Source organism: Pecten maximus, chromosome 2 (assembly GCF_902652985.1).
Source record: "Pecten maximus chromosome 2, xPecMax1.1, whole genome shotgun sequence".
Lineage (NCBI taxonomy): Eukaryota > Metazoa > Mollusca > Bivalvia > Pectinida > Pectinidae > Pecten > Pecten maximus.
This window is the reverse complement of record NC_047016.1, coordinates 26,247,621-26,348,928: the sequence shown is the minus strand read 5'-3', so window position 1 is coordinate 26,348,928 and position 101,308 is coordinate 26,247,621. Positions and strand designations below refer to the sequence as shown.

Here is a 101,308-nt window from a genome sequence, read left to right as displayed (position 1 = left end):
GCTCTCTCCTGATTAATGCATCTAAACTGTTCAATCTGCCGGCAACCTGAACCCACTCTTGCCTATTTGCCGATGCTGACATTCCGTCCTTAAATCGTCCACGTATGACATGTTTTCTTTCACTTGTAAACATGTACTAGTCTCACCATCGCCAGACATTCGTCCTTTGTCCAGTTTGGTCATCTCGACTTTTTTCCTGTTGCCATTTCCGGATTCTGATCGTCTTGGAATGCCAGGAACGCCGGTGCCAAATTTCACGTTTTACGAAAAACATCACGCAGCTACTTAACAACAACATAGCAACTACATGAAATACTTAAATATCTATACTTAGCTAAGTATGCACTAAGTAAATACTTAAGTCGTTTATGAATAGTACTTAAGTTTTAACTTAAGTTTTATTTAACTAAGTAAAATATTTATAGTTAAGTATAACTTAAGTCAAACTTAAGTATTTAACTTAAGATTTTTTATGAATATGGGCCCAGGACTTTCCGGGTGAAAGGGTCGATCGCTGTTTTTATAACCTGCCTTTCAAAAGAAGGTAAAATTACAAGATTATTAGTCTACTCTTTCTTGTCAATTTCAGTGCAATTACATCGAAAATAATACCTCAAAACAACGTCAAATGTTCTCTATAAATCCCTGACCTGATTATACGGATTGATATTAGCAGATTCCGCACTAGGTATAGTTTATTGTATAGCACTTATTTATAATACCTGTATTTGGAAATGTGTTTCCATGGTTACAGAGGTCAGTGTTTGTAATTTGGTCTGGAATTACACAAGGTAATTGGTAAACGATACATAGACTTGGGTACGACTAATCTGCCCTACATTTGTTTAACAAATAGACTTTACAATCCCTTCTATAGTATTAACATCTGCAGATCTATATATTATCAATTTGACGCAGGTGCGTTTGGTTAACTGCAGAGATTCAAATGAATGTATTTATCTTCATATCTAATTTTATTGACAATATATACTATGATTTCATTCAGTTGAAATGTTTCTTTCATTTATCTGATCTTTCGTACGTAAACACCACCCTGTACATAATGGCACACCTTATGGGTTTAATTATCACCCTTAAACTGTTTGATAGCTTAAATTTCTGAACAAATAACTATGCAATTGATTTGTGCGTACCTGCATAATTGGAGGTATTAGGACGCCATAAAAAAAACAAATTCACGGTCATTCGTACATTTATAAGAGAAAATATAGTTCGAGGTTTTACCGAATAGAGTCATCATTACGTGTAACCTTTGTGTATTTCATTTGAATAAAAGACGTCAACGTCATCACGCCAGTTAAGGGGAAAAAACTTGCATATGAATTTAATATATCGCATTAAATTTACACCGAGAGCCTACATATAAGTGCGGCGTTCAACTGTAAGTATTTACTCTGGGTATGTGTCTCAAACCCTAATTAATGGCAGTTATTCATGTGAAATCATTTGCGGATGATTACTTATTTCTAACGTAAATCGATTTGAAAAATGTCAAAATTATGATAATGCTTTATTTTGTCATATACTGCTCAATGTGTAAAGTTATTTATGAAATGCATGAAATTTAACAGCACACACAAGCTCTCTATCTCCATATGACTGGTCATGTGTGAACCGAAAGTAATAAAACAAATATACAATGAAAAAAAAATTTAAAAAATAAATTAGATTGCTTTTCCATAGAAATTTGAATGGCAACACCATTGTAATGATCAGTGTTTATATATTGAAATATTTCTCTGAAAAACAAACATGACTAAGAATAAGAGGATGAATAAGTGAGAATTATTGAGCTCATGAAATTCGTATTCGATCGGCAATCAATAATATCGATCTATATTAATGTTACCAAATCCACTTTGGACTTTATCTAAAACCTATAATTGTTAGTACAACTTAGTTGTGTGTGTCAAATTAAATCTCGAATAATATTCTGCAATAGAACATAAAAGAACGCTGGGAGAACAACATAATTATGTTGGTAAGTTTGGCTTTTACTGAATCGTACAACAATTGTTTCTGCAAAAGTGACTGATATAAGCATTGTTGTCAGAATTATGCTGACTTCTGTACTCAGGGGAAATTGCCTTGTGGTATTATAGGAAAACAGTCGGCATATGACGTATGGGCGAACAATACAAACGAATTCATTGTGGATCCCCACAAAATAGTTCATATAAGTACTTATGGTATACACGATTATATACATTTACAAATGCTTCACAATTTTAATTCAAATTATAAAGGAACAGAAACCATAGACGTCCTTTTTATACCGATTGATAATGTTAACAGTCATTTCATTAAACAGGAAGATAAATGATACTACACAATTTGCTGGTAATGAATGAACAGTTCTTTCAATAACATATAAATATTTCTTAAGTTATTTCACGATTTCAACAATAAGTATTGATGCTAATAACTATTTTCGACAAACTGTCAAATTATATTATATTTCAAATCACACAACCGAACAGATTGAAAATTAATTTAGAGATTGTTAATAGACGTACTTCAGGGACAACAGTGCACAGTGAGGTCCAGTTAGTTTTTGTATATTGTTATGATGAAAAGCCGATATAATAACTACCTCGCCTACTGTGTTTAGAACTGGATTTACACAATATTGATAAACTTGCATTGTGTGTATAAAAATACACCATTATTACTAAAATAAAATTCATCATCATTTATAATTGGAAAAATATTTTCCCAGACATGTCAAAATGGAATAGTTTTCCAAATCTGACTATGTAAAAGTCCATATGACCTGAAATTGAAATACAGTTTGTTTCGCATACAAATCTTCTTAAAGAGATACATATGTAGGTAAACAGATTATGCAGTGATGTCAGAGAATGACAATATATCTTTTTCAACTGATTTTTCCGAACGACAGCTGTCAAAAATCATACAAATTATACAATATACATATAATACATGAACTGTACAACTAGATTATCATGATCTTGTTCTTCATTATAATAAATAAAGGCGTCAACAAAACATATTTCTCTTGACAAACCAGTTGTGCATGCTTTAACCACCTGGAGATATCCACAAGGAAACATGAAGGTACAATTTTTTAGATTTCTGGACCGTATTTCATCAATATTCCTTAGCTTAATTTTCTTTACCAGGAAATCATTATAGATTTCAAGGAACTTTCTTTAAATTGGATATTTTCTAAAATCCAAATAATGAAATAGAAATTAAAATATTAAGTAAAGGAGTTCCCTAAAGTTATATTACGGAATGTTGGTGAAAAAAAAACCAATAGAAAATACTGACATTAATTACGAAATCATAATTCCAAATAAAACTCGATAAAACGAGGGTAAAAATGAACAAAAATATAGATATGCATGGAGATCTTTAAAAAGGTACAATGACAATCAGACCAGGAGTACCGGAATGATAGGCGTATCCGAGACCTGGGCAAACAACAATTTAGTCCGTGCTTCTTTTTTCTCCGGGGACTCTGGTTTCCTTCCCACACAATTTTGCAATCCGACCGAAGAAAGTATTGATGAAAAGAAGAAGTCGTATAATCCGTTCATTATTTGTGAGAGTCATAATTATCTATATCACAGAGTAATAAGGTAGAACTGAATCTAGAATGTTGCAAAATGTTGAAAATATTCTCACTGCTACAAATAAGATCTATCATATAATTACAGTATGTAGTAGCTTGATCTGTATTTTGACATTTATTTTAACATTTCTTTTAGTATATCAGAGTTGAGTTTGAGATGTAATTTAATCCTTTGTGTAGATTATTATCATAGACGTTACTCTCTGTAAGACGATAAATGATTGCAAAAAAACCAATCCTGATCGTGGCATTTAAATACATTTGAAAGGACGAAAGGCCATAATCGTGGGCGAATGCATTACTAAAACTTTTCTCGTGTGTTCCATTCTCGAAAAATGCACTCAAGAATGTGAGCGTTTGGTTAAGTGTTTTGCATAGAAATATAGAGTATTGTCAAAATGCATATATCAGGAGAGGGGTGGAGCTTTGTCAAATCAATATTAGAGGAACAAAAACAGAAACACGGGGAGTCCAGCAATTATCAAAATACCATTGACAAAATTGGGCGTAGTCCACTCTAGCGTTATTATTTCTAAATAACAAGAACAGTTAACATATAAGTCAATTTATTATTGGATAGAAGTGGTTTTTATTACACTTAAAGCTTCATGTTTAACAATAAGGGAGCAAAACATCCCACGATGGGTCATGTCTTGGTCTCAAGTGTTTAATATATGTTATGTCAAATGTATTTAGCCCTTATATAGAACCACACACAGTTGTCGACACGCCAGACCATTAATGGGTTTAATTAAAAAGCTCAGGTTAGCACAGGACTGCCTTGAGAAACACGCTACATGTTAATAGCTGTTAACATGTCACAAGTAAGAAAGTTAAAACGTTAATTACTTTAATGTTAAAAAATTACGAGAAATATGTAATTGCAAAAACACAGTCTTAACGAAGGTTTCATTATTCTCCGAGTGTGGTTTTAATCATGTCTGTATATAAATGATAAGATGTAGGTATAAGATCACTTTTAGCGCATGAATCTTTCTAATTTTATACAGAATTACAGCTTAAAAGAAAATGTGACATTTTTCATTTCGTATATAACGATAAAGTGAGTAACATGCACAAGTGTAGGCATGGGTGTGATTATAATTTTTCGATAGAAACAACATTGTTTAAAACTTGTTATTCTCTGCAATTGGTAACGATTTCGTTAACAGACCGTAACAGATACTAAAGTTATACAATAGAAAACAACAGTTTTACGATATCAAACACAATACTCATATAATTATATAATATTGTAAATTTATAATTTCACAAAGGCAGTTAGACATACATTACCCTACCAAGTATCAGACACTAACACCATGGTGTCATACGTGAATGAGAGGAAGGTGAGAATCATTATTCTATTCTCTCGATACGAATAGAATGATTCTCATGTTGAGTAAGGGTAAATTTGGTCCTCCAGTTTTCTACAATTGCATAATATGTGTTCTTGTCAAAAACGTATAACAGTACATGTTCACGTCAGCAATGATGAAAATTTACTTTGGAAATGTGTTCTTTGTATCAGTGTGGGCTGGAATGTATACATTCTAAAATTAAATCGAATGAACAAGTGATCTTTGTCATACATAAAATTCGGGAGAGGTCCCTTAACATGTCGACAGAACAAGAAATGATTGTTTATTCACTGTCAAGAGCAGGTGTTAAAATCTCATCTATTTCTTATCAATCCATTTCAAGTTTTATCAACTTACATTTTGGAAAAAATTGTCAACCCGGAGCCATTTTTGCGCTATGTTTGTCAATTTTCCACTTTTACGAGTTATAGTGTGTTAGCCTTGATAAATCTTTATTTGGAAGCCACATATCTTTTTTCTCTTATTATGTTCATGTTTCGATCAACTAACAATGCTTTTTCTTAAATTATCATAAAATTTGTCAATACAGATATAGACTATAAAATATGTTATTTGGTGGTAATGAACAGCTGGAATTAAATTTCAAAGTGGCACTTGACTGAACCAAATAATTTCCATTCTGTAATGAGTAAATAGTCGGTTCGCGAGCCATATTAGCTTTTACAGTTTGTACAGGTCGGGCTAGAGTACATGAGTAAATGTCTGTGTGTTTAACCTCATGATGCACAAAGAGAGGATTTCCATTCATAATACAGATTAACTTTTTATTACGAATGCAGTCAAAGTATTAATCTGTGTCAAGGCTGGTATGTTCAGTTGCATAATACATTTTTCATTACAACGACTGCAGTGTTCGAAAAAAAATAGAGATGTACTTTTGGAATGTTTGCAACTGCTTATACATTGTAATGAAATACAGATCATTTTCAATATTTAGCGCTCCGGGTATTTTATCATTTCATAAAAGTGATTTTATTCGAAACTATCATTTTTACAATTACATTTGTATAAAAAATGAATTTAACACACTCTTTGTATCGGGTCTATATCAGAGTCTTATCTTAAGGTCAGTATTTGAATCCAGTATCTATGAAATATCCTAGACGGCGTACCTTATCTAACTGTTTTCCAAACAGCAAATCCTTCTGTAATTATGTTCCCCAACGGAAAAATTCTCTCCCCAACTACAGCTTAATACTTCCACTAACCGGGCCAAGGAAAGACAACTCCTCACACAACGTACAAAGATATATCATAAATAGGGAAATTGTGACATTTACGTTAAAGAACAGAGCAATTACTTTCGTTCAAGAATAGGGTACTTCAAATGATAGAATAATTATTGTATATCTTTGTCTAATTGAAAGGAATTAAAAGAAAGCTAGAACGACGTTGTTGAGTTAAACCATACGGTGATGTAATTGTGGGCAAATTAGGGCGTATTTAGGTAATAACCTTCGTAAGCTCGGGTGTACTTGTGACGTGAGGCTGAGTTACGTCATTAAGATTAAATCTGCTGAGAACGAGTAGAGTTAACCTATTAGCACTGATGAACCAACCAATTATCGTTCTTTAAATACACATGTAGCTTGACTTTTCCTCTTTATAACTGTATCTAAAGTTAAACTTTAAATAACGACAGCGATACAGTCAAAATCTAGAAACAAAATTAGGTGGGTTTGAACCAACTCGTGCTTTATGATGGTATAATTGTAAACAGGGCTGCTCTGTTGGCTCCAGTACGACCCCACTCATCGACTTATGGGCAAGTACATTCAAAACACGTGCGGCGAATCAAAACAGAAATAATAAGGATGATTCCCATGTAAATGGCCCGGTCCAGTGTAACTTTAGTTAAACTTAACCTTGCATAATGTCAATAAAAATTGTGAATGAATATGTTTAATTGACAATAATTGGGTGCGTTCGAGTGGACCTTTGATGTGAAGGCTATGTGTTGATCTGTGATTTTTCACAGCAGCGCACATTGCCGCTCCTGCCGAACGCGCCGGTAGGTTGGATTACTGTGTACAAGATGCAGGTGAGGTATAAATTTAACAATTAGAAATTTACGACTACTGTAATCCAAAGTCAGCCTTGCGAAAAATACGGTAACTTTGTACTGTTCTAAGTTTGACTGTAGTAACACAAGACTTTTTGACGCCAGCGGAAACTAGGAGAATATCAGTGTGAAGGTCAAGCATCAGAAGCGAACAAATTATAGTGCAAGACATAATACATGGAAGAATGCCAGTTTTTGAAGGTTTATCTATATATAAATTGCTCATAATGTAGGCACGTACATATGCAGCGCAACAGTCATTGTTAATTGTGTTATATAGATTATATATATAAACCCATTTAATGCACCCCAATAACGTCAGCGCTTTGCTCCAGTTGGCATGGCTATCGGTCTACAATCATACTACCTCCCATCCCAATAACAATGTTCTTGTCTTACTGAATGTATACGGATCTCTACTATCTCACAGTCGGTAAAATAACTACATATCTACACCATAGCTCTTTTTATCAAAGTTAAAAGTGTATGATAAAGGATATGAGTTATCGGAAGTCTGTTGTTGATCGGGATCCATTTACGTAACCAGGTTTACTCGACACGCAGGTGTATCCTACATATAATACAAAACAGACCATAGTTTGGTTACACTCGTGATTTTTTATTGGAAATAAATCAGAAACATAAATGACTCCAAAATAATACAGACAATAAAATGTACATCACTTGATGAAAAACTGAGATCAATCATAATTTTGTTTTATCGTATTTAAAAAAAGACAGCGATCGAGAGGGTGATTAGTGTATAATCTCATGTAAAATGTATATATTGGCGATATTGTATTAAGATGCATTGTCTAGATCTGTAGACACGTGACCCTAATTTGTGTTCACTAGATGTCTACAGACATCTGCCCTTCTAGTGTAGTATACATCCGTTTTATGTAATAGTATGCAAAACAAAGAAACTCATCCTTATATAAATACAAGAATTAATATCACACATCAATGATTTCTACAATTTACACAAAATGTATTAAGAAAATCGAATGGCGTTAATGTAACAAAGGTTGTTAAGGGCCATTGTAAGTCCAAATAACAACAGGTGTCATCACAAACACATCAGAATAAGACGTTTCTTTTTTTTAAATCAGAAATCAAAATCCCATAATGTGATCAGTGACAAATCAGCTTCTTCTGGATGTAGGCTCCAAGACGGCTCATCAGATGTCCTACCATCTTAACGAAGTCAAATGGCTTCTTCTCTGTGTTGATGTCGACAACTTCCGGTGCTGTTGAAATAGGGCAGCACTTTAATTGCTCCTCCGGGCTCTGGTATTCCGATGCACTTGCAACTTCCTCTTTGATTTTGCCGTGTTTGGACTTCCTCTTTTCATTCTTCCGTTTGTTTGCCGTGATGGTTCCGCTGCCGTTCGGAAGCTCGCTCAGTTCTGGATTTCTGATAGCCATCAAGTGTCGAATACCAGTAGTAGTTGTACGAGTATTGGCGGGCTTGATAACGTCCATTGGCGTCTGGAATTGTAAATGAGTTGTTGTAGACGTATATATGATTTCGACATGCTGTATATAGGTGTTATTTTGTAAAATGATATCATATCAGCCAATTATTTGAGAAGATATTCCGAAAGACATAAAAAACATTAGGATGCAATTCTTTTTTTCTGGTAATTTTTCTTATGTTCAAGGTAATCCTCGAATTTCTTTTTTCTTTATTTTTTATCAAAATCTTAATAGTCCTTACTTCGGTGAGCTGACTAAATTTCTCGACAGCAGTGCATATTTGAGGGGAATGGCCTTCATCTTCGCTGTCAAGGTCAAGCATCATTACATCACCATACATGGTAATGTTGCTGTCAATGACGAAAGCACCACCCGCATTTGTTTTTCCAAGACTGTTCATCATTTGTAGCTTTAGCTGAAAATGTCAAAACGTTAGCATTATCGGTGCTAAAAAAAATCCCGCAAGAGAACTGTAAATCTGAATGTGACATTTCGTTGTTTTTTTTTGGGTTTTTTTTGTTGTTTTTTTGTTGTTTTTTGGGTTTTTTTTGTTTTTGTTTTTTTGTTTTTGTTTTTGTTTTTAAACACAATAGAAATGGTATTGTGATTATGATTGTAGCGGTGGGCTTCCTTATTTCACCTGTGAGACTGTTCGCATGTTGTCCCTCCTTTTCTGTTGTAGTGATGTTATAATGATACTACATGTCACCCACTTATACTCATGTTTGTGACTTTGATGTATATATTTAGGAGAGGGTGTTGATGATGTTGTTATAACTTGTGCCCAATCCTTTCGTCACTTTTTGGCAGATAAATATGTTTAAACTTAATCCCAGCATTCCCTTTGTCCCGAAGACACGTTAGACATTACCTCAGGGTTCGGGAAAAGGTCACGGAATCGAGTGTCTTTGGGGCTTGATATCGGCCTCTTAGGGGTTGGTACTGTTTCCGTCATGCCTACAGGAGAAAGCTGTTTGTCCAGATTTGACAATGTCGGAGATGTAGGAAGCTTTTCAGTGTTCTTTGGTGGTAGATAAATTGGAGATACCGTAGACATCTGGAAACACAGAACACATCTAAGATCATTATAATTACACAACTACAACTACTTGAAAGGCGAATGCAATACCTCAACACCACCTGACCACTCTATCTGGCTTGCTTCAGTCGTGGTAATACTACAATAACTTAGTTTTGGAGTATCCCCTTATTGCTCACCTTGGGTGTTAGATGATCTGACGCGTCGCCTGTATGCTGGATATCAACATCGTCCAGATCCCACATAACAACATCGCCATGCGCGATGAGGTTGTCATCGTTGTAGTATGAGCCATTAGTTTCCTGTCCTTTCTCTTCTGCCTGTCAATAAATAATATTAAAAAAAAATGTAGTTAGAAAGACGCTTGTTACTGAAACTTGAGAAATCTTTCAGAGCAAAATAACAATGATAATGAAATACAAATATACTGGTTTAATGTTTTAATAATCATGCCATTACTAAGTTTGTACTAAAAATCACGAGGTTTAGATATTAATTCCATGTTTATCAAACTGAAATATTACTAGTTATTTTATATTTGCCGCATTGCGTCCTCTTTGGTCTTTTAACAAAATCAATACAAAAACAAATATCGATTATACAAATTACACGAAAATATCTTTCATAAGAAATATTAGAAGTGCGGTTCCCGAAACAAATCTTTCGATCGTAAACTTTTTCCAAATTACAAAATATGAAAAGAATTTTTTGATAAACGAACGATTAATCATAGGTTATAAGTGAATTGGTTAGATACCACAGAATTGATTTTACCTCGTCCCATATAGAGTGGTTTTCTTCTCTAGAATCCATTCTCTATCAAGTTTATACACTTCTGCCTCTTGCTGATATTCAATTTTCCCGCTGCAATAACTTGCCAGAACGCGTGTAGCTGTGGGTCGTCACAAGAACAATAGGGATCACGTGACGTCTTGGCACATGGCAACGTCGCGATCACGTGCGTATTTGCGGGACGTCAAGGAAAACATCGATCGCAATCCGATAAGATGACAGACGGATGTCATGGGAATATTTGTCTATTTCGAAGAAAATTTAATTTTTAATCAGGTTCAAAGTTACAATAAACTATCAAACGAAACAATGTAGAAGGGGAGGTAATATTATCCAGAAAAATGGAGATAACAATATTTGAACTTACAACCACACGTGATATAAGTAAGATATATTTCCCCATATTGTTTCGCCCATATATCATTTACCATCTGTCACAGTGACATTCTACTCCAGTAACATGCTGGTAGTCGAGTGTCAGTCACTCAGTCACGGCTGACGTGTAGCGGGTCACTAACCTGCTTCGACGATCATAGAGTTACTTCTTATTGGGGGGAAAAATAAGACACATAATGTTTGATTATATTGTAGTATTTTATGTGGAGAACCAGAGTAAAGGGGGCGGGTCAAAGTGACTTGTACATAATGTTACGGCCTATACCAATTAGCTAACGGGACATTCCTCTTTGATCTAGTTGGTAGAGTCACAAATTATCACGCGGAAGACTGGGTTTGGTTCCGGAGTGTTCGATAGAAATATGTGATCTCTAGATCTGCTCTATCAGTACTAAATCAGTGATATACTCCGATACCGAAAGGCATATCCAACTCTCTCCGGCAATCAACATGGAAGCGAATCATTTGTATGCTAACGCAGTGTAACGATTATTCAGCTTAATGTTACCAAGGCCCCAAAAATACTGTGTAGACTAAAGGGTACACCCAAGTGCACTCCGAGTGCACTCCGTTCGGACTCCAGGTAAACTTGTACGTGTTTCTGCGGTTATCACTCATTAAAACGTCACCAGCATTCAACAAAGTGCAATTGACAGCACTCTCCACCTCTTCAATTGAATTAAAACTGTTTTTATAGTCGGTGCATATTATAACAAGTCAACATTAGCTCTAATGAGCAATTATGTAAAACCGAGTCATACTTACTCATAATTAAAAACCACAGAATCAAACCAATATAAGGATTGGATTTAATGATTTATAACGTATTCACAACAACTCTGATCCATGGTGAACGGGTCTTAGACAATAAATGCTAACAATTGCAAGTTTTAATTACTGTACATTTTATTTACATTCAAAGCAACATACATGTGTTTCTATGTTTATCACGTCCGACATATGACGAAAATTAATCGGGGGACATTCGGGAATTTCCGTCACAAATTCAGCATTGTCATAACAGCTTAGTTAACCCATCCAAAAAATGTTTATACTCTTTCTAAGTACAATTGATGCAGAATCGTCGTAATTTAGTTGAATAGCAGAACTATTATATTTCAGTGTTTTGATTCACTCCAAGAAACGAGAAATATTCGGCATTTTTGCAAAGTCATGCGTATAGTTTTACTCAAAACTACCAAGTCGCGATATTTCTTTTAAATATCCAAAATATAAAACAGCACTTTGACTGAGAGAAATTGACGTTTATCATCATAAACATCAAACCCGTTTTTGTTGTTACAATAATTTATGTTTAACTAGGTATCAAGTATAACATTCCTTTGTAACCGCTGTGGGTTTATTTGAAAATGAAATCGGATGAACATGATATTAACCTTCGGTCCGGATCAGATAATGATTTTGTCCTATCACTCCGTGACAATAGCTGTTCTCCAGAAATATAAATCAGTTTCTTGGTGGCTTATATTTCCCGAGCTCGTGGCGAGAATAAGTACAAGCCATCCGCTTTTTCTTTCACATTTCGCTAGCTCGATGTCAAACAACTGCATGCAGATTTCATGCTCTACATAGAGTTTAGAACATATGTTGTACATGATTATATAAACAGAATACTTTATTGTGTAAATCTTGCGCACTATCAGAAGAAAAACGTTTACTTAAGCATTGAACTGCTTTCACTTGGCATTTATGGGCTGATAATGCCAACTGGACAAAGGAAAATTTAATGAAGCGCTCTTCATTATTTACCTTTGTCCAGTTGGCATTATCAGCCCATAAATGCCAAGTGAAAGCAGTTCAATGCCTATATTTACCACTTGCGGGTTAACAAAACAAAAATCACTGTAATTAACGGAATTCAAGTTTCCCCACCATTCTCGGTTGTGAGCCTGTTAACAGCTCTTCTAAATTGTTCCACATAAAAAATAGAGCGTAAAATAATAGAAAACCAGACAAGAACAATCAATCTAATAGAAATATTTAATGTAAATAAGTGAATATTTTTTTCCGCAATTGCGGTATGCTTCACTTGGCACATTTCCAATGCGCCGGTTTGCAGTTCATGAAATGATAATGCTCAACTACTGTTGGTAACGTTATATTTACAAATGAACGCAATTAGTTCACTGTTATTTTTAAGTTTCTCATCTTGTCACATATATAAGACCATTGTAAGAAATAATTAATATTTTTAAACCGACATGACCACACCGACCACAGGGACTGAAATGGCACACATTCCCATGTATTACAGCATCATACATGGACCGTGGGTTGGTCCCTGTGACTCCGACGTCAAATTAGAACACTTTTGCGATGAAATTGGGATATATTACTGGAAAAGGCTACACATTGAAATATGTAAGCTGATACGGTAACGTTACAACCCATATAGGGAGAACAGCGGTCTAACTTCAAACCGAAAGACGATATCACGGTAATAATGAAACACATCCCCTAGTTAGAAACACTATGTATAGAGGTCCATGTGGTTTACAAGTCGTTCGGTCAAAAGTCACATAAAATAAGTTTAGATTCATTATTAAAACGTTAAAGTGCATACCTGAAGGTCATACCTTAGTTTCAGTTTGAATTCCCCGTTCTGAGTACAAGAAGTGTAATAGGTCGTCTATAAAGACGTTGTTAGTTTAGGTCAAAAACATTGTATACTCCGGAAAGTTTGAATTTATTTTCACATAAACTTAAGTCTTCTTGGCATTGATGCAAGTCGACGTCAAACGTATTGCTTGTACAAGAGAGCTGCGGGGTAGTCACACAAACACAATATTAGACAATGATTTGTCGCTACATACACGGCACCAAGAGTAATATATGCGAGATACAGCAGACACACAATGTGTAGGAATAAGTAGGAATATTCACGCAACATTATAATGTACAACTCTGTTTGTGTTCTTATGTCAATTGCCATTCCTAAATTTTGGGTTAGGCAATTATTTTTTATTTCAAATATAAGAAATAAATTTGTTAAAAATGGTTTTTATTTGTATAAATGTATTTCTTACAATGTTTATGTAGCTTAAACTATTCAGCACAACACGGTCTGTAAATATTTGTGTTGTATACTGTTTTTGGGAAAGGGCTTTATATAATTTGGTAAACTTGTGCCCGATCCCTTTATATATTTATGATAAGGTGACAGAGTTTAGTCACCGATGACGTCACGCATAAAATCCATTGTACCAACCAGAAGAAACTTTCCGTACCAACACGACCTACAAGTAATTAGTAGAGAGCGAACTCCAATCGTGTATGTTTTGACCATTAGATACCGCCATATCTTCTGGTGACATGAAATGTACATTAATTAACGTGGCCTTAATTATCCCGGGCTAGCGTTCTAAAAAATACATCTATAAAACACCTAAGTAACTTGTACCTGTCTATTTTGAGTTATGAGGTGACCAAAGGTGGTCAGTCCAGAGCGGACATTAACCTAAAGGGGTGTCGCTGTTTCACACGAGTCTATAATAGAGAAGCGCCACTACAACGGAGGTATGTAAAGAGCAGTGGTCTAGATCAATAGACAGATCTTACAGAAAATTGAAATCATTCAGTAAACATACAGCCTAGATATATTTAATTTTATTCTGAATTACAATATAATTTTACATTATGAGACTACATTATGTATTTCAAAATTTCTGGAAAAACGTGAAATTTTTTTTTATTCACAAGTCGCAATTGCACTAGCTACGGAACATGCAAGTACGGAATAAAGAACTGATGACAATGATCAATGAATCAAGGTACTTATTCTAAATTTCGCATGGTTTCACGTGTTTCCAATTTATGTGAAATTGATGAAAAAAATAATGAAATGTTGAGTTTTTTAAATGAAATTGGAACGAATATTACATAGCCAAGAGCCTTTGAAACATTTGTGAAAACGGCATTTTGTCTGAGAATGATTAGAAATCTAAAGTGGTGATATTTTGCCTCTTTAATTTGTGACGTTACAAATGCCCTTGCTGTCATGAAGGCGTGACGTAGCAGTTACCAGAAGCACAGTTCCACTAGCTGTTCTAATATTTAATGCTTTATATGTCCTCTTCTTACGTTTGTGATGACGTAAACACATAAATTACGAAACTGATAACAGACCAGTCAAGTAACTGCCGCGATCAATCAAGTCGTAATTCGTACGATCTCTTATGGGAAAATCAACGAGGGTCTCCTTTATTTTCTCGTAAGCATGATAAACAGAATATCACACTTTCGTCAATGGAATGATGGACTTATTGAACTTATTAAATAATGATAAATGTTATTTATTTAAAATCAGTAACGAGACAATTGACCAACTCGTATATAGAGGATATTTAATGGTTTCCCGTTTGATATAACATATACTAAGTATTTCACGAGTATGACAGAATATCGATATTTTCACGAGTGCGAAGCACGAGTGAAAAATATCGAAATATTCTGTCATACGAGTGAAATATATGTTATATTTAACGGGAAACCATTCAATTTTCTGTTTATTGCAATTCATAAACTTAAAAACAAAATTAAACCATCGAAAATTTGATAGTCAAAAAGGGCGGGAATCAGTAATGACGTCATCTCTTTGTGACGTTACTCCACGTCAACATGACGGCGCCATTTTGAAAGGAGTGATCAGCGCAATGTAAGCGTTTTCTGCTGTTATCGGAGAATCAGTGCATGCATAGCTAACGTCAAGTGAGTATTTAGTCAAAAACTGGTCAGAATATTTCAAAGATACAGCAAAATAACCAATTTATCTGTCTCCGCTTCGATTGGAAAAAATCGGCAAGTTTCAACGAGGTGAATACAAAGGTCCGCTCTGACTGGTCAAAAACGGAAAACTTATATTTTCACTGCAAAACTTATATTTTCACTGCGAAATCTTATATTTTCACTGGCAAAAATGCAATAAAATGAATTCCTTGCTACATCGACTCTATTAGAGGTATTCCCATGTCTGGCGGTTTCGATCACTCGTCCAAACTTATTATATCCGTGACATCGCCCATACTGTGGAGGTGGTAATAAGTAAAGTGACATATGATATATTTAGCATTTGATATTTTCTTGTACATTTTGTCCACCGATCAGGGCGCTAATTTATATTGTGTCAGATATATAGGGGACATGTCGCCCTCCTGGTAGAACCGTGTGATTGGTGCTTGATGGATGTAAACATTGACTTCTAAGCTGCTCTCCCACTGTCACACGTACTATTGCGAACATCACGTGACATCGCCTGGACCGTAATTGATTCACAGAAATGTGCTTCATAAAATCACTGCATCAAACGCCTTTTACCCTATCATTGTGCCTTGTTTTAATCTACTTAAGTCACATTTACAGTAATTTCAATTTAAATGTAGACCTTTGAGTAGTTTTAAGAAATTTCGGCATCGGCTTGCTCATTCCAGTCTCCTAGGTTATTAAAGGTGTGTCATCTTTTAGAAAAAAATTCCATGCAAAGGTTAAGTTGGTAAATGTCTATTCGAACAGGCTGTCCTTGTGTGCCACACTTCCTAATAAAACATTGCCTGTTTTAACCAGTAGAACGTTTGGGACCTTTCTTTTTACCTTGGATATAACGCGAGATTGAGTTTGTGTATGTTGAAAATCTATAGGTACCAATAATAATAAGTGAACTGGATTTGACCGTGAAAACAAAACAATGTAAGATATTTCTAAGTTCAATTATTCAACTTAAGACTCGTTTCCCAATTGAATATCGTACATGTCCTACATTACTTTAATTCGGCGCTTCTATGTCGTTACCATTTACATTCTATACTCTGTGTTCTAATCCCTCCGCCAGTCTTTGCGGTTTCATATGTAGCAAGCTTAGGGAACCTCTAGTAGAGATTGATAGTGCCCAATCTTGGTCCCTATTTGATCCGTATTCGGTACAAGACAGATTCATTTGAACACTTGAGGTTAAGTGGTTACCTATGGTATGGTAATTAGGTTGATAAGGTGACAAAATGACTATTTTTTAAATTCTCTGTTTTGATTTATACACAAGTTTTCAAACTTATATGAAGCCCTTTCCCAATTATCATGATTTTTTTACAATTTTAATACAAGATGACATGACATTTGAAACATTAACAATTATATTTGGTGAGTTGTCGTAGTATCGCGTTAACGCTGCCCGCCAGCGCGAAAACGCGAGATGGCAGTAATTAGCCATAATACATTACTACCGAACCAAAGGGAAGATAAAAAGAAAATGCAATAAAGATTTCTGGATTTTATACCGACACGCTTTCTTATTATTTATTCAGATGACGACTGGCTGGCTCAGATCCACTCATTCAAATTTACTTTTTTTCATGCACGCTGTTTAAATCATTTTGTTTCATATATTTCAGCGTTAAATCTTCAAAAGATAATCTCCATTCTTGCCTTATCATTGTGACAAATTACATTTTTCTTGACTGTTTTTTTTTGTTTTTGTTTTGTTTGAAAGGTTCGACTTCCGGTAACGGACGCACATGTAATTTTGAACTTCCGGTTGTTGTTGCCAAAACCACGTGTAAAAATTTAACCAAGCACATTATTAAATTAATAACGCAAGTTACCGAACACATCTGGTGTTAACGGGTAAAGTGATGTAAACTTCAACGTACTTTAACACAGAAGTTGGTCAATTTTTTAACTGTTTTTTAATTGAACGTTTAAGGTCAATTGTTTCATGCATTCAAGGGATTTTCATACTTAAGTTTAGTAGAATCGCCTTCTGTTATTGTAAATGATTTCACTATTGTATCCCCTACACTACCAAGCCAACAAAATTGTATGAATAAAGTATTATTACAAAGATATACTAAAATCTATATAGAATAATCTGATTCCCCCGCTGTAGGCCTCAAGTTGCAGTTTTATTTAATAATAACAGGATTTGCTTTAGACATGGAACACTCCCTTGTGTATGTGCAAGCATACTGTGTGTAATTCCTCCATACACAAGGGTACAGCAGATCACGGTCTCGCTGTTTCCCGTCGTAGTTATACTCCCGCCAATCTGTTTTTAATTCTGTCGCAAAACTCATCGTGTACTCAGTTTCCGGTATTCCCTTTATACATCAGACGTTAACAGTGTTACTCCCCCTAAAAGGGATTCAGATGTTATTCTCGAAAGTACTTTATCGTTTTTATAACTAACGCTAATGAATGCCTGAGAATATGAGATCTTGTCATATTTCTCTAACTAAGGGAATCGTTGACTGTAGCGCTGTGGTACTGAACAGCAACAAAATGGTATTATGGGCCCTGTGAGGGGAACCATAAGGGGAGGTAAATGTATGGATGAGTTTGACATACTGACATATCATATGAGATTAATCAGAAGTAAAGATGTTTACCCCGATTTCCCTCCTGGTCTTTCGGGTCATAGCTCCCTTTTCTTGTTATTCATAAATCTCTGATAAAAAAGATGGTGAGAACTTATATAAGATTGACTTAAAAAAATAACTAATGTTTTATAGCATTATGGGTTAAAAATGTCCCGAATAAATTTCTTTTCTCAGCGGCATTCATTACAGCTAACACACTGTGGAACCTAGCGCATTTGTCTCACTCCTTTGATTACGTGCCATGGTAAACCTCATCTTCTGGTAAAGTTTAACTCCTATGGTCAGGAACTGAAGTCGTAATGAAATTATCCAATTTTAATTTGTAACATCATTTCTTGTCTCTTTTAGTTTTATTTTTTAGTTCCTGACCCAAAGTACCCGAGTGAACAAGTCCCATTAAGAAAGGCTATGCTAGACACTGGGCCTCCGAAATGTAAATGGTCTGAGGTAGAATGTTCCGTCATGTTCCTACCGTATACATGTACTTTGAAACTCGGATTAGAACCAGTTGTGTCGTCCATATTCCTGTTATTTTATAAAGTCGCCATCTTTTTGTACTTAGAATCCAGCGCTTCCAAAGTTCGTTAAGTTCTCTATGTGTATTACCCACTAATATGTTTTATGATATATGTAAAATAACTCCAACCAAATATAACAGCCGAATCCTATACATATGCTTTTGAATTTGTTCATATTAACTTCAAGTGTAATTCACGAGTGTAACGGTTATTATGGTGATCCCGACAAGATCTAAAGTCTGAAGAAAATGATTATCCTGGATAGTCCTGAAATAAATCAAATAAAATCAGGTTCTGAATGAGTCAATAATAATGAAATCTATTTAAAACGAATTTCATTTATAATACAATACTATTTATCGTAGATAATCGTAACATACGATAGCTGGTGTTTGGATTAAGTTAAATCTTACTTATTTTCTTTGAAGACAGAAGTTTGTTGAAATGTCTCTTAAATGGTAATACACTTACACTAAATCACCCCTGGATTTTAAATGTGAGGCGTTAAATGGGGATAACTCTGACAATTGAATTATTCCTTCATACAACAGAGAGTTTGAAATTCGGATTTTAAGTTTAAAATCAATAAAAAGGTCGTTACGTTCCTTATCTTTTTTTAAAGACACGGAACTTTCTGTAACAATATAAGTTCGAATCCTTTCATGTAAATCCTATGAGTAAGTCAGCGGCTTTGGTGATCATCACCAAAATTTTGTATCGACTAAACCCAACAGATTAAAACGTTTTCTTCAAGCTGAAAATACGTTATTTGATAATTCACACTTAAGACGATTTCGAGGGGGATTCCACTCATTAGAACTGTATTAAGCAAGTGTCTTATGGGTATCGCACGTGCTCGGCCAATTGTCGTATGTACTTTCTTCAATCAAACGCCTGAATGACAATAGACTAGTAGTGAATTAATGTAAAAATATAGCGCAAAATTATCGACAGTTATTGCTAGTCAATGTCATTGCTCATAATCTACATTCTCCACATATTTATCAAGGAGGTGTACTCATTAAATAGGCAGACTGGTCGAGGCACCAAATCTGTAATAGGAAAACACCTTACCCGTGCTGGGGTTCGAACTAGCGACTTCTTGCTCTCCAATTGCAAGTAGACATCATACCGATATGCAAAAGGCACATTCGAGTTAGCCTGAGCTGGTGCAATTATCGCTGAATGACCCAATAGTCACATTCCACACGTCAAGTCAACTGTAGGATATGAGACTTCAGAAATTACAGTGTAGAGAACTGAGTGGGGAAATATGTATCTGCTTTATGTGCTATTGGTATTTTGTCATCAAAATGAAATAAAGTACAGTTTCATTTCACAGATTCTACAAATTAAAAAAGTTGTGGAAAGGTATTTATGAATGTTAAATTAATGAGTTTATCCATATGATAAATTTATTCATTTATTAGTTTATTAATACAAGAGTTGTTTTCGTTATTGCTTTTTTTTCTCTTTTTTTGTGTGTGAACAAAAATATGTCTCCACTTTTCACTTACATTGCTTTTTTTCGCTCTACTAACCCTTTTGTCAGTAAGGTGATAAATGAATACAAAAACTTTCATGAGAATATCTTTATACGGTTCAACTGTTATTGTCGGATATGAATTTACTTGAAAAATATGCTCTTTGACCTTTGTCTTTGAGATTAAGGTCACAGTTTCCTACAGCAGTACACTGCACATCAACTTTAAAGGATACAACAATGCTCCAGGTTTCATCATCATGTTTTTTCAAAAATGTGGTGAGTTTAGCCTGGAAAAGGAATTGCTAAAAACATGTTTTTATTTGACCTTGAGTCAAGGTCACAGTGACGTAACTCCAGTGCACTGACTTCAGATCTAGGTGATGCAAATATACTCTAAGCTTTATCAAAATATCTTCAACCTTATGGCCTTGACAATAAATTATTGGAAAAGGTCACTGTGACCTAACGGCAATGCACTGCTCATTTGGTTGTGCAACTATGACCCGGACAAGAAATAATTGTAAAATTCGCACTTATTTTACTTTTGACCGTGAATTTGTTGATATATATAAATAACTACATGTAGTTATCAACATTAAGAAATGTTAGTATTTATTACCTCACCTCACCTATCCTCTTCGTGTCCGCTACTGGTATCTATTAATATTTAAATGAATGAATTAACAGTTTTAACTGAATTATTTTTGAAATATATACAATGTAGGCCTATAAATATATTTTTAATATTAGAATCTAATGAATCAACAATATTTCTCTATAAAGACTGCCAAATGGGAGGCAGAAAAACGGTCACTATAGAAATGTGACCTTCATAGAGAGGTCGAGATTTCCGCACCACCCTGTTTACTTGAAACTGCCATGAATAACTTGTCGTTAAATAGGGCATTCAGTAGCCCAGCGAGTTTTAACATTTTCAGAAGGCAAATCAATGCATTACTGTTACACTTTTTCTGTTTTAGTAATTTACATGTGAGTGACGTAGCTACAATATGTATGGTTGAATGCTAAACCGTCAACAATTTTTTTCTGAAAAAAAAAGAGAGATTAAGCGAGGTAAGAGACATGTGGGGGGTCTATAAAAGCATCCATATGAAATTTCGACTACCTAGCCGAACTGCACACGAGCCATGTCCTACGGGAGGTAACTGGAATTACGCGAGTTCTTTCCCTTCGCGTCGCTCTTCAATCTTCAAAAAAATTCAGCATGGCCGACAAAGACAAACCCAAGAAGGAGGAGAAAGAAAAGAAGCCGGACCTCGGGCTACTGGAAGAAGATGATGAATTTGAAGAATTTCCAGCAGAAGGTTTATTATATTCTTTCATCTTAAGTTACCCAGAAGCCACCGTTAAAGATAATATAATGCTTTTTTTGTGATTTTATCGCAAGATATTCAGTCTGATATTTTCTGCATTGTCATTATCAGATTCTCGATTTGCCTTTCTCCAAGCAATGTCAGAGGCTAACTCAGTAGGGGATTTATATCTGACCCTTTTCCTTGCATAAAAACAAATAATTAGCCATAGAGTTTAGCTGCCTAGCAAGTGTTGCATTAATATTATATTGTATATTATACAGACCCGGCTTCTTATTTTCAATTATGATTGCATTCACCATCTGAACAAATTAAATTACTAAAAAAAGTCTTGTCAATACACATCAAGTAGATAATGATAATTTCATTTTCATAGATCTTTTCACCATAGAATCACAGGTACTTGGGGTAAGAAATTACATTTGTATATATATACTATATAGCCTCGTATTACATAGTAATACGAGGCTATATAGTATATATATACAAATGTAATTTCTTACCCCAAGTACCTGTGCATAGAATGTGTAAAACTGGCCAGAGTATCAATCATTGTAAAAGACCATTACAATTGTGTAGGAGAGTGTACATGTACATGACATTGTGTATACTGCCTTTTGAAAGCGACACTTCCCCAGTTTAAGCCCTAGCCCTTGCATGGATAATATAGCTAGATCTAATGCCGTGTTTATTTTTATGGCACTTCATGTTATATAAAGTCTAGCATATCTTTTCTGTGATAATAGTTTATGGTTTTACAAATTTATTGTACTTTGTCTTACAGCTTCATCTTTATCAGCGCTTAGTAATTTAAAACAAAACCTTTTTTTCTAGACTGGAATAGTGCAGATGAAGATGAAAAGGATATTAATGTGTGGGAGGATAACTGGGATGATGACAATGTAGATGATGATTTATCAGTACAGTTAAGGTAAGTTGTCACTCATGATGGGAAAGGTTGCACATAATGATATACTAGTCAATGATTACCCATAATTGGTTTTACAGTTTACTAGAATAAATACAGTAGAGGTTCTTAATTTGATAATAAGTTAGTAGTAATTAGCTTATTTTAAACTGCGTGTCTTTTTCTTTAGATGGAGTTTATTTTGAAATGAATTGAAGACTATTTTGAAATGAATTGAAGACATTCTTGTCTGTTAGGTTTAAATTACCTCAAATTTAAAAATTAGGTACATTTTTGTAGCTCATGATCAGATAGTAATTGCAATTAATTTTCATGATATATGTAATGATTTATTTCTGTTAACTTCATGATCATAAAGCTTTAACTAATGCTGATAATCATTTTATCTCAAACGACATAATAAATTCCTCTCTTGTTCATGCCCCAAAGATGCCACAGAAGTATGGTTTTGTGCGACAAATATGTAATATCATATTTACATTGTAGAAACTTTTATGTTTGTTTTCTACAGGAATGAACTTGAAAAGTTTTGTAAAAATTCAGACGGCCATGAACCAATGAAGAAGTAGCGGGGACCATTCAATGTCATCAGTTCTTAGTCATCAACTTCATCTCATAAACATGTGCTGATTGAGAATGGAACACAATTTTGGGTTCAGCTGGACAGTAATTTATATTTTGTGAATTTCTTCAAAATTTTGAGTGTAGAAGTATATGCAAATACATGCAAAAAGTTGATAATTTGTGAATTAATGGGTCACACAGGAGGTATGAACGAAGTTCAGGATATTTTTGCAGACATAGTTTATCATGTCAAAGCCATCCGATTACACTGTACAACTGATTAATATAAAAGAATATGTCCATCTGAATTTTAGAGCAGGCAAGTTCGATAATATTGTTCTGAAATGGTTCATTTTCTAAATGATTATTTAAAAAAAGTTGTTTTGATATTAAATATTGTTTATTCCATTATGATTTAGGTTTGTTATGTTGATCGAATAAGACAAAACTAGCCAGCACTCATTTACCATAGGTAATTGAAAGGGTGACATTTTGAATTCATGGTCAGCATGTGAAAGCATTACTGTACACAAGGATTGAACTGGAACTGTAATCCCTTATTCATGAAAGAGTCATGTGTCGGGTTACAAGGATGTGACAAGTGATAGCAAAAACAAGAGGCCCATGGGGCCTGTATCGCTCACCTGGTTGGATTTGACCAAATGTCAAAATAATGTTCAATTCCTTTTGTTTGTTAACCTCAAACAATTCTATATATGGTTATAGCGTGGGGATCCCAACTGCTTTAAAGAAATAATGAAGTCCAGACTCTCTGAGTTTACAACATGCATTTATAACTTTATGACTAGTAGTGCTTTAAAGGAATTACCTCTATTTCCCATATGGGGCCCTGCCCTTTTGCCCCTCGGGGGTCAGAGTCACCATTTATGCAAAATCTGTTCCCCTTCCCCCCAAGAATGTTTCTTACCAAATTGGGTTCAAATTCATTCATAACTTTATGACTAGTAGCGATTTAAAGGAATTACCTCTATTTCCCATATGGGGCCCCGCCTCTTTGGCCCCTCGGGGGTCAAGTCACCATTTATGCAAAGTCTGTTCCCCTTCCCCAAAGAATGTTTCTTACTAAATTGGGTTCAAATCCATTCATAAATTTACGGCTAGTAGCGATTTAAAGGAATTACCTCCATTTCCCATATGGGGCCATGCCCCCCTTTGGCCCCTTAGGGATCAGAGTCACCATTTATGCAAAATCTGTTCCCCTTCCCCCAATGATGTTTTTGACCAAATTGGGTTCAAATCCTTTCATAACTTTATGACTAGTAGTGATTTAAAGATATTACCTCTGTTTCCCCATTAGGCCCCGCCCCTTTGGTCCTTTGGGAGTCAGAGTCATCATTTATGCAAAATCTGTTCACCTTTACATAAGAATGTTTCTTACTAAATTGTGTTAAAAACAATTCATAACTGTATAACTAGTAGCAATTTAAAGGAATTACCTCTATTTCCCATATGGGGCCATGCCCCCCTTTGGCCCCTTAGGGATCAGAGTCACCATTTATGCAAAATCTGTTCCCTTCCCCCAATGATGTTTTTGACCAAATTGGGTTCAAATATTAATCCTTTCATAACTTTATGACTAGTAGTGATTTAAAGATATTACCTCTGTTTCCCCATTAGGCCCCGCCCCTTTGGTCCTTTGGGAGTCAGAGTCATCATTTATGCAAAATCTGTTCACCTTTACATAAGAATGTTTCAGACCAAATTGGGTTCAAATCCATTCATAACTTTATGACTAGTAGCGATTTGAAGGAATTACCTCTATTTCCCCATTAGGCCCCGCCCCTTTGGCCCCTTGGGGTCAGAGTAACCATTTATGCAAAATCTGTTCCCCTTCCCCAAAGGCTGTTTCTTACTAAATTGGGTTCAAATCCATTCATAACTTTATGACAAGTAGCGATTTAAAGGAATTGCCTCAATTTCCCCTATTGGGCCCCACCCCTTTGGCCCCTTGGGGGTCAGAGTAACCATTTATGCAAAATCTGTTCCCGTTCCCTGAAGGATGTTTCTGACCAAATTGGGTTCAAATCCATTCATTTTATGACAAGTAGCGATTTTTAGGAATTAACTCAATTTCCCCTATTGGGCCCCGCCCCTCAGGCCCCTTAGGGATCAGAGTCACCATTAATGCAAAATCTGTTCCCCTTCCCCCAAGAATGTTTCTTACCAAATTGGGTTTAAATCCATTCATAACTTTATGACTAGTAGCGAATTAAAGGAATTGCCTCAATTTCCCCTATTGGGCCCCGCCCCTTTGGCCCCTTGGGGGTCAGAGTCACCATTTATGCAAAATCTGTTCCCCTTCCCCAAGGGATGTTTCTGACCAAATTGGGTTCAAATCCATTCATAACTTCATGACTAGTAGCGATTTGAAGGAATTACCTCTATTTCCCCATTAGGCCCCGCCCCTTTGGCCCCTTGGGGGTCAGAGTCACCATTTATGCAAAATCTGTTCCCCTTCCCCAAAGGATGTTTCTGACCAAACTGGGTTCAAATCCATTCATAACTTTATGACTAGTAGCGATTTGAAGAAATTACCTCTATTTCCCCATTAGGCCCCGCCCCTTTGGCCCCTTGGGGGTCAGAGTCACCATTTATGCAAAATCTGTTCCCCTTCCCCAAAGGATGTTTCTGACCAAACAGGGTTCAAATCAATTCATAACATAATAAATCTGATCCCCTTCTGCCAAGGATGTTTCTGACCAAATTTGGTCAAAATCCAATAAGACGACGGACGCCGCGCCATGGCATAAGCTCACCGGACCTTCGGTCCAGGTGAGCTAAAAAAGTAGGAATATCCTATATATGCAAAGGGTTATAACTCCAGATTAAACAAGAACACCGTCTTCAGTACAAAGCTCATCTCACATTGAATATCACTGTACCTTGCACTAGAATTAAGGGTTGTGTACATGTTCACCAACTGGAATCTATCACAAAATATGAACACGAAACCAATATTTAAAGGTAAAATAGATTTAGCTTAAATAAGGTCTTGCATCGTAGAAAGTTTTGAAATTATCATCATGAAATATATTCAACTCCAGAAAATAGTACTGATTCCTTTCAACACTTGTACCAAATACAACATTAAGAAATCAATGCCAACACTGGAGTGACAACATAAGCCCCCCCTCTCTTAAAAGAGGCGAACTAAAAATTATTGATTCAGGATATTAACTCTAATCCATTATGATTAAATCTCATACAAAATCAGAAACTGATACGGCAAGCAGCTGGAAATATGGAAAACCATTACGAGAATGTCCTATGCGCAAAGGACCCCAACTCCAACAAAATCAAGAATACTAATACAGGGTTCAAACTTGATCTGTAATCAATTATACATAAGCCACAAGTCACTTCAACGAGGCAAGCGATAGTGAAAATAAAGGCTAAAAAACTGTTGATAATAACCTATGTGCAAAGGACCATAACTCCAGCAAAAAACAAGGGAATTTTTGACAAACATTTTTGTTCAAACTGTAATCGTAAAGACACATACTAAGTAATAAATTGATGTAGCAAGTTTAGTGAAAAAATAGTCTAAAAATCGGGTAATTAAGAGAAATTCCTATCTTTAAAAGGCCATAACTCCAGAAAAAAAGGAAAATTAACAGGGGTTGGAACGTTTAACTAATTGTTTTGAAAAAGCCACATACTATTACAGCTAGAAATTGATGAGGAAAACGGTAAGGAAAAACTATGTGTCTGATGACTACAGTCAAAGTAATCTGTCTGCAACAAAATTATTGACTTTGATTGAAACCAAGACTTTCCAGCTTCAGGATATATATATATTCATTTAAAAAATCTTTGTTGTCAGTGCAGTTAGTTAACATTTTTTTACATGTCACAAAAATATTTAATTGATGACTTTCACACTCTCTTTTTGCCAAATGTTGAACCTTTGTAATTATTTTGGAAAAGGCTTTAATAATGTTGTTATAAGTTGTGCCCAATTGCATGATCGTAAGAGGCGACTAAACTTGGGATCTTATCTTTTCTCTTCTTTCCTAACAACTTTCTTCTTCCTAATGTCTCCCTTGACAATGCCTCACTTTTGGCCTTTAGTTGAGCGTTTTGGGTTCTGTCCCCTAGCCGAGACATACCAGAGTCTTTAAAAATGGTAGTTGCTACTCCTGCTTAGCGCTCAGCTCATTTCGAGTGGGACGACTGGTTCGCCCGTTGTCAGTATAATGTGACCGGGTGGGGTGTGCTGCTGGGTGTCTTCGGCAGTATGCTTTAGTGAGGTAGCACTATAAATCGGCAAAAGTTCCGGCCTATCACAAGGAGACATAACACGAACATACCGCAGCCTCCCAACACACACATACGCACTCACCACACGCATGCATGTCACACACACGGGAGGCCGTCCTTAAATGACCTTAGATGTTAATAGGACGTTAAACAAAATAAACCAAACCAAACCAAAGTGCCCAATCCTTTTTGCTTTGATTTATGGCAATAAAAACATGTTGAAATCAAATCAAAATTTTTTCAATGACCAGGACAAACAGGTTAATGATATTCAGTCGGTACATTTACCATGCTTGGACGAAGGACTTTCAAGATTATTCAAATTAACGACCTTGCTCTCCTTTGAAAACCACAGGGATTCGATGTATTGACATCTTGTAAGCAATAAATTAATATAAGCTTGTTATCCGATACCAAATTATAAAAATGTATGTATATTTGAATGAATTTTGAAGTAAAAATAATAATATAGTGAAACTTGTTTCTTCTAGATAACAAAGAGGCCTGTGGATTTTCTTTTTGTAAACAAAATTACAATATCAACCTACATTGAAAAGGTCAAGTGTGTTTAAATCTGCAAATGACTTCTTTCAAATATAAACCAAGAGGGCAAAGGTCATGATATTTTGGCAAAAACATGTCTAGTTGAAGACCTATCAAGTGGTTTTTTTTCAAATAAATGTCCTTTATAAGGTCACAGGGGCCAAATGTACTCAAGTTTATGAAAATATTTGTTCCCGAACATCAAGATTCCAGTTACTGAAAAGAAAGAGTATTGATTTGGGGTTGAAGTTGTCACTTTACAAACTGCAGAACAGGTGAGCGATACAGACCAACTGCTATTGATCCTTGTCATTACCTAATACCACCTACACACCCCAGGATCATGCTAAAATATGGACTAAATCTGGATATCACATTTTTGTCAATTTTCCCAACTTTGACCAAAGTCTTTAATGATAACTGAAATTTCAATCTTAAGACTACTGTCATGATCCACATACTTGACAAAAATTAAGGAAATAATCTATAAACCACCAATCTTCGTTCAAGAAATAAAAGAATTAAACAGTCAATGTGTCATTATCCTGGACTACTGATGTCTAGAAGAAAGAAGCAAACAAGAATTAAGACATTATAAAATTTTATTTCATATATTTTTTATATAAATATTTCTAAAATTGGATTTCATTATGTTATAATTCTTCTTTATTATTAACAGATGGTGCATTGAGAATGTATTTGAGGAATTCATCTTCAGATCTTCCACCATTGTACTCGATGAGGTAGTCTCCCTTCACATATAACTTAAAAGTAGGGAAGCCTTCTATTTTTGTTTTCTCACAAGTGTCTGAAAATAGAGAAAAAAAGGTCATGCCTTTTAAAAGAGTAATTTCCTTTGAAATCAGTTGATAAATTTAATTCAAAATATTCAAATCATTTATGAAGAAAATTCACTGTTAATAAACTATTAAAGGGCAAGGATATAAATTCAGAGTACCATTAAAACATTTACAAACTAATAGTCACATAACAAAACAAACTGAAATAGTAAGAGCCCAGTAAAATACAGACAGATGGCAGTGGTATCTTGGGGTTCATAAAGAATTCACACCAATTTTGTCAATATGTCTGGAATCTAGATATACTTGGACCTACCTAGTGCCATGATTCACAGGGACTTGGAACTAACTTCCTACCAAAGTTCTATATACATGTTCATAATACATAAGACATTAAGTAAGAAATTTGTTCCTCTGCTAAATGTATATGAACCTTGGGTTGGAAACTTGTGCCAAGTCCCCGTGCAGTGTCGTGGTGTTTTCACTTGAATGATCAACACATCACCACAATAAACAGGTCCTTTTGATCATCTTATCAATTTAGTGTGTTTTAAGAAAATGTTTTATCATCCATTTTTAACAGTTACCCTGACTTAAAGCTCTAAAGGAAAATAAAGGTCTTCTTTTAATGATACTAGAGACATATACAATTTGAAAACAAAAAGAACTTTATTTACAATCTTACTTAGTACAGGGCACCATCACCTCTATATATTGTGTCAGGTATGCAAGGCACTCATTGTATTGGTTAATTTGGACTGTGTTTAAGTCTGATCAGTTATCACTATCAAGAGTTATATGTTATCCTTTTCGATTGTTCTATACATCACCAGACGACATTGCAAGGTTAGATTTCATTCACTTAAATCTGTTCTTACCATGGGCTACAGTACAATCAACTGCAACCAATGCACGAGACTTCTCCATTGCTGCTAACTTATCAGCTGCAGCCTGGAATGCTGGCTTGGCCTTTTTGCAGTGTCCACACCAAGGGGCATAAAACATGACTAGGGCTGAATCCATTTTAGCCATCACTGATGAGAAATTGTCATCTGTGAGATGTTTAACGCCACTTGGGACATCACTCCAGGATTCTTCTTTGGATGGAGGTGGTGACTGCTTAGCACTTGGACTGAAACACAATAATGTAATATCATTTACACTGACAAACTTGGACTGAAACACAATAATGTAATATCATTTACACTGACAAACTTGGACTGAAATACGATAATGTAATATCATTTACACTGACAAACTTGGACTGAAACACATTATTTACACTGACAAACTTAGACTGAAATACAATAATGTACAGTCGAACCCGGTTATATTGAAATGCTCGGGGAATGGAAAAATACTTCAAATTAACCGGTTTTCAATATAACCGGGATCCAGCCTTTTGCCGACATATTTCAGTACCGCGCTACGTCAAACAACACACCATTGTTCAATATACACTGTAGTTGATTTTACTTAGTCAGTATTTACAATCGGTTCCAAAATGATAATAGTTTCACAGTTTATTAAAAATAATGTGAAGTTCGACAGGAGAAGTCTTCGACTGTTGCTTGTTTTTGTTTATGTTGAGTTCGGGGACACACGTGAAAACAGTTTCCGGTACATCCAGGCTACTTTCCAAGAAACTACCATCTGAAACCGGACATGTGCGTCGATGATAGATGGATTTTCACGAATCGTTTGAGGGTCGTTGTCAATATCACTGTTCTGGTTACGTTGTTATCATTTTCTGTCGAATCCCTAAGAATGGCCTCGTCATTTGTAATTGTCTCGCGTATAGTTAAATGAGAGTCAATTCCGATGTGTATATGTAGCAGAAGCCAAAATAAGCTGTGTCCCTCGACGTTAATTCGTAAACAAATACAGATTCATGCTCATAACAAACGCATTTAATGATTAAAAGTCACAATTTATTTGTATTGTGTAAATAAGAATTTCATTTCTACCTATCTATTGATCGGACGCACGTACCGTAACGGCCGGTAATTATATAATCTAAGCCAATCGTGGCGACTTTCAATTTAAGCGATACCTAAACAATGGTTTAGCATTGCCGGGGGCAATAATTTCCTTTCAAATAAAACAATATTTCAAATAAACCGATTTCAAAATAACCGATGAAACAATACAAAGACAAAGAAGACATTTTGACGGGGATTGTATTTCACTTCAAATTAAACGATATTTCAATATATCCGATTTCAAATTAAGTGGGTTCGACTGTAATATCATTTACACTGACAAACTTGAAGTTATGGAAAACATTACTCACTTTTTGACAATTTAACTTAATAAACAACGATATAATTTATTATTTCATTTATAATTTTTAATATTTCAGATTGAACTATGGTTCGATCTTACAGTAACCCATTCTTTCCCAAGATTTAATACATATTTAACAGCACCAAAACTTACTTTTTCATAAAGCTGACAAGGTCATCAGTTGTTCTTCCCTTGTTATATTCAAATGATTCTTTTCCATCTCTGTAAAAAGACAATGAAACTTTCTGTGTGAATTAGCATACGAACATTACCCCCATTTTTATTACTTATGGTTTACTTCAATATGATAAGTTGTTGAATTGTTATTTCACTGTAATCAATTTAAACTTAACTTGCTTTTAATGATATTAAATTAAATACATCGATCATTTTGGTAACTGTATTTCTTTAAGACTACATTTTGTATACGCAAAAAGGAAATACAATTACCATAAGTATTTTTTTCAGTAGACACTGGCATAACAGTATGTATTAACAAGAGATCCCAGAGGGATCTTGGCGCCCACCATTGAATGATCTTTATAGGTTCTATGTCAGATTGATCTTCTCTCTATTTTTCCCTTCCTTTTACTAATCTGTGCAAATTGAGATATCCCTCCAGTACTTTTCAAACAAGGGAATCCTAGCTATATAAGAAATTTGAGATTTAACGATAATGGCTGTTTGTTTGCCAGGTTGTTTTCAGGACAGACTGGTCCAAAAATGCAATACAAGGGACCAAGGGGAACCTACATATGAAATTTGAGAAAGATCCCTTCAGTACTTTGAGAAATAGAGATAACAAACTTAAATTGTCAAAATCCAAGATGGCGGTCTGTCTGCCATATTGTTTTCCAATTGATCTCAAAATGCAATAAGCATAATGAGGCACCAAGGGGAACCTCCATATGAAATTTGAGAAAGATCCCTTCAGTACTTTCTCAGAAATAGCGATAACAAACTTCAGTTGTCAAAATCCAAGATGGCTGCCTGTCGGCCATGTTGTTTTCAGATTGGTCTCAAAACGCAATATGCATAACTAGGCACCAAGGGAAACTTACATATGAAATTTGAGAAAGATCCCTTCAATACTTTCTCAGAAATAGCGATAACAAACTTCAATTGTCAAATCCAAGATGGCTGCCTGTCGGCCATGTTGTTTTCCGATTGGTCTCAAAACGCAATATGCATAAAGAGGCACCAAGGGGAACCTACATATGAAATTTGAGAAAGATCCCTTCAGTACTTTCTGAGAAATAGCGATAACAAACTTCAATTGTCAAAATCCAAGATGGCTGCCTGTCGGCCATGTTATTTTCAGATTGGTCTCAAAATGCAATATGCATAACCAGGCACCGAGGGGAACCTACATATGAAATTTGAGAAAGATCCCTTCAGTACTTTCTGAGAAATAGCGATAACAAACTTCAATTGTCAAAATCCAAGATGGCTGCCTGTCGGCCATTTTTTTTCCCTGATTGGTCTCAAAACGCAATATGCATAACTAGGCACCAAGGGGAACCTTCATATGAAATTTGAGAAAGATCCCTTCAGTACTTTCTCAGAAATAGCGATAACAAACTTCAATTGTCAAAATCCAAGATGGCTGCCTGTCGGCCATGTTGTTATCCAATTGGTCTCAAAATGCAATATGCATAACTAGGCACCAAGGGGAACCTTCATATGAAATTTGAGAAAGATCCCTTCAGTACTTTCTCAGAAATAGCGATAACAAACTTCAATTGTCAAAATCCAAGATGGCTGCCTGTCGGCGATGTTGTTTTCCGATTGGTCTCAAAACGCAATATGCATAACTAGGCACCAAGGGGAACCTACATATGAAATTTGAGAAAGATCCCTTCAGTACTTTCTGAGAAATAGCGATAACAAACTTCAATTGTCAAAATCCAAGATGGCTGCCTGTCGGCCATGTTGTTTTCCGATTGGTCTCAAAACGCAATATGCATAACTAGGCACCAAGGGGAACCTTCATATGAAATTTGAGAAAGATCCCTTCAGTACTTTCTGAGAAATAGCGATAACAAGAATTGTTTACGGACGGAGGGACGGACGGAGGGACGGACGGAGGGACGGACGGACGGACGACGGACCACGGACGCAGGGCGATTTGAATAGCCCACCATCTGATGATGGTGGGCTAATAAATGGAAGCATTAAAATCAAACTAGAAACCAGTAATATCTCTGAACAGATCAAGTATGCAAATAGAACTGTAAGCTGCAAATAAGTACTCGACCCACTCACACACCTTCTAAGGATAAACGTTTGGTAACAGTTCAAACATAATGAAACGCTCTTCATAATTAATCAGTATCTTGCATACCAATGAAATGTATTTAAAGTTTCTATCCAGTGCTAAAAAGTCGTCTGGACAATATACACCAGTAATAAAAACATCCCATACTTTTAAACCTTGCCTTAATTTGATAGAGAAAGGTATAATCATTTCTATATTCACAACACATGCTTTACACCATAAAAGATACAAGTGATGTTAAACATGCAACTAAATATAAGGGAGACAACCTCATATTTACACATTGCTAAGGTCTCACTCAACTAATTCACTCAATCAGCTAGTGTTTCACCTGAGCCAAGTCCCTGAAGAAAATGTGTTTCTTAGGTTTGTAGCTATTTTCTGATTAAATAACATATGTAATGGGTACTTTCTATATACGAGAATAAAGAGTAGAGTCTTGAGATTTAAAAAATAAAAAATATACACTTCTGTTCAAGTTGAAAGATGTAGGATTCCAGAATCCAGGTGTAAAAAGGCGGAAATTTCCAAGTTGGGGTTCCCCTGTCCACTGTGAATATCAGGGTTACTGCCTTCCAATTACTGGTGTGCTTATATGCTATTAAACCTATCCAATAACATCATTGTTCTGGTAGGGAAATCTTCAAACTCTAATTTGATATAAATTTCACAACATTTGAACTTCAAATGAGCGATTGAGGGGATGTAGTCATTGGTAATAACATATAGTGAAATAAATAGTTGTGTGAGACCTGTTAATAAAAGGGAGACAATCTCGCTATCTAATTTGTGATAAATATCTACATCATTATTTTTTAAAAGCTATTCCAGTAAATTATGTACCCAACAGTAGGACTCGAGGTTTGACACAATAGAAGTGACTTAATTCAAAATGTATAGGCTACAGTTTCTCCGGCACCACTATGCATAGAATTCTTTATTTTTATTGTTCCTGTTGGATAAATATTTTACTGGAATTGCCCAGAGTAGATGTATAGTGTAGCAAGAGAAAATAAAGGCAGATAAAGAATGACTACAAGCAAAAAGAAAACAAGTACACCACTTACTTGAAATATTTCACTGAAGCAAACAAAACAACATTCATACAGATCGATCATCAAAAAAAAAATGTTCTTGTTTCTAAGATTTTAAACTAGTGCTGTTATTAAACAGATACTGAAGCAAATTTTACAATTGTTTACCTCAGCACAAATTTCGAAATATCAATACATAGTTTTTTTCCTAAAATTTCACATGTTAAAATCTTATTATAATACACCTTACTTAACAGAATTACAACTATGTAAATTGGAGATATAATCATCCTCTTTTAACCAACTGACTCTTTGGAATTTGTAATTTTGTATTAGTTTCTATGTCAGAGACACTTGTAGGATTGTGTTAAACACTAGCTCAGTGATCTAAACTTACATGTAGGGTATCCCTTAACTCCAAACCTGGCCGCCAAATCGGACTCTATGGTAGCATCAACTGCTGCTAAAACTCCATTTATCTGTTAGTAAATCAAATACAGCCCTTCTTATTGCTACATGTCAGAGTGAAACAGCATATATATGTCCCCAGAATCACATTTATACTGATTGTGAAACAAGAAATGAAAAGTAAATTGATTCGAGAGAATTTCTACATATCGGGTATATTTCTGTAAATTTTCTATTCTTAATACAAAATTAATTATTTCTTTTAATAGTTATTCATTGTATTGCGATAAAATTCAAATGTGAAATGAAAATATTCCCCAAATTTACAGTGACAAATCAAATACATGCATACAATTTATAATTGAAAGTAAGAAAATGCTAACATCTGAACAAGAGATAAAACAAATTGTAAAATTGATATCTTCTATATTTTGTTACCTCCTGATCATTGAGAATAGTAGCTGCCTCTCCATAGGCTGGTTTCATTGACTTGCAGTGTCCGCACCCTGAAAACAGGCAGAATCTCTAAACACACTTTTCTTACTATTAAATATCTTTTGAGCATTTTAAAATGTGTTACTGTTTCACAATTCAGACAATCAATCAACATACCTTATCTGACTTATGTAACACTATTTCAAAATCTTATGTCTATACGTCCCTGTAAGCACAATGTATACATGTATCTCTAGGGAAGCACTTGGTTTTTACCTTAGACAGAAATAAATGAGAAAGAGAGTTCCTGGACGAGCTATTCCTGTGAATTCAGGTGAATTCAGGTGAGTTCCAGGTTTGTCAAAACCAGAGATAGAGAGAGAATGATAACTGAAACAGTACAATTTAATAGATAATCTTTGCATTTTCTCAATCATCCACCATACAGGGAACTTTTGTTTATTTGAGGATTTAAACTCTCTGTTGAAAAGATATTTTACTGGCAAAGGCAATAAAGTTTCTGTCAATGGTCAGACGGACTGACAATTCGATACAAGGTAGTAGATTTGTCATGACTGACAATTCGATACAAGGTAGTAGATTTGTCACGACTGACAATTCGATACAAGGTAGTAGATTGTCACACTTAGGTCATCTCTTCTTACTCGTAAATTAGAGGAAGCTATAATTCCTATAAATGAAAATTAGAGGAAGTTATAATTCCTATAAATTATAATGCTGGATCTGTTCTGCACCGGACACAAAGATAAGATTCTAGCTGAATCAAAGATTTCTCACAGAACTGTACAATCCTCTACAATACTTACATGGAGCGTAAAACATGACAAGGACGGAATTGTGTTCCTGGATGAAACTGTCAAAGCCGTCTGTGGTTAGGAATCGTAAATTCTCCATACCAACCACTTCTGCCCACTGTTGGGCTGGGGTTTCTACAGCAGGAGCTGGTGGAGGGGCCCCTGGGTTCTGTGGGTCACTCATGAAGTTTATAAAGTCAGCCTCCTACAAAGACAAAACAAATAGTCCCCATCAAGTTTATAAAGTCATGCTTCCTACAAACAATGGTCAACTTCCTACAAACAAGAGTCAAAATTACAAAATTAACCTCCTACAATTCATGGACATTTCTTCCCATTTATACCCACCTCCCCCCTCCCCATGTACATATTGGTGAAAAAGGCTTTTTTTTCTTAATTCTCTACCTTACATGTAAATATCAGAAAAAAATGTTCTACTAACCTCACTCTTCTAAGTTCCACCATGTACCTTATCGGGGAAATGCTTTAACTCTCTACCTCCCATGTAAATATTCATCTTCGTTAACCAAGGGTTCTGATTACGTTACACTCCACTTACCCTTGGCAGATATAGTTGTCAGTTCTGGCCCTCTAGCAGAGATTTGAAATTACCACCCTTTGCGCATGAAATGTTCGACCAATCAAAACGACCATTGCCTATGCACTATTTACAAACACACATGTAGGCTTGTGTCATTTTGATGAGATATGTGATCAATAACTTCTATCAATTGATCAAACACTGTGAATGTTTCCCCAAAGATTGTACGTCTCTGTATTTAGGTAAAATGCTGTGACATAGTCGACAGGTAGCTCTGTACTGGGATTGGATGCCCTGGGATTCCAGAGCGCAACGGTTTAAACACGACTATATCGACCAAGGGTTCGTGGAGTGTAACGTAATCAGAAGCCTTGGCTAGCGAAGATGGTAAATATTAGGGAAAATGTTTTCTACTTACCTCTCTACCTCCCATGTAATTTTGTGGAGACTTTCCATACTTGAAGTATTTAAATGTTGGGTAACCTGTAACTTCATGAGCAGTACAGGATGTGGAATGTACAGTACAGTCAATAGCAGCAAACAGGACCTGCATTCAAATAAATCACTGTAAATTTTCATATCAAATACAGGTATACAGAACAATTTTAACTTGAAAATATAGGTAGGTAATTGCTTGCAGTAAGTTGGACTAAAAATGTAAAAGCGAATTCATCTGAAATTCAACATATGTGAGAAAACAAAATACATGTACACTTATTTGTCATCTTTAAGGATAGCTATAGGAAGTACAATTGCAAACCAATTACCAACATTACTATACCAAATGATATATTAACAAGAAAACAATTTTGTAAAAAAGTGTATTCCCTGAACTGAATAATTTATTGAAAATTACAATTCTATCAAGCTTAATCCTATACATTGTAACAATATTACATAATTAAAGGTGACTGTACCTTGGAATCATCTGTAAGTTTAGCAGCTGCCTGCATGAATTCTGGCTTAGCCTTTTTACAATGTCCACACCCTGGAAATATTCATGAATTAAAATGTTCATTGACAAAAGAGTCATAATGTATTTCTAGACAGGACACATTCTACATTTTCAAATATCAAATAATTATATCCAAAATAACAGATCCTTTATTCAATCAGATGGAATACCCAATTGATAAAGAAATGATAGGAACAGGTGATCTTCTAGGATTTTCCAACCAACTAAACAACTTTCATAAATTACGTTCCAACCATCAAAGCAATGTCAGGCCAGTTAACTTTTATACAAGATTTTCACCAATAGTTGTTACTGTTAACATGTATTCCAGGTTTATTCCACGACTTATAAAAATTGTATTGATAAAATCCAAATGAACATCCAAAACACTTTTAACTAGAAATTGTCATGGACAATTTGACGGGCTTTTCACCCCTTTGACAAACTTAAGGGAGCATTTGCCTTTATGATCTCGAATGCAGGTCAAGGTCATTCATTTAAACAAACTTGTTAGACCATCATTCAAGCATGCTACAGACCAAATATCATATCACTCGGTCTCTTGGTTATTGAGAAGATGTCATTTAAAGATTAAGCAATGATTGTGCAATCATGAAAATTTTCAAAATGGTGTACAACATGAACCGGAAGAGCTTAAGAATTGAAGGTAACAAAATCATCAGAATGACATACTGCATAGATCACTATTGAAAAATTAAAAAAATCAAAAAGTTGAAAATTTAGTGACCTTGGACCCAATTGCTAACTTGTTTATTTGATCTCTCACCTTAAAACTTTTGGTGAGTAAAAGTTAGTGCCAGGCATTGTCTACAAATAACATAATTACATGACCTCTGTAAAATGAATCCTTTTTGAGTTATGGTCATTTAAAAATGTTCAATACATGACGTCATGGCGGCCATATTGGATACCAGACTGTCCCCATAATAACAAGATTTAGTCAGTATCATCTCATTGTCCTTTTTCTTAAAGTTTGTGCTGAATCGCACTTGTAGAATTTGAGAAGAAACTTAAAATGTGAGTTGTGGGCATACCCCAAAGAGCAATAAATATTCAAAATGGTGTACCGCGTTAACAGCAAATGTTCCTGAAAAACTAAAGACATCAAAATCCTCCAAATGACATATACTACATCGATCAAAATAAGAATTTTTCAAAAATTCTGAAAAATACAGATTTTCTAAAAATAGACAAACTTGACCCTGAGCAAGCTTTTTTATTTGACCTCTGACCTTAAATTTGCAATTATATAAAAGTTAGCCTTAGACATAATGTATCATAATAGTATAACATTACATTTGTATCTTAAATACTTTTTGAGTTATGATTATTTAGAAGTTTTTAGGAATGATGTCATGGTGGCCATATTGGATTCTTGACCTACTTTTAAAAGTTTTTGACACATCTTCATACCTTGGCCAACAACATACTTGAAAGACAATTGGCCTCATCTTTACCAATCAAAAGATTAATATACCACAAAAACGGCAGAAGAATAATAAGAACAAGGGGAACCTACATATGAAATTTGAGAAAGATCCCTTCAGCACTTTCTGAGAATTAGCGATAACAAGAATTGTTTACGGACGGACGGACGGACCACGGACGCAGGGCGATTTGAATAGCCCACCATCTGATGATGGTGGGCTAATAAGAATAAGAAACATAATGAAAACAACTGGTGAAAAGCCCTAATTAAGTCTGAACTTTCTCAATATTCCAAGCATATACTATACAGCAACCCGACAATAACTAGTTAAATAAAGACCCAACATACATGGTGCATAAAACATAACAAGGCCGTGCTTCTTCTTCTTGAGCATAGGTTTAAAGTTTTCATCAGTAAGGTGAGCTACTTCACTTTCCATCTCTTCCCATTTAGGCTCTGGGGGTGGAGGTGGAGGAGGTTCCTTAGGACTGAAACAAAGGTATACATAAGTACATTATAGGCCCCTGGGTGGAGATGGAGGGGGTTCCTTAGGAGTGAAACACAGGTATACAGAAGTACATACAATTATAGGCCCTGGGTTGGAGATGAAAGGGGTTCCTTACAACTGAAACACATGTATATTTGTTTTATTTTGTTTAACCACTAGGTCACCACACATGTATAAGTACAAACAATTTTAAACTCTTTGGGTGGAGGTGAAGGGTGATATAACTAACGTGTATACACAAATATAAAGTTATCAGCTCTAAAGAGGTTCAAGGGAATAAAAGCACAGAAATATAACAGAGCAGAAACAGGTCTAGGTATATTAAGATCACATAAACAAGTACATCTGATGATAATATAAGCTTATAAACAATGGTGTCAAAGTATATCTAATGTTATTAAAGGGGTTCATTGTGGTTTCTCCAGTTACTAAAACATTATTCTTATTGTATTTTATTGTATTTCCAGTACTTCTTATATATATTATGTGATTGTATTTGTGATTTTTTGTGTTTTGATAAAGGGGCGGATTGCCTCGAAAATTTAACAAACCTTATTGTTTACACTGTTTGAATTACTTCTTTGCCCCATATAATGTTATTAAAGGTATATATTAGGTTTAATTGATACTCTGAAGTTATACAACCAGAATGTACCAAAACTCTGATTATCTATGAAAAAGAAATCTTTTTTGGTTATGCCAATGTTTGCATAAGTGACTTTCTAATAGTATGAAAAGGCTGTCTTTGCTGTATTTGGAATTTTTTTTTAGTTGTACAGTCCTACCCTGTTAAGACAAATTTCTAGGGACCACTCAAATGCTTTCTTTCTATATGGGCTTCGTATTATGTCGGGACGTATTTCCAATGTGTCACACCATGCATGAACAGCAACATGTACACTTTGTAAACACAAGTTTCACGGTACATTTTTTATATTAAAAAATAAACTAAACCACATATTGATTTTATCATTATCAAAAATCAAAAATTTGAAATTGTACATTGAATGTATGTGGTATTTTTTATTTAGGTCTACAAATACCTTGAGTCAAATCACGCAGCTGAGAAAAATCACTGACTAGTGTCTGTTTAACTCGATCAGAACTGACCTTGCTAACAAATATATCCAAGTCTGTCAAACTTTTGAAAACACGATCATCAACATCAGCTTGGATTGGTACAAATGATTTTATATAACTTGTCAAGGCATTCACAGGCCGTGGATCAGTAACACTTGTTTCTAGGTCACCAGGTTTTCATTGTAACCGATTTGTATTACGTGGATAAACAATATAAGAATAATAAACACAATTTGCAGGGGATTTAATTTTCATTCAATTTAAGCAAGTTTTTATATAGTTTTTATTGATCAGAGTTTGTATGATGTGGGTTGGACCTTATGTTTATATCAAGATTACACACCATTTGTGCAAATATATAAATAGATGTTGATGAATACTTACTCTTTCATAAATTCTACTATTTTTTCTTCTGTTCTTTCATTAACATCAAATGCAAATTCACCATCCCTGAAAAAGATATACAACACTTATGTAATTTCATCAATAACATTCACAATCAAGGAAAAGTTAGTCGGCTATTCCAGTAAAACATATATCCAATGGGATGGAGGATCCCGGAGATAATGCAGCCTTTTATGTATTACTTTTTGAATTAATAACTTCTATAGAAGTCTTTGTTTGAAAAACCTGGAGTCCTCTGGTTGGATAGACATTTTTCTGAAATAGCCCATTATAAGTTATCAAATGAAATGTGCATAAATTATTGATGTATTTGTCATTATCAAAAGCATGGATATTCTCTTAAAAAATTAATAAACCTGAGATTAATTGGCAGTAGAAAAAAACTCTTCATATGATTAATTCTTTTTAGTTAAATGTAATAATAAATTGTACTTACTTGAAATATTTAACTTCATATCAGAAAAGAGCAAGGCCATATGAAAGAAAAAAAAGACATTGTTTCATAATACCATTAATATGAGTCTGATATTGGTCACCTCTGGAATAGGTTTACACAGTGATCACCTTGTTAAATAATTAATTTAAAATTATGTTGTCAAATGCCTATATATTATGTGTCATACAAAACCATGTTAAGCATGTTTATACAATCCAACATACTACATTGTACTGTTTATTATGTAATAGCTTTTATTACACAGCTAATAGTACTACATAATCATACAAGTCAGTGGCATATCTTTGAACAACCAACATATATCTTGTGAAATGAGTCAAATAAATCATATGTTAATAACAACTATCAATTCTGAAGTTTAAATAGTTGAGAAAGTCACATTATTATTAAACAGTATGATCAGCAGAGCAGTTGACACAGAAGAATTTTACACCTGTTTGAACTACAATACTATACCTGTTGGAAATCCTTTGATGTTAAACTGGTCCCCAACAGTTTTCTCTTTCGTGGCATCCACTGCCGCTATCACACCTTCAATCTGGTGAAAATGAGTTGCATCACATAGTACTAAAGCCTTACAATATTACAAAATGGTTTTTAAATACACATGATATTCTCTTGCTTTAATTGAAATGCAACACTAAACAAAACAAAGAAATAAAGCTATTCTTATAAGAGTCAGTGAAAGAAGAAAATATAGGTTACACTGACCTTGATTTGTACTATAAATGAACCACAGTTTATGATAAAATTTATTACCTAAGTAACAGAGATAAAAGTTTAACCAAAATATGTTGCCTAACTTAAGATGATGTAGTAAACCTAGCACCATCTGATGAGGAATCCATTTCTTTGAAAACAATCTTAATGGAATAAAAAATGTACTGAATTACTTTTTTTTTTTACATATTTCAATCCTAGATTATTTATTATAGATGTATATCAGACAATCCTCCTACATACAATCTAAGATAGTGGCAAGTAGAGAATAACCCCATCCCTCACTTCTGTCCATATTTAGTGCACAATTCCTCCTGTGCTTATACCCGATAAAATACGGTATTGTACACATTCATATTTTAGCAGCACTTTTACTTAAGAGTATTTTGCTCTGTATAGGGATTCCTTCTCAGCCCACAAAGAGTAACACAGTAGACCTCCATAACAATCACTTACATTTTCCTCCTTTAACTTTTCAGCAGCTTTTGCATAATCTGGCTTCATTTGTTTACAATGGCCACACCCTGAAATAATTGAACATTCATTAATTACATCCTATCAGAAATCAATTCTGGAGATATGGTCATTTAAACTCACTGACAGGTTTATGAAACAAGAACTGCTAATTGAAGAGATTTATTCAACAGTACAATACATAGACATCAATGAGAGCATTTCCTTCAGAGTTCACAATGCAGAGAATTTCTTTATTTCTTTTATTTTCTTATAGCCCTGTATGATAGATATTTTACTGGAACAGAACCAGCTGGATAACATGATAATGGATAATTTGACATTTTAGCATTTTTACAATAGTTGGTAAAATAAATAAACTTACATGGCGCGTAAAACATGACCAATACAGAGGGGTGTGTCTTCAGGAACTCATTAAAATTACCCTCAGTTAAATGGACGACATCTGATGGCTCATCAGCCCATTCTGCCTCTTTGGGCTTCTCTGATGGAGGCCCAGGACTGAAATATTGAGGACAAAATTTACATAACACTTCAAATTTGGTATTTTTTAACAAGACTGATATTATACTTCAAATCGCAGTAACATTTTTTTTTAACAAGACTGATATTACATATCAAATTGAAGAAACAAAACTTCTAACACATTAACATATATGATTGTGTGTCGTCAGAATGCTTCTGAAGTATATCTTATGAATCAGATGTAATATAATTTAATAGCAGAAATCTGCATATCAGAACACCAAATACTGTATTAAAACTTTCAGTCTACCTTACATCTGTTTTGTCACCTAAAATAGTAGGCATACCTGCTGCTTGGAAATCTCACACACAATGTTAACATATGATTTGGATATGGGACACTCTACTCTCTATAAAATTAATGTTAACTGTACTTAATTTAAATCAAATTTGAAACAAGTTAAATCAACTTATACTGATCACTCTTATATGACCACAAGGGAAACATATGAGGGTTCTTAATTATTGTTGGAGGAAACCGCAGTACTTGGAGAAAACTTAGATGGTCTAGCAGGTATCTCCATATTTTTTCATGCCCGATCAGAAAATCAAACCCTGATCTCCTAGGTGAAGGCAAGTGAAATAACATTGCATCACCCGGCCACCCATCTATTCTGATAATCAGAAATTATAATTGGTTGTGTACCGGTTATAGTACTAGGTATGAAATGTTGATTGAGATGTGTCATATGTACATGACTGGCAATAGGTTACTGCACCTGTGTATTCATCCAGAGCTCCTTGTGGGGGCACATCCTGTATGTTTATGTGAGTAATGTATTGATCAGTCTAGCTATTCCTACTGTATAGGTGTGTCCAGTGGTCAAGGCTATCAGGCTCTGTGTAATAATTTGTACAAATGTAGCTGTGAAATGTAGGTTGGTGTTGGTGTGTGAATGGATCCAGTGGAGTATAGCTACTTGCACTGGTAGGACGTACTATCTATGAATGGCCATTTAGCCAGTATATCAGAGTCATATGAAATTAGCATAGGTGTAGCACAGGTTAACACTCTACTTGTGACATACTTTTGTGTTTTGAAATTCTTCTATAATGTAAGTGATAAGAATTGTGAAATATAAACTTAACATGTGTAATCATCAACAAGAAGCTCTGAAAGGTCAATTTCTGGATTTGGGACAAATCTGAAATGGCAGACAGTCACCTATATGCATCCTCAAATTTCCAGGGGTTGTGTATTCATGTATGATGAGATACCTATATGTAACTATTCAGAATATAATCCTTAGATTTCAAGGATGATCTTTATGCTATAACAAAATACACTGTCACCATTTCAAGGACTCATCAAATGTATGAGTCAATGATTTATAAAGGACTTTTACATTTGTACTTTAACCTACATTTGTCAAGGGAATACTCAAAATGGCACCAACTGATTGTGCAATGGACAATCTTCTGATGTTTCAGGAGACTCAACAGATAATGACTGAATTTAATCCAAATTTCATCCAAGAAAATTTTAAAAAAAGACAAATCAATGACACAAACAACATAAACTGGCAGATATTATAAATGCGAAATACTTACTTTTTCAACCAAGAAACAATCCCTTCTTTATTGTTTTCTCCTCCATAAAGATAAAGTTTTTTGCCTTTTCTGCAAATACAACATATGATTTATCAATCTGTCGGTCAAGTTGCATCAAATTACTTTTACAAGGTCATAATGTTGACATTTTCTTGTATAAAAAATACAATTGGTGAATTGAGTTGTGATATATTTTTAGCTGTTGTAAGTTGTGACCCCATGATAGTGCAACTACCCAGTATGCTTTTGCCAACTAAACAATGTTGCAGACATTGTATCGTAAAATGCATTCATGTGCAGATGAGAGAAAACAAATCCCTACATGTAAATAAATCTTCTACTACAATGTTCAGTTATCAGTTGGTAAGAAGCTAAAACATTAAGCCTTAATTCATATAATTTATATTGTAAAATGGCATTTTTGTTTCACTTCATTTATCCCTTTTTGTTAGGGTTTTAACCCTTTCACCCCTACTGACCATATTGGACTTCTGGTGATGAATGAATGGCAGAGTCCACTAAAGTTTCTTAGGGTTGAAAGGGTTTTAAGTTTCTTACCATTAATTATATAAACTGATAATCCAAGGATAATTATTTGATCTTGGGAATTTTTTTCCGCCAAAAATTGATAAACTAATTTTTTCTGTCTAAATCACATCAAAATAATTACACCTGCTCACCAGAAAAGAGAGGAGGATGAAGGATAATGAAATAAACAGTTCAGATAAAGAAGGATTATCGCCTTTCTATCCATGAAAGCCAGTTTATTCCAGCATACATATGTGTGTCTGTTAAAGATGACACCATGACTGTTGGCATAAATATACAGTATATATTAACCAATCTGACTATTTTGAATCCTTCCTTTAAGGTCCTAAGATTTGAGTTAATGTTTTGTACCAGCACACTGTGATAAATTTATAGTCTAAATTTGTTTGTCCATTCTCTATATTGATACTTCACTGCTATATTGCAGTGATCGCCAATTTATTGTATTGTATACATGTTATATGTACTGATGAGCTGTAAAGCTTAAAGTCAATAAAATGAATTGATTGAAATTCAAGCAAGACTTACATAAACATACTATTAGGTAAAACATCTATTTTGTATTACATTGTTTCCTTATTCATCTGTGTATTAATAAAGTGCAGCTGAATCCTGTTGACAATTTGATTGCTTCCCCATACAAATTAAACATCTATTTTAATATTTACACACACTTTACAGGTCACACATCTGGATGATTAACAGTGAGAGTACAGACTGTACAAATGTTGCACATCAACATTTCACAAGTTCAGCTATATAAACCTGTAGTTACAAGAAATGACATACTCGAAGTAATAGATTGTTGGAAATCCTGTGATATTGTAGTCCATTCTGAGCTGCATCTGTTGTGGCTTGTCTACATCTATACCCACCAACACCTGTAAGGTAGACAGAATGATGGCCCATACACAGACAGTAAACATTGTAAATCATGTTACTGAGGGAACATAAATAATTAATTAAAACATGAAAAATTTCCATTCCACTTCCAAAATAAAAGCCATTAGTTCAAAACTATTGCCCATAATTTCAAATACATTATTATGAATTTTCAAACTTTAATTACTGGTATGCAAGACATTACAGGTTTCAGTATTACACATTAACATTTTGTAATTAGTATTCATAATTAGTTTTCCACACATTTCGTAAGTTTCATATAAAGATCATGATTATTTCACATATATCTCCTATGCTATCAGCACTCTAATCGAATATCTAATAAACACAATCAGATAAGTGTTTACAATATCTGAATAAGAAAATCATTAAGACATCAAATGATTAGCAGATTAACAAGATGAGAAAGTAATTTGTATATAAATTGATAGTGCAAGTGTGCTCACAGCCTTTCCCTTCATCTCTGTTGCTGCAGCAGAAAAGTCAGGCTTGAGCCTCTTACAGAATCCACACCCTGCAAAAGAAAGATTGTAATGAAAATTAGTTCTCTATAACACTTTTGAAAACTGCTTAACCTTCAAAATCATGGTTTAATGCTTGTTTTATGTGTTTGAATCAGAGCTTTTTGAAAGTACAGATTTTTACACGAAGTAAAAATATTTGTTCACCTTTAATTTATTGCTATCTAATATTTTTTGTCCGGTTTGCTGTAACTTTTATTCTAAAATGATAACCCTTAATACACAATCTGACCAAAATAAGGTGGTACATTAAAACACAGTAAAGGACTATTGGGTTAACACTTACATGGAGCATAGAACATCACCAACATTGGACCTTTTTCTTTTTTCAGTAATTTGTTAAAACTCTGGAAAAAAATACAACCATATAAGGCATGTCAAGCTAATGAATCCAGAATTCATCTGGGATATTCTACATATGATTGTTACATCTGCTGGCGGCCATAGGTTAGTTGTAATGCCAAAGGGTTTGCTTATAGGCCAAGAAGTTGTTAATGGGCTAAGGGTTAAAACTGGTGTTCGATCAAGGTCAGGAGTTGTATGTTGGCTGAAGAGGTAAATCAGTCTTGGCCAGGGTCAGGTGGCTGGGGACAGTAGTGGTTGATGTTGGGTCAACACAGGTTAAAAGTGGGTCAAGGCTGGGGTTGATGTTAGGTCAGATGGTCAGTCAGTGGTGGGCCTGGGAGTCGGTGTTGGGCAAGGGGGATTGGTGCTGGGTCAAGAGGTCCAAAGTAGGCCAGGGGTCAGTCATTGGTGGCCCAGGTAGTTGATGTTGGGCCAGCTGCTGGCTGGAGGTTGGTGTGGATCAGGGAGCCAGTAGTAAATCAGGAGCAAGAGGTGACCCAGGGAGAGTACTTATAAGTGATAACATTTAGGTGATAGGTCTAAAAGAATTGCTAACATTTTTTAAATTTAATACATGTGATTTTTGCAATATCCCTTGTGAACTCTAGTCATAACATTATATTATTAATCATATTCAATCTAAATTTTCTTCTTTACCAATTGCGATCCATTATTGGTACAAAGATTATACAATGATGAAATAATGGTTTACTATTTATTTCTGCCTGAGGTATCACAACTGTTGTTTTTCCCTGAGGTATCAAAACTAAGTACCTGGGGTGTGTCGGCATGTACAACATCTCCTGCGTCAGGCTCCTCCTCCCAAGGAATATCTCCTGTAGGGTCCAACAGGAAGTTAACCATCGACTGAAATTTCATACATTCATCTTAAATCAAATTCTACACTTTTCCATGGAAAGGAAGCTTTTTAATGTCTGAATAAATTTACTTATTTATTCACTTTAAAGTGAAGGTGATTTTATAAGTTATTTGAAAAACTGATTTTGCAATGCAAAAAATTACCCAATTTAAGAATTGGCAAACAAATTATTTTAGATTTTAAACTTATTTCTGTCTCAGATATAAATGCATGATAATTTTCATTAAAAAAAATCAACTTAATGCTTACAGACACTGCAGCCTCAATTTTATACATATTAAAAACAAATTCAATTCTGAAAATATTTAAAAAGTCGCCTTGGATGTGGTCGATTTATACTAACCCTCTTCACCATTTTTCTGTCGTATTCTTTGTTGAAACTGCCATCTCTGAAATATTTAGTGCACATTTAGAGATATGCTACACCGTATATGACCTAATAAGGGCGCAGGGCGCTGGTAATTGAGAGCGGGGGCGCCCTTATTAAGATTCGTTTTTCTGAAGTTTTATGAAACAGACTATACCTTATAGCAGAATACCCAAGGCTGTGGAACGGTAAAATATTCAGTCATAAAATATTCCAGATGAAGATATCTATTCATTTTCATATATTAAGCTTAAACACCACTTGAATATTCCTGTAAAATTGTAAACCATGCCAGCTGTTCTTTAGACCAGAGAACGTGTGTTCCACCATTTATGTTCCAATGGAACTCTTTTGTGTTCTATTTATAGACACATGTGATTTCCCAGATCATATCAGACATCGTTTTCTTTGACCTAATAATTGATTTACAATGTCTCTAACTAGATTTCTGTTCTGAACAACAGTTAGTAAACAACATGAATGAAGTCTTTTACTTTATCTTCAAATAAAGATGGTAAGTTATTATTTGTATGTGTTTAGTTTCGGGTGCACTTTGCACTGACACTTGTAGGAATAGACAAAATGTGGCAAAAACTTGTGTTCCAGTTACTTAATTTGCTGAAGAATATTGAACACATAAAGTAGCAAAACATTTCACATTAATTATTACTTTTGAACACCATTTTGACAATCAAAGAATTTTTTTTCTTGGAAAAAAATGTAGGGGCGCCCTTATTAGGGCAGGTGCCATTATTAGGTCATATACAGTATATTAAATTACATTCCCATAAATATGAATAATTTTAGCAGCTACAACACTCGCATTGCTTACCAGTAATCATCTGTTAATTTATAGTTGAGTGATTGCCTATTTGTGGTACACTCCTAAAGCAGATTTTGAAAAAAAAAAAAAATTCCCATGCTTGCTCAACTCAAAATTTCATAGTGATGTTTAACATTTTCTATTGTCTAAGGACTCACAGGATTTAACACCCCAGTTCTAGGTAATTTTTTTTTGTGTGTATGAGCATTGGCCTTCAAGGTTAAGTTCAGATTAAACTTACTTAAAGTGCTTCAGTTCCATAGGATTTGGGGAGACCTTCTGATTCTTACATAGCTTCTTGCTTTCACTGAAAAAAAAAAAGATATCAAATCGTCAATCTCTCCTGCATCGAGAGGAACTTAGCTAAATATGATGTCTAACCCAATAAAGGTGCCTAATGTATGTACCAAAGTAACTATTATACAAGGCATCGCAAACGATACAAATCCCCTCGCGTGCTAACACATGAACTCTGACGCAAAATGGGGGGTGGGGTTATTGCAGGACATTGAAATAACATCAGTTGTCATTTGCACTGAACTGCAATAGACATGGATGGGCTTATTATCAGGCATGGGCTCATTGCCAGATAAATATGGTATATATTGTAATGCATTCAACAGTATCTGGTTACGCATCACACTAGCAACTTCATTTCCTGACAGTTATTATAATTATGGTCAGGATCCATTCAAAAATGAAGTCGCAACAACGCTGACAAAGATTTTCTATAAATAGTAACGGTGACCTTAACCTTGACCTTGGCACCCTGAAACACAAACTCGTTCGAGGTATTCCCTTGCTGGACCCATGTATGAAGTGTGGTCAGGATCCGTTCAGAAATGAAGTTGCAAGAGTGCTGACAAAGATTTTCTATAAATAGTAACGGTGACCTTGACCTTGGCACCCTGAAACACAAACTCGTTCGAGGTATTCCCATGCTGGACCCATATATGAAGTTTGGTCAGAATCCGTTCAAAAATGAAGTCGCAAGAGCGCTGACAAAAAGTGAACATACGTACGTACTTATGTACGTACGAACGGATCGCTATATCCTCTCCCCGACTTTCGTCGCGAGGGGATAATAAACCTGGAGCTATGATATATGATATTAAATAACATGCACATACCTGACAAGTATATGTAGTATATTGTCATATAATCCTGTTACACGAGACCACAAATAAATCTAATTCTAATCTAGATTAATCTTATAAATTATGATACAGCAAAACCTGGATCCTGGAACCAAAATGAATTTCAGAGGAGAGCTCTTTGTACATTTTTTTTCCTAGTGGTGTGGTTACAGAAAATATGCAGTGGTCAGGTGGTCGAAGATTGTTGAAAACCCACAAAACTCCTCTCTGTCATTTGTGTCACAAACAACAAAGTATATTTGCATGAGTTTATTGTAGCAGAATAATCCAAGTCATAACCAAGATGACCTTGCTTCCCCGCGGGACATGAAAAGACGTGAGATCACCTGGTCTTCCCCGCGGGACATGAAAAGACTTGAGATCACCTGGTTTCAATCACATTACCACCCCGGTGCTCCACCACACTATCCCCACAAACAACACTTATTAGTGCCAGCCAACAAGTTTAAAATTAAGTTAACTTTATTTCATAATCTGTGTAAAATAAATACAGCTTAATAGAAAATACAGCTTCTCAGTTTTAACTCAAAAAATATTTGATTATCTTCAATATCTTCTATTTGTTTGCAAAACAATTGTTTATAATTATGGATGCTCAGTGCTGAAAGTAATCAAGTGCATAATACAGAGAATACAACATTGTACTAACAATATTACAGAACCAGTGTAAAATAACAAGCAAAAATAATCAGACTAAAACAGTTTCAGCATACCTGCAGTCCACAAATGCCAGAGTTGCCTTTCCTTTCATCTCTGTGGCAACATCAGTGAACAAGGACATGGAATTGGACATTGCTTTTTCTGTAAGTATGAATTATTATATTGTGTAGAATTTGTTTATGCAGAACGGACAGAATATTTACATAATAAAGAAGGTGAAATTTAAATTAATTATCACAGTGACAGTTGTTTAACAAATTTCAAAGTAACTTTTGTCAAATCAGTGGTATACAAGAATTGAAATAGATGTATAAAATCAAATTATTTTACATAAACAAGATAATGGAATTGGGTGAATTACAGCCTCCAACGTACGCGGGGTAATGTGAAATCATATTCTTAGAATTCACAGATGATGAAGCTGTGCAGAAACCAATAATTTTTCTAGACACAGAATGTTTGACAGACCCACCATATTCAATACTTCCTATGCATTTGATGGTATAAATGTGAATGAATTCAGTAATATTACTATTTTTAGTAGGTGGAACCAGGAGATCAATTCAAGTTAACTCATGCTCAATTAATTAAGATGAACCCATATATCCCAATTAGGAAATTCCGGTCACAAGTGCTGGAGATCAGGATCAAACAAACTTTTTCTCTAACGGCGGTAAAATATTAGAATGTAAATAAAAATGACTAACTCTTGACATGAAATTAGTAGTGTAGGCGGTAGGGGCTGGACAAAATTTTCTTTGATGTAGGTCAAAGGTCAAAATTTAGGTCAGAGTGACCTACTTTTGGTACATGACACACCACTTCATCTATGTTGACAGACCCATGCCCCAAGGTATTAAGTTTCAATGACATGCAGTTTAGGTGATAGAACCTGCACAATATAAAGGTGCAGACAGATGGAAGGAAGAACAGAGGGTTAGACAAATGGAAGAACTTATGGATGGACAGACAGGAGTATGAATGGACACAATGCAAAACTACAGTCTCTCCTCATCCAGTTCCCGGTGGGGGACTACCTGGTAATACCTTTAAGTACATAATTATACATATAGGTGATGGAAAGGATGTTTCTATATGCAGATTAAGAAAATACCTTGCACTTGACAAATGGCCCATGAAAGACCCTATAATCACTGGACACCCATTCTTTCCCCGGACATTGACTGTCAACATTACAAGGATTGAAAACTGCCTATAAACACAACACTTTGGACTTGATTACCTGATTTTGCAAATATAATTAAGAGGTTAGTTTTGGTGCGGAGAGTTTTCTTCAATTCCTTCAGATCATCAATTTCCATAATGAGCCCCTTTGCATTCTGCTTTGCACCATAATGAGTGGGAACCAGAACCTGAAATGATTAGTCAATATACGATTAGTGACATCAATTCAACAGTTTGAAATGAGATAACTTACTCACATCTGCAGAAATCACTATCTTTTCCTGTAATTTATAATGGGACCATCATCCATATTTTAAAACAAGAGGCCCATGGGGCCTGTATCGCTCACCTTGTTGGATTCGACCAAATGTCAAACTAATGTTCATGTTCAATTTGTTTTATTTGTAAATCTCAAACCATGCTATATACATGTATGGTTATAGTATGGGGATCCCAACTGCTTTAAAGAAATAACGAAGTCCAGACTCTCTAAGGGTCTGAAAGACCTCAAGAATTGTTTTTAGAACATGCATTCATCACTTTCTGACTATGCAAAATCTGTTCCACTTCCCCCAAGGATGCTTCTGAACAAATTGGGTTCAAATCCATTCATAACTTTATGACAAGTAGGGGTTTGAAGGAATTACGTCTATTTCCCCTATTGGGCCCCACCCCTTGGGCCCCTCGAGATCAGAGCCACCATTTATGCAAAATCTGTTCCCTATCCCCCATGGATGCTTCTGACCAACTTGGGTTCAAATCCATTCATAACTTTATGACAAGTAGGGATTTGAAGGAATTACCTCTATTTCCCCTATTGTGCCCCGCCCATTTAATTTGGCCCCTCGGGGGTCAGAGTCACCATTTATGCAAAATCTGTTCCCCTTCCCCAAGGATGTTTCTGACCAAATTGGGTTCAAATCCATTCTTAACTTTATGACTAGTAGCGATTTAAAGGAATTGCCTCAATTTCCCCTATTGGGCACCGCCCCTCTGGCCCCTCGGGGGTCAGAGTCACCATTTATGTAAAATCTGATCCCCTACCGCCAAGGATGTTTCTGATCAAATTTGGTAAAAATCCAATAAAAACTTTTCGACTAGTAGTGATTTGAAGCAAATGTTGACGGACGGACGACGGACGCTGCGCCATGACACGAGCTCACCGGACCTTCGGTCCAGGTGAGCTAATAAAAACAATAAATACACAGGGCAAAAATCTGAATAAAAAACACCTACAGAATTCCCTGTATAAACCTTGATTGGTAATTTGGTACCAATTAATATCCTTATCATGAATGTAACAGAGTTTATTTAATTAATACCTTCCCTAGGGATAAAACCCAGGGCCCCTGGCTTACCAGTTGAACACTCTATCGACTAAGCAAAAAGAAATTCTCAGTCAAGACAGTACCTCATAATGATGACATCATAGACTACGGGTATTAACATGAATCTCCCACAGGCACAGGTACAATTTGTAATTCTATAAATAGTATATCAAATACAAATTATTCGGTGGTATATCATGCGGAAGATAGGAAATGTATGCATTACACAAGGATATTATACCCTATAATTCCTTTCTGAACTTAAATCTGTCACCAACAAATTTTCTTTTCGAATCCACATGCAAAAAAATATTCTAGCTGTAGTGATGTCAGACTGGACACAAAGTACACGGGCTCAATTATACAAGCTGTTGCCGAAGGAGAGAACATGTCAGATGTATTAATATTGAATTATAATGGACCTTATATATATCATAAATCTGAAAATCACATGTTACCAAGGTTACACCTGTGACTATATATAATCTGCTACAGTGGCTGGCTAGCTGCAAGCATGTGACATGTTGAAAAGCTTTAAGACACTGTTCTATATAATGTAGAATTGGAAATCTTTCATGAATAAATCATTTCTACCTTTGCTTCTGGAAACAGCTGACAAAATATACTGTTTGTTAGCAGCTAGGAAAATCTTTTAAAATCGATGCCCAGACTTTTGTTCAATTGTCATAAAATATGAATGATAATCAAGTCTGAAGTTTTCCAATTAGACACATATTTTAGAGAAGACATATATATAGACCTACAATGTATTATGTTAAGACATAATCAAAGGTCATTATATATTTGAAAATCATTTTGAGAAAAATACTTAAAGCTGAAAGTTTATTTCTAAATGATCAAAACATCATGAATACATGATAATTTGTAACGGAACCTGCTGCTATACCCTTGCAAATGAAATGCAACCTCCATTCAATGAATATTTTACATACATCATGCTAAGAATCATTACTTTGACATTAGAAGGGGTAGATGACTTGTATAGTCTCAGATGAAATACAAGTTACTGGTATATATGGTGATGAATTACATTATCTAAAAACAAATTAATTTCATAAATTTTTAAATCAATACTCCTGTGGATACCCCTAATAAACTGGATCTTCCCTTTGTATTTTTTCACTTACCTGCCCTGGTGAGTTAATTTTTTTCATTGTAAATTATAGTTAAATGTGATGAACTAAGTTACTTAACAAGAGGCCCATGGGCCTAACGATCACCTGAATTATAATATATTTCAGTCAGTTTGACCGATTTTGGCCCAGCCAATCAGTCCTAGGGGTCAGTCATGGGCCAAAATGTGATACTATATTGATAATTTTAACCAAGTTTCATTTATTTCCAATTGCAATAAAAAAAATGATGCTTAAAATGGGATTTCCCTTTATAAACTATTGTAAATGTTATCCCCTCCCAAGGGGGAAATGTGAAACCCCATGGTCCTGATATTCACAATGTGGTAAATCTCAAGACCTTTCTATGAAAAATATTTGATTCTACCATATGAAGTATAATGATTTATTTTGAAAATTCAGTATTATGATGTCAAATTATATCTAATTTGAACTCATTTTTGACAAAGGGACGAATGAAGTATAATGATTTATATTGAAATATTGAAGTATAAATCATTATACTTCATTCGTCCCTTTGTCAAAAATGATTTCAAATTAGATATAATTTGACATCATAATACTGAATTTTCAAAATAAATAATTATACTTCACATATCTCATTCTGGGTATAGAGAAGAAGATATTTTAAACTTCAATAAATTTCACCACTTTTTGCCCCACCTCTGATCAGGTCCCTTGGTAGCCTGAGTTTCCTCTGGCCCTGACACCATGTATGGTGTAGGGCCAGAGTGCACTACTATATGAAAACGTGGAATTATCCGACACCGTTTGGTGTTGCTAAGAATCTGGTGCAAATACAATAAAATCGGGAGTGACATAACACCTACCTTACATATATGGATAAATGAGATATTTATTTACCCCAGAACACCCATTTAGTCCCACTTAGGTGTTTATATTCCATCCGTATAGACCCTCCCTTTACGCTTGTCAAAATTTCATACTGTTGACCCGCCATTTTGTAAGTGACAGTACAACTAACCACCCGAATCAGAACGCAATGGACCGGAAAGACCACATATCATTTATTGTGTTTTTCTTCTTACATAGTTTAAATTAAGAAAACTAAGCTTATTATTTCCCAAACCCTGTTATATTCAATTCAAAAATTCATTATTTATAAATTATAAGCGGTAAAATATATAAAAATAAATGTTGTATTTTTTTTTCTTTTCGCTCCATCGCGCACTGATTAGGGTAATTAGGCCGCCCAGGACCTACAAAGAAATATGGCGTCGAGTCAAGTATGGAATTTTGTGAAATTTTTGAAAACGGTGTCGGATAATTCCACGTTTTCATATACTGACATATAGTAGTGTGCTCTGGCCCTACACCAGACATGGTGTCAGGGCCAGAGGAAACTCGGGCTAGTCCCTGGGAAGCAGGGGCCCTATAATTCAAAATGTTGGTTTACCTTTGGTCAAGGAAAATTTCTGCAAAATTTCATTGAAATTAGTTTAGGGGTTTTAGAGAAGGTAGTTGAAAATGTAAATTGTTTACAGATGGACGACATAACAAATACAGACAAAAGGCGATTATAAAAGTGTCAAATGAACTAAAAACAATGTTTGAGAGGAAAGACACAAAATTTTATAATCTATCAGTTTGTATTGCCTTTCAGTTTCAGTACACATACATGTATCAGCCAAAAAATAAATATTGCAAAGTCATGTACATGTCACATAAATAATATTTATATACCCTGTAGACATTACATAAAAAAAAAATATTTTCATTTAACAGTAAAACCTGAATTTACAATATATATATACAAAATCTAATTAGTTGATGTAAAGAATAATTGCAACCATAAAATACAGGATTGCATGTCAGCAGGGCTCAGCCTGGCCAGTACTCGGTGCACATGGCCCTGTGTCAGGATGTCTCAGTAGAACACATACACTGAACATCAGAACAAGCAGATGGTTTTAAATTTGTGTTTATGTGTTCATCAGTTTATTGATATTACGTATACCTATTAAATAATTGGACCATGCAGGATGAGAAAAAATCCAGGTCCAATGGCTCGGGCCAGTAGATTTGGTCTGTGGGCAAGTAAATATTGCTGACTACTTGCCCAATGGCAATTAGCAAGTGCAAAATTTCTCATTTTTTGTTTACCTTTTTCCTAGAGTAATTTAAGATACTAAGTACTACTAATTCAGTTTCATTGGATCACTATGTTTCACCTTTGGGCAAGTACTTTTGAATCCTAACTTGCCCGAAGGACCAGTTATGCTGAAATTTTTCTTCCTGCCCTGCCATGAATGATGCATTAAATCAGGAATTTTTTTTCCTGGGAAAATCCTATTGAAAAATTGAGAACATTTATATGAAAAATTTACATGCTAATAAGTGTTGCCCGAGTCATGCTTACCATTTTTATGATGAGTAAATTATAGCTGTATACATGATGGCACACACAAAACCATTGACTGTCCTTTTTTCTTGTCTATTTTGTGTAATATTATTTGTCATTATTTTTTTTCCTGTTTTTTTTTTCTTTTTTTAATTTTTAAAGTTTAAATCTATGGATGCAATTTGGAATTTTAATCAGATCAGCTTTGGCTGGTATACATAACAATCCCAGATTTAACTCTTGTTTTCATTGGATTTTTCAAATCACCAATAATTAGACAGAAAACTGATTTCAGTAGGTGACACCATCCCAAAAGGCACTCACAAAATTTGGCTAAATTGTAGCTGTCACAGAACATAATATATATGCCTCGTGATCAGACATTACAATAAACAAGGGCCATAACTCTGTGTATTGAAGACAAAGTTTTTTTAAAATATGTGACATTCAACATCATATACTGCCTTAAAATGTATATATTGTCAGATGGAATTGTAAGCTGTACCAAGACATACCAAACTTTCAGTCATAGGTACATGTGGATATTGTGGCTAATTTAGTATACAGTATTGTACATGATAAACAATCGGCCATTAAACTCTGAGTATCATTTTCTGTGGTACAAGACACTCAATCATCCAAAAAGGTAGTCACATCTGAATTTGGCTTGTAATGTGAATCACTGTCTCTGGCACAGAAAATATCTGCAAATCTAAAGTCTACTGGAAAACAGGTGTGTGTGTGTGTGGGGGGGCGGGGGGGGGGGGGGGGGGAGGCTAAATTTATACATGTTTATAACATGTTCTGCAACATATATTTATCATGTTTTAATGGGTTTTGGAAGGAATCACTCAACCATGATGATTAAGTTAACACTTGACACCTCAGTCAGCTAACATACACTATGACACACATCTAACAAATGCCTGCCAAACTGATCATGTTACACAGTGTCAATAGCTTACACCTACGTATACATGTACATACAAGATCAGATATGTTTGACTGCTGTTGAGCCTATATTGATCAATTTATTCTAAATTCCGTTGCATTGTGTATATATGCAAATATGTTTGAATATTTTTTTCTTTTAATAATTGAGATACTCATCTAAGTAGGTGGAGATTTACCTTGCATTTTAGCGTGACATTTTGTACGATTTGGTATTTCATCAAATATATACCTTAATCTATTTATGAACTTCTATAACTTTTGAACTTTCACTGTAAAAGGCGACAGTACAGGTCTCATCCATGAAATTACAGTCCACACTCTAGGGTAGGGTGCGTGCTTTGATTCCTATAGGTCGTTAGTCAGCTATATATAGCTTCAGCAAGCAGAGTTTTTTTCAGTGTGCTGTCACATTTTACAGTTATATTAAGTGACATCGACGAGTACGTTTTCTGTGCTGTGTAATTAGTTGTACAGTGTATTTGTATGCATATCTAAAACGGAAGCGCGTTGTTTGATAAATAACACACTGGGCTGCACGGTCATCAAATGCCCCTGCCCCGAACTTGCCACCTGTCACCGACCCATGCCAGGGGCTCTGTCGGCGAGGTCAGCAACTGCAACATGGCGACCGACCGGTACCGGTGAATAACTGCGTAACTAAGAGTAGTGTAGGCATGCATCGAATATAATGTATGCGTGCAATAGATCCAAACGCAACATCTCAATTAGTAGCAAGAATGTCAAAAGAAGGTACAGAGATAAATTTTAAAACATGAAAAATAACGAAACGTCAAAAAAGTGGAAGATTTCTGAAAGTTTACGTGGAAGTAGGGTGTGTTGTCCTCATCAAAGCTAGGGCGCGGTTCTGTATCAGTAGCGTTGTATACATTTTTTTGTCATTTAACTGTTAAAGATTAATTTATACCCACCAACAGCAAAAACACCTTCCACAAAATCGAAGCCATGCCTTCCTTTGCAGTCGCCATAGCTGTTTGCAGGCCTACACACACGTGCCACGTAAAAATGAAAACATGTGGCAAATATATTTATCAGATCTCTATGGTTTACCTACTCCGGGAATAAAAACGGAACGCAACAAACCGGTGACGTTCCTGGGAAAATTCCCATCGGCATTACACGTATTAAGAAAAGATAAGACATCTACTAAGGGAACAGAACCTAGCATAGACGTAGTCAACTGTGGATTTAAAACTTTAGATACAGCAGTGATGTCATTATAATTTTATACATTCCTAGGTGTGGCGCATATGAAGCTTATAGATCTACGTTAATTGATTACAGTCAGTAGACTCTATATATAATTTTAGATATTAAAATCTCATTAATTATTTAGTTTTAATAATATCCAAAATCAATACAGAGTTGACCATGCAGTCAGGAAAACTAATCAGCTCTGTTATCTACTGAAAAAAATAGATGCATGTACAGTATACGCGGACTGGCGAATATACATTCGATACTTCAAGTCATTGTTTGAGGAACAATTTCCATCTTCATTATAAATTTATATGGAAGATAAAATATAATCGGAGCATTTATATATATCATGAGAAATATAATCATGATATGATGATACTGGATCTACATTACTCATTGAACAAATGTCAACTCGGCTTGCCATTTTTTTTTGTTCCAACATATACGTGTAATCCAAACGTTTCTGATGTTCCTTAACTGAAGCTGACAACTAGGCCGACCAAGACATCTATGCAAATATTGATGAGACTAAAAGTTGAGATATTGGTCAGGTGTATCTTTTTTATTTTGATGGTAATATCAACGATTTTGCTATCTAATCAATTTCTCCCGGGATCCTTTTTCTTTTTATGTTTTTTTTTTTATGTCATCAACATATCGTTTCCACAATTTTTGGTTTGTTTTTGTTTAACGTCCAATTAACAGCCAAGGTCAATTCAGGACCTACCAAGTTTTGGAGGTGGAGGAAAGCCGAAGTACCCGGGGAAAAACCACCGGCCTACGGTCCGTACCTGGCAACTGCCCCACGTAGGTTTCGAACTCGCAACCCAGAGGTGTAGGGCCAGTGATAAAGTGTCGGGACACCTTAACCACTCGGCCACCGTGGCCCCTGTATTCTATACATGGAAAATTGCTGAACGTTACTGAATAGTACTGAACAGACCGAATGGACAAAATGCAAGGTATCCTGATTGAACCGTAAAGACGAAAAGGGTATGTCAACAACCGAAAGGAAACAAAGGAAAGAACAATAAAACGACCATCAAGTAAAAGTATAGGATAAAAAGGAATATTTAGTCATCATGTACATACTGGGGTTATGCGAAACAATCCAGAGAATACATCGCAACAGACATGAAACCCAATTTTAAGCAGCAGGGATATTTCTATACACCGGGACGAGGGGGCCCATTATACGTTGTATAGACTCTACCACATTATAACAAGGTTATAACCAAAGCGTAGCCGAATCTACTTCACCTCTGAATAACCGAATCGACTTGCGTACTGTTTGCTACCTCATTGTACACTGAATGACACAAATGAAAAAGACCTGTTCATCTGTTTACAATCTCGTGTACATGACACCTAATTAGGTGTACATCACTGGTTAGTCGTCGTAACGTCGTACTAAAATCCTACACTGGCTGATATATACACGTAAAAAATTAATTCACATTCAGGTAGATTTAGGAATTATGGAGATATTCAATCCGGACACTATAAGAGAGGCTGTATTTCTCCTACTGGTAGAATAGATTGAAATTGGGGGAATTTTACTTCTTTTAAATTTTGTAAATTTGTAAATAGTCACGTATTATCTACGTTACATTGATTGTATTTGTATTATCGTGCTCTTCTTTGTGGAGGAAATAAAGATGATAATGATAATAATAATAATAATAACACCAGATATGTGTCCGTCACAATGTAACGTCTCCTTGTCAGAGGAAACTCGGGGTCGCATGACCTAGTATTGTGAAACTAATCATGCTGAACATATTGTCCTGATTCCGGTGATTACCATAGAACAATCCTTCCTGCTCAACAAAACTGTTTGGGATTGATGTAATTTCCGATTTGAAATATTTCCTCAAAGTTCTAGTACTTGTGTGTTACATATATATTAGAAATTACACTATAACAGAAGAGGGACATTGAGTATTATCATTGTCACGATCACCGTATCTTTGGAATCCAAGGGTTCCGTCCTGTTCTCTGTCTGAGTATCTATATGCTCGGTTATACAGATTATTTTTTTATTTGAAACTTAATGCAAAGCCATTAAAGATTGTCACCTGAAGAGCATATTTTAGGGGGCTTTAAAACTTACTCGTTCATAAACTCAGTGATAAAATGGGGCTGCGCGGGTCTCCGAATCTTGGAACTGTGCCCTAATGCAATCGTTTAAAATGATAATGGTTGGATTCGGATCGACGTAAAGCTATGGGACTCCGCATACATACAATATATTCAAATTCAAATTCAAATTTTTTATTAAACCATAAAGTGGGCCCACGAAGGGGCAAGTGGACAATATGATGTGAAACATGCATACTCATACAATACAAACATATTGGAAATTATGCAATACAAACAAGTTTGAAGTGACAACTTACAGTAAGGCCTTGCTAAGGGTAAAATTAGAAGACAATAAGTTATGAATTATAGTTTATATTTGTGCCCAGGTGGGTCGGCTAAAAGTTTATTCTTTAAATTTACTTCTTTTTTCAAAGGCATTGATTATATACTTGGCAACATTTGTTAAAATAGTTTCGTCTTCATTTGTGACCAGCCATATAAATTTAGAATTATCCGGTAAAGCAACTAAGTTTGGATATCTTTTGAACAATGGCTGCATGAGTTCATTTCTAAGTTCATCATAAAGTATACAGTTGATGAGAAAATGACTCATATTCAACTAGGTCTGAAGAGCAGTATATACAAATTCGCTCTGATCTTTCCAATAAGGGCTTTGTGTGCCGCCCTGTTTCAACCCTTAGGCAATGTGCCGAAATCCTTAGTTTACATAATGCCTGTCTATGTCTGAAGTCTTTTATTTTCAGGTAAGGTTCCATTTTGAAACAGTTTTTAACGTTAAAGTATGTATCAAGTTTGCGACTTTTATATTAATGGAATCATCTACATCAAATGACAAAATTATATGCTAACATAGAATTGTGTGTTTGGTACAATAACAGTATATTGGGTTTTTGGTAAGGGGGCCGCGTTGGCTGAGTTGTGACGATGTCCAGACACTTTATCACTAGCCCTCCACCTCTGGGTCGCGAGTTTGAAATCCACGTGGGACAGTTGCCTGGTAGTGATCGTAGGCAGGTGGTTTAGGCAAACAAAAATTTCAGATATCGTGAGCTCTATATTGTCCTGTTTTGTCTTTCGAATTCAAGGCGTTTTATGTTGCTTTTGCCTACTTTGCAAGTTGTACGAACACGTCCTGATTTAGTCAGATATATATATTGTACGTACACGTCCTGAAAATTAGTCAGGTACAAAGATCTTGTTGTACGTACACGTCCCGATTTAGTCAGGTACATATATTGTATACATGCACGTCCTGATTTAGTCAGGTACACATATCATGCAAGTAATAAATGGGTACTCTGTACAGTATACAGGTAAGTAATGAATGGGTACTCTGTACAGTCTACAGGTAAGTAATGAATGGGTACTCTGTATAGTCTACAGGTAAGTAATAAATGGGTACTCTGTATAGTCTACAGGTAAGTAATGAATGGGTACTCTGTAATAGTCTACAGGTATAATAAATGGTACCTGTATAGTCTACGGTAAGTAATGAATGGGTACTCCTGTATAGTCTACAGGTAGTATGATGGGTTACTAATCTGTTAGTATACAGGTAAAGTAATAAATGGGTACTCTGTACAGTATTAATGTAAGTAATGAATGGGTACTCTGTACAGTATACAGGTAAGTAATGAATGGGTACTCTGTACAGTATACAGGTAAGTAATGAATGGGTACTCTGTATAGTGTACAGCTAGGTAAGTAATGAATGGGTACTCTGTACAGTCTACAGGTAAGTAATGAATGGGTACTCTGTACAGTATACAGGTAAGTAATGAATGGGTACTCTGTATAGTCTACAGGTAAGTAATGAATGGGTACTCTGTATAGTCTACAGGTAAGTAATGAATGGGTACTCTGTACAGTATACAGGTAAGTAATGAATGGGTACTCTGTACAGTATACAGGTAAGTAATGGATGGGTACTCTGTACAGTATACAGGTAAGTAATGGATGGGTACTCTGTATAGTCTACAGGTAAGTAATGAATGGGTACTCTGTACAGTATACAGGTAAGTAATGAATGGGTACTCTGTACAGTATACAGGTAAGTAATGAATGGGTACTCTGTACAGTCTACAGGTAAGTAATGAATGAGTACTCTGTACAGTCTACAGGTAAGTAATGAATGGGTACTCTGTATAGTCTACAGGTAAGTAATAAATGGGTACTCTGTATAGTCTACAGGTAAGTAATGAATGGGTACTCTGTACAGTCTACAGGTAAGTAATGAATGAGTACTCTGTACAGTCTACAGGTAAGTAATGAATGGGTACTCTGTATAGTCTACAGGTAAGTAATAAATGGGTACTCTGTACAGTCTACAGGTAAGTAATAAATGGGTACTCTGTATAGTCTACACTAGGTAAGTATGAATGGGTACTCTGTATAGTATACAGGTAAGTAATGAATGGGTACTCTGTACAGTATACAGGTAAAAAATGAATGGGTACTCTGTATAGTATACAGGTAAGTAATGAATGGGTACTCTGTATAGTCTACAGGTAAGTAATGAATGGGTACTCTGTACAGTATACACGTAAGTAATGAATGGGTACTCTGTACAGTATACACGTAAGTAATGAATGGGTACTCTGTACAGTATACATGTAAGTAATGAATGGGTACTATCTACAGTATACAGGTAAGTAATGAATGGGTACTCTGTACAGTATACAGGTAAGTAATGAATGGGTACTCTGTACAGTATACAGGTAAGTAATGAATGAGTACTCTCACGGTACAGTATACAGGTAAGTAATGAATGGGTACTCTGTACAGTATACAGGTATGTAATGAATGGGTACTCTGTACAGTATACACGTATGTAAACCGGGCCGTTTACAAGACAGTCATTGAATCTCTAACCAGCTTTGATATATAGTGATACGTATCGAATCCAAAGTAGGGTAACAGTACTCGCCTTGTCTGCCGATTCACTGGGTAGAGTACACCTTGGAGTCGTCATTAATAATATTTGATAAACGGTATTTCTCTCTGAACACAGTATTCAAATAAGGAAATGGTTCGCCAATATGTCTACTAATGCTGTGTGCGAAATAACACCAATCCCAAACAGTTTTTAAAATATTTTTATTGATATTCAAGTAAAGGAATAACAAATGAGTTACGAGAACAGTGTCTGGTTCTACTGTTTCGTATGGTGGCTCGTTAGAAAACGCGAGATTGCGAAAACGCGAGAATGCGAAAACTCGACGGCGAGAATGCGAGCTTTACAGTTTCTCGTGCATCCCGGGGAGCCCGGCTATATACCACAGGTACTTGTGGACATGATACGATACAAGGTACGATATATTTTTTTTACAAATTAAGCATGCGATTGTAATACAGTAATTTACTCGTCTATAATGTAACATTTTGATTAAAAACATCAAATTCATGTCCAGAAGTACCTGTGGGCTATACCCGATGATATTGGGATTTTTATTGACAGACGAGTCGAGTATTGGTATTGGTACCTTATTTTTAAAGACGCGTAATATATACCATTGTCTTCACAGGGAAATGAGAATTTGTTGTTGGACATACCTTAACTTTACCATGCTAGATTTAAATTTGGTAAAAAAAATGACAACACTAGATGTTCATTGATATTTAGCAGTGCCGTCCGCAAAACGAAATATATTCAGATTGAAGGTCTGATAGTCCGAGGGCCTATTACTCTGAATATAAAACTTTGAAATAAGAAATAAGTAAATTTCAGAATGTGTACCCCCTAACTTTGTGTTGGGGGTATAATAATGCTTTCCTGTGAGAAATTAAGATATTTTTTAAAATAGGGAATGTTGATGAAACTTGGCCTGGTGGTTACAATCAGTTATAGTGCAAAAAAATGAGTTTCTTCATTAAGACAAGTACTGCTAGTTTTTTAACATACAGGGAAATTTGTGCTTAGTCCATATATGGGTTTTTCCAGGTGGTTGACTTTCAAACAAAAAAATTGTTCTCATTCTCATTGGGTGCCGTAGATCGTGAGTTCGAGGCCCGGTCAGGGCACGAGTCAAAAAGTTGTCTTCCTTCGTCATTTGTGTTTCTAAGCTATTATCTATTTATTAGCACAACGTATCATATACACTATGTGTTGGTGATCCGAAGATATAGATTTGAATTTCCTGTCGTAGTTGTACAGAGAGAAATATATATAATATATGTACAATTCGTATCCATGTATGTATATACATTGCGATCCAGGTATTCATATCATCTTATAGACGACTTCCACAATAATCATGTCAGGGTATCGGGCCGACCATCACTGCGCCATATGCATTGAACGTCCTTTTTAAGAACGCCGAATGTGGCCCAGCGGTATAAGCTGTGAGTATTTCTGGCTAGGCGATTGGGTGCCGTAGATCGTGAGTTCGAGGCCCGGTCAGGGCACGAGTCAAAAAGTTGTCTTCCTTGGTCATTTGTGTTTCTAAGCTATATATATATAGGTATTTATGACAATTTTTTTTTTAAATACACATGTATATGATACATGCATGCTACTGTGCTTGCACTGACCTACATTTTGACCTTGATGGGAGATTGTCTCATTTGATATATAATATAGATAGCTAGCATATGTATTGCATATCACACTTTTTGTGGAAAATTTTCCCTTCAGGAAAGGAGAAAAATGATGATTCTTAATTACCAAAAACAGATCCAATTTAGTTTCATTTTAAAAACAATAATGTAGAATGAGAACAATTGTGAATTATATATATATAGGTGTTTCTGGCTTTTTTTTCTAATATAAACTACAATGTAGGCATGCTCCTGTACCACACGTATGACATTTTATTGACAGGAAATGTAGAAGATGGAGCGGCACAAATAGATTATAAAGTGATAAAAGCTCATTTCCTCTGATTTAAGTAGTTAGAATATTTTATTACTGTAAATATAGTATAAGTGCATTATATACATATCACAAGTAATAATAATAAAAAAACTCATTTCAAACAAATATGTTAGAATTTATTCTGATAATGTTTTGTTACTGGTTTATTGAAAGATTGCATTTTGCCTCTCCTTGAAATTTCAGTACACACTGGATGAAAACTTTTTCATAGAGAATAACACTGAGCCATCCAATACAAAGCTAAGCAAAATGTCTTTTAAAATCATGTTCGGAACATGTGCACTACACTCCAGTGGCAAACCTTACTACACTAAATAGTTACAGGTACCTCCAGAATGTGCCTTATATATGCTTTCAAAAATGTCAAATAAACTTGGTACTATATACATGTACCACTGTTCTGATATCATCAATGATGAGTGAAAATAGGTCTCTCCAGCATGTTATCAACCCAATCAACGCAGGATTCAGATTGGATTAGGTGATGACGTTTCAATATTACTTCCACATTTAAAGCATCATAACTATGTATCAGTACTTTTTCTTCACTTTCACACTCAGTCTTTCCACTGCTGAACAATACTCTGTCAGGATTCTGACTGGTTCTTTTTATTTTTAGCATTGATAATGTCTGAGAACCAGAGTGGCCTAGGTTTATCCATCTGAACAATAAATTTATCCTCCAATTTTTCTCGCTCGTTTTCTTCATCTTCGTATATCACTGCCACTTCTGAGTGTGGGGAGTCATACTTGAGATTGTCACCCATCTTTTTCATCATTTCTTGGGTCTCCTGTCGCACTTTGTCATAACAAGCACCTGTAATTAGACAGAGGAAAAGTCAATTACAACTATAAATCAAAGGTAAACAGAAGTAGGGTTATTTTGAAATCCATTTTAAACAAGAGTACTGCAAAGCGGAAAAATATACGCCCATTGAATGCCAAAGTGTTAAATACTATATCTTGCATTAAAATAAGATTTGAATAATCTTAAGAGTGGTTTTATTAGCTGGAATGCCATAAATCTCATTTTCACTACAAAGTCATCAATGCTGGAATTTTAACAGTTTGAGGAAAACAAGTCATTACTGTAAAGGTCATTAAACACAACTTGATATCATAATTATAGTCTACTAATTTCAAACAAATCAACAGAAAAATGTAGGAGAGCTCTGGACAATATTCAAGTACTAGCTATAGAAATAAACAAAGGACAATACTGGTAGCTTTTTCAGGGAAACATAACTTTAGATGATGACTATATTAAGCTTCACAGAGAGATCTCTGAACATAAAATTCAAATACTGGAAAAAAACTATGGGCAAACTTTTAAAGAAATAATTCTTTTAATAAAAACACAACTTCATATCATTATTGTAATGTACTGGGTATTCTGAGTTTCAGATATCAGTTAAAAATATAAGAGATCTGTAGACAAAAATCAAATACTAAAATAAACAAAGGACAGTAACTTTTTGCAAAAATAATTGAATCAAAATTCTTTTCTGGGAAACAGAACAAAGTTTAAAAAAAAAAAAGATGTACAAATGTAGAAGATCTCTGGACAAGTATGAAATACTGAAGTGAACAAAGAGCAATAACTTTTGTAAAAATACATTCATTAAAATTCTTTTTGGGAAAACAACTTTATATCATGATCATAATAATGTATACAGTTTCAAAGAGATAGGCCTGAAAAATGTAAGAGGAGATTGCTGGATGGACAGACGATGCCATACCATGCATAATACTCCTGTATAAAAAGTAACTTCTAAGTCTTCTACGTACGGAATCATTGTTTATCAATAGTACAAAACCAATAAAGAAAATTTGTAGTGCCTACCTGTTATGGTATATGTATTAGCAAGCTATATATCCTAACAGTTCAGTAATCCAGAATTAAAATTCCTGATACAACATGCCAGACTCTCTACAAACATCACACGATTGTGGTGTTGTCTGCAAGGAAGTGTGGACACTGCTTCAGGAGAGCATGCACTGTTACATGAATACTGGTAAGTTCTATTATAGAAGTACTTGGTAAGGATAACAAGTTTTTCAAGATAGCAACTATCTTGAATGTGACCATGGGTTTGAATTTCAATGAGAACTATCTGTGGACCAATTCAAACACTAGAGAACCTTAGAGATTTTTTTTTTTTCATGGTATATCTGCTAACTGCTGTGGTGGCAATTGCAATCTGACCTACAATGATATGGCATTAAATGCTGGTTGAAAGCCAACACATTTCAAAAAGGACACACTAGTACTGTCGATCATAAACATCTCATGAGAAAAAGTTCATTTTCAACAAGATTTCCTGATCTGGAAAATACTGACAAACCAATCTTATATGTTGTAGAATTAAAATTTCAGTTTGGACCATTTGTGGTCTTATCATAATTCATTAGAAGTCCTGTGCACACCTAAATGAAATTAAACATTCTGTTAAAAATATGTATAGTGATGGTATGTTTTTCAAGATGACTAACTATTTGTTAATTGTGTCCAATTTGCATTGGCACTGATGCTTGATCTATGCTTTTAATTAAACAAGACAATAATCTCACCACATATTGTGTTAAATTTGTGAAAGCTTCCGCAACGTAAACATGACACAATATCTTTCTGAGTCGTTTGGCGCTTTAGTACGTATGTGTATCCAAAGCGACGAGTTTGTCTCTTTTCCTTTGACCTACGAGACCTCTGGGTTTGATGTGAAATCCACATTATTCCATTTCCATTGAGTAATTCCCTCAAGAAAGATGAACCGTCTGATGGCATATTGTTGGTATTCTCAGGAATAACAGGACACCCAACCATAGATGGCAAAAATTCTGTCAAAACGAAAGCATTGAAACATCATGAAAAAACATGCATGTATATATACAACATTATTAAACTCAAACACATAATGAATGTCTATTAATTGTACATAGATACATTGTACTTTCAATTGTTAACTTTGACATAATAGACCTACAGTTATAAAATTCAGGAATTTCTATAATATTGTCTAATGGCATTTAGACAATATTTTAGAAATTCCTGCATGTATTAGTAATGCAAATGTTGACAGATCTCTAAAACAGATGATCTAAAATATTATGGAATGGAGGCCTAGGGATGCATTCAGGAAATATGCCGAGTTTGGTCAAGCTATAAATAGATATTATAAGCGATATATAGCTATAATAACGATGAATTAGCATATGTGCTGTATCCAACCAGCTAACCAGTATATTCAGACCGTATAGGCTACTACAGTAGCCCGAGTAGGTCGTGTAACATTAGGATGACACTATACCTAGTCAATTTCTAGATATAGCAAGTCAATGGATGAATAAATTGTCGAACGGAACAACTAAAATGATGGTTTATAAAATATATCTTACGGTTTTGTAAACCTGTCCATCTAAGAAATAATGAATCTAATTGTTTCCACGCTCTCTGTAACCGCTGCATAACACTCATGTTGGCAGCCATATTGCATCCGATGGGATTTATGTAGGATGTGGTACAAGATATTTAATTGGCTGATAGAACTAAACTGGATTATTTTGACCAATCATATTGCACGTTTCATTTTACCTACTATCACCGGCGAATCCAACATGTCTGAAAGATACAGCTTTTCTCTTACTACTTTTAGGTAAATGTATATTTATAAAAGAAAGTTAATATATATAACTGTAAAAATCACAAGTTATATAGTTATATTTAAGGCTAATTTGGAAATCAATAACTAGAGTGTCACACAAAATCATTTTATCAGTAAATAAGATTGGCATTATTCATATATATCTCTTTCACAAGTGACTTGCATTTTTGAACAGTTGCATGACAATATATTCTAATACAGAGTCCATATTGACTCACCTACTTTACTTTATATTTATTTTGTTTTTAATATTGTTCCTTTAACTGGCTATTATAATCTGCCAGTCTATGATCGATGTATTGGATATTAGATTTTATATAAAAAACAACTTGGTTTATTGGCTGAATAGTGAATGATTTTTGTTTTGTATCTGTTATAGAATTCATTTATCTCATGTCTTTTTCTATATATACATAGTATTGTTATTTATTTTATCGGTCATAAAGTCTAACCCATGACTGTTCTTTGTTTTCATCTAATGATCTATATGTAAAATATTGTCCCAGCTAATTTCACATTATCGACCTATAGCTATTTCGGTTATAATACAGGATATGTCAACTTGCTCAAAAATGCTAATGGTCCAGTATAGCAAGACTTGGCCCTAAGTGAAAATCACACTTTTGCTTGTTTAGATGTGAAAAAAAAACAGGGAAAACATATTCTTGCCTAGTACCCTGAAACAGGAATTAAACTTGGGTCCCCGGCTTGGTAAGCCGCTCTACCTCCTGCTCTGAAGAATACTCCACCAGCTGAGTAACAGATGCAATATTTAAAACTATGTACAAGCCATACGGACCCATGCTTTTTGCGCTCCTCCCTTTTTTCTGGAGACTTACCCATATCTAAGCCTGTGACTTTCAATAACACCACCTTGGGATTTTGATTTGGCGCCAGTGTGAAAGAAAATGGAAAAAACAAATTCTAACCAAGTGCCTGACAGGAGCTGAGCATAGGCATCTTGCTTGGTAATTATAAGCCATGGCTCTACCTCCTGAGCCAAAGAATCGTGCTCCATCAGCTGAGTGACAATTAAGAGACCATATTTAACACTATATGTATACTTGTACATTAAGCCACACCGACCCACTCCTTTAATACGTAAGCGATAGTGTGATTTTCACCTGAGGCCGTGGATTTCAAAGAATAGCATATCTAAGTATGCATATATTATTAATGATAATAATAATAAAATTCTGTTGCATTGTATTTATTTAAAAAAAAATGTTTTAATATGTATATTGTTATATTTTGTCAAAGAATTTGAATCAGTAGAATAAGCAACCCTAACTCTACAAATTATGAAAATTACAATTGAATTTGCAGTCCTTCCGGGAAACTTGTACAGATTGAATATGCCTTGGCAGCCGTGGCAGCAGGTGCTCCTTCTGTTGGAATAAAAGGTGAGAATGAAACAAAAAGGCTGGGAATTAAGGATCTGCTATATAGCTGGCCAGTACTTACAAGGTCAAATTAACGATATAGAAACAAACCATTACCAACACTCCTAAAAGGACACTGATACATCAATAAGTTTCATGTCATATAAGATTTCATTAGATAAGTTTTAAAGTTAGCATGCAGAGAATATATATATCAAATAAATATTAAATGGAGGCAGCCTTGTTGTGCCTTTTCCAATTTATGATATATAATATATGATACATCGTCATCTTCATTACTGTCGCGTCCGGCCGATCCTCTACCAGTGAATTAGGGTGCACGTGAATAGCAGGTTTTCTCTTTGTGTCCATCTTGTATGTGTGTATGTAGCACTGAAGTTTGTCAGCACTCTAGCGGCTTCATTCCCTAAGGGATTTTGATGAAACTGCACATAATGATAAAGGACTATAAAACCTCTGACAAATTAGAGTTTTAGGGTTTTTTTATGGCCAAAGTCACTTACTTTGCAAAAATATTATAATTGGCAAATGATGAAAATATATATACAAATGTATTCACAAATATGAAGATACAATGTAGGAAAATTCCACGGAAATTGTACTTAAACTTTGGTTGCAATATTAATACTACCCAGTATTTGGTACTAATGATTATAAATACATGCATGTACACTGTGTTAGTTGTTGAATGAATTTAATTTTTTTTTTAATTTTTCTTTATTTTGGATTTAACCATTGGGCATCAACACAATATCTGTTAGGATTACTTTTGGATTTTTTTTCAATTGTACATTTTTTTTGTATATCTGTTAATGTCATGCATGGAAATGTAAACATACAGGTGCTTAATTTTAGAGTTGCTAAAGTACAGACATGTGCAATCACAAATGTATAGACAGTGTTCTTAGTCTTTTTATCTTCATCTGACCACACACAGATCTTCATTTGACCACACACAGTTGATTTTCAGTTATCTACATGTTCATCATTATGTTGTAGCTACCAACGGAGTTGTGCTGGCTACAGAGAAGAAACAGAAATCCATATTGTATGATGAGAATAGTATACACAAGATAGAAATGATAACGAAAAATGTTGGCATGGTGTACAGTGGAATGGGACCAGATTACAGGTAATAGACAAAATCTTTTAAAGGAATTATATATGTATCTAGATCTTTTGCATGCAAATTTTATTCAGTTATACTTTTAGTTTATTAAGGTCTAAGGAATTCTGCTTCAGACATTTCATCATTGGTACTTTGCTGGGAAAAAGATAACATTAGAATCATAATTGATACCTTCAGTAGGAAAAATATCCAATTCCATATTTATATAATATGTGAATGCCAAATACCAGATGTGATCTTATAATATAGAATAATTTGACTGTTCAATCACGGTAACAATGCTCTGCTTTTAATTTTATTGTCTAATGTGTCTATAATATATACCTTCTGTAATATACATGTTTATTTACATTTTGTTCTTTTAGATAAATATTGTATATTTCTTGGAAATACTTTTCAGGTATTAAGTATCTTACACTGACAGTTTAAAGTGTATAAAATTGGCACTTTCCTATTGTGTGATAATTTGAGGCACCAGAGTTACATGTTTTGGGTTTTAGCTCACCTGTCTGAATGGCAATGTGAGTTTATGCCTTGGTGCTCTGTTATTTTGTCTATCGTCTATTCTCCATCCAGCATCACATAAAGGTCTACAATGAAGATAGTTTTAGATATGATCCTGGAATGATGCTCACAAAGTACTGGTATGTGAAAAAAAATGACATTGACAAATATTCAAAGTCAAGGGTCAAACTTATTAAAACACTTAAATTGTTTGTTTTGATTATATTTTTAACTGTAAGGCATGCAGAGAGTCATGGGGGAATCATTCCACATCTTCTTTGACTCCAAATTGTTTTATGGGCAAATTTTCAGAATAGATGGTTCCTATATTGGATAGGAACTTACTTATTGCAGATATATGTATATCTATTTCAAATGTTATCAGATCATAACCAAATTAAATGTTTTAACAATGTGATTTTGATTACAGGGTATTGGTGAAGAGTGCTCGTAAATTAGCACAGCAGTACTATATGTCTTACCAAGAACACATTCCTACAGCACAGATTGTACAGAGGATTGCCAATGTCATGCAGGAATACACACAATCAGGGTAGGAAAAACTTAACTGTGTTAATTATAACTACATACGTGCTCATTGCCCAATTTGAAGTCATAAATGTGTTCTGCAGAATTGTCTCCTGAAGATGAAATGTTATAACAAACTAGTTACAGGTGTATAAATACAAGTGCATTTTACTGTAAGTAATTAAGTAGTTTATGCAGTGGGTGGAAACAGTTGACTTGTAACAGGTATGGGAACACTAAAAGTCTGAAAATGGCGGACGAAGGTGCCAGCTCACAGCAAGTTTGAAGCTTTTAAACTCATTTACTGTATCGATATCAACAATTTAATAAGTGCACAGGACCTGTAACGCTTGATACTCAATGGATATACACAAAGGACATCACTATATGCTGTAGTTATTGCAAACACTTCTACACCATTTCTCACAATATGCCACAATACAACTAGAAATGGTGTAGATCTTTGATACATTGCAACATGTATTGGATTTGAGACATTAAATGATTACCAACCCAATAATCTGATGTCTGCTTTGTTTAGGCCTGGGGTTCTGATTTTATAGTCTTGTTGTTTGCATTTTATCCTTTTGTTCATTTTGTTTGTTTCATCCATTTAATGTGTATTTGGTGTGAAGTTGAAAATATAAGTTTTTAGGTCCATCTTTTGTAAAGGTGGATATATTGTCTGATCATTTTAGAAATGTTTGGGTTTTGCTATGTTTTTTGAAAAAAAAAATGTTTGGTTGTTTCCGAGATATCAGAATATGCTATCTGCTTTTGGTTAAAACATTCTCAGGTTTCATCTCGGAGACAATACAAGTAGTCATATCAAACATGTTCTTGTTTTTTTTTTTTTTTTTGAAGACAGAAGTTTTGATATAAAATCAATACATAATAGTGTATTAAATTTTGTTTTAATGTTAGAGGTGTGAGGCCATTTGGCGTATCCCTCCTGCTGGCTGGCTGGGACGAGGATGAGGAGACACCATATCTCTACCAGTGTGATCCCTCTGTAAGTACTGGTACCTACAGTCAGACAATCTGATCAGTACATTAATTTTGTACCCTACTGCAGTTAGACTTTCTGATATAGTATGTTTGTTCTCCTACCGATGTGGTCCCTCTGTACCAGTACAGATATAGCCTCAGTTAGACTTTCTGATACAGTACACCTGTACCCCTACCAATGTGATCCCCCTGTACCAGTACAGATATAGCCTCAGTTAGACTGTCTGATACAGTATGTTTGTACCCTACCAATGTGATCCCTCTGTACCAGTACAGATATACCCACAGTTAGACTTCCTGATACAGTATGTTTGTACCCTACCAATGTGATCCCTCTGTACCAGTACAGATATACCCACAGTTAGACTTTCTGATACAGTAAGTTTGTACCCCTACCAATGTGATCCCTCTGTACCAGTAGATATACCCTCAGTTAGACTTCCTGATACAGTACGTTTGTACCCCTACCAATGTGATCCTTCTGTACCAGTAGATATACCCACAGTTAGACTTTCTGATACAGTAAGTTTGTACCCCTACCAATGTGATCCCTCTGTACCAGTAGATATACCCACAGTTAGACTTTCTGATACAGTACGTTTGTACCCCTACCAATGTGATCCCTCTGTACCAGTAGATATACCCACAGTTAGACTTTCTGATACAGTAAGTTTGTACCCCTACCAATGTGATCCCTCTGTACCAGTAGATATACCCACAGTTAGACTTTCTGATACAGTAAGTTTGTACCCCTACCAATGTGATCCCTCTGTACCAGTACAGATATACCCACAGTGAGACTTTCTGATACAGTAAGTTTGTACCCCTACCAATGTGATCCCTCTGTACCAGTAGATATACCCACAGTTAGACTTTCTGATACAGTACGTTTGTACCCTACCAATGTGATCCCTCTGTACCAGTAGATATACCCACAGTTAGACTTTCTGATACAGTAAGTTTGTACCCCTACCAATGTGATCCCCCTGTACCAGTAGATATACCCACAGTGAGACTTTCTGATACAGTACGTTTGTACCCCTACCAATGTGATCCCCCTGTACCAGTAGATATACCCTCAGTTAGACTTTCTGATACAGTACGTTTGTACCCTACCAATGTGATCCCCCTGTACCAGTAGATATACCCACAGTGAGACTTTCTGATACAGTAAGTTTGTACCCCTACCATTGTGATCCCTCTGTACCAGTAGATATACCCACAGTGAGACTTTCTGATACAGTAAGTTTGTACCCCTACCAATGTGATCCCCCTGTACCAGTAGATATACCCTCAGTTAGACTTTCTGATACAGTAAGTTTGTACCCCTACCAATGTGATCCCCCTGTACCAGTAGATATACCCACAGTTAGACTTTCTGATACAGTAAGTTTGTACCCCTACCAATGTGATCCCTCTGTACCAGTAGATATACCCACAGTGAGACTTTCTGATACAGTAAGTTTGTACCCTACCAATGTGATCCCCCTGTACCAGTAGATATACCCTCAGTTAGACTTTCTGAACAGTAAGTTTGTACCCCTACCAATGTGATCCCCCTGTACCAGTAGATATACCCACAGTTAGACTTTCTGAACAGTAAGTTTGTACCCCTACCAATGTGATCCCCCTGTACCAGTAGATATACCCACAGTTAGACTTTCTGATACAGTAAGTTTGTACCCCTACCAATGTGATCCCTCTGTACCAGTAGATATACCCTCAGTTAGACTTTCTGATACAGTACGTTTGTACCCTACCAATGTGATCCCCCTGTACCAGTAGATATACCCACAGTTAGACTTTCTGATACAGTACATTTGTACCCTACCAATGTGATCCCTCTGTACCAGTACAGATATACCCACAGTTAGACTTTCTGATACAGTACGTTTGTACCCTACCAATGTGATCCCTCTGTACCAGTAGATATACCCACAGTTAGACTTTCTGATACAGTAAGTTTGTACCCCTACCAATGTGATCCCTCTGTACCAGTAGATATACCCACAGTGAGACTTTCTGATACAGTACATTTGTACCCTACCAATGTGATCCCTCTGTACCAGTACAGATATACCCACAGTTAGACTTTCTGATACAGTACGTTTGTACCCTACCAATGTGATCCCTCTGTACCAGTAGATATACCCACAGTTAGACTTTCTGATACAGTACGTTTGTACCCTACCAATGTGATCCCTCTGTACCAGTAGATATACCCTCAGTTAGACTTTCTGATACAGTACGTTTGTACCCCTACCAATGTGATCCTTCTGTACCAGTAGATATACCCACAGTTAGACTTTCTGATACAGTACGTTTGTACCCTACCAATGTGATCCCTCTGTACCAGTACAGATATACCCACAGTTAGACTTTCTGATACAGTACGTTTGTACCCTACCAATGTGATCCCTCTGTACCAGTACAGATATACCCACAGTTAGACTTTCTGATACAGTACGTTTGTACCCCTACCAATGTGATCCCTCTGTACCAGTAGATATACCCACAGTTAGACTTTCTGATACAGTACGTTTGTACCCTACCAATGTGATCCCTCTGTACCAGTAGATATACCCACAGTTAGACTTTCTGATACAGTAAGTTTGTACCCCTACCAATGTGATCCCTCTGTACCAGTAGATATACCCTCAGTTAGACTTTCTGATACAGTACGTTTGTACCCTACCAATGTGATCCCCCTGTACCAGTAGATATACCCACAGTTAGACTTTCTGATACAGTACGTTTGCACCCTACCAATGTGATCCCTCTGTACCAGTAGATATACCCACAGTTAGACTTTCTGATACAGTAAGTTTGTACCCCTACCAATGTGATCCCTCTGTACCAGTAGATATACCCACAGTGAGACTTTCTGATACAGTACGTTTGTACCCCTACCAATGTGATCCCTCTGTACCAGTACAGATATACCCACAGTTAGACTTTCTGATACAGTAAGTTTGTACCCCTACCAATGTGATCCCTCTGTACCAGTAGATATACCCACAGTGAGACTTTCTGATACAGTACGTTTGTACCCTACCAATGTGATCCCTCTGTACCAGTACAGATATACCCACAGTTAGACTTTCTGATACAGTACGTTTGTACCCTACCAATGTGATCCCTCTGTACCAGTAGATATACCCACAGTTAGACTTTCTGATACAGTACGTTTGTACCCTACCAATGTGATCCCTCTGTACCAGTAGATATACCCTCAGTTAGACTTTCTGATACAGTACGTTTGTACCCCTACCAATGTGATCCTTCTGTACCAGTAGATATACCCACAGTTAGACTTTCTGATACAGTACGTTTGTACCCTACCAATGTGATCCCTCTGTACCAGTACAGATATACCCACAGTTAGACTTTCTGATACAGTACGTTTGTACCCTACCAATGTGATCCCTCTGTACCAGTACAGATATACCCACAGTTAGACTTTCTGATACAGTACGTTTGTACCCCTACCAATGTGACCCCTCTGTACCAGTAGATATACCCACAGTTAGACTTTCTGATACAGTACATTTGTACCCCTACCAATGTGATCCCTCTGTACCAGTAGATATACCCACAGTTAGACTTCCTGATACAGTACGTTTGTACCCTACCAATGTGATCCCTCTGTACCAGTACAGATATACCCACAGTTAGACTTTCTGATACAGTACGTTTGTACCCTACCAATGTGATCCCTCTGTACCGGTAGATATACCCTCAGTTAGACTTTCTGATACAGTACATTTGTACCCCTACCAGCGTGATCTCTCCACGCTCTTTATATTTTTAATTACGATACCATAAGTGTTAAAAAGATTAAAGAAGTTGAAAAATTAATTTAAGAAGATCTTGCAGTAGTTTTACCAAGATCCCTTTAGGATCTGTGGTGTAACCTCAAATACTGCCAGCATTTAGTTGTGGTCTTACACATGATCTTTGAATACTGGATACTTATTCATAATTCATATATATATACATTCATGTTTAAGAATATTGATGTACATGTGTATTAAGAATTCAGACTTTTACAATTTTATTTCAGGGAGCATATTTTGCCTGGAAAGCTACTGCCATTGGAAAGAATCATGTAAATGGAAAGACATTTTTAGAGAAAAGGTAAATGAGCACATCCTTTTTCTGTTCTGTGTTTACTATCATATAATGGTAATAGGGAAGCGGGGAGTTACTTCAAATAAATTACTTACTATATGAACACATTTGCCTTTAAAACTGATATTTTTTTGTGTAAATGTTCACTTTCCATTGCCAAGAAATATTTTTTCTTTACATTGAAGAAAACTTTTATTTTTATGTTTTCATTCTTCTTCTAGGTACAGTGATAATCTTGAGTTAGAAGATGCCGTCCATACAGCTATTTTGACCTTGAAAGAAAGCTTTGAAGGTCAAATGACAGAAGATAATATTGAGATCGGAATCTGCAATCAGGATGGTTTTAAGAGATTATCATCAGCTGAGGTTAAAGACTATCTAGCTTCTGTACAGTAATAGACTTCTACTATGGTGTTGCATTGTCTACTTGAACTGTTTCATAGTGATGCCATTGACAACATAGATCTCAATATGGACATAAAGACTTGGACAATGTGAAGGAATATTGAAACATTGTTGAAATTGAAATTTTTATTCATTTCAAATACAAATGTTTTGTCTTGACATCTTCAATTTGGGAACAAGTCTAGATTTTTTGTGGCTTTGTGGTAAAAACAAATAAATTGGCCATTCAGAACAAGTAACAATTGTTAGGTTCCCCATGATTGCTTACATGTTTTGCCAGCATTATTCCATCTTTTGATACTGAAAATGTGTACAATAATGCAATTAAAAAAGTTATCATGATTTTGTTGAAATTCAAATACAGGTACAGGATATATAGTGCTATTGTCGATGAAAATTAACAACATTCAGAATAGATCTCACCTAATATTAAAATGTTCATCAATAATTCATATGTATTATGATTTTTGTACATTGTTGTATTTTATTGAAGAACATTGAAATGTGTTGATATCATTGTCATACATTTCATTATGATAAAAATAAACCATCATTCATTTACACTTTAAGACTTTGTATTTGTGTATCTAGCTATAAAAGTTTGCCATGATTTGGTATCCATTGTCTATGATTTTTTTTTCTTTGAAAACTACTTCAGATTGTTAAGTTTTTGCTGTAGTAAGTGTTCCTGCTCCAATAACTTTACTGTTCAACAATTATGTCAACAAGCTTTTTTGATGTACTAAAATCAAGATCAACTTTAATGTATAATGATTATTAAACTTTTTCACATTAGAAGCTGAAAGCCATTTCAAACACATGCTATCAACATTATATTAACCTATAATAGCACTTATTTCTGTATCCTAAACAAAATAGTGCAGGAGAACACACACAAGCATTTCTTCTAAAAAGGTCATTTACAAGTTAGGTTACAGTAAGTCCTATACCCTTGGTTCAAACACACAAACTGGCTAAAGATGCTTTGTTATAGATCAATCCATTGACATAACAAAACCAGTTTTCACCATTTTAACAACTAGTCTGTGAGTACTATCATCCGATACTAGTATCACGCTGTACATGGACGATAGTTCTCTAGTCTCTGTCTAAGAATGGTCTCCTATGCTTGCTGAAGGCAGTGTGATTTGGCCAAAATATTCACAGATAGTTTACTTATTTTGTTCTGTGTCGGTGGATCAATCAGAACGGAACAAGAGATCAACCATCATAATTGTTTTGGTCACTAATTTACTTTTAGTATGTGATATACTATATCCCCAAATACAAGATCCTAATTAAATTGTACATGAATTAATAAAAAACATTTATCTAAACTTGTGAATGTCAAAATGTAGTTTAGGGTGACCTACTACTGGTATGCAACACGTTCTTTGATTGACGTTTTGACACAAAAAATGTGTGGACTTGAAATTCTGCATCAGATATGCCCTAGAAACCCGTTTTGCCTTATGAACTTTGAAATGTAGGTCACAGTGACCTTGTCTTGTGACACATTCATATTTATCCTGTTATGCACCACGGTTTACTTCTGGAGATAAAAAAATTGGTAGTAATAATCTACTTCAGGTATAACTGTCTTATAATGACCAAGATGTATCCAAACAAACTCTTCTAGAACATTGAAACAGTACAGAGGATTTTGCAAAAAAACAATTCACACATTATGAAGTCTGAGGTCAAAATATAGGTTACCATGACCTACTTCAGTACGAGGCACACCATCATCCCATTATGTAACCATACAAGACTTTATGAGAAATTTCACAGAAGATAAGCTTCAAAGTAAATCGTGGACAGACATTATGATCCTATATTCCATATACATGTATTCCAAAGCCAGACCAAGTAAAAATCACTCAAGACATCCATATACAATGTTTAATTTTATTCTTCAATGTGAAGAGATAAACTCAAGACTCATAGCATTTTGAAAATTTGGAACAAAAACAGAAAGTAAGTGACTCCAAATTTGTACAGCTTTACAAAATATGGCCATGCATACGTAGGTAGATATGTTTACCTCCATAGCTTGTACGTTATCATTTAGCTTTGATTTGTCCTGTCCCAACAAAAAAATAAAATCGTTGATAAAAATGTTACAACAGAATGAAAGCTGACTGTAGATACACCAAACCACACATCACTAGTTTCATTCTGAAATATAATGTTTCAAATTTAAAGCTGTAATTCATACCAAAACAAAACAAATTAATTGTAAAAAAGTAAATCAATGTTTGGTGAGACCATGAACAGATCCGAAATAACATAAAATATAAACATTAAGGCAGTATAGAGTTCATCATTTGACTGGACAATCAAAACTTGTCCTACACATGTCATTCCTAATAACCTCCACCAATCTTTTTTAACTAAACTGTCGTACATTAATGTTGTTCATGTCTGTTCACAGGTATATTCTGTGGGAAATTTCCAGATCAATGTTTTTTTGTTTTTGTTTTTATTCAAATGTTGAAAACGCTTTTCAAAACAATCTGATCAGAAATCAATTACCAGGGTAGCATTTCTTGTGCTGAAACACTGTATAATGTCTAGTTGTAGTTGCACAAAAAGATTTTGTAATGGATACAAAAACGAGTTATCTTCCCATTACAAAGGCATAAAAACAAAATATTCACACCTGATAAATTCATGCACCATGATTATTAAGCACTTAAGCATTAATATAACAGTATTTCCCCATCATTACAAACTAAATCACAAGCCATATCCTCAATCCAGTGATTCATACTCATGCCTATGTTGGACCATAACCATAGGTAACCAAATTAAATTGTCACACAAAAAGCATGATGGTTGCAATACAACTGTTGTTGATCAATCAAATGATCTTATAGTTTACTTGTTTAGAGAAAGAAATATACATATTACATTAAATGAAAACAAACAATTTAATTAAAAGAAACTTTTAATGAAGGTTTGCCAAGGCTGTTTGTGGCATATACATGTAATTCAACAACTGTACTCATATTGACAAAAGTTGTACATATAACAAAACATGGATATACCACAAAGATATCTTAAGTACTATGTTCATTATATACTTTATTTTTGAAAATCCTTGTAAATTCTGAATTTGTGATTTAAGTTTAGATTAAAAAAAAAGAATTCATAATGCATCCAGCAAAACAAAGAGTTGTTTGAGAATAGCATATTTTATGTAAAAAAAAAAGAAACCCATGTACCTTAAAGATGTTGTAGAGACCTGTTCTGTGTAGTCTGATAAACTAAAAATATTGAATATACCATAGAAAATGCAATGCACTTTTAAAACCTTGTATGGATTTTAATCAGTTTCAGTTACTTGCAACCCATTCTGTGCCCTATTGACATGAGGATTTCATTTGCCAGATTGTTTTACTTCATATCAATTACTTCAACTTAACAACAATTAGGACCAATTGGTGATTTGTTAGAAGTGGAGAGTATCTGTCATCTTACTAGCTCAGACTAGAATTTCCCTGTAGCCTAGAGGTAGGATGTCCACTTGGAGAGTTAGAGGTCGCTAGTTCGAGTCCTGTGTAGGCAGCGTATTTTTCATTATTCCATCTTATGACCAATTTGGTGACGTTAACAACTCCAGGAGTAAGCTACAGGAGATTGAGAGGCATCTTTGGAGCTAAAGAACCCACTGGGTTGTAGTAGTCTTTTGGGGCAGCCAAGGAGGGTAAAAGTTGAGAGTATCAGCCATCTTACTAGCTCAGACTAGTGGTAATTTCCCTTCAGCCTGAGCCCCGTTCGATTTGCACTCTTCTCATTCTAGAATATATCTTCCGGTCACTCGATTTGAAGCCCTTCTGCTTCTGGAAGATCTTCTACTTCTTCCGTCTCGAAGCTGGAAGATTTCTCTTCCAAGATTGCGGAGACTATGTTTTAAGTGTGCGAGTGACGAGTTTCACTAAGGAAGGATATATGACACATACATGCATGTGTTTGTATCATAGTGTTTGAGAAAACTTAAAAACTTGTTTATTTTGGGTAATAGTCTCCCGGTTTACTTGATTTACATCTAACGGAATGAGATCTTCTTAGAAGGCTTCTCTTCTGAGAAGAGTTCAAATCGAGTGGGGCTCGGGTAATAGGATTCTGCTCGGAGAGGTCACTATTTCGAGGCCCAGTGAGGGCAGGGTATTTCTCATTATTCCCCCTATTACAATCTAGTACTTCTTATTGTCCACAACTGTCAGATTAATAGACTGAGTGTATAAATTTAATATATACCTTTAATAAACATAAAATAATGTACAATGGTTTCTATGTTCATAAATAGTTATATTTAAAATCACAGTTGGAGTCGAGGTATTTGTATTTAATCAGGATTTAATATGAATTCTGATATCCATGATTAAACTTGGATAGATATTATCATTCATTCTTGTTCTGCCAAGTTATACAGAATTTTACCTTTTTTTCAAAAGAAATTAAATTACAATATCTTATCTGGTAGACTACAAATAAAAAAAAAACACTGATAAAAACAGGAAAACTAAATTACCATGCCAGTTAAGAAAACTTATTTGTTAAACATTTCATTAACTTCTCAATTTCCCAAAATAGTTTGGGGTAAGGTATTAAAATATTCAAAAACTAAAGAAACAGACGTGAATTTAATTTCCATTTTTGAAATAAAAAAAAGAAGAAGGAAAAACCTTTCTCAATAAGCAATGTGAACAATGACAGATAATTCATTTTATGACACAAATAATTGGTGAATCTAAATACAAGCTGTTGGGTTTCATCTAAGAAAGTTTCAGAGATACATTTCTCATACAAAATATCATACGGTAGTTTCCTCACACAACTCCAGTCACATGTATCAGCGTAATAATATACACAAAATTATTTTCTGTGTGTATTGTCAGATTTGATACATATATTCCATCAAATGGATCAAGGCGATAAATATACTACCAAAACAAAAATAATTTAGAGAGAAAAGATATAAAGTCTTACATCTCTGAAGCTATTTCAGTAATTATGCGTGTATTGATATCTTGTTAATGTTAATAAAGGGGGTACATGAATTCATGCAAACTACACATATATCTAATTCTGACTCCTTACGGACCTGGCCAAATTCCTAACACACAGTCAATAGGGTTGGGAGATCATGCCAAGTCCCTGTGCTCCTAACCGTGACAGTACACTTTGGCATAGCCTTACAATGACCTTTTACATTTCACTCAATGGAATTTTCATTTAATTTTCAGCTCACCCGGGTAATGATTGAGAACTTCAAAATATAAAATTTGAGTACATACCTTATGATGCTTTTCCCAATCAACGAATGTATCAAACCTCCATTTCATGGTCAGAATATTTCAAAAAGAGGGTCAACAGGAAATTATCATCTATAGTTGGCTGCTATACATAAATGTGTATGTCTTGCATTCAGAAATTTACTTCTTTAACTTAACTTAAACTGATCACTCTTCTCGAGCCCATGCTAATGTTCAGTAAATAAACATTGTTAATTGCATGTCTAATTTTAGAATTAAATAGGATACATCAAGTCAAATGCAATCACATTTGTATACCTTAACCTACCAGCTGCATTTATATAGATAACAAATGGATGATTTCTGACAGATGGTCGTCATCTGAGAGGAATGTAGCTATATATGCAGGGTGTGAATATTAGTTCTACATACCCACCAGTTAATTGGTACATTTTCTGTAGCTAATTTCTGACTCAAAATGCATCCTGTGTTACATGTCTTTTGTTTTTAATTGGAAATTGTCTTTAATTTTGTACTATCAAAATAATCATATTACACATTATTTATTGTATTTTAAACATGAATGGTGAAAATACATGTTTAGTTTCATGAAAATCATATGAAAATGAGATTTGTGGAACTGTATGGATACAACTTTCTTAACGGGAAAGGTGAGCAGTTTTTGACAAAAGATGAGGCCTAAAATAAACTAGTACAACAGGTGATATTTGTGAACAAGCAATATCATGTTTCATGAAAAAATATAGGCAAGGTAATCAACTCTGCAGTCATTATTATAATTCACTGAATACAAGCTTAAATGTGAAGTCTAAAAATCTTTCAAATATTATCTTTACTAAATATTTTTGACTTCCCTAAAACAAGTATTAATGGCACCAGAGAAATACAGTGAAGGTTTTACATTCAGCATTTGAAAAAAAACTCATTAACAATATCTCCATACGATAACATCAATGCAAACTAATTACACTTGAACTTGTTAATCTGGACAGCTTGGTTCTCACAAAAATATCAGGTTACAGAATACACATAGCCCTCTATGTTAATTTTTAATTGTGAACTTAATTCCTCAATAAGAGTTGATTTTTTCACAACTTGAACCTTTTCACTACATTTAAACACTACAGTGTATTTTAGATACACAAATGTATTCTTTCATTCACCAAACACAATGCTGACACAAACAGTGAGGTCAGTGTTCCAAAGGCATTTTGAATTTGGCCTTAGACAAATTTTTAAGCTTGAGCTTTTCCAACCTCTTTTTATTTTTACCGCCGATGGATGTGAACTCTACATTGATTTTGCGGCCTGCTAAGGTTGTCTGATGAAGGCGGAGTGCAATCTGAAAAAATAAGAATATTCTTAAGTCAATAATAAATGAAAATTACATCATTTTCTTGTTATATATTTGTTGAAGACGCATAAATTGTCAAACACATACCACTGTTTGAAAGGAGATAAACTACCATAACATCAAAATTTCATAGTATCAGTCTAGTTAAACATAAAATAAATCAATTTTTCATGCCAATGATTGAGGCATTACCTGCAAGTTCATTTCCTGCTACAATAAACATGTATTCATACATTCAAAAGAAGATAGCTGGGCCAAGATAATGAATGCATGATTACAAATCACTTGAGCTTCTGTTGTTCAAGTATGCACATGTACATGCGACCAACATTTCAAAACCAACTCATCTTGTTAATTTTTAGCTGTAGTTTTTAGCTGTAGCTTTAGTAGTAATCTGTGATTATCAATTGACGTGACTGGTAAAATATGCCAGTTAGATGCCATATTATGTTCTATACTATCTTATAATGAAATAAGATTACCATCACCTTTTTGAGTGGTTAGGTGGCATTCTACATTATAACCCTAACTTTCACTTCAAAGTCAATGTTTAATTTTCTAATAATTTAAAGGATACAAGTAATCAAAAATACTTGAACGAAATGTTGTTTAGGGAAACAGCTTTATATCTTCATTATCAATCTTTAAAAGTTTCAATGAAATTGGTTAACAAATGTAGGAGATCTCCAAACAAAAAAATCCAATACTGAAATAAACTTTTTACTTTGGCATAAATAGTAGAAACAAAATGTCTTTCGGGGAGAAGTTTCACTACATGTGACAGACGGACAATGCCATGCCACGGTACCATAATACTCCCAATTAAATGTTGACAGGCATATTGGTTTTGTGACTATACAGCATTAATAGTCAATAAGGCATATCAAACAATATTTTCATGGCAGGTTTGCGACACAATCGATAAAAATAAACAAACTTAGCTAAATTTTCCATTTAAACAATTGCATTTAATACTCTGATACAGTGTACATACCCCATGACTTATTCTGTCTTTAAATTCTATATAGGCAAATCCTCTGGCTCTGTCTGTTCCCTTTTCCTTTGGAATCCTGATCATTTTCACGCCACCTGAAAATCAAATGTGTGATGTTTAACATTCTTATATGAAATCAATGAAAATTGTAGTGTGGTAGACTACAAAATAACAATCATGATATAGATGTCACCAGCTCATTTACTTTTAGTAAGGAGTTACCTGGTACTAAACAGTGTTGTCCCAAAGGCAATAGATCAAAATACTGTTGAGATTGTTTCCATAATATAGCTTTTGGGAATGCCACAACTAAAAAGATCCAAGGCTGTCCAGCAAGATCCGTCTGTATGAACTTTTCTCCTCATACTTTTTGTCATTGTAATATTTCCAACCTTTAGTGTTTAAAGTATGCTACAGTTTCACTCTGTCTGTATACGTAATTACAAACATTTTCATTGGGATGGAAAAACAAGCTTAAGCTTTTACATTTTAATTCCCCCAACCCTGTTGGTATTCAAAGGCAACCTAATATGTTTAAATCAAATCAATTCCTCAAATATTTTAATATTCAAAAACTTTTTAAGGTACAAAGAGAGCCTATCAAAAACAAATTGGTTGTCAGAAAAGTATCCACAAAGTACTTTCTGAGAAATCTTCAACTGAAAAAATCTAAGATGGCTACCTGTCAGCCCTATGGTTTTTCTAATTAATCTCAAAATGGAACATGTATACACAAAATATTTTTAGTGAAGTGGACTCTACTACCCATGCTACATCTATGATTTAAGGTTTGATGGTCTAGCTTTGTCAGAAACAGAGCTAAATGCAAAACCTAAACATTGATGGGTAAAAGCACTGCCTATGCGTCACCATTCCAACACCCGTCGAAGGTGACACAAAAATTGTTCCAATGCAAGGCCACATGAGCGGCAGACCACAGGCAAAGGACAATTTGATAACCCTTGATCACCGATGTACATGTACACTCTGTTCCTTGATGATCTTATATACCATGGTAAGCATGCATCATAATTAGCTACACTCATCGTTCATCTAATCATCTTACCTGTTTTCCTGAAATGTTCTTCTAACTGTTCCTTTGAAATGTTGAAAGGAAGATTTCCAACAAAGAGCACGTAAGCCTTGGCCATATGTTTGGATGACGACTGCTCACCAGCTATATGAACATTAGGTAACACATCTTTTACCTCTTCTTTAACCTTCACTTTGATATCCTTTTTCTTTGAATTTTCTGAGTTAGATTTAACAGTTTTGAAATTAAGTTTTGTTTGTGATTTCATCTCGACTTTCATCTTGCCCGGTACCACAGCTTGTGCTAATGCATTCCTAGTTGCTACACTAGCCTTGAAACCTCCCTTGTTATTCTGTTCCACTAAAGATGTAACACTGTCCTGCAGCTTATTATCAGGCATCAACTTTCTCAAACCTGAAAAAAACAAAAATGCCTTTTTATTGTCATCTTCAGTCACATTTGTAGTGCCAGATTTTTATATCAGAATAGTTGTATTTACAAAAATTTAACACAAGACATACATATCTGTGGAGCTTTTTATTACAAATACTGAATTGAGAGAATTCAGTATAATTAGTACTGAACACTTTCAAACGTGCAGCTATTCCTTAAAAGTCAGGTTAAAAACAAATCTTTTTCAATTTTCCAATTTACTGATATATATAAAGAAATTTTCTTCAAACAATTTAGTTTTTGACAAAATTCACGAGTCTTATAGTTTCCAAGTTATGGTAATTTTGGAAGATTTAAATCAATGAAAATTGTCAAAAGAGAAAACTGTTCAAAAGAAAACTTAAACAAAAAGAAGTGTAGATATCAATCAAATAAACTTCAATATAAATTTTGGTGTTTTATATTGGGTGTTTTATATTGGGTGTTTTATATTGGGTGCTGTACCGTGCACCTAAATGTTATCATATTAAGTTGTTTCATAAATTGCGCCTTATTTTTCCGAAGAGTTTCCAACCAGTATGTCATCATGTGCAGAAAATAACATAAATGTTTAAATTTGAATACCTGGGTAGCAGTCTTAATGCTATCATTGATGCATTAAAACAATTAAAATCTATAGTCACCTTCTCGTTTTTCTTCACGACTTTTTTTGCGCTCAGCCCACCAATTTTGTCTTCTGTTCTTTCTTGATATGCTGGAAGCATTACCCTGTAAATTAATGAATATTTATTTTATTTGAATACAAATATGGTAAACAGCTATATTCAGTACATTGTATTCACAAAGTTAACAGTCAACATCAAAATCTATCGGCTATTTTGTTTAATCATTAATACAATTAGTTCAAAGTAGAGGATGTCTAAATTAGCATAATGGTGAAATTAACTTGGGTCAAATTACTCATAAAAGAAATTTGTATAAAATGCATTTTTTTCAATCCTTAATCTTATTATTGGTCATATTATTAATCAACCACTGGATTTTGTTTCTCATAACAAGTGTTTTTACCTGATGTAAGAAAGCGTATCACTATTCATGGGAGTTAATTGTTGTTAACTTGTGTTTATTTCTGGGTTTAAAGATGTTTGGGAACGTAATTTTGCACACCCATCTAACTTCTTTAATTTTGATGATAAAAATAGTTTTTCAACCATTTTGTAGACAAACAACATCCAAAACTAAGATAAAGCCCTAGCTGTGCCATAGTTAAAATAATCTTCAAAAACAGAACAAATATAAAATTGGAAAGTGTCAATTTACCGCCATTTCTGCTTAAAATAATGACCGCTCCCTACAGAGGTAATGTAAACAAGGCGACAAAAGTGATGGGGTGTCTACAGATCAACACTAGTACTGTTATTAGTTATACTTGGTGGATTTGTATTCAGCTTCCATTATATTCTGATCAAATGGTATTTTCCCTAAATGTTTGCAAATGCACATCAAAATCAACAACTGGGATAGAACATTCAATCATCCGGTATCCATTTTTCCAGACAGTCGTACAGATTTTGTTTTATAACATATTAAGTTAATTGGAAGAAATACATTTAAAATAGCAAAAGTCTGGTATTAGTCACCATGTAAACAAAAATCAAGCACACAGAAAATAATTAAAAAAGCGTCAGATGTGCGAATTTATATACTGTGTGAAATCACATACCCTTGCATTGCTATATTTCTGATCATTAATCGAAAGAATGACAAGCAAAAAATCAATGAAGAAATTAGCAATATCTAGAAGATACAGTATCTAATCTATACAGTATATAATGTATATATATTTATAAGTTGAATATATGAAAGATATACCATTTCTACATACTTAAGTTGCAAAATCTAATAAAAGTTTGGATTTATCTGCAAACCAATCAATAATTAAAACTATTTCAGAAAAATCTAGATTTTTAACACATTTGGTATTTGATAATAAAACAAAACAGTGCACATGGTTTTCAAATATGACTATATGTCTCGTGTCAAAACATAGTTTAAAACAGTATAAACGAAAAGAACTTGTTTTCGTTTTGTTGAACAGAAATTACGTTTGAAAAAAAATCGATAAGGCGCCCGACGGGGTAACCTAAGAATATCAAAACAATAAAATTGAAAAGTAACAGAATATGATCATGATGAACCCACTCTTTATGGTTATACGAAACAATTCTTGTATAAAAACATTATATTCGAGGGTAAAAAAGCCTTCTTGATGCGTTTCAATATAAAATGCATAACCCCCATTGTGCCCCATTCACATTTTTGACAGGGTGGTATACGTGTGAAAGCACCTGCTCTTGCATGGCGGCGCCTCAATGAAGCAAGACTTCTGCAAATATGAATCAAAGTAAAAAAATCTCATGATATTTTCTCGATATACTTTCTCATCGCATTCAATGACACCCTTATTCGTCATTTTTCACGCAAGCCAATATTCAAGACAAACGCTTTTCCTCGAGTTGAAATCGAGTTTGAAATTCTGGTTTTCTACCCTAACTTCGAGCGGATTATTACAATCACTTAGGTACTTAAATAAAGGATATCACAGACATAAGGGTTATGACATAAACTAATTATTATTGGCATGTAATCATTTGAAACACGAAAAAATATAACTTACGCTCCCAGCTGGTTTATCCATTGCGCTTTGTGTGCTTCTCTGTACACCGTTCGGAACAAAGCGGATTCGAAGCTCGCTTGTATGTCAAATCTAGAGACTGCAGCAAATGCAACGCCACCTATTGGCTGTCACCAATCATGCATGAGTTTTTAACTACTTTCGGTTCATGCTTTAAGCCACTTTTATACTGCCCCTGGGAGTTACTAAAAACTGCAAAGGTAATTTGGAATATTCAATGAATATGGCATTGATTGCTATTAAGTTACAAATTCTAGATGTATCTAAAGGATTGAAAAAAAACCCAATATGAATTAATGTATGTTAACATATTTTTTTGCGTCCTGATTAAGGTGGTGTTGGGGAAAACAAGTACACAAATGTTCGCATAACGTAAACAATGGTTATAATTATTTACGAAAAAGAGAGATATTTACGCCACATTTACCTTGTTGCAGTAATTTTCACACATATGCAAGACGCTAAATATCTTAGCAACGGGGTATCTATATCGAATTATAGTACATTTTAACTATATTCACTCAAACATTTATATTCACTCAAACTTACTAGATATTGACACAAGTTTATTTCTACTAAGTTGAAAACCTACTTCAATACAAAAACACAATTGACACCTGTTTGATGTGCAAAGGATGCCTGAGGCAACACTAGACGTCCCCACTGACGTGTGTAACCACCACTGATATATTCAAGTTCAAGTTTTTATTCACCAAATGCAATACAGCATATAGGTTATACCAGAGACGTGTATATCAGATATCTGATAAACACGGTTCTGGTTATACAAATACAATATGTACATAATACAAGAATCACTGAACATACTTTTAAGATGGTGGAGGATAATTCTTTACATTACTAACTACAATCAAATTAAATGAACGAACTGTATATGATATATAATTACTAACTACAGATTCCGACATTTTCGTCTATCTGTTGCTTGCACCAAATATTGCCATTTACTAATTTTATTTAAAGTTTTTATTTTTTTGCATGAAAATACAAAATATGTAGTTCTATAAGCTTATAAATACTCGGATGTCTATGATGATATTGCTTTATAAACTTAACTCTGCATAAGCTGGACATAGTAGTAGAATAAAATGCATTTAATCTTCTACATCATTTTCTTACAGATGTACACATTCTTTCGCTTCTCGGAACACCATTTAAGCGTCGGGACTCAATATAAAGAAAATGTGCATGCATATGAAATGTACTTAATATGTGCTTGGTTTTGGAATTAACAGTTTTTTTTTCCAAATAATATTGAATTTCAAAGCTACAAGCATGGTATTTATAAATTTGGCATTTTGAAAAATTATCGAATGCACTGTAATTCCTGTATATGTTTTCAAAAACTGTGTTTCATTATGTACATTTTGAGCAATCCAAACATAGTTAAACCCATGTCTACATAAATCATTTTTTATCTCATAGACCCAATTTTATTTATAATTAGGTTTTCTGATATTGAGCTCAAATAGAGCACCATAGCACGACTTTAATATACAAGTATCTGTTCTTATCAACTTTAACCAATACTTCTTGGTCCTGGGTGATGACCCCACACCTCACAACAGTAATTAAGTGTACACGATACATGTGTATCGAATAGTAATAATTTAGTTTCAGCATTAAAGGGATATGCACAATTTCTATTGATAAAATCTATTTCCGAACGATGATTATATGAGTTGTTGTGCCTACATGTAATGAAATTAACGCCGAAATGTATAAGAAAAAGGCGTATCGTATACTTTTTTGTACTGTATGTCTTTGCGGTAATGAGCGATACTTCGGGACGAATTAAGAATTTTCAGGACTTAATATTCGAAGGAGTTTGGTTTATTTTGAGAGTAAAACTGCCTCATTAATGTAAAGATTATAACTTTGACTACTTTGAAAAAATACATATTTTCCAGTAGTTTAATTTTGACGACCTAAACTTTATTCAAATGAAGGAATGTCCCTTTAAGCATATGTTTTTTAATTCTACTTTTAAGAAGATAAAACGATTTCCTTCCCTTGCTCTAATGCTAATGTTTTCTGTGCCATAGTAAATCTTCCGTTTTGATTAAAGACTAGGTCCAAATAACAAAAAATATCAACTACATTATTTTTTTTCTATATTCTCACCTTGCGCTTGCTCTTTCTAAAAAAAATTTTTTTGTTTTTTTTTCTTTTCTATATTAACAGTTAAACTCCATTTGTTAGAAAAAGTTTGCAAACAATCTAACATATTTTGGAGATCATTAGTATCTTCGGTGAATAAAACTGTATCATCAGCACACATGAGAATGAACAAATTTAAGAGTTGCAATTGATAGCTATGGCAGTTAGAGTTAATTAGTGCACTTTCCATATCATTTACAAAAAGAGAATATAGTATCGGGGATAACGATTCCCCTTCCAAGAGTCAAACATGCAAATCGAACATAGCAGATAATTACCCGCTAAATTTTGTACAGGATTTTACATTTTCGTAAATTGATTTAACTACTTTTTACAGCCTACCCCTAATTCCACTTCTCCATAATTTAAGCCAGAATTTATCGTGAGTAACACTATTAAATGCCGAACTTTAATCGACAAATACACAGTAAAAGCTTTTTATTACGTTGCAATGTATTTGTTATTAAACTATGCAATGCAAATATTGCATCACGTGTACCAAAACCAGGCTTAAACCCAAATTGCGCATCTGTAATAACATGTTCAGATTCGCCCCATTTCAACAATCTTTTGTTCAGGAGACTAGTAAATAACTTAGCTACATGACAAATAAGGGTAATACCCCTGTAGTTATTTACATAATTTTTATCTCCCTTTTTGTGCCCAAGCTTGAGTGAAATATCGAACTTCCATAATGACATTGAATAACTTTAATAAAACAGGTGCTACAAAGTCTTTATATTCAATTTAATAATCAGTCATAATTAATTTTTTTATCAGAGATCCTAGCAAAGTCTTCCAAAATGTTAACCGCAGTATACAAGGAGTTACTTCAGCCATCTAGGAGGAGACATTCATCATCAACATACTTCCCGAGAAAAAAACGTTTTTTTCCTGCGAAAAGGATAGTGCTTTAAAAACGGTATCAATTGGACAAGCCATCATGCAGGCCAGTAGACCTCGATCTCTGCTTCCACTAGCCCGAGTTTTCTCTGGCCCTGTCACCATGTCTGGTGTAGGGCCAGAGCGCACTACTATATGAAAACGTGGAATTATCCGACACCGTTTGGTGTCGCTAAGAAATTGATGCAAAAACAATAAAATCGGGTGTGACATAACACCTACCTTACATATATGGATAAATGAGATATTTATGTACCCCAAAAACACCCATTTAGTCTCATCTAGGTCTTTTATTTCGTCCGTACAGGCCCTCGCTTTACGCTAGTCAAAATTTCATACTGTTGACCCGCCATTTTGTAAGTGACAGTACGACTAACCACCCAAATCGAAACGCAATGGACCGAAAAGACCACATATCATTTATTGTGTTTTTCTTCTTACAAAGTTTAAATTATGAAAACTAAGTTGATTATTTCCCAAAAGATGTTATATTCCATTAAAAAAATCATTATTTATAAATTATAAGCGGTAATATATATAAAAATAAATGTTGTATTTTTTTTTCTTTTCGCTCCATCGCGCACAGATTAGGGTAATTAGGCGGACCGCGACCTACATAGTTAGCAATATGGCGTCGAGTCAAGTATGAAATTTTGACTAGCGTAAAGCGAGGGTCTATACGGACGGAATAAAACACCTATATGAGACTAAATGGGTGTTTTGGGGTACATAAATATCTCATTTATCCATATATGTAAGGTAGGTGTTATGTCACACCCGATTTTATTGTTTTTGCATCAAATTCTTAGCGACACCAAACGGTGTCGGATAATTCCACGTTTTCATATAGTAGTGCGCTCTGGCCCTACACCAGACATGGTGACAGGGCCAGAGAAAACTCGGGCTATGCTTCCACCTCTTCAGATTGGCCCACAGGCGCTTGCATAGAAAATGTGATTTTTATTTTTTTATATGACCGTGGTATGTGTACTCTGTTAAGATTACACATACCACTGTCATATCAAAAAAAAAAAAAAAAAATGAAAATCACATTTTCTATGCAAGCGCCTGTGGATTGGCCTAGGTGTGCAGCCCCACCATCAGTTTGGTTCCATATTTCTGATAGATACATGTCATAGCTGCGTCACAAGGTACGTCTGTCCATGGTGTTTCTCCCCAGAGCTGTATCCAGTTTGTTGCCGATAACGTCGACCACAATATCCGAACTTTGGATGGCTACACTACATTTCATGGTATGGGAATCATCACCGGGGTAACTCCTGGCATGTTCACTGCTAGACCTGTTTCCAGAACTCTTGTGACATCAAATGACCTGATTGAACTTGGAAAGATAGAGATCCATAACTACAGGCAACCTACCAATAAGATGGGAAACATGACGTTCGCGTCGCTCAAACAGATGCAGAAAATGGATTCTACCTTGAAACTGGATGCATTGACTTAGATTGTATGGCCTTTAAAATCGCCTATGCCAGGATGGTCAGGTCTTGTGCAAATGATTGCATCAGGGTCACATCCAGGTAAATCATCATTTACATTTCTACCAATGATTGATCTAAACCCAAGTGATCTATCATGCGTTTTTTCAACACTGAGATTTATAAGTGAGCAGGCCAGACTCTACAAAACCCCGTTCATCACATTTGACTTGTAAATGACGGGTATGTGCTTCATTACCGTAATATCTCAAAAAGTTACAAATGAACATTACCATACTTTTAACAGACACTAAATATAACTGTGTAAAATGCACATACAAATACATGTATATGGTTAACCTGCAATAGACTTGTACAGTTATGTGATCGCACAACGTACGTTCCACGATGTGCGAGGTGCGCACGATGTCTGGACGATGTGCGCACGAAGTCTGCATGATGTGCGATATGTGCGATACAGATCGTGCAGGAAAATGTGCGCACGATGGGCGATTGGAACGGAACATGTGCGATAGGTTTTGTGGTAGATATAAAATGAGGAATGCATAATCTAATTATTTAAACGTGTGGAACGATTGTAAAAGATATACAACGAGTAACATTTTACGAGACAGCTATAATTACCATATTTTTTGTTGAGATATATGCAATAATTATTAGGAATGATACTAAATACCGATGTATAATTAAAAAAGTTATCTTAATTATTTTTAAAGAAATTTATATAATTTGCTCGGAAGTCGTCGCGGACTCTAGGCCTAGAAAAGTCATAGAAATGTGTATTCGGCGAGAATATATATATACGGGATATTTTATACATGTAGAACTAAACAACAGTTAAAACGACTTGGATGTAAACATTTCTTTTTTGTTTAAAAATACATATTAGGCCTGACAGTTACTTTATATACGTTTAGTACAATGTAGGTTTCAAATTATGTATGATAGAAACAACATGCAAAACACATGGAAATCATTTATATACTCGCATTTCTTTAAATGATGAGATTATTTACAAGTGGAGATCATTTTAATGCTGTGACGTCATTAGACATGCAAAATAATATGCAACGACCCTCAATTTGATCAGCATTATCACTTCTAACTTTAATATACAGATAGGTGTCTACCATAAGGGATTTTCTTTTGATAACCAAAAGTTTACCTCTATACTCTATTATCTTTACTAAATCTTAATCACGCTAGTTAAGAAATATGGTATGAATTTCCGAAATTTGTTTGAAAGATTTAACAAAGAGTTGTTACATTTATCGTCCGATTCTTAATTGTTAATTTTAAAGCAGAGACAGAAAAATATCAATGAAATCATTTGCACTTTGAATTTTTTATTTGTTTTATAAAGGGAAGTAATTATCGGGTCTTTATGACGTCATGATTTATCTAAATCATTGTAGTGTGATATGTCCTGTAAGGTGTACTATCTGTGCTTATTCTAATGTATATATAGTTGTTCTTTCTGAAAGACTTTATTTTTTATTCCGAAAAGTATACACCTACCCCCCTCTCTTCTCTGCTGATGGTTCATGACGTATTCAATCAGGGACCATTTTTGATTAGAACTCATTAAGGCCTATGTAAGATACAACATATACATTCTTAGTTGAACGTCTCTATTTACTTCGTGTATAATACTTTTCCTTAAAGAAATTGGATGTAAAATACGATTTTTCAAAAGCACGTGAAGATGGCACGTACTGTCCTGACAGTAAAGTTATACATGTAGTTGGTAAGTTAGTATAATTAGTCGGAAGTGGAGTTAACCATCAGGGTCCTAAGTTATCAGAGTTCAGACAATACGAGGAAACAAATTAATGGATAAATAAATAACAATTCATACTATGCAATTTAGACTAGTCGCACTGAAAGGACAAGCGACGTACATTTTGTACATGTATGACATTAATACGGGTTAATGATGTATTTTGGAAAATGTCTTTATGTATTACATTTACAACACGGTTTTTTTTGGTGATGGTTGAATGTACTGTATAGTGTATGTGAAGCTATCGGTTGCATGTACATCAATGACCCGCGTATTAAACTCAAATACTTCTGCATACATGTAGACTTCGTATACATGTGCATTGTATATATGTAATTGTGTCATTACATGCCATTATGTATGGGATATAATCACTCACCTGTCAGAACTAGCTCCCATAAGGTAGGCTTTGTTATGACAGGTAACATTTTTACATTGTCTGTATTGTTACTATTGACTGTTTGCTTTGAAGGTGTATGATTAATACGAGGAACAGAAATTTACCCTACCAAACGGTACCACAATATTGAATTTATCTTATGAGCGGTTTGACTGATCTTCACTTTAAAGATGGTTACCCTCACGCCGACAGAACACAGCAAAAGAAGTCTCAGTCCGGCTCCCTAGTAAGTTCCGTGATGGATGACTTAATTATACATACATGTATATATTGTTTTTTTTATATATATAGTTATGTAAACATATATTTAGCTGAAACAATTTTACAATTTTTTTCATTACAGGTTGTCGCCCTTTTATCGGAATATATCTATATATATATATATATATATTTCTTAAGTATTTCTTATGTATTTCTTTTCATATCACAATTTAGAATACAACTATACTTTTCAATATGTAAGATCATTTTTATGAATTTTGTTTAATTAGGATATACAACTAAAAAAACTTAATCCTTTTTAACATCGTCCACAACACTTCACAAATTATTTCAAAATACTATATATACTTTTCAGTGTTTTCACTCTGGAAATCCAGGACTATACAACTTGAAAATTGCCCTGAGTAATGCTGATGTCCTCAATGCCTGATTCTCGTACTACGTCCAGAGCTGCTCTACCTTCTTTTCGCGGAGCCGGTTCTGGCGTGACGGTGTCGAGTGAGGGTCTGCTCCTTCATCAAGCGCATGGTGACTTCCACGGTGTTAGATTCAAAGTCCATCCGAAGAAGTGGTACCAGCAGGTAGAAGTGGAGCATGGCCCGGCCTGCCTTATCAATGAAGCGTCGGTGCCAACCTGTTGGGAAAAAAAACATGATGAGATATTATCGCTAGAGTACACGTTTTTAGTATGACCTATTGCATTTCGGCGCTATGTTATAGTATAACATTGTGACAACATTTTTATAATTTCATTACAATACTAGCATATGGTATGTACCTACCTTCGCAGTCATTGTTTGTACGGATGCTCGCTCCAGTGTGTGTTCTCCGGCCATGACGTCTCCAAATAGGACACAAGGTCCTCTACCTCTGTAGGAAAGCTTATTTACACACAAAAGTACTATCCAGTTGATGTCCATAGAACTATCACAATCGATTTTGTATCAACTTTATATACATTCCTATATCGGATAATTGCAAACTTCAAAGTCATTTTCAATTATATCTTATGTTTTTACCTTGGCGGTCAGGCTCTGGAATGCTTTCTCAATATGTCCTGGCGGGAGGTATGGAAGGCCGAGCAGTTGCTGGACAAAGACGTAGAGCACCTTCTTCTCGCAGTACGTCGTCATGAGTCCAAGTGACTGTAATCTTCGCATCACTGCCTGTGCCCAGTGGAAGTAACATCCCATGATGTCAACCTTTGCATGTACAGTTTATAGAAATATTACGTTTCAGTTAAGTTGAATAATCTTATCGCTCCGGCAGCTGAGTCTTATATGACAGATATTAAATGCCAAAATTAATTCTAACAAGGGATTGGCCACAAGTCGGCATATCCATGGAATAGATATTATAGTTGGTGTTTTGTGAGCTTGGGCAAAATGGTCGAGTTTTTATTGAGAATCTTCATAGACAGTGTACATTGTTCCGCCACGTATCATCATCATCAACAACGTTTTGATCTTCAGGTCGCGGTTTTCGCACGCATGCCAATCTCTGGATCAACAGTAAAGTTATTGCCATCTGCTTTTAAAACATCAAACAACCAATTGTGCCGGGGAAGTTTTTAGTAGGTTTCTTGGTTTTAATGTCTCTTCTAAAGACAATCTTATAACCCACACCTACACACCTATCTCTCATTGTGGAATCGGTACTGTATTAGGTGTTAAAAGATCAGACGCGAGTTTATAAATAGGACAGAAGCGGTTTGATATACTATTTCAAATCATGGATATAGAAGCTATTTGAAGAAATGTAAAAAAAAAAGTAATGGCAAAAGAACAGTGAAATTGGGGTATATGGGATATATTGATGCTAGGTTTGTTTTGTCAATTTCGGTCATGCTATATATCGTGTTTAAAGTCCTAATTATAATTAACAGTGATGGTCATTTAAGAACGTAGCCTATGTCGGCATTGTTTATAAGGAAATGTACATGTATGCATTAAGGTTTGGAGTGTAACAGGGTGGTCTGTTTTGTCCACTATCGTCCAACAAGTTATTTGAGTGATACACATCAAAGACAAAAAATCAACACTTTGGACAAATGGTAAAGTTTTGATCATTGGGCAGAATTAGGGTAAGTGATAATGCTCTTTATACGTTAATCAATTTTGAATGGACTAAATATAGAAGAAATTCAAAACGTCATTTGTTCACAAAAAATGACTTGTTTTCGCCACAAAAACAAATATTATCGGCGGTATACTTACTGTGTTAGTATTTTGGTATTTAGTTTATGGTTCAAACTTTCTTATTCGTTAAAATGAATATTTTTTTATCTGTTTTGGAACAATCTGCGTTCTAAGTTCAGTAATTAGGTTACATAATTAGTTAATAAGGTAAGTGTATCATTCTTTAATTTGGATGAAATGTACTTTGGGTCGATTAACATTGCCGGAAACCCCATCTTTGTGCTATACACATGAAATTGCCTCGTCATATTTATGTAGGCGACTTGCATACCTTGTTTTAAACCTTCACATACCAGGTTAACCAAGTGTCAGTCCTTACTTTGAGGTCTCTTAGGGAAGCTAAAGTGATATCCCCCTCCTCTCTTAATTCAATGATCCTCTTTGTCGAGGTTGGCCCTATCGCTGTAAAAACAGAGTTCATCTTCAGTTGCCTCTATCAAATCAATGCAAGGCATCATGAAATAAAAAGGCAACACAGATTTTGTATATAAATTACTATGGGCGGTTGTTAAATAAAATTAGTCGACACAGTTGACAATGGTGTTATATAAAATAACATCAAAATGACACAAAATTCCACCCTAAACTATCCAAACAACTATCCTAACACTAAGTTCCTAACACTAAAAATAATATTTCCTAAAACGAATTAATCTGTAGCAGGAGGGGAGGCCTGGCGAATGGTTGGTGCTTCCATATATAGTGGTATTGTGCGTTGTGTTTTTAAGATAGTATAAAGTTTTGCACCTATTCCTCATTACTTCCCACTGCCATGTTCTTTCGGATCCCGGCGGGACACGTTGGTAAGCACAACAAAAAGATTAGAATGAGTTTAACAATATATTAACAAAACATGTGTAAATGGTATAGATCAACAAGGGGAAAGGCACTGGATGCTAATTTAACAAGTATAAACCCCCCAAAATTTAACGAGGAACATAAGCGATAATAAATTCCTATAAAACCTAGTAAAATTGAAAACAAAATCTGAGAATGAAATGGTAATCTATAATTATGACACCCTAAAATACTATAAAAAGGAGTAACAAATAACCGTGCGTACCATTTAACAAACAGGTTAGTTAATATACTCCAACAACAACTCTAACTTGTAGCCTTGGAAGGGGAGATAAACCCTACTATGACGCCGGGTATAAATCCACATACATATGTACTAAAATAATGCTTTATTATCAAGGATCGATTAGGGAAAGGACTAGTAACGTCACGAGACGTCACGAAACGTTACAGACTATACTCTATTTTACCTTTTAGTTGTAGGTTTACTTATCTTTACACCAACTTTTCCCATACATTTTCTAACTGAGGACCTATAAAGTGCTGCCTAAAAGTGATGTCAGAGCTCAGGGATTTTATAATATTGAATTTGCCCTAATTTTACATTGACACTTAAATCTGAAGAATAACAACTAGGAAAATATGGGGTAAGGTTAGCTATCGTTCTAAGCAAGAGGCATAACCTAAACCTAACCTATAGATTTGTCACCCCACATTTACGTCTCAACGCCCGCCCAGACAAGCGTAGTCTACGCCCCTATATATACGAGGGCCTGTGTCCCTGCGGTTCATTCCCACTCAGCCAACATGTTGTTTTTGCTATATAAACATTACCTGAGTTTACCTGTGGAAAATGTAGATATAGTCTGTTTCAGTATACGTATACATGGGACTCAAAGGTGACTAACAATAAAAGTGATGAAAATGTTT

General features: G+C 34.8%; 6 protein-coding genes across 6 annotated transcripts; 2 read left to right on the top strand and 4 right to left on the bottom strand.

Moving 5' to 3' along the window:
• Positions 1 to 7,670: 7,670 nt before the first annotated feature.
• On the bottom strand, positions 7,671 to 10,480 carry LOC117341351. Its single transcript, XM_033903211.1, has 5 exons — positions 10,356 to 10,480; positions 9,761 to 9,901; positions 9,414 to 9,599; positions 8,784 to 8,957; positions 7,671 to 8,554 (listed from the first exon to the last, which is right to left on the bottom strand). The coding sequence occupies exons 1-5, from the start codon at positions 10,392 to 10,394 to the stop codon at positions 8,198 to 8,200; spliced, it is 897 nt and encodes a 298-aa protein (XP_033759102.1). The 5' UTR covers positions 10,395 to 10,480; the 3' UTR covers positions 7,671 to 8,197.
• Positions 10,481 to 21,312: 10,832 nt separating this feature from the next.
• Positions 21,313 to 23,390, top strand: LOC117321656 (26S proteasome complex subunit SEM1-like). Its single transcript, XM_033876163.1, has 3 exons — positions 21,313 to 21,483; positions 22,327 to 22,423; positions 22,932 to 23,390. Exons 1-3 carry the CDS (start codon positions 21,384 to 21,386, stop codon positions 22,987 to 22,989), a joined length of 255 nt encoding a protein of 84 aa, XP_033732054.1. The 5' UTR covers positions 21,313 to 21,383; the 3' UTR covers positions 22,990 to 23,390.
• A 5,002-nt stretch (positions 23,391 to 28,392) lies between these two features.
• On the bottom strand, positions 28,393 to 58,778 carry LOC117321655 (protein disulfide-isomerase A5-like). Its single transcript, XM_033876161.1, has 25 exons — positions 58,648 to 58,778; positions 51,979 to 52,108; positions 50,789 to 50,876; positions 49,160 to 49,225; positions 48,072 to 48,117; positions 47,623 to 47,715; positions 46,790 to 46,850; positions 46,429 to 46,496; positions 45,869 to 45,960; positions 44,531 to 44,599; positions 42,819 to 42,955; positions 42,437 to 42,504; positions 41,717 to 41,798; positions 41,240 to 41,252; positions 40,783 to 40,848; positions 39,159 to 39,298; positions 37,323 to 37,393; positions 36,824 to 36,952; positions 35,877 to 36,069; positions 35,053 to 35,120; positions 34,604 to 34,685; positions 34,240 to 34,252; positions 31,048 to 31,116; positions 29,487 to 29,740; positions 28,393 to 28,616 (listed from the first exon to the last, which is right to left on the bottom strand). The coding sequence occupies exons 1-25, from the start codon at positions 58,702 to 58,704 to the stop codon at positions 28,462 to 28,464; spliced, it is 2,310 nt and encodes a 769-aa protein (XP_033732052.1). The 5' UTR covers positions 58,705 to 58,778; the 3' UTR covers positions 28,393 to 28,461.
• A 7,228-nt stretch (positions 58,779 to 66,006) lies between these two features.
• On the bottom strand, positions 66,007 to 69,431 carry LOC117321654 (39S ribosomal protein L32, mitochondrial-like). The gene is made up of 3 exons (XM_033876160.1): positions 69,309 to 69,431; positions 68,484 to 68,750; positions 66,007 to 66,729 (listed from the first exon to the last, which is right to left on the bottom strand). The coding sequence occupies exons 1-3, from the start codon at positions 69,397 to 69,399 to the stop codon at positions 66,500 to 66,502; spliced, it is 588 nt and encodes a 195-aa protein (XP_033732051.1). The 5' UTR covers positions 69,400 to 69,431; the 3' UTR covers positions 66,007 to 66,499.
• A 12-nt stretch (positions 69,432 to 69,443) lies between these two features.
• Positions 69,444 to 79,245, top strand: LOC117321651 (proteasome subunit alpha type-2). The gene is made up of 7 exons (XM_033876158.1): positions 69,444 to 69,565; positions 70,901 to 70,977; positions 71,977 to 72,109; positions 73,041 to 73,163; positions 74,063 to 74,150; positions 78,210 to 78,283; positions 78,499 to 79,245. Exons 1-7 carry the CDS (start codon positions 69,528 to 69,530, stop codon positions 78,671 to 78,673), a joined length of 708 nt encoding a protein of 235 aa, XP_033732049.1. The 5' UTR covers positions 69,444 to 69,527; the 3' UTR covers positions 78,674 to 79,245.
• A 1,329-nt stretch (positions 79,246 to 80,574) lies between these two features.
• Positions 80,575 to 90,536, bottom strand: LOC117321653 (uncharacterized RNA-binding protein C365.04c-like). The gene is made up of 5 exons (XM_033876159.1): positions 90,416 to 90,536; positions 88,422 to 88,506; positions 87,379 to 87,759; positions 86,313 to 86,407; positions 80,575 to 85,306 (listed from the first exon to the last, which is right to left on the bottom strand). The coding sequence occupies exons 1-5, from the start codon at positions 90,434 to 90,436 to the stop codon at positions 85,157 to 85,159; spliced, it is 732 nt and encodes a 243-aa protein (XP_033732050.1). The 5' UTR covers positions 90,437 to 90,536; the 3' UTR covers positions 80,575 to 85,156.
• Between the last annotated feature and the right edge of the window lie 10,772 nt (positions 90,537 to 101,308).

Excerpts from the sequence above, each read along its gene's own strand:
- LOC117341351 (XM_033903211.1), bottom strand. The coding sequence starts at position 10,394 with ATGGATTCTAGAGAAGAAAACCACTCTATATGGGACGAG. Across the intron at positions 9,600-9,760 it reads CAGATCATCTAACACCCAAG|ATGTCTACGGTATCTCCAAT; the intron begins GTGAGCAATAAG and ends CTGTGTTTCCAG. Across the intron at positions 8,555-8,783 it reads AATTTAGTCAGCTCACCGAA|ACGCCAATGGACGTTATCAA; the intron begins GTAAGGACTATT and ends TTACAATTCCAG.
- LOC117321656 (XM_033876163.1), top strand. The coding sequence starts at position 21,384 with ATGGCCGACAAAGACAAACCCAAGAAGGAGGAGAAAGAAAAGAAGCCG. Across the intron at positions 21,484-22,326 it reads TGAAGAATTTCCAGCAGAAG|ACTGGAATAGTGCAGATGAA; the intron begins GTTTATTATATT and ends CTTTTTTTCTAG. Across the intron at positions 22,424-22,931 it reads GATTTATCAGTACAGTTAAG|GAATGAACTTGAAAAGTTTT; the intron begins GTAAGTTGTCAC and ends TGTTTTCTACAG.
- LOC117321655 (XM_033876161.1), bottom strand. The coding sequence starts at position 58,704 with ATGGCGACTGCAAAGGAAGGCATGGCTTCGATTTTGTGGAAGGTGTTT. Across the intron at positions 46,497-46,789 it reads GGTGATGTTCTATGCTCCAT|GGTGTGGATTCTGTAAGAGG; the intron begins GTAAGTGTTAAC and ends TTTCTTTTGCAG. Across the intron at positions 44,600-45,868 it reads CCAACAATCTATTACTTCGA|AAAAGGCAAAAAACTTTATC; the intron begins GTATGTCATTTC and ends TTGTATTTGCAG.
- LOC117321654 (XM_033876160.1), bottom strand. The coding sequence starts at position 69,399 with ATGGCTGCCAACATGAGTGTTATGCAGCGGTTACAGAGAGCGTGGAAA. Across the intron at positions 68,751-69,308 it reads ATGGACAGGTTTACAAAACC|AATTTTTGCCATCTATGGTT; the intron begins GTAAGATATATT and ends TCGTTTTGACAG. Across the intron at positions 66,730-68,483 it reads CAAATTTAACACAATATGTG|GTGCTTGTTATGACAAAGTG; the intron begins GTGAGATTATTG and ends GTCTAATTACAG.
- LOC117321651 (XM_033876158.1), top strand. The coding sequence starts at position 69,528 with ATGTCTGAAAGATACAGCTTTTCTCTTACTACTTTTAG. Across the intron at positions 73,164-74,062 it reads CAGGAATACACACAATCAGG|AGGTGTGAGGCCATTTGGCG; the intron begins GTAGGAAAAACT and ends TTTTAATGTTAG. Across the intron at positions 78,284-78,498 it reads AAGACATTTTTAGAGAAAAG|GTACAGTGATAATCTTGAGT; the intron begins GTAAATGAGCAC and ends TTCTTCTTCTAG.
- LOC117321653 (XM_033876159.1), bottom strand. The coding sequence starts at position 90,436 with ATGGATAAACCAGCTGGGAGC. Across the intron at positions 86,408-87,378 it reads AGAACATTTCAGGAAAACAG|GTGGCGTGAAAATGATCAGG; the intron begins GTAAGATGATTA and ends TTTGATTTTCAG. Across the intron at positions 85,307-86,312 it reads AAGACAGAATAAGTCATGGG|ATTGCACTCCGCCTTCATCA; the intron begins GTATGTACACTG and ends TTATTTTTTCAG.